This window comes from Oncorhynchus nerka, linkage group LG7 (assembly GCF_034236695.1).
Source record: "Oncorhynchus nerka isolate Pitt River linkage group LG7, Oner_Uvic_2.0, whole genome shotgun sequence".
Classification (NCBI taxonomy): Eukaryota; Metazoa; Chordata; class Actinopteri; order Salmoniformes; family Salmonidae; genus Oncorhynchus; species Oncorhynchus nerka.
The window spans coordinates 59,674,164-59,818,342 of record NC_088402.1 but is presented as its reverse complement, the minus strand read 5'-3'; the positions used below and the strand labels follow the sequence as shown (position 1 = coordinate 59,818,342).

The following is a 144,179-nucleotide window of genomic DNA, read 5'->3' as shown; positions in this document are numbered from 1 at the left end:
AATATTCCTATTTTGTGTAAACGGTTGGTGGAGAAGCCAGCTACGACCCGGTCCATTTTGTTTCATTTTTGTGACCTCATGAAAGACAGTACAGCCACATTCATCTAACTCTGTTTATATAGGTTCCTCAGTTATGAGGCTTGCATCTAATTATTGTATAAAATAAATGAGTAAAGATAACTATTTGTGAAATGATGTAATGTGATGTTAAGCTTTAAAATTAGAATTGTCTCTCATGTAAAGTTCAACTACTCAGTAACCACTCCCAAGTGAATAGACATTGGTTGGAAATTATGAACCAACCCCTTTTCTACATTTCTATAAAAGCCCCCGTGACAAACTCACCTCAGTTCCAAATAACGGGAGGACTTGTCCTCCACGTTGAAAAGGGCTAATTTCAACTATACAGGCCAGGAAATGAGAGAGCTTGCTTCACACGTGAAACGGTATGAACTCTGAAGTATTGATCGTTCAAGAAGAAGTGAGTCCTAGATTACAGCCTAACAGACTGCAGCTGTAAATCTAGTACGAGAACACTGACCGACACGGAAGCATCTCCGGAGTGAGATGAACCTCTTAGACCAAGTGAACCTCTCACACGACGACCTGGAAGATGCCACAAAGGACGATGGCGACATTAACTGGGCAAACCAGAGCCTCACATCACCAGCTCAACTATTGAAGCCAGCTTCCTGTAAATATAATGCATTGCTTTTCCAAATGAGCGATCGTTAGTGGCATATGTATTTATGTGAGAATAGTTTCCCAGGTCCAATAGAGACCCCTGTTCCTTAGTCTCCCTTCCATAACCCCCTTCTCTTTTCTCTGAATCTATCGTGTTATAAACAAACAGTTTTTGTTCAGTCCACTAGGGACGGTATTTACTGTATAATGTTATTATGTATTGTATATTCTGTAATTGTTTAATTAGTTAGTAATTTGTGTATGGATGATTCATAAGTAAAGGCTGAGTTTGTGCAGATAACCAACAATTTTACGACGTTCAGATAAGACTGATATTAGGTCAAGAATAATTAATGACTGACTGCTATTGATATAAAAGATCTTTAAGAGTGGATTCGGGAGATAGCCGCTCTATATAAACTAATTATTCCGTGGTTCCCCAGGTTATTAATGAGTTAATTGTTGCATGATTTAATTAAATCATGTAATCAATTAAACGTTAGGTAATCAATTTGATAAAATAGCACGTCATATTGAAGAAGTCAGAGACACAAAAGCAGTTAGCTAGCACTTCTGTTTTCTTCCTTACTGTTACCTGAGTTAGCGAAGTAGCATAGGCCCACTAGAGGACTCATGAGTTCTTCAAGCTGGGGGACCATTTGGTTTGAAGTACCTTCTGGTGGGAAACAGAAGTGTTCTGGAGAGTATCTTGTCATATAGAATGATGCTCGACTGCTGCAAATTAAACTGAGGCAGATTGTTGTTTCTGTTTGATTTAACCCAAACTAAATCCTCGCTTGGGGAAAAGAGCCCAAAGTGTCGAGAGCATAAGCTCTTACAGGGACTTTGATTACCTCTCCTAAAGATTGATGTGATACAGGACAACTCTGTGGTTTTGTGTTTATCGGGATGGAAAAGAAGGCTGGAGGGGTGCAGATGAGTGACAGAGACGTGGATGGCATCTTGTTTCTTCTGCTGTTGCATGCCAGCAGAGAATTGCAGTATATTGTTCCATTGGGTTTTATACAGGGTGTTGTTCCTACCTCAGCTCTGAGTGAGTTAATTCCCTACGTTTGGAGAGTTTTGTATCTGAGTAAATTAATTCAAAAGTGGAACAAGGGCACCTTCAATCCACCCACCCTCCTTTTCTCAATCCCAGATACAATAAGCACTTATCAGCCATCTCCCTCCCTCCTTCCCTCTCTCTCTTTCCCTCTCATTGTGTATCCCTCTAACACAGCCCCATCTCTGTGTGAAGCCCTCTGCTCAGCCCACTCCATGCCGGTCACTGGGCTTTGAACACTGTAATTGTTTTGGTGGGTAATTGCCACCCGCTCATAATTGTAGGTTTGTTGTGATGCCCGTGAATGCTCAAGCTAGCAGGAGTGGGCAGGAGAAGGACAGGGTAAGAAACATACCCAAGTTAGTTAGGTGCAAGGCATAGAGTGGATAGGGCTATATATAGACAATTGCAGCAGAAGGAAACAGTAAAGGAGGCAGCTTAGACATAGCCTAACCTACCTTGGCAAAAAACAAGGGCCATTTTAGATCTATTGAACTGAAATGTCCAGTCCAGCTACTGCAACTGAACTGTTATCATTTCAATGTGTTTAGCAGTTTATCTGAGCCCCTTTTGGGTTGGACTATTTCTCTGCAAACAAGTTGGATGTTTAATTAGCATCAATTATTCAAAGCGTACTTTGTCCATGCTGCCAGTTTTCAATGAGCTATTTCCACAATGGCCAATGACTATCTCTCTGGGATTCCCAGTCAATGCAGTCAGAAATGAAAGCCTCAGACGCCAATGTATCATCAAAGCACAATCTGCCGAGTGCATTTAGTGCTATTTCACACTACGACATGTTTTGAAAGCTGCACAGCCCCACACTCTGGACCCCTTCCTCAGTAGAATACACACAAACACCACAGAGCAGCCCACAAGAGTCATCACGCTCTCGTTGGACCACTTCACCCGATCACATTAAATTAATTACAGTTTTAGAGACCTTAACAAATGAAGGCTTCTTTCAAAACGACTCCAATTGAATTTGAAAAGTGGAAAACATAAATGCAGTCAGGCTAATGTGCTCCAAACTTCCAAGGTTCTTTATGTAATTATTTTTGCTGGCAGCTGTTTCGTCTAAGAGATATTCGAACTGCTTCGTAGTTCAATCTTCAGTCAATTTGTCTCCAGGGAGTTGTAATTTAGGTTCACAGTGCCACCTAGTGGTTGCCTATGGTACCTTTGTCCACCTATCCCCAATCAAGAGAACAACCAATCACCCGATCAAAATTCATTGAAAAACTCTACAGCGATGGTCCTCTTTAAGGAACTCTTAAAGGTTTCATTAATTGCATCTCAGTATAATGAATTGTGATTGGTGGCTCGCCTCAACAATCAGCTTGGCCCCTCTCCTCATTACCAGGCCTCATATACTCTGCCTGGAAAGACAGACCTTACACTAGAGTAATGAGACAGACATAGAGAGGTCTGAAAAGCTAGAATCTGTGAATGGTGGTATCCATACAGTAGCTGCTGCTAATTGTCTTATTTCGATGAAAAACCACCAGTGCCACATTTGGTCTTAGCTGCTGAATAGATACAGAGAGTTACTTTGCTATGTGTCAGAAGTGAATTAAATTAAATTAAAATCTCCTCTACGGTCGATAAATGGTGGGTGCGTTCAAATTAAAAGTAACACTGCAGTGCCAAGTTGTATGTGGCAGATTCACACAGTAACGACTGAATCGAATAATCAAGTGTGTTGGGTTTTGCAAATTCAGCCCAAGCTCAATTTAATTTGAAATATTTTCATCTTCATCTTTTATCTTTTATCAAAGTCTCTGCTGCTTTCCTGCCCAGATTCCCCCACTGAAATGTCTTTGCTACTGGTCTTCGCAGTCCCCGGACTAGCAGTTAATGAGGAATGGTTGATCCATTATTAAATGGTAGCTCCCCTGGCTCGCTCGTAAACTACAGGATCTCTGCAGCAGTAAGGGTCAAAGGTCAGCCAGGGGAATTATGTTTTACAGTGACCCCCCCCCCCCCTTTGTAGTACAGTGTAGGGTAATATTTGATGAACATATGAACATATGATTTTAAGGTAAAATAAAGGCAACACCAACATAAAGGGTGTTGTACCACCACGTCGCATATAGTGTACATCGTTTTCATGCTCATTAAACCATTCAGAGACCACTCGTGTGCAGTGAATGGGGCCATTGTCATCCTGGAAGAGACCACTCCCATCAGGATAGACATGATTCACCATAGGTTGAAGGTGATCACTCAGAATGGCTGCATTTATTGGTGTTTACATTGGCCTGTAAGGGGACCTAAACCATGTCAGGAAAATGCACGCCACACCATAACAGAGCCGACAGAACCCTTCACCGTGGGAAACAAGCACTCGGGCCTGTAGGTTTCTTTTGGCAACTGTGCCTGCCCAGCATTTTTATACATGACCCTAAGCATGATGGGACTCACTGTGGTTCAGTCACACAGGACAGGGCGTAGGAGCCTCTCGAGTAACCGAAAGTTCCCACAGGAACATAATGTTCCAATCCACACACACTAATGAATGAAGCCACTATATAGTGAACTGCTTTTGTCCAGGGCCAATCGGGCTCAATAGTGCACTACGTAGGGAATAGAGTGCCACATTATGAAAGAAAGACAGCTGTAATCAAAAATGAGTGTGCAATGTGTGGTCACAAACCACATATGCCTTTGTCTCATAGACAATGCTGAGATAGGGTAGAGCGAATGAGGTAGGGTTATGGTCTGTGAAGTGTTTTGCAGGAACCGTGGGTAGATGGACAAGATTGGTCCGTGTCCCGCTGCTAGTAATGCATTTGTGTTTTTCCAGTGTGTTTTGTTCTCCTCTCACTCCCGCTGTTACCTGGAATGCCCTTGAGCTGATGCACGCACACGTATGTTCACAGACACACACACACACACACAGACACACACACGCGTTCATCCATAAACACACTCACACCCACATACGGACATTCACGCATACACACACATCGAGGGGAGAGCAGTTGCTGGTTTTATCATAGAGACACTGTATGAAAAGACATCCGTTCAGTTCGGTTTTTTTGGTCCTCAAACTCTACACACGACATTAGCTCCAGGTCTGTTTGCCCGGTTCCCTGGTGGTTTGCCCTGTCTCATCTGATAATGACTTTTGGAGTGGCTGGAGTCTTGGAGAAGCCATCCGTGTCTCTGAGAATGGAAGTCATTAATATGGTTGTCAGTGAAGGTGGCACTCTGGCGGTTTCCTGTCTCACCTGTCCGGCTTAAAGCAGAACCTCTGGGTCTCTGAAGGAACTGAGACAACGCCACATCCCTCCTAATTCTGTCTATTTATGAACGCACCACACACGAACTGTAACAACGAACAAGGCTCTGCCTCTATGGGTTGTAGAGGAAGTTTTTGTTGCCAAATACGAGATTATTATTTATTTTTTTGCTCTGCCACTTTTTCTCTCAGCTCAAAGGGAGCTTTGATAGAATTTCCTGTAGCAGGTGCAGAAAGGAGCGAAGCTTCCTGTCGGCCTGACCAATGAGGGGGATCTCTTTGTTTTTGTGGTCCGGCCAGGTGGCTCAGTCATACATTACATTGGCATGGGGATTGGTCTCCCGGAGACTGCGGGTGAGCAGAGGGAGTAAAAAGAGGGTGAATCTGTCCTTGTGAAAAGTTGGCGCTGGGTTGATGCGTCCGTCCGAGTGTGTGAGCGACCCCCAGATGCAGTCTGTGAACGTCGCTCAATTGCGGTGTCTGCAATGGAACTTAATTAATGAGACCCAGCTGGAGGCTTGGCTATGTGAGAGATGTGGAGAGAGAGAGATGTTGCCATCTCCCAGCTTAAACCAAAGTCATGAGGTAAATGTGGTTAGATTAAATCGATATAACTTAAGGGAGAATCAAAGAGAAAAGAGCAGAGAAACAGAGCAGGTGTTTATCTACGTTGATCCCCACTCTGCAGTACGGCTGGGTTAAGTGACAGAGTGGAGGTCCACCTTTCTGCATCCCTCTCAGGCTCTGTAAGATTTAAATGGCAGTTGAGATGAAGAGATTGACATAAAGGCCCATCTCTGATTCACTTTTCCATCAACAAGCTCCCACTCAGCATTAGACATGCAAGAGCAGGCTTATCGAAGGATCTCTATACACTGCTCATTTGTCCCCAACTGAATTTAAAAAGAAGTGCATTGTGCTTGTGTGTACTTTGCCTTTTCTCACAGTTCAACAAATGTGGTACTGTAGTTAGTGTTCACACTGTGTATTACTAGTAGTATTAGTAGATATTCAACTCTGCTTTGGAATGGAATAGTCCTTCTGAGACGATCCTAATATGGACACCGTACACTTGTGACAATAATGTTAACAAACATAGAACTGAACATATATCCTCTGTATAGAGACTATGCTAACTGACTCTCTTATTCTCTTCACAGCGATGAAGGCGGACCGGAAGCGTTTGAAGGCGGAGAAAGCAGATCTGGTCAACCAGATGCAGCAGCTCTACGCCACACTGGAGAGCCGAGAGGAGCAGCTCCGTGACTTCATCCGCAACTACGAACAGCACAGAAAAGTATGACACGTCTCACACACACACACACACACACACACACACACACACACACACACAGGGCTTTATTAGCTTTTATTAAGATACAAAGTGCACAAATCATAGAAGTAGGATAATGATTGTCATTAACTTGTTATGTCATTGTAAGTAATTGAAAAGATTAATGAATGTGTGCCCCTCTCCTCTTACTCTCCCCTCTCTCTCCCCCAAATCGCCCACTACCCCCCTCTCTCTGCCTGTCAGGAGAGTGAGGATGCGGTGAAAGTGCTGGCTAAGGAGAAGGACCTGTTGGAGAGGGAGAAGTGGGACCTACGGCGGCAGACTAAGGAATCTACTGAGCACTCCGGCGCCCTACGCTCCCAACTGGACCTGAAGGAGAACAGGATCAAGGAGCTGGAGGCCGAGCTGGCCATGGTGAGACACACACACTCATACAAGTTGAAGTCGGAAGTTTACATAAACTCAGTTTTTCACAATTCCTGACATTTAATCCTGGTCTTAGGTCAGTTAGGATCACCACTTTATTTTAAGAATGTGAAATGTCAGAATAATAGTAGAGAGAGTGATTTATTTCAGCTTTTATTTCTTTCAACACATTCCAGTGGGTCAGAGGTTTACATACACACAATTACTATTTGGTAGCATTGTCTTTAAATTGTTTAACTTGGGTCAAATGTTTCAGGTAGCCTTCCACAAGCTAACTCACAATAAGTTGGGTGAATTTTGATCAGGTTTGGTCAGGTAACTGAGTCAGGTTTGTAGGCCTCCTTGCTCGCTCCCACTTTTTCTGTTCTGCCCACACATTTTATATAGGATTGATGTCAGGGCTTTGTGATGTCCACTCGAATACCTTGACTTTGTTGTCCTTAAGCCATTCTGCCACAACTTTGGAAGTATGCCTGGGGTCATTCTTCATTTGGAAGACCCATTTGCGACCAAGCTTTAACTTCCTGACTGATGTCTTGAGATGTTGCTTCAATATATCCACTTAATTTTCCTCCCTCATGAAGCCATCTATTTCGTGAAGTGCACCAGTCCCTCCTGCAGCAAAACACCCCCACAACATGATGCTGCCACCCCGTGCTTCACGGATGGGATGGTGTTCTTTGGCTTGCAAGCCACCCCCTTTTTCCTCCAAACATAACGATGGTCATTATGGCCAAACAGTTCTATTTTTGTTTCATCAGACCACAGGACATTTCTCCAAAAAGTACAATCTTTGTCCCCATGTGCAGTAGCAAACCTTTTTTATGGCGGTTTTGGAGCATTGGCTTCTTCCTTGCTGTGCAGCCTTTCAGGTTATGTCGATATAGGACTCGTTTTACTGTGGATATAGATACTTTTGTACCTGTTTCCTCCAGCATCTTCACAAGGTCCTTTGCTGTTGTTCTGGGATTGATTTGCTCTTTTCACACCAAAGTACGTTCATCTCTAGGAGACAGAGCGCATCTCCTTCCTGAGCGGTATGATGGCTGCGTGGTCCCATGGTGTTTATACTTGAGTACTATTGTTTGTACAGATGAATGTGGTACCTTCAGGCGTTTGAAAATTGCTCACAAGGATGAACCAGACTTGTAGAGGTCTACAATTTTTTTTCTGAGGTCTTGGCTGATTTCTTTTGATTTTCCCATGATGTCAAGCAAAGAGGCATGGAGTTTGAAGGTAGGCCTTGAAATACATCCGCAGGTACACCTCCAATTGACTCAAATTATGTCAATTAGCCAATCAGAAGCTTCTACAGCCATGACATCCTCTTCTGGAAAGCTGTTTAAATGCACGGTCAACTTAGTGTATGTAAACTTCTGACCCACTGGAATTGTGATACAGTGAATTATAAGTGAAATAATCTGTCTGTTAACAATTGTTGGAAAAATTACTTGTCATGCACAAAGTAGATGTCCTAACCAACTTGCCAAAACTATAGTTTGTTAAAGAATCCAACCTAAGTGTATGTAAACGTCCGACTTCAACTGTACATACAGCCTGAAACACACAGAAGAATTACACACCTGCAAATACACACACGCTCGAGCCCGTTTAGCAAGTCAGGGTAAGAAACCCAGAGTTTTGCTCCATCTGTTGCTGGACCATTACACTCCTTCTACACACACACAGAAGAGCAGCCCCTCTCAACGTGTGTATGTGTGTGTGTGTGTGTGTGCCCTTCCTGTCTCCTCCCTCAGATAAGTAACAGTGTGACACAGAAAATGGAATACTGGGTGTTTGATCGCCCCGTCGACAGGGAGCCTTCCCCTAGGGTCATGTCGGTAAGAACGGACCCCCTGCTCGCCTCTCTTTGTGACACCCCCCCCCCCCCCCCACCCCCACCCCCGCCACGTCGCTCTATTTCAAAGCGTGCCGCCATTCCCCTGATCTTCTCCCCAGTGTGAAATTCATTTAGGGAGTCCTGGGTTCGAATAGTATTTGAAATCCACCAAATGCTTTAGTTGTGCTTGATGGAGCTTGCCTGGCGCAACAAAAACCATTCGAATAGTCCAGAAAAGAGCCAATCCCGTCCTTCTGGCACTCCACACAGGCTTGTGCAATCAAATACTATTTGAACCCAGCTCTGGTATGCACGTGCATCACTAACCCCCTGGTTGATGCCAATGGTCCGATAACCTCTTGATGGAATGATCCCTATTTGAGTCGATTTGTGAATGATTTGAATGTTCTCAATCTGATTGACCCCTTTTCTTGGTTTCATCTAACTCGGAGTGACTAGAAGGATCATCTGGTGTAGTTGTTAGGGAAGTGCATTGATGAATTAATGAACTAACATCTGAGTTCCACACATGGGCTCATGGTTTGACCAGGGAAATGCTTAGCACTCTGTCCTAAGGATTGTGAACGGGTCATTTAAGAGGTTGGTGACGTTTTTGGTGGTGGTGATGATGATGATGATGATGGGTTGATGATTATGATAATTCGGATGAGGGTACTACTGTTGCAAAGGAAGGGTATATTACTGGCAACTTTCAAAGCTTACCAGTAAAGTACCAGCCTTTTGGTAACTTTCAACATTTACATTTACATTTACATTTAAGTCATTTAGCAGACGCTCTTATCCAGAGCGACTTACAAATTGGTGCGTTCACCTTAAGACATCCAGTGGAACAGCCACTTTACAATAGTGCATCTAAATCTTTTAAGGGGGGTGAGAAGGATTACTTTATCCTATCCTAGGTATTCCTGAAAGAGGTGGGGTTTCAGGTGTCTCCGGAAGGTGGTGATTGACTCCGCTGTCCTGGCGTCGTGAGGGAGTTTGTTCCACCATTGGGGGGCCAGAGCAGCGAACAGTTTTGACTGGGCTGCGCGGGAACTGTACTTCCTCAGTGGTAGGGAGGCAAGCAGGCCAGAGGTGGATGAACGCAGTGCCCTTGTTTGGGTGTAGGGCCTGATCAGAGCCTGGAGGTACTGAGGTGCCGTTCCCCTCACAGCTCCGTAGGCAAGCACCATGGTCTTGTAGCGGATGCGAGCTTCAACTGGAAGCCAGTGGAGAGAGCGGAGGAGCGGGGTGACGTGAGAGAACTTGGGAAGGTTGAACACCAGACGGGCTGCGGCGTTCTGGATGAGTTGTAGGGGTTTAATGGCACAGGCAGGGAGCCCAGCCAACAGCGAGTTGCAGTAATCCAGACGGGAGATGACAAGTGCCTGGATTAGGACCTGCGCTGCTTCCTGTGTGAGGCAGGGTCGTACTCTGCGGATGTTGTAGAGCATGAACCTACAAGAACGGGCCACCGCCTTGATGTTAGTTGAGAACGACAGGGTGTTGTCCAGGATCACGCCAAGGTTCTTAGCGCTCTGGGAGGAGGACACAATGGAGTTGTCAACCGTGATGGCGAGATCATGGAATGGGCAGTCCTTCCCCGGGAGGAAGAGCAGCTCCGTCTTGCCGAGGTTCAGCTTGAGGTGGTGATCCGTCATCCACACTGATATGTCTGCCAGACATGCAGAGATGCGATTCGCCACCTGGTCATCAGAAGGGGGAAAGGAGAAGATTAATTGTGTGTCGTCTGCATAGCAATGATAGGAGAGACCATGTGAGGTTATGACAGAGCCAAGTGACTTGGTGTATAGCGAGAATAGGAGAGGGCCTAGAACAGAGCCCTGGGGGACGCCAGTGGTGAGAGCGCGTGGTGAGGAGACAGATTCTCGCCACGCCACCTGGTAGGAGCGACCTGTCAGGTAGGACGCAATCCAAGCGTGGGCCGCGCCGGAGATGCCCAACTCGGAGAATTTCAAGGATTTTATGTAATTTATCACAAGTTATCTAGTGGCTGTTTTGGATCATTTAGATTACCACAGGTGTCTACTTATCTCTGGCCCGCTGTGTGGCCTTATCACATGTAAAGTACACTGAGTAAAAAATATCAACAGAACATGTAAGGTGTTGGTCACATGTTTCATGAGCTGAAATAAAAGTTAGCAGACATTTTTCATATGCACAAAAAAAGCTTTTTTCTCTTCAATTTTGTGCACACGTTTGTTTACATCCCTGTTGGTGAGCATTTCCCCTTTGCCTAGATAATCCATCCACCTGACAGGTGTGACATATCAAGAAGCTGATTAAACGGCATGATCATTACACAAGTGCAACTTGTGCTGGGGACAATAAATGGCCGCTCTAAAATGTGCAGTTTTGTCACATGGCGCAATGCCACAGATGTCTCAAGTTTTGAGGGAGCGTACAATTGGCGTGCTGACTGCAGGAATGTCCACCGGAGCTGTTGCCAGATTATTCAGTGTTCATTTCTCTACCATAAACCACCTCCTTTGTTGTTTTAGAGAATGTGGCAGTATGTCCAACCAGCCTCACAACTGCAAACCACGTGTAACCACACCAGCCCAGGACCTCCACATCTGACTTCCTCTTGCATTGGGATCGTCTGCGACCAGCCACCCAGACAGCTGATGAAACTGTGAGTTCGCACAACCTAAGCATTTCTGCACAAACTGTCAGAAACCATCTCAGGGAAGCACATCTGCGTGCTCGTCGTCCTCACTAGAGTCTTGACCTGACTGCAGTTCGGCGTTGTAACTGAATTCAGTGGGCAAGTGCTCGCCTTCAATGGCCACTGGCACACTGGAGAAGTGTTATTTTCACGGATACATCCCGGGTTTCATCTGTGCCGGACAGATGGCGAGGAGTTTGCTGATGTCAACGTTATGGACAGAGTGCTCCATGGTGGCGTTGGGGTTATGGTATGGGCAGGCATAAGCTATGGACAACGAACACAATTGCATTTTATCGATGGCAATTTCAATTCACCAAGATACCGTGACGGGATCCTGAGGCCCATTGTCGTGCCATTCATCCACCGCCATCACCTCATGTTTCAGCATGATAATACACGGCCCCATGTCGCAAGGATCTGTAGACAGTTCTTGGAAGCTGAAAATGTCCCAGTTCTTCCATGGCCTGCATACTCACCAGGCATGTTTGGGATGCTCCCGCCAGCAACTTCGAACAGGCATTGAAGAGGAGTGGGAAAATATTCCACAGGCCACAATCAACAGCCTGATCAACTCTATGCGAAGGAGATGTGTCATGATGCATTAAGGCAAATGGTGGTCACACCAGATGCTGACTGGTTTTCTGATCCACTCCCCAATCTTTTTTTGAAGGTATCTGTGACCAACAGATGCATATCTGTATTCCCAGTCATGTGAAATCCATAGATTAGGCCCTAATGAATCTATTTCAATTGACTGATTTCCTTATATGAACTGTAACTCAGTAAAATCCTTGAAATTGTTGCATGCTGCACTTGTATTTTTGTTTAGTGTATATAATATAATCAAATAAGATTTCAAAATAAATTATTATAAACCATCAACTTAGCAAATACCCTTGGTGTTTAATATTTATTTTACTATGTCAATAATATGTTTTGGCACCAAACTGGTGGCAGTTGTGAAAAAAGTAAATAGTTGGAGGAGTTGCAGAGTTAATTGAAAATAATGCCATTGTTGATTAGATGCTTCTTTCAGTAATTAGGCTATTTCCTCTTGAACCATATGGTCTATCCACCAGGAACTCATAGACAATATAGACGCAGATATAAAAAAAATGAATAGTAAATATGAATGACGTTATAAAAGTATAAATTACTTAAGTTACCATAGATTACCATAAATAACCTGTTAATTACCAAAATTACAGAAGATTCCAGTAACTTTGGTAAATTACCATTAGCTTTGCAACCCTAGGGGTGACGATGATGATGATCTATTTCGCTCTCATGCTCTCTTTCTATTTTCCCCCACATCCCCTTTCTTTCACTATCTACCCCCCCCCCCCCCCCCCCTCTTACTCCCTCTCTCTCGCAATTCAATCTCAATTTAAGGGGCTTCATTGGCATGGGAAGCATATGTTTACAGTGCCAAAGCAAGTGAAATAGATCATAAACAAAAGTGAAATAAACAATAAAAAATGAACAGTAAACATTACACTTACATAAGTTCCAAAATAATAAAGACATTGCAAAGGCATATTATGTCTATATACAGTGTTGTAATGTTGTACAAATAGTTCAAGTAGAAAAGTGAGAATAAATCAACATAAATGTAGGTTGTATTTACAATGGTGTTTGTTCTTCACTGCTTGCCCTTTTCTTGTGGCAACAGGTCACAAATGTTGCTGCTGTGATTGCACACTGTTGTATTTCACCATTTTTTTCCTCATGATTTGGTTGGGTCTAATTGTGTTGCTGTCCTGGGGCTCTGTGGGGTCTGTTTGTGTTTGTGAACAGAGCCCCAGAACCAGCTTGCTTAGGGGACTCTTCTCATTGTTAATTTCTCTGTCGGTGATGCCTTTGTTATGGAAAGATTTGGAGTCACTTCCTTTTAGGTGGTTGTAGAATTGAATGGTTCTTTTCTGGATTTTGATAATTAGTGGGTATCGGCCTAATTCTGCTCTGCATGCATTATTTGGAGTTTTACGTTGTACACAGAGTATATTTTTGCAGAATTCTGCATGCAATCTCTCAATTTGGTGTTTGTCCCATGTCTTTGTCACTCTCTCACATCCTCTCTCTCTCCCCCCACTTCTCCCTCACCTCTCTCTACCCCACTCCCTCTCTCTCTTTTTCTCTGTCTGTGTGTTGGCTGTAAACACTTCCCCTAGCTATTCTGTCCATCTCTCAGCATCAGTGAGCGATTTCACACATCAAAGGGGAACACGCGTACGGCTGAATTTTTCATGAAACACAGACAGACGAGAAAGCCCAACAGAGACCAAAACCCACACAGCAGTGTCACTATTGTAGTTGGCTGTTTTATATACATGTGCACACTTGATCGCACCCAAACACACACATACATTATGAACGTTCACACTCACTTGCGAAGAGTCGTGAATAGCCATCTTGCTGTAGGAATAGATTGTAAAATTGGCGATGGTAATGCCGCATGGGGCTGATGTGTGTGTGTGTCCGTGTGTGTGTGTGTGTTTGTGTTCCCTCCTAGGCGAAACAGTCCTTAGCGACCCTAACTAAGGATGTGCCCAAGCGCCAGTCTCTAGCCATGCCCACAGAGGCGGTTGTCAACGGCAACAACCAAGAGTGGGTGATGCACGCGGACCTGCCCCTCACCGCAGCCATCCGGCAGAGTCAACAGACCCTCTACCACGTCCACACAGGCCACCCCACAGACAGACAAGGTGAGGCACACGCACGCACACACACACACACACGCATGCACACACACACACAAAGGATGACACTGGTGGGACTGTTAGCCATGTTTAACTGAGTTAAGGACGTTAAGAACGTACCATAAGCTCACTCCATGTCGAACATTAAATGTTGGTACCTTTTGGGTGGCTCAAACTGTTGGAGCGTTCTCAAGGAGTGTGTTAGCAATGCAGAGGTCCCGAGTTTGAGCCAGGTATGAGCCTAATCGGGGGAAGTGGTACTCGCTAAGCAAGCAATGTGACGACTGATTTCCTCCTGATGTCACAATGCATGGTAACTTTTGAACAACAAAATCTGTATATGCGTCTTACTTTACTATAACCTTTGCCTGATCAAGGTTGGTTAAAATGTAATGATGCACACCAGTCACTGACTTTATCAATAAATGCATCGAGGACGTCGTCCCCACAGTGACTGTACGTACATTCGCACTGAGCTAAAGGGTAGAGCTGCCGCTTTCAAGGTGCGGGGCTCTAACCCGGAAGCTTGTAAGAAATCCGGCTATGCCCTGCAACGAACCATCAAACAGGCAAAGCGTCAATACATGGCTAAGATTGAGTCATACTACACCGGCTCCGACACTCATCTTATGTGGCAGGACGTGCAAACTATTACAGACTACAAAGGGAAGCACAGCCGCGAGCTGCCCAGTGACACCAGCCTACCAGATGAGCTAAATCACTTCTATGCTTGCTTCGAGGCTGTAACAGCTGTCCTCTTCGTCTGAGGAGGAGTAGGAAGGATCGGACCAATATGCAGCGTGGTAAGTGTCCATGTTCATATTTATTCAACTCAGAACACTAAGACCAAAATAACAAAAATAGACCAACACGAAACAGGTGCAGACACAGAGACAGAAAACAACTACCCACACCCATAGTGGGAAAACAGGCTGCCTAAGTATGGTTCTCAAGCAGAGACAACGATTTCCAGCTGCCTCTGATTGGGAACCATACCAGGCCAAACACATAGAAATACAAAACCTAGACTACAAAACATAGAATGCCCACCCAAACTCACGCCCTGACCAAACTTAAACAGAGACATAAAAAAGGAACTAAGGTCAGGACGTGACAGAGGCAAGCAACACTGAGGCATGCATGAGAGCATCAGCTGTTCCGGACGACTGTGTGATCACACTCACGTCAGCTACGGAGAGCAAGATCTTTAAACAGGTCAACATTCAAAAGGCTGCGGGGCCCGGTGGATTACCTTGATATGTGCTCCGGGCATGTGATGACCAACTGGCAGGTGTCTTCACTGACATTTTCAACATGTCCCTGATTGAGTCTGTAATACCAACATGTTTCAAGCAGACCACCATAGTCCCTGTGCCCAAGAACACGAAAGCAACCTGCCTAGATGACCACTAAAGGCTGGTAATGGTTCACATCAACACCATTATCCCAGAAACCCTAGACCCACTCCAATTTGCATACCGCCAAAACAGATCCACAGGTGATGTAATCTCTATTGCACTCCACACTGCCCTTTCCCACTTGGACAAAAGGAACACCTATGTGAGAATGCTATTCATTGACTACAGCTCAGCGTTCAACACCATAGTATCCTCAAAGCTCATCACTAAGCTAAGGATCCTGGGACTAAACACCTCCCTCTGCAACTGGATACTGGACTTCTTGACGGGCCGCCCCCAGGTGGTGAGGGTAAGTAGAAACACATCTGCCACGCTGATCCTCAACACTGGAGCCCCCAGGGGTGTGTGCTCAGTCCCTTCCTGTACTCACTGTTCACCCACGACTGCATGGCCAGGCCCGACTCCAACACCATCATTAAGTTTGCAGACGACACAACAGTGGTAGGCCTGATCACCCATAATGACGAGACAGCCTATAGGGAGGTGGTCAGAGACCTGGCCGGGTGGTGCCAGAATAACAACCTATCCATCAACGTAACCAAGATGAAGGAGATGATTGTGGACTACAGGACAAGGAGGACCGAGCACACCCCCATTCTCATCGACGGGGCTGTAGTGGAGCAGGTTGATAGCTTCAAGTTCCTTGGTGTCCACATCACCAACAAGCTAGAATGAGGCCTCGCGGGAGGCCAGCTGTGCCATCAGAGACTCTGGGTTCGCGCCCAGGCTCTGTCATAACCGGCCGCGACCGGGAGGTCCGTGGGGCGACGCACAATTGGCCTAGCGTCGTCCGGGTTAGGGAGGGCTTGGCCGGTAGGGATGTCCTTGTCTCATCGCGTACCAGCGACTCCTGTGGCGGGCCGGGCGCAGTGCGCGCTAACCAAGGTTGCCAGGTGCACGGTGTTTCCTCCGACACATTGGTGCGGCTGGCTTCCGGGTTGAGTTGTGTATCGGAGGACGCATGACTTTCAACCTTCGTCTCTCCCGAGCCCGTACGGGAATTGTAGCGATGAGACGAGATAGTAGCTACTAAAACAATTGGATACCACAAAATTGGGGAGAAAAAGGGGTAAAATTCACACAAAAAACACAAAAACCCCCACAAAAAAACAAGCTAGAATGGTCCAAACACACCAAGACAGTCGTGAAGAGGGCACAACAAAGCTTATTCCCTCTCAGGAAACTAAAAAGATTACAGCTGCAACATCGAGAGCATCCTGACTGGTTGCATCACTGCCTGGTACGTCAATTGCTCGGCCTCCGACCACTAGGCACTACAGAGGGTAGTGCGTACTGCCCGGTACATCACTGGGGCTAAGCTGTCTGCCATCCAAGATCTCTACACCAGGCGGTGTCAGAGGAAGGCCCTAAAAATGTACCCCAGCCACCCCAGTCATAGACTGTTCTCTCTACTACTGCATGGCAAGCAGTACTGGAGTGCTAAGTCTAGGACAAAAAGGCTTCTCAACAGTTTTTACCCCCAAGCCATAAGACTTCTGAACAGGTAATCAAATGGCTACCCGGACTATTTGCATTGTGTGCCCCCTCCCCCAACCCCTCTTTTACGCTGCTGCTACTCTCTGTTTATCATATATGCATAGTCACTTTAACTATACACTCATGTACATACTACCTCAATTGGGCCGACCAACCAGTGCTGCCGCACATTGGCTAACCGGGCCATCTGCATTGTGTCCTGCCACCCACCACCCACCACCCGCCAACCCCTCTTTTACACTACTGCTACTCTCTGTTCGTCATATATGCATAGTCACTTGAACCATGTCTACATGTACAGTGGGCAGAACAAGTATTTGATACACTGCTGATTTTGCAGGTTTTCCTACTTACAATGCATGTAGAGGTATGTAATTTGTATCATAGGTACACTTCACCTGTGAGAGACGGAATCTAAAACAAAAATCCAGAAAATCACATTGTATGATTTTTAAGTAATAAATTAGCATTTTATTTTTTACTGTTGTTTTTATTCTTTACTTACCTATTGTTCACCTAATACCTTTTTTCAATATTGGTTAGAGCCTGTAAGTAAGCATTTCCCTGTAATACCTGTTGTATTCGGCGCACATGACAAATACACTTTGATTTGATGATGTCAAAAGTGTTTACTTGTGATGTCATCAGAAACACTTATCTGCTATCTTTGTGACCACAAAACATAGAAATCCATGATGTTCCCATGTGGATATTGGGGTGGTACTGAAGATTAATATGGGGTTGACATTCTTTTTTTACATTTACCTTTGTCAACCCATTTACTTGTTTCAAACCTGTTTTTAACATTTCTTCCTTTGCCCCACAGTTGCTGCAGTCAGGGTGAGCCCGTGTCACTCCCGCCAGCCCTCCATAATCTCAGATGCCTCGGCCTTGGAGGGCGACCGCTCATCCACCCCCAGTGATATCAACTCCCCCCGCCACCGGACACACTCCCTCTGTAATGTAAGAGCTGCCCACCCCTTCAAGTAATCAACTCCTTCACAACTCTACTCTAATCCTTATCTCTCCCAATATCTCCAGTGGCTGGCGCTAAATTTGGTTCTGGGTTACGAGATTACTCTACTCCTAGCCTGGTCCCAGATTTGTTTGTGCTGGTTTGCCAACTCCCAAGTCTGCACAAACAGATCTTGGACCAGGCTACTCTACTCCCCATCTCTGAAAGCATGACCCTTGTGCTGTAGTTGAGGGAGTTTCACCAGAACAGCCCGTCTTTAAAAAAGTAGGTTTTATTTGGGATAGCTGCCTAATATATGTCTACATAGAGTTGCGTTACGAATGGGAGAAATTACATTTTGACAGATTATGTGTTGGTTTCTGGCTAGCGTAAGATCAGCTCCTGTGAAACTTATGTTGATGTTATTCCAGCCACTTCAACTGTGGTTTTGCCACTCTCGCTTCATGTATTAATTTCTTTGAATGTGCTCCCTATCAGATAACAGACACATGCCTGACTAGTTCACTCAGTATCACTTCACCTCGTTCTGTCTCTCTCTCTTTCTCTCAATCGCTAACCTTCACTCGCTATGTGTTGTATATTTCTGTTCTTCTCGTCTCTTTATCTCTGCATCTCATTCTCTCTGATCTCTCATCTGTCTCTCCCTGCAGTCACTAGAGGATCTGGAGGACCAGAAGCGTAAGAAGAAGAAAGAGAAGATGGGCCTGGGCTCTCTGTCACGTGTCTTCGCCCGGGGAAAGCAGCGCAAGTCAATGGACCCGGGTCTGTTTGACGGTACTTCAACTCCTGATTATTACATAGAGGAAGATGCAGACTGGTGAAAAGGTGGCAGAGAGTCCCACCTGTGTCCCTGAGTGGTGATGCATAAGAGGGTTTTCTGTCAGTGTGTGCGTGTGTGTTTGGCCGTACGTGTGGGTGTGTGTGTTTAGCCGTGTGTGTGTGTGCCTGTCCATGGTTGGAGACCATGTGAGAAGCCTGAGGCGCATCTTGCGTCGCTGAAGTTTAAAATATTACAAGCAAATTGCATCTGTATGTACAGTACTGTAAATAGAGTGAACAGTGTAACCACAGCCGGGATCCTTACTACGTGTGGATGTTTACTGTATCTGCAGAGCAAAAAGTGGTTGTATTTGATTCTTTTAATTGTCTTTATATTTTTAACTTTTGTTTTCGATAACTGGAAACTTGAAGGACTGCTGTATGTGTAAATAACAATCATTGTTGCACTTTGTGCTTGTAAATGTATTTTTTGCCCTGAATGCCTTTTTTTTTTGTCATAATTTTTGACCTCCTCCCTGCTTTTTGTTTAACTTATACTCCCTATTCATTGTCCTGCTTGGTCCATTCCCTCCACACGGCCATTTTGAGGAAAGTTTATTCTGACGTTAAGACTCCTCAACTAACCTCTAGTCATCCTGTGACCTAATGTCTAAAACTCCCTAAATACCCACATCTTCATTATCCTCCCGATCACCAAGAAAGTTCAAATACATTTCTTGACTGTTGTTCAAATCAAAATTTTAAAAGGGCAATCTGCGATTGCTACATAAATATTTAGACTTTTAAATTAATTATATATATATCCCAAAATATACGTTTTTTTCTGTAAAGAATGTAACATTAAGTTGACTGTATAGCCTCTAAACAAGGTTACAACTAAAATGTTGATATTATGAATGGTCAGTCCCTGTATTCATTGCTCTGTCCATGATTTTGAGAGAGGTTACATTTTTCCAGCCCCCTCCCTCAGCTTTTTACCAAAACAGCAGTGGGGTGATTGCTTTGTTATCGTTTAAACTGCAGATTGCTCCTTTAAGATGTCAGAATACAAATCGACTCCAACCTGTAGTCCAAAACATTTGGATTTCTAACATGAGCTCAGGCCCAAAAAAATTCACAAGGCCATCCCCCACATGAAACAAAAGCTGAAAACGGAGGAAATCGACTAACAATTCTATCGTCCCCGATCCAAGCATGTCAAATGTGCATGTGTAGAAGCTACCTGTTTCCTAAATGCATGGCAACTGTGGCGAAGGTGCATAAATATGGAGGAATTCAGATATGATGTCATTGTTTTAGCACTACCCACAGAGTTCTTGTGGAGCGCGACATGGTTCAATATGCCAGTAAATCAGCACAATATAAGCTCATTTTTCAGTTAAAAAAATATATAATTCTGCAGTCTACTGTTCTAATACCATAACAACAAACAGTAACGGAGAGCAATGTACTGTAGGGCGAACTTAGCAAACAAGGAATTTGTTGTAAGTACATGGGAGCCGTCATCTTTGCACCTTCGCCATTGATAATGAATAAGGCAGACATGTTAGTAGCCTCGCCAATACCTGCTGCTAACATGCGTCCTTTGTCCTGATCTTGTCTCGATCTTGTCCTGATCTTGTCTCGATCTTGTCCTGATCTTGTCTCGATCTTGTCCTGATCTTGTCTCGATCTTGTCCTGATCTTGTCTCGATCTTGTCCTGATCTTGTCTCGATCTTGTCCTGATCTTGCACGTTTACACTTATAAGATTAGATCAAAATCCATTCACAATGCGTCTTTTAATCGTCTACACCTGTCTAAAAATGTGGGCACAATGAGAATGAGGACAAGATCAGGACAAAGTACGCATATTACAACCAAGTATAAACGTAGCTAGAGAGTCAAAACGAGTTATGGGAGTCTGCAAGTTCTAAAATATTTGTTTTACAACTTTCATACATAGCTTAAATAGGCATTGATAGCTCATCCCCCCCTGTAATGTATTTGTCAAACTAGTTTAAAAAAAATACATTTTTAAAAGTATTGGAAATGTGACATCCTCAAATTCATATTCTGGGGGATTCCTAAAAGTTTAACATTTCGACAGTCGTGTCGCACCGCTTTGCTTTATCTTGGCCAGGTCGCAGTTGTAAATGAGAACTTGTTCTCAACTAGCTAACCTGGTTAAATAAAGGTGAAATAAATCAAATCAAAATTTGGCTCTAGAGTTTTAATCCTATTTTCATTACGAGGATTATCACAGTGTCAAGAGGGAAATCAGAAATAATTCAGTCCGCTTTTTCTCTAAATGACCATTGTCTTCCAAACTTTCTGCAGAATAAATTAATGCCATTCTCAAATATATCGTATATAATTGTAGCTCTAAAATACAATATAACTTACAAGCTTGTCATGGTTTCACTGTAAAAAGTGGCTCTAATTTGAAATTGATTGAAAAATCGTGTTTGAAATTGTATACAGTAGACAACGCTGATTCATCCTGAAAAGTGCACTACCTTGCAACCTATTTGGAAATGAGGGTCAGTCTGACAGACATTATAGATTCAGGTTTGATTGACAGGTGTGGGGGGGGGTTGGATGGCACAAGAGGTTGGAAGGGTTGAGAGAGGGAAGTATTTCTGATGAGAGGTTGCCCTGCGTGTTAATACCAAATTGAGCCAGGCTAATCAAACTGAAACAAATGCACACCTTAGACCCCCCCCCACTAGTAACCCCTGTGCTGGACTAAAAACAGCAGTCAGATTTGGAGGTTCAAGCCATTGCTGAAAAGGCAATTAAATAGGTGCCCAAGGTTAATAGTGTTTTACCCCGGGGAACAAAACACATTAGATTAAATTAGTATCTTTTCCCTTTTTCCCTGAGCAGAAGCTTTATTGGAAACCCCATGTAAGACTGCTGGCTAACGGGTCATCCTACCTGCTAGAAAATGGAAACACTCATTAAAATGAAAGGGCAGCTTTAGCAATTGGAGGTCCCTCAATAAGCATTTAGAGGATTATTATATGTGGGACATAATACACATTTGATCTCATTCATAGGCATCACACTCATAGATGCTTATGTCAACAACCACAGGTTGCATACCATGTGCCATGTGGATGGTAGCTGACATAAGCAGTTATAACTGTTTTGTTGGAGAGTGTATTGACTCACCCTTGACGATGTAATTAAGGGTCCGTTTATTGAAGTTATTATTCAGGGTCCTTAGATCAAAAGGAGTATCTGGAAAACCGGAATAATATTAGGGGAAAAAGGAATAGCTTTACGGAATCGGAATATTAAAGTGTCCTTTCCTGCTGGGACGCCACATCATTTGACCATTATATCATTTTATGTTGCAACAAAATTCCCTCTCATTTCACGGTCGAATATTTTCATTTTTTTGTAAATTATGAAACACTATTGAAATTACTATTAAAAAGTTTTATTTAAAGTAAAATAATTGGTCTCAACTGAGGCTCAAGCCATGAGGACTAGAAGATGTTTAGCACTGGAGGGCAAAGTGAAGAACCTTTTAATGGCATGGCAACAAAATATGCGAAAGATCTAAATGAGAAGAATTATTTTAAAATAAAATAAACAACACTGAATTTCCACGTGGCCTTCCTCTCTTCCCTGTGTTTGTTTGTTTGTTTGTATGTTTGTGGTATGGCTTTAATCCTAATTCCTCTTGTCGTGCTGGGGGCTGACATCTTCTGTCACATGAGTGGCAGAGTCCATCTTTGACAGGGCCCTGTCCCAACTCTCCCAAATGGCTGCTTGTCCTTCTTGACTCCTTCACTTCATGGCCAATTAGACGAGACCTGTTTTCAACCTGATCTCATATTTGTTTTTGTTCAAGCAGTTTGAGTGTTTTTCATAAAGGAGATGAGGGAAGGGTGCCATTTGAGATTGTTGGAAAGCAGCCCTATATGTGAGCACACAGTGTCAGTAACATTCTCCCATGACCACTAACCTCTTTAATACTACTACCACCCTGCCTGACCTATGACCTCCCCTGGACTTGCAACACAGTCTCGTAACCCAGGAAGCAGCCATGTGTACACTTCACACCCAATACTAAAGTACTTTCCATTGGTTCTCGACAGCACATTTAGCCTCCTAAAACTAGGGCTGTGTTCATTGGGCACCAAATGGAAGAAAATGGACTGAAACTGGGAGAGATGCAATTATTTTTTTCTCACAAAAACGCATTCTGTTGTGTGCCCTAATGAACATGATCCAGTGCTGTCAAGCTGGGTTGCAGACTGTGTGGGTGTGCGGACTCCGGATGTTAGGAACATGCTCGTTTTAAATTCAGTGCTGCTTCAAGTTGACCAGTTTTTGGAATAGAATGTAATAATTACATTTTTCCATTATTAAGGAACTTTTTTTCTTCAAGTGGTTCAGTAAGCTACACACACAGTAGACCTACTAGGAATACCTCTGGACAAGGTTACACAAAAAACAAACAGACAGGAGACAGGACGACAACATCGTAGCCATGAGCGATAGCGGAGCAGACAAATGCATGATAAGGGTAGTTCATCAAGAAATGACATTGACCAGCAGCAACATTAAGGAGCTTGAGCTTGCTATGACCCACATGGTAACACTTTACTTGACACCCACTGTCATAACACGTTATGACACGGTCATGACACGTTATGACACGGTCATAAGCATGACATAATATGTCAACAGCTGACATAACTCAACCTGTCCTAATGACCAGTCCTAATATGGTCATAACACTGTCATGACACACATATTTAGTATAACTGTTGTGACATATATTGCATTATTTTATGGCTGGTTATGACATCTACATAAGAGTGTCAAACCTCACAAAACCTGCCACGGTAGTTATTTTATTATGGCTGGTTATGACATCTACATAAGAGTGTCAAACCCCACAAAACCTGCCACGGTAGTTATTTTATTATGGCTGGTTATGACATCTACATAAGAGTGTCAAACCCACAAAACCTACCACACAATGTAAAACATTCCATTATACCATAGCCATAGTCAACCGTATGTTTATGTTATATAACATTTTCTGAAATTGACCATATTAAATTATCATTGTAATTGCGTACAAATTGATGTCAGACATGCACCTACCCCAATACTCCGATGCTGATGACTGGGATGAATGCAGGAGCAGATTTCAGGAGAAGACACCCTCTTTTAGACTGACGACTGAAATAAGGGCATGTACAGTGGGGCAAAAAAGTATTTCGTCAGCCACCAAAAGTTCTCCAACTTAAAAAGATGAGAGAAGCCTGTAATTTTCATCATAGGTACACTTCAACTATGACAGACAAAATGAGAAAAAAAATCCAGAAAATCACATTGTAGGATTTTTTATGAATTTATTTGCAAATTATGGTGGAAAATAAGTATTTGGTCAATAACAAAAGTTTATCTCAATACTTTGTTATATACACTTTGTTGGCAATGACAGAGGTCAAACGTTTTCTGTAAGTCTTCACAAGGTTTTCACACACTGTTGCTGGTATTTTGGCCCATTCCTCCATGCAGATCTCCTCTAGAGTGATGTTTTGCAGACTGTGCCGCCCGTCTGTCCGCGTTGGCGGCTCTAGCACGGGACGTCGACCCCACTCCACCATAGTCTTTGCCCGCTTTTTTGCCCGCTTCAGTGGCGCCTTTAGAGCGGCGAACCTCGCCGCCGACCTCGGACTGGAGACCCTTGCATCGGGTCCCAAATAGATGGGCGGCTCTGGCAGCTCTTGACTGACGGGCGGCTCTGGCAGCTCAGGACAGACGGGCGGCTCTGGCAGCTCAGGACAGACGGGCGGCTCTGGCAGCTCAGGACAGACGGGCGACTCTGGCAGCTCAGGACAGACGGGCGACTCTGGCAGCTCAGGACAGACGGGCGGCTCTGGCAGCTCAGGACAGACGGGCGACTCTGGCAGCTCAGGACAGACGGGCGGCTCTGGCAGCTCAGGACAGACGGGCGACTCTGGCAGCTCAGGACAGACGGGCGACTCTGGCAGCTCAGGACAGACGGGCGGCTCTGGCAGCTCCTGATTGACGGGCGGCTCTGGCAGCGCTGGACAGGAGGGAGCACCTGGAGGGAGGAGACGGAGAAACAGCCTGGTGCGTGGGGCTGCCACCGGAGGCCTGGTGCATGGAGGAGGCACCGGATGGACCGGACCGTGGAGGCGCAGTGGAGGTCTCGAGCACCGAGCCTGCACAACCTGTCCTGGCTGGATACTCCCCGTATCCCGGCCAGTGCGGCGGGGGACACCGTGCGTAGGGCTGGTGCCATATACCCCGGGCCGAGGAGACGCACTGGAGACCAGATGCGCTGAGCCGGCTTCATAGCACCTGGCGCGATGCCCACTCTAGCCCGGCCGATACGAGGCGCTGCAATGTAGCGCACCGGGCTATGCCTGCGCACTGGGGACACCGTGTGCCTCACGGCATAACACGGTGCCTGCCCGGTCCACCTCTCTCCACGGTAAGCACGGGGAGTTGGCTCAGATCTCCTACCTGACTTAGCCACACTCCCCGTGTGCCTCCCCCCCCCCCCCCAAGACATTTTTGGGGCTGCCTCTTGTCCCTGTTGCACTGCCGTGCTAGCTCCTCATGATGCCGCCTCTCGGCTTTGGCTGCCTCCAGCTCTTCCCGGGGGCGGGGCGGCGATATTCCCCAGCCTATGCCCAGGGTCCCCTACCATCCAAAATCTCCTCCCATGTCAAGGAGTCCAGAACCCTCTGCTCCTGGTTACCACGCTGCTTGGTCCGGTTGTGGTGGGTGATTCTGTAATGAAATTCGTCTTCCTCTGACGAGGAGTATGACAGATCGGACGTGGTAAGTGTTAATCATTTTTAATGAAAAGACACTGAACACAAAAATACAAAATAACAAAGTGAAAGACAGAAACGAAAACGAAACAGTTCTGTATGGTGCAGATACACAACAGAAAATAATCACCCACAACTAAAATGGGGAAAACAGGCTACCTAAGTATGATTCTCAATCAGAGACAACGAACGACACCGGCCTCTGATTGAGAACCATACCAGGCCAAACACATAAATACTACATAGAAAAAAGAACATAGACTACCCACCCCCACAGCATGCTGAAGCAAGTTAATGTTTCCGCCAGACTGATTAACAACTATTGATCCAGCACCCTTTCAACGTCAACATTTCACACAAATCAGAGCCACAGCCTCATCATATTTAGCTGACGTTGATTGGACTAAATTGTTTTTGTTATCGTTTAGTTGTCGCTGTATTAGATGAAGCATAGGTGATTTGATGATGTTGAAGTTGAAATTGTGCTGGAATAGTGAAGGCAGCTCCTGTTTAACACTTTGCGACTTGCAGTAACTCTCTGGGGTTCTAAATCAATAGTTGTTTAGTGGTCCGAAAATGTCGGAAACATAAGCTTTCTTGACCTTGCTGTAGGTCATGTAACTGTTTGTTACATGCAATATGCTTTGTGGACTTCACAGGACAGATGTTGCTCTCCGGTTTTGTGATGAAACACGGGTGTGGTTGAATTTATTCTGCCACTCTATCTTCTTATTGTCTCGGCCTTGGGGCTATATATATATATATATATATGTCTTGGCTTCCTTCCCCAGTGATTTTTACCCCCACACCGCTATTGATGCAGACATATATTTATTATGATGTAGAAGAACAACTTGCATGCAGTTGTTGTCAGCAGCAGCAAGAGAGATCTTCTGCCTTTTACTAGTTCTGGGTTACTGCCAGACTAAGCAAAACATAGATAGTGTGTTAAAAGACGTGATGATTAACTAGGCTATTGAATCACCAAGACGTATTACGCACATTCAAAACAATAATAAGAGCTTGATTGGATTCACTACCATTCTTTAACTTAAATTAGTTGGAGATGTGAAACCAACATAGTATTTGTAAGTCAAACTTGTCGGCATGTTAATAGGCTATTTATTGTACTTCAGAAGTTATACTGAATTGTGTTGGTTGTTGAAACGCAACCAAATATCAACATTTGAAGGAAATGTGTCTTCTGCTTGGATAGATCCCTCTGTGCCACTGACCTAGTCTGGTTATTATTCCAGGACTAAATACATTTAAATCCAATCAAATCTAACTTTATATGAACTTTTAAGAAAGTTTGATTTGACTTAGTCCTATTCATTAACTTGGTTTTTGAGATGGATACGCGAATCCAACATATCGATTATAGATGTGTATACAAAGTGGAATTAAAGCCAGACTAAGTCAGGTGGCACGTATGGAACTATCCATGCAGAAGATACAGCTCCTTCAAATGTTGATATGTGGTTACCTTGACAACCAAACACAATTCAACACGACTAAATAGCATTACATTTTAAATTAACCAGAGGTTGAAACCCTAGGTCTATTGTATTGTCTGTTAGTTGAATTCTGGGTTGAATTGAAACAATAGCTGTTGATTACTTTGAAAATGCCATTTAGGTCTAAATAGCATCATTGATGATATGAGTGATAAAGTATGGACCCATTTCATTGTCTCTGTTAACCTACCCTTTGGAATGACTTTGATAGCAACAGTGAATCTATTTTGTTTTCAAGTGGAGATCTCTCAATAATCATTCTTTTAATAGCACATTGGTCATAGTCAGTGACAAATATAATAGCTAAGCATGGCTAGGATGGGGGAGCAAAGGGTAGCTGAAGATGGATCAATTCTCCAACAGGAGGTGCTGCCCAGCCTATTTTTCTTTTTCTCATAGTGGATATAATGTTGACGTTCTGACGTTGTTTCAAAGGTACAAATTCAAATTCATTATGTCCATGACGAAATGTGATTACCATGATGACATAATCCTGTTATTGAATTTTTACCCTCAAAACAACCGTGTATGTCGATGACTTTTTCCCACATAGCTTCCACATCACAATACGAGGGCAAATGATTTTGAAACAACGCTGATTCAACCAGTTTGTGCCCAGTGGGATTGCCTCCAACGTCTCCGTTAATTTGATCATCTTTATCACAAAAGTCAGAGGGAGCGCATATCTCCATGGAGGGTCAACATGGGGTAATATAATCTGTTTAGAAGTAGCCCTTAGCCCTCATATTTATTAATAGGGGTTGTAGACACTTTCACAAGTGAGAGTCTAGTTTTATTTTTTGGAGGAGAATGGCTGTTGTTCATCTGTTTTATAGTACAGCATATCAAATCAATGTATAAATCCAGGTGCATCGCCTTTGGTGTTATTGTTTCAAAACACAGAGTGAGTGTTGAGCAGAGTGTAATGAAACATTCTCACAGTGTCACGCACAAACTGCTCCCAACGCAGACAGACTGGCCCGTCTCCATGGCAACTGGTTGCTCTTCAAACGTCTGTTGGACAGTGGAGGCTGGTGGTTTTGAATTTGTGGTGCCCGGCTTGGCTCCTTCCCATGCTGGTTAAACTGAAGCAGCCATCTGGACTGGGTGGGAGGGTCCCAGAGATAACCCTCACTCAACTGCTCTATTTAAATACTCTTTTCACGCTATCGTGCCGACCCGAACCGTACAGTGCTGGCTCAGCTTGGTTTGGCTCAGTAGTGTGAAAAGGTTATATATATTTATATATATATATGGTATTATAAGCGTGCACCTAAACAGACAGTCTGCTCAAATTTGTGCGTTACTCTAGCTCGTAGCCAATTATTAGGTTGTTTGAGAAACAGTACATACTATCGTGGAGGGGATACAGAAAGCGTCTACTAGCAATGTCAAACTTGAACTTTTACTGACCAATTAGCAGGATGTTTGTTTGCATGAACCAAACACTAGAATGAATGTACCATCTCTGAAAGTTTCGTTTTTTTCTTTGCTACACTTCCTGCCGTGAATCAAGAAAGACTTGAAGGAATGGTGAAGGAAATCATTGGGGAGGAAACTGTGCAGAATGAATACCTGTTGTTCTGTTTTGCCAGACACCCACTGAGACTGAAACACCTGTTCTGTGCTGATAGTATAGGCTATGGGGTTGTGCTGCAATGTTTTCACATCTTTATTATGCAACCAAGTGTGAACACAAAGCAGCCATAGAGAGTGGAGGCCCTTTCAAGAAGCTAGCAGGACAATTCCTCCATTCTTCTGTGTCCTTACCTTGGGATATGACTAGGCTCTTAGCCATAATGTAATTATAAGTCATTCTTCATTTGGTGCCCCCCTCCCGCCTGCCTGCCGGCCAAAAAAATGGCAGCAATTTTCCAGAAGGACTGAAGACAGCTTACAACATTGTCGTTGAGTGGGTAATTTAAAAAAGCAATGTGAATCTGCTACAGTATAAGCCTGATGACAGAAACGTTGAAGTGATCATCTCATTATTCTTGTGTCATTCTTATTTCAATGATAAGGACTACATAACCCTGGTATTTCTGATGAGTTGTGTGATTATTGCTACAGGAAAAATTACCTTTATGTTGTACATATTTTAATGACAATACTTTTTTTTCACTGAGGGACGATACCATTCGTTTATACAGTAGAAGTTCATGCCAAAGAAGCCTTAGACCGCCACCTGCTGGCGTATTCACTAACAAGGCAAAGGGGATATTGCTTCTGAGGGAGACTGCACTCCTACACGTTTATCAGATAGTTAATAAACTCTCCCTATTCAACTAATGACCCTAGCTATGATATATAGGGACCTCACTTGCTTACACAATTGCGTTCATAACAAAGTACAATACTATATCATTATTACGGTGCGGGTTTGCTCCTCTCTGTTGTTAAGGAGCTGGTCTTGCAGGCTAATAAGGCATAATGGCTAAGCGGTGTTTAACAGCTTTAATGTAATGGCCCTGCGGTGTATAACAGCTACTCTTTGAATGGACTTCGTAAATACTTCATAAGTTTGTTTGAAACTTTGAATAGTTTCTTTACAAACAGTTTTGAGCCCTGGCAAACTATTGGGTTGGGCTCTGCGCTAGAGCTGTCAAGTAGTTAAACTGTGTTATATCATTCCAAAGTTCTGTCTCATAAACAGAAGCCAAACAGCAGAGCAAGGGCTCTCTGTCTCCTTTTGGTTACTATGATCCTTGTCTGTTCTTATAGAAGAGCCACTGCCCCCTTACTACCACTCTCTCATCTTCCAAAATCATCCTGCTCATATCTCTCCTCCCACTCCCCCTCGCCCACCTATCCAGACTCAGACAGTCTCTCAAGCCCCACCCGCCTCAGTCTCAGCCTATCGGACGGGGAGGATCAGCTGGACCGCCTCCAGCAGGTGGAGCTTGCCCGTGGCATGCCCATGTCGCTGTGGAGGGCGGGCACCGTGCAGGCCTGGCTGGAGGTCGTCATGGCGATGCCCATGTACATTCGCGCCTGCTCAGAGAATGTGAAGAGTGGCAAGGTATGATCCGAGATGACGTCAAACTGTAGGAAGACTTAGGCCAGTATTCAATCAAAACCATGTGGCTTTCTGGATATCCATTTCAGAGGTTGATTCATTTGATTTTCACATCAGCATGTCCTGACGGTGGAGAGAGTTGACATTTGATACAGAAATGGACAGATTGGTTGTGTGTGCTGGAGCCTGGAGACTTTCCGTCAAGAGATTGGCCGTTTCTAAATCAATTGTCAACTCCACCCATCCAGTACATGCTGCTGCGTAAATCAAAGGTACTTGTGAAATCACAATCAGGGAATCCACTACAGCTACAATAGAGTGTGGTTTGACCTTTGACCCCTTTGCAGGTGCTGCTAGGCCTGTCAGATGAGGACCTGGAGCTGGGGTTAGGGGTCACCAGTTCTATGCACCGCAGGAAGCTCCGGCTGGCCATCGAGGACTACAGGGAAGCCGAGAGCGGCAGGGGGTGAGATGCTCAGCTCCTCATACTCCCTCTCACAGAAAAAACAGCTCTAGCATCAGATTACCCAACCCCAAATCTTAACCTTAAACATTGGGAGGGTAAAATTATTTCTGACTCTGGATCTGCGGTTAAAGGTTTACTCTACTACTTCACAAATATACAGTAGTTGTTTGCTACATCAAGTGTGAGATGGTAAAACATGAATAACACTATTCTATCAAACTGCATAACACCATATGTGACAGGCACACTAATGTTAGCAAGGTTAAACGTTCATCAGAGCTAGAGATATACAGGGTTTGGCAAACACAGATTTGGAATTTGAGCCGTTGCCCACAAGTGTTCCAAAGCATTTAACACTAGAATGTAAGTTGTAATGTTATTGCTTTCAAGTAGAGTTTAGATCAATTTCAGGCTAGCTCCTGGATGTTGAATTGGACATGGATTCAATTCAACCTCTGGAGTGGCTGGAATTGGAATGAACTACCCCAACACCACTGTCTGGGAATACAAGTCCAATATGGAGGATATACTCTTTACACCGCAGAAAGCAAAACTGATTTCAATCACGTCAAGCTGACGTTTGCACAAAACGCCCTGTTTCGCAAAAATGTTGTGCACAAATGTTTTACATCCCTGTTAGTGAGCATTTCTTATTTGCCAAGATAATCCATCCACCTGACAGGTGTGGCATATCAAGCAGTTGATTAAACAGCATGATCATTACACAGGTGCACCTTGCATTGCTTCTACACCTGCATTGCTTGCTGTTTGGGGTTTTAGGCTGGGTTTCTGTACAGCACTTTGAGATATCAGCTGATGTACGAAGGGCTATATAAATAAATTTGATTTGATTTGTGCTGTGGACAATTAAAGGCCACTCAAAAATGTGCAGTTTGTCACGTAACACTATACCCCAGATGTCTCAAGTTTGAGAGATTGGGGCCTCCCAAGTGACGCACCGGTCTAAGGCACTGCATCGCAGTGCTTGAGGCGTCACTACAGACCCGGGTTCGATCCCAGGCAGTGTCACAACCGGACGTGTCCTGGAGACCCATGAGGCGGCGCACAATTGGCAGAGCGTCGTGTTAGGGGAGGGTTTGGTCGGGTCGGGATTTCCTTGTCCCATCGCGCTGTAGCAACTCAGTTGCCAGCTGGACGGTGTGTCCTCCAACACATTGGTGCGGCCGGCTTCTGGGTAAAGCTAGCAGTTTGGCTTGACACGGTCGTGTTCTGAAAGACGCATGGCTCCCGACCTTGACCTCTCCCGTGTCCATAGGGGAATTGCAGTGATGGGACAAGACCGCAACTACCAATTGGGGAGAAAAAAGGGGTAAAGGTACAACAACAACAAAAAGTGGCCAATTGGTATGCTGACTGCAAGAATGTCCATCAGAGATGTTGCTAGAGAATTGAATGTTCATTTCTCTACCATAAGCCGCCTCAAACGTCATTTTAGAGAATTGGACCTCCACCAACGGCTTCCCTTTTGTGTGGAAAAAAAAAGTATTCTGATTGGCTGGGCCCGGCTCCCCAGTGGGTGGGACTTTGCCTTCCCAGGCTCTCCCATGGCTACGCCCCTTCCCAGCCATTAGGGCCTAATGAATTTATTTTAATTGACTGATTTCTTGAAATGAACTGTAACTCAGTAAAAATTTTGAAATTGTTTTATGTTGTGTTTATATTTTTGTTCATTATACTTTTCAACCCGAAAAATTCTTTTTATGGCATACAAAATGTTGATCATCTCTTTACCAGACCTGACCTCTGTCTTCTTTTTATCTCTTTTCTCTTTTCTTCTCTCTTTTCACTCCAGGCTGTCCAAGGCTGCAGACATGGACCACCACTGGGTGGCCAAGGCCTGGCTGAGCGACGTAGGGCTGCCACAGTACTCTCAGGCCTTCCACACACACCTGGTGGATGGGCGCATGCTCAACTCCCTGACACGCCGGGACCTTGAGAGGTCTCTCAATGTCACCAAGAAGGCCCACCAGGTCAGCCTGGTGCTGGGCATCGAGCTGCTGCACACGCTCCACTTCGATAAGGAGGTAGGTGTCATGCAAACAACAAACTGTATATGCTATACATAAACATTACCAATACATGACATGTGCAAAAGTGCACTGAGCTTACATACTGGACATACAGATATACAGTGCATTCGGGAAGTATTCAGATCCCTTCCCTTTTTCCACATTTTGTTACTTTAGTGCCTTATTTTAAAATGGATCAAATAAATATAAATCCTCATCAATCTACACACAATACCCCATAATTACAAAGCGAAAACAGGTTTTTATAAATATTTGTAAATATATAAAACCAGAAGTACCGTATTTACATAAGTATTCAGACCCTTTGCTATGAGATTCGAAATTGATCTCAGATGCATCATGTTTCCATCCTTGAGCTGTTTCAGTCCGCCTGTAGTAAATTCAATTGATTAGACTTGATTTGGAAAGGCACACACCAATCTACAGTATACCAGTGAAAATTTTGGACACACCTTCTCCAAGGGTTTTTCTTTATTTTTTTTACTATTTTCTACATTGTATAATAATAGTTGAGACATCAAAACTATGAAATAACACATATGGAATAATTTAGTAACCAAAAAAGTGTTAAACAAATCTAAATATATTTTATATTTGAGATTCTTCAAAATAGCCACCCCTTGCCTTGATGACAGCTTTGCACACTCTTGGCATTCTCTCAACCAGCTTCATGAAGAAAGCTTGTCCAACAGTCTTGAAGGAGTTCCCACATATGGTGAACACTTGTTGGCTGCTTTTCCTTCACTCTGCAGTCCAACTCATCTCAAACCATCTCAAAGGCCAGGTCATCTGATTCAGCACCATCCCTCTCCTTCTTGGTCAAAAAGCCCTTACACAGCCTGGAGGTGTGTTTTGGGTCATTGTCCCATTGAAAAACAAATGGTGGTCCAACTAAGCGCAAACCAGATGGGATAGCAGATCTCTGCAGAATGCTGTGGTAGCCATGCTGATTAAGTGTACCTTGAATTTGAAATAAATCACAACAGTGTCATCAGCAAAGCCCCCCCCCCCCCCTCACACCATCACACCTCCTTTGTGTTTCACGATGGGAACCACACATGCAGAGATCATCCTTTCACCTACTCTGAGTCTCACAAAGACACAGCGGTTGGAACCAAAAATCTCCCATTTGGACTCCAGACCAAAGGACAGTTTTCCACATGTCTATTGCTCGTGTTTCTTGGCCCAAGCAAGTATCTTATTTTATTGGTGTCCTTTAGATGTGATTTCTTTTCAGCAATTCTCCCACGAAGGCTTGATTCACACAGTCTAATCTGAACAGTTGATGTTGAAATGTGTCTGTTACTTGAACTCTGTGAAGCATTTATTTGGGCTGCAATTTGTGGTGCAGTTAACTCTAATGAACTTATCCTCTGCAGCAAAGTTAACTCTAGGTCCTTCTAACTGTGGCGGTCCTCATGAGAGCCAGTTTCATCATAGCACTTGATGGTTTTTGGTACTGCACTTGAAGAAACTTGAAATGTTCTGGATTGACTGATCTTCATGTCTGAAAGTAATGATGAACTATCGTTTCTCTTTGCTTATTTGAGCTGTTCTTGCCATAATATGAACTTGGTCTTTTACCAAATAGGGCTATCTTCTGTATACCACCCCTACCTTGTCACAACACAACTGATTGGCTCAAACACATTAAGAAAGAAAGAAATTCCACAAATTAACTTTTAACAAGGCACAACTGTTAATTGAAATGCATTTGAGGTGACTACCTCATGAAGCTGGTTGAGAGAATGCCAAGACTGTGAAAAGCTGTCATCAAGGCAAAGGATGGCTACTTTAAAGAATCTCAAATATAACATATATTTTTATAAAATATAAAATATAATTTTTACACTTTTTTGGTTACTGCATGATTCCATATGTGTAATTTCATAGTTTTGATGTCGTCACTATTATTCTACAATGTAGAAAATAGTAAAAAAAAAAAAAAAAAAAACCTGGAATGAGTAGGTGTGTCCAAACTTTTGACTGGTATAGTATATAAAGGGCTCCCGAGTGGTGCAGTGGTCTAAGAGACTGCATCTCAGTACAAGAGGTGTCACTGCAGTACCTGGCTCGAATCCATGTTGCATCACATCTGGCTGTGATTAGGAGTCCCATAGGGAGGTGCACAATTGGCCCAGCGTCGTCCAGGTTTGGCCGGGGTAGGCCTTCATTGTAAATTATAATTTGTTCTTAACTGACATGCCTAGTTAATTAAATGTTAAATAAAAATAAAGTCCCACAGTTGACACTGCATATCAGAGAAAAACCCAAGCCATGAGGTCAAAGGAATCTGGGGAAGGGTACCAAAACATTTCTGCAGCATTGAAGGGCCCCAAGAACACAGTGGCCTCGATCATTCATTAAATGGAAGAAGTTTGGAACCAAAAAAGACTCTTCCTAGAGCTGGCTGCCTGGCCAAAGGGCACCTAAAGGACTCTCAGACCATGAGAAACAAGATTTTCTGGTCTGATGAAAACAAGATTGAACTCTTTGGCCTGAATACCAAGTGTCACGTCTGGAGGAAACCTGGCACCATCCTTATGGTGAAGCATGGTGTTGACATACTCATGCTGTGAGGGTGTTTTTCAGCAGCAGCGACTGGGAGACTGCTCTAGAGCACTCAGTACCTCAGACTGAGGTGAAAGTTCACCTTCCAACAGAACAACGACACTAAGCACACAGCTAAGACAACGCAGAAGTGGCTTTGGGACAAGTCTCTGAAAGTCCTTGAGTGGCCCAGCCAGAGCCTGGACTTGAACCCGATCTAACATTTCTGAAGAGACCTGAAAATAGCTGTGCACCAATGCTCCCCATCCAACCTGACAGAGCTTGAGAGGATCTGCAGAGAAGAATGGGAGAAAATCCCCCAAAACAGGTGTGCCAAGCTTGTAGCGTCATACCCAAGAATACTCGAGGCTGTTATCGCTGCCAAAGGTGCTTTAACAAAGTACCAAGTAAAGGGTCTAAATACTTACGGTATGTAAATGTGATCTTTAAGTTTTTTTTTTTTTTTTTTACATTTGCAAACATTTCTGCAAACCAGTTCTTGCTTTGTCGTTATGGGGTATTGTGTGCAGATTGATGAAGGGAAAAAACAAACAATTTAATCTATTTTAGAATAAGGCTGTAAACGTAACAAAAAAATTTAAATGTCAAGGGTTCTGAATACTTTCCGAATGCACTGTAGACGTTACAGATATGTATGTGTGTATACATGTTGGCTACAATACATGTAATTTCATTCACTCGGACACACATCTGTGATCTATGGGTGGAAGTAAAGTTTATTTGAATGTCAAATTAAATGTGCTGTGTGTGTGTGTGTGTGTGTGTGTGTGTGTGTGTGTGTGTGTGTGTGTGTGTGTGTGTGTGTGTGTGTGTGTGTGCGTGCGTGCGTGCGTGCGTGCGTGCGTGCGTGCGTGCGTGCGTGCGTCTCAACTCTCCAGGCCCTCCAGGCCAGACGGGCTCAGTGTGAGCATCAGAACCTGGATCCCGTGGTATGGACGTGTCATCGGGTCGTTAAGTGGGTCCGAGACATTGACCTTAAGGTGGGGTCTAGGGTTCATTATCATCCCAACAACACTGGCACAATCAAGTACTGTGAAAACATGGTATCTGACGTTTACACTCAGTCTTCATTGATACATCTTTGACACTTAGGATAAGATCTGACCGGTGTCAGTATTACAAATGGTTACCAATCATTCAATACACAAAGTATGCATTAAAACAGAATTGTGCATACTGCAAACCAATTCAAATCATGCTAAGAGATCATCGTGTGTTTATTGACAATAGACAGAGAGCTTTTATGTGTTGTTATATGCATGGGGGAGTGTAGGAAATTGCGTCAGGTTTATTGACACTCCCTGTCTGTGCAGAAAGATAAAGGAAAGGACCTTTGTGATCAATTCTGAACCGCTCGTCATCTCTGTGGTTACTGCACAGTGAGTCACGGCTTCAATAAATGGATAGTAGACAGGAGTTTTTGCTTATGATATCCCTTCTATTGATATTGACTACATTTAGTTCAGAACAACTATGAAAATCAAAGATGTTTTCATCTGAAGAGCCCAACTCAATATTGTCAGTCAAACCCCTATTCAATCAAATGTTGAGGGTTACTGTGGGCAGATAGAACAACACTGCATGCGTGCACATTGAAAATGTTGGGTTAGTGTGCTTTTTAAAATATCCATTACATTTTTTATTCAACCTTATTTAACCAGGCAAGTCAATTAAGAACCCATTCCTATTTATAATGACGGCCCTGTTATTTTACATTTTTAGGAACCCTTAAAAAAATGTTTTTGTCCCTCTCCCTCCTCATCCTGTGTAGGAGTTTGCTGACAGTCTCCAGAACAGTGGAGTTCACGGGGCTGTAATGGTGCTAGACCCCTCCTTCAACACAGACTCCATGGCAACGGCATTGGGTATACCCGGCAACAAGCACATGATTCGCCGCCACCTCACCGAGGAGATGAAGGTCCTCATCAGTTCAGCCAGGTGATGCAATGGAGAGCGAGAGAGAGATGACAAATAAGTGGGAGATGGAGGGAGGGAGGGAGGGAGGGAGGGAGGGAGGGGGAGGGAGGGAGGGAGGGAGGGAGGGAGGGAGGGAGGGAGGGACAGATACAGCTAAGACCAAAGTCATGAGGGAAATGTGGTTAAGGGAGAATCAAAGAGAAAAGATCAGAGAAACAGAGAGGGAGAGAGTAAGGGTGAAGATGTATGGTTTATCTACGTTGATCCCCACTCTGCAGTACGGCTGGGTTAAGTGACAGAGTGGAAGTCCACCTGTCTGCATCCCTCTCAGGCGCTGTAAGATTTAAATGGCAGTTGATTAAATGGCAGCCTTATTGTCAGGGAAAGGGATGAAAAATAGGGATGAATAGACAACATCTCTTGCTTAACCTAATTAAAGAGGGGACTTGTGGGATCACGTGTGCAGGACACCGATCTGTTTCAGTCAGGACAGATTCAAGTCAGGACAGATTCAGAGTGGAAAATGGAGAGCTTCATCACATGCAAATCACTCTGGCTAAGAACGGCAGCTTAAATAACTACATAATCAATAAGGAATCTGCTCATCAATAATCTGTACCTAGTCAATCAATAATGTACCCATTCCTCCCCTCCCTCCTGACCCTGACACCTCAGGTCAGGAGGTCTACAGCAAAACCATGATAGGCTGGGGACAATGAGCACCCCGCCAACGCCTCTACGCCACGCCTCCCCACCCACACCCTTACGGCACGCCTCCCTGGGCCGGCCCACCAGCTCCACCAACCGCCACACACACCCGGACGACGAAGGCTCCCTCAGGAGACGGGCCGTCAAGGTGGGCACTCCCCTAGACTACGGATGAAAATTTGCTCTTTTGTTGACTCTGTCAAACTTGAATGTAAACAATAAAATGTTGATTAAAGGCATAGTTCGGTTAAATTCAATGCTAATAATTAGCATTTGTTGGCCGTGGCTAGTTAAGAAACCCAAAGTGTGGATTGCAGTCGCTCCTTGTCCATAGACAGGTTTGATGGCAAGGGAACAAATATCTGTATATGTAATTTCTCTGAACTATCCCTTCAAAGTGCACTGACCCTGTCAAATAAATATCGGTAAAGATGTTTTAGCTTCAAGTCTTTATTGTGTTTAAAAAGGCCTTGAAGCCAGAATGTCCCTCTTCGTTCCTCTTGTATTTGCTTTCATATAGTGTAAACCTATAGCCCAAGGGAAATACGTCATTAATGTGTATCCGATATTCTCAGTTTGAAGCCTTGAGGAAGCGACGATGTCGGTTACACAGTAAAGGACTATCTCCCTTGGGCTACAGGCCTACTCTATAGAAAAGCTAAATGAAGCCTTGTTTGTTTCTTTCCCCTTGGAGTAACCACTGATCTAACATTACTGGATAGGTGAAAACAGGTTCCACTATTTAGTTTTCACCAATCCAAACAGGTCAGATCAGTGATGACTTCAAGAAAGGGAGGAAGTAAGGATGCATTTTCAAAGTATTTGAACAGGGCCTGACTCCCTTCTCTTCCCCCAGCCTCCTTTAGGGTTCAGCCCCAAAGCCCACAGTGGGCGGGACTTGAGTTGTCATAGCAGCTACGGCTCGCTGCCTAGAGAGGCTTGTGACGAAGCTCCGCCCAGGACAGAGGGGAGTCCAATCCACAAACACTCGGGCATCGAGGTCACCAATGTGTGAGGTCATCGACGTGTGAGGTCATCGACATGTGACATCTGTGCCTACAGTACGGCACAAGACAATGCTTTGTGGGATGCCAGACGATGTTTACTGTACTTTTTGAAAGATGGAGCCTTTGTTGGTCAGACTACACTATTTTCGAGAGAGAAGGAATCTTTTTTCCATTTATAGTCCAAGAACAACTCTTTACATCTCTCACTGGTATTTGTCGAATAATCTGACCTTTGTGAAGACACACGTCTATCCCATGGAAACAAACTTAAACTGAATAGGCTTTTATTTTTGTATTTGCATTATGTGCAAAGGTTTTTTAAACAGGAAATGGCTCAGCGATTAGTTGGTGTTTAGTAGTTCTTATTGAGGACGGGCCTGTTTCTCAAAAAGAAGAGCTGATGAGGAAATATGGTCATGTGTTTGTGTACATGGTACTTTCCTGATTCATTGCAAATTAACAAAAGAAAACTGAGATTTATAGCAAATGTCTTTTTGATGTTTAATTCAAACATGGTGTTACAGAAACTGTCTCAGATGCCTTGCGAACTGGGACTATGGACATTGTCTCAGATGCCTTGCGAACTGGGACTATGGACATTGTCTCAGATGCCTTGCGAACTGGGACTATGGACATTGTCTAAGATGAAAACTTAAACTTGAAGTTGTATTAACTGTATGTTTGATAGTCTTTTTTCAGTTTGTTAATATACACTGTTGTGTCTAAACTAAAATGAACACTCCCTCGTGGCATTTGATACATTCAATAAAACCATTAACATGGCACGTGGGTTATTAAAATTACTTATTTTCAATGACAGACAGTGTGTGTGTGTGTGTGTGTGTGTGTGTGTGTGTGTGTGTGTGTGTGTGTGTGTGTGTGTGTGTGTGTGTGTGTGTGTGTGTGTGTGTGTGTGTGTGTGTGTGTACATTCTGGGAGAAACAGTTGAATAACAGGCCACAGAGTGCACCAATGAGTCATCTCTCTCATACCCTCCCTCATAGTAGTAATCTGTGGGGAAAATGTGGCTCTTGTCCATGTTTGATGATGCCACTTCCTCCTCTAATTCAGGATAACTGCATCACCATGGTTACACTGGAATGACGCAGCCCAAACAGAGGCATTAAATCAACCTCTGCCTGGCTGCATGCTGTGAATGTGTCTGAATGACTGACTGCAGAAGGGGACAAAGCCCTCATTGGCACCACCCACCCACCAAAAAAGTTCATTATTATCAAATCAAATCAAATTTATTTATATAGCCCTTCATACATCAGCTGATATCTCAAAGTGCTGTACAGAAACCCAGCCTAAAACCCCAAACAGCAAGCAATGCAGGTGTAGAAGCACAGTGGCTAGGAAAAACTCCCTAGAAAGGCCAAAACCTAGGAAGAAACCTAGAGAGGAACCAGGCTATGTGGGGTGGCCAGTCCTCTTCTGGCTGTGCCGGGTGGAGATTATAACAGAACATGGCCAAGATGTTCAAATGTTCATAAATGACCAGCATGGTCGTATAATAATAAGGCAGAACAGTTGAAACTGGAGCAGCAGCACGACCAGGTGGACTGGGGACAGCAAGGAGTCATCATGTCAGGTAGTCCTGGGGCATGGTCCTAGGGCTCAGGTCCTCCGAGAGAGAGAAAGAAAGAGAGAATTAGAGAGAGCATATGTGGGGTGGCCAGTCCTCTTCTGGCTATGCCGGGTGGAGATTATAACAGAACATGGCCAAGATGTTCAAATGTTCATAAATGACCAGCATGGTCGAATAATAATAAGGCAGAACAGTTGAAACTGGAGCAGCAGCACGGCCAGGTGGACTGGGGACAGCAAGGAGTCATCATGTCAGGTAGTCCTGGGGCATGGTCCTAGGGCTCAGGTCCTCCGAGAGAGAGAAAGAAAGAGAGAAGGAGAGAATTAGAGAACGCACACTTAGATTCACACAGGACACCGAATAGGACAGGAGAAGTACTCCAGATATAACAAACTGACCCTAGCCCCCCGACACATAAACTGCTGCAGCATAAATACTGGGCTGAGACAGGAGGGGTCAGGCGACATTATGGGATGTCCAGGGGATGTCCAGGGACCTGTTCAGGAGGGTGCAATGCTACAAAACGTTCAGAACTTAATGCATTGTGTAGAACAAACCCATTCATCTGCCGTGTAAACTAGGGTGATCATATCCTTCCTTTTGCCTCTGACTAGAATATTGGCCATCATTTTCTGTTCATTTCCCGACAATTCTACATGTTGAAAAAGCACAAACAGCCACTGTTTGTCGACACCCGGCAGGTGATCGCTAACACACCGCGGCCACCCACTGCTCTTGGCTTTTTGTTGTTGCAGTGTGTCGGATATAAGTATGAGAGGATGTTAACAGTACAAAACATTGGTTATGTTCCAGGTCGTCATATCAGTGGAGTTCCTGAGATGTTACACAGCATTATTAGATCTGATCATCTGCACGCTGTGACTGCAATAAAGGCCATATGAAAGGTGCCCAATGTTTTTGGGGAATACACTGGAAATATTAAAAGCAATTTTGAGGCTGAGTATATTTCTCTGATAGACATTGCCAGCTCCAAGAAGTGAGCAATATCAGCCGTCCTCTGCAGTGGCCTTCCACCTCCCTCTGTCTGAGTGGCGCCCCCAGAACAGGAAGGATAGCAACAGGAACCAGAACAGGTATCATGTGAAGGGGAAGAAAATCCTTGAGACCCGTATGCTACATTACTTCCCCAATACTTCAAAGTCACCATGATGAACGGAGCAGCTTCTGTTTTTGTCATTATGGTGTATAGCATTCATAGTGAAGTGTTGAGGTGATGTTTATCTTATGGCAGCTCAAACGATCCATGACATCCTTTCCCAGCATGGTTGTCTGTCTTGGCTGGTCTATTCACTCTCCCTACTCAACCTCAATTAAGTGATAATGCCCTTGAAGACGGTGTTTGGAGGGTATATTGGCACGGGTGTTGTTGGCCAAACCGTGCCAATATATCCTCAAAACACCGGCTTTGAGGGCAATATCACTTTTATACAAAATAGCCCCCGACACTGGATGTAGTCTATCACAGTGCCATTCATTTTATCACCAAAGCTCCATATACTACCCACCACTTTGACCTGTATGCTCTCGTTGGCTGGCCCTCACTACATATCCGTCGCCAAACCCACTGGCTCTAGGTCATCTATAAGTCTTTTCTTGGTAAAGTCCCACATTATCCCAGCTCACTGGTCACCATAGCAACACCCACCCGTAGCACACGCTCCAGCAGGTATATTGCACCGGTTATCCCCAAAGCCAACACTTCCTTTGGCCGCCTTTCCTTCCAGTTCTCTGCTGCCAATGACTGAAAAATCTCTGAAGCGGGAGTCTTATATCTCCCTCTCTAGCTTTAAGCATCAGCTGTCAGAGCAGCTTACCGATCACTGTACCTGTCACAGCCAATCTGTAAATAGCACACCCGACTATATTATTACTTACCCTCTTGCTCTTTTGCACCCCAGTATCTCTAATTGCACATCATCTGCACATTGATCACTCCAGTATTAATGCTAAATTGTAATTGTTTTCACATATAGGGCCTATTTATTGCCTACCCCCCTACTCTTCCACATTTGCACACACACTTTTTCTATATTTCTTTTCTTTTGTGTTAATGACTGTACGTTTGTTTATGTGTAACTCTGTGCTGTTGTTTTTGTTGCACAGCTTTGCTTTATCTTGGTCAGGTCGCAGTTGTAAATGAGAACTTGTTCTCAACTGGCCTACCTGGTTAAATAAAGGTGAAATAAAATAAATACAAATATTCATATAATGATTGACAGATTTTCATTAAAAACGTTATATTGATGAATTTATTCATATTATTTCATCCTTCCACAAGATATAGTCTCGAAAAACAAATCTAAGGCTGCTACCCAAGCCGGCTGGTCGTTCGTTCTATTGGTTCGGTTTCCAGCGAAGCAACCCAGTTGTTCAGTCTTTTTGTTCTGTATCTATAGACGCGACCCAGTCGTTCATTCTAAACGTTCCATTGCCATACTGGCTGCAAAGTTCTTATCGCTTGCTTGCCAGCTAGGCAACTATGGATAATTGCCTAGCTGTCACGTCAAACAGTGCAGACAGAATAACAAGAGTAGCTGCATTTGTTGAAGCTGTTTTCTAGTGACATTTATTTGGATACATCCATAACAATGAGCTAATGAGTCACGATTTCGCCTGGCATAGTAAATGTGCTCTCTCATTAGGACACGATTGTTCAGAGGAGCTAGCCAACAACACAGCTAACACAATAACTTCAAACAGAAGCTGGAAAGATTGCAAACTAGCTGCACTTCATTTCATTTTACCTTTTTTCAATTGACATTTCTTTGTATATATCAATAAAAATGTTTGCCAGCTGATTCATTATTTCGACTGGATGAGAAACGCTGCCTGTCTCTCTCTCTCTCTCGTCCCGACTCCCGATCCCTATATGTTCATTACTATGGGACAGTTGGAGATCGAATTTGAATATTGAAACGTTGCAAATTTCAGAGAGACAGACAGCAAGGTTTATATAAATCTCCACTGTTGAAAACTAAATGTTAGTCTAAAAGAAATGGGAGATAATGTCTAGATGCTTTTTAGAGTGGAGATAACTTCACTGCCTGGGCTGATGAGACAGTGGATTGTGCAGTGAGATAGAACAGAGTAAATAGGCATTTCAAAGTCATAGATTTAACCAGTGGTAACTTGTGGAATATCAATCAAATGTATTTATAAAGCCCTCCTTACATCAGCTGATATCTCAAAGTGCTGTACAGAAACTCAGCCTAAAACCCCAAACAGCAAGCAATGCAAGTGTAGAAGCACGGTGGCTAGGAAAAACTCCCTAGAAAGGCCAGAACCTAGGAAGAAACCTAGAGAGAAACCAGGCTATGAGGGGTGGCCAGTCCTCTTCTGGCTGTGCCAGATGGAGATTATAACAGAACATGGCCAAGATGTTAAAATGTTCATAGATGACCAGCGGGGTCAAATAATAATAATCACAGTGGATGTCGAGGGTGCAACAGGTCAGCACATTAGGAGTAAATGTCAGTTGGCTTTTCATAGCCGATCATTCAAAGTATCTCTACCGCTCCTGCTGTCTCTAGAGAGTTGAAAACAGCAGGTCTGGGACAGGTAGAGCGTCCGGTGAACAGATCAGGGTTCCTTTGCCGCAAGCAGAACAGTTGAAACTGGAGCGGCAGCATGACCAGGTGGACTGGGAACAGCAAGTAGTCGTCCGGCATGGTCCCTAGCCCCCGACTCATAAACTATTGCAACATAAATACTGGAGGCTGAGACAGGAGGGGTCGGGAGACACCGGCTGAATGCGCTTTTAACCAATCAGCATTCAGGATTAGACAAACCGGTTGTATAATGTTTGGTATAGATTATTAACATTTAACATTTAAGTCATTTAGCAGACGCTCTTATCCAGAGCGACTTACAAATTGGTGCGTTCACCTTAAGACATCCAGTGGAACAGCCACTTTACAATAGTGCATCTAAATCTTTTAAGGGGGGGGGGGTGAGAAGGATTACTTTATCCTATCCTAGGTATTCCTGAAAGAGGTGGGGTTTCAGGTGTCTCCGGAAGGTGGTGATTGACTCCGCTGTCCTGGCGTCGTGAGGGAGTTTGTTCCACCATTGGGGGGCCAGAGCAGCGAACAGTTTTGACTGGGCTGCGCGGGAACTGTACTTCCTCAGTGGTAGGGAGGCGAGCAGGCCAGAGGTGGATGAACGCAGTGCCCTTGTTTGGGTGTAGGGCCTGATCAGAGCCTGGAGGTACTGAGGTGCCGTTCCCCTCACAGCTCCGTAGGCAAGCACCATGGTCCTGTAGCGGATGCGAGCTTCAACTGGAAGCCAGTGGAGAGAGCGGAGGAATTATTATTATGTTAATTATACATTACTTCTTTAGAAAAAAAGACATAAGGAAGTATGTAATAAGTGCATTGTTATTGGGTTCCCGCTATTATGGCCAAGCTGTACAGTCAAAATTGGCTAAGTGAAAATGTGTGTTGGAAGCAGGGTGTTTGTGTTTGTCTGGCCAGGGCTGCTTGGATCTTAGCCAGACTCTGTGTTCCCATGAGAAAATGTATGTTGATTGGTAAAGTCAAAGTCTACAGTTTACCCAGCTAGCATATAACTGGTTCTGAGAACCATATGTTTATTAGAGGTTGGTGAGAGTATGGTTGTCTTAGGGTTATTTTGCATACAACCTTCCCACAGCTTTCTGGGAAGAGTGCAGGATAGTTGCTTGGCTTTGGAACATTATCTGCACATTTAAGGTACTTGACAACAACAAAAAACGTGATTGTCTTGGTATTTCATTACTTTGGCCTCTCTGGGATAGGGGGGACGCTTGCGTCCCACTTGGCCAATAGCCAGGGAAAATGTAGAGAGCCAAATTCAAATAAAATACTATAAAAATCAAACTTTCATTAAATCACACATGTAAGATACCAAATTAAAGCTACACTCGTTGTGAATCCAGCCAACATGTCAGATTTCAAAAAGGCTTTTCGGCTATTATCTGATGATAGCACAACAGTAAACAAAGAGAGAAAGCATATTTCAACCCTGCAGGCTCTACACAAAATGCAGAAATAAAATATAAATCATGCCTTACCTTTGACGAGCTTATTTTGTTGGCACTCCAATATGTCCCATAAACATCACAAATGTTCCTTTTGTTCGATTAATTCCGTTGATATATATCCCAAAATGTCCATTTATTTGGCGCGTTTGATCCAGAAAAACGCAGCTTCCAACTTGCCACTACAATATATCTCAAAAGTTACCTGTAAACTTTGCCAAAACATTTCAAACTAGTTTTGTAATACAACTTTAGGTATTTTTAAACGTTAATAATCGATCAAATTGAATACGGGACAATCTGTGTTCAATACAGGAAGACAACAAACTCACGCTACTTTTCAAGTCATGCTCCTCTCTCAAAAAGTAGACTTCAAATGACACTCATTCCAGATGGCCGTACTTCTTCATTACACAAAGGAATAACCTCAACCAATTTCTAAAGACTGGTGATATCCGGTGGAAGCAGTAGGAACTGCAAACAAGTCCCTTAGAAATCTAGTTTCCCAATGAAATCTCATTGAATAGGAGAAAAAAAAAATCAGAATGATTTGTCCTCTGGGTTTTGCCTGCTACATAAGTTCTGTTATACTCACAGACATTATTCAAACAGTATTAGAAACTTCAGAGTGTTTTCTATCCAAATCTACTAATAATATGCATATCTTATATTCTGGGGATGAGTAGCAGGAAGTTGAAATTGGGCACGCTATTTATCCAAAAGTGAAAATGCTGCCCCCTATCCCGAAGAAGTTTTTAACAGAATGTTTCCTAAAAGTTCAAATATGGTTATATTTGATAAAAAATGTTGGTAATGTTCTCGGAACGTTCTCCAAGTGGTTTGACATTGGGAATGTTCTCAAATTGTTCCTGAAAATTTTAATAAAACTTTCCATAAAAACCACAAGAAAACGTTAGTAACATTCAGGGAACTTTCTAAGAATGTCATTTAAAAACATACATTCCGTTCTCAGAACATTAAGAAAACTTTACAAAAAAACACAAGAAAACATTAGTATTGTTCACAGAAAGTTCTAAGAATGTTATTTAAAAACATACATTACGTTCTCAGCATCAACAAAACTCTCTCTATCCTCTATCTTGATAAGTGTGTTCAGGTGTGTTAGCCATGCTCACTAATTGGCCACAAGTGATCTTAATAAGTGTGTGTTTCCTTTGAAATGGGGTCTGTTTGAGTATACTAAAATTAACAGCTTTGTATGCGTAAAACAACATGGCATGCTAGCTCAATTTTGGTGGCGCAGTGGACAATTTCCATGTAGAGAGAACAGAAGATTATAGGTTTGAATCTGACTGATGCTGTGTCACAATAATAAATGTGTTTGCATGCTTAATGCCTGAAGAAATGAATGTCCATGTGTCCTATCTGTACTTGGAGTTTAAAAAACGGTTAACCCAAAATAAGATAGCAGTGTTATAAAAGTCTTACTGAAACATTCAGTGTAAATTTTAAGGAAGTTATTCAAAAACCTCCAAAGAACTTGTCATTTCCATTCTCATGGCGTAAATAAAACCTCACAGGAAACTCAATCAGTTTTACCGGTCAGAAAACATATGGCTTCGTTCCCACAACCAATTTGAAACTAAAAACATTTGTCGCCAGAACTTACAAGGAACCAAACGGGCTAGCTGGGGAAATACTGACCTATTTAGAAAGAGGAACTGCACTTCTGTGCTGTTTGTATTGATATAAACTCTGTAAGCAAACAAGGACATAAATCTACATTCCGTTGCCTTATATCCATCATGAATTAATATAAACTATCTGAACTCAGTTCGTTTGTGTAGTTATGGACTGAAAAGCACAAAAATATGAGCGCTGTCAACATTTTAGCATTTAAAGGCAATTTTACTGTGTTCACAAAAATTGCATTCACCTGTAAACGTTACAGATACATTTAAATGTCAAGCGTGCTACACCACCTGATCAGATTAGGTTTGAAGAGGGGAATAGTACCAAGACCTTTATGTAGTCTAATTTTGTTGCCATTTTGTATATCTTTAGCAAATTCACTTCATTATATAGTAAGTTATTCTTACTCCTAAAAAATACAATTTTCTGATATGGTAGAGGTTATATTTCCAATTGTGGAATTTTGATGGTTAAAAAACTCCAATAAATGAGAGGTAGCAAATGCATTGTTTGGCAATCCTTGTTTGATAGTGAAAGTTACATTTTTGTTTGACTGAACTTGGCTTAATGTTGCCTACAGCAGCCTAACTATCAAAATGATGATGCATTATGTTGGCCACATGATGAAGTAATTTTCAATAATGTTCTTGAAGATTGTAACATCTCAAAGGGATTTTCTTTCTTTTTGTGTCCCTTTGATATTTTAAGTTGAAATTGTCCACCAATATTGAATTGAAAAAAATCTGTATTTTGACATGTCTGTCACCCAACTCTGTCTACCCTGTGTCGCTCGTTTTAAGGTCAACAATTTTAAGTGAACTGTACTCCGTTTAGTGAACTGAACGGTTTAATGTGGTGAAACTATTGTTACTGTAAATTGCTCTGGATTAGAGTGTCTTTAAAATAAAAACTGAGTGGGTGGGGCAAAACTCTACACATAGACAGGCTAGAAATATTTCATCAATTATTTATTTTTTCTTGTGACTTTTGCATTTAGTTGGCACTCCCTGTTGCCCACAGCAAGCTTCCATTCCTCCTGTCACAAAGGGGATTAATGGCTGATTTAAGAAGAAATCGTCAACCCTGCTACTTTATTTCAGGGGGGCAGTGCCCCTGTGACAACAATTTTGGACCCCCTTGTGGCCCCCCTAAATGTGGAGTATGAAATAATTTTGACATAACACATTTTTGCTATAGTTCTTTTTTTGCATCCGTTATTAGACAGTGGCAACGATGATGATTATGAACATGGTATTTTGCCTGCTACTGCCAGCAATGCAGTGAAGAAAACGATGACAACAATAACGTCTAATGTAACTGGCCTCTCTAACAGTACAACTATCGTTTTGGGGGCTGCAGTTTGCGAACGATGTGCGTCACCTTCAAGGCAGTCAAGCGAGCAAAAGTCTTTCACAATCTCGTCCGGTTGCGGCCACAACTAGAACTTTTTTCAAATGAATAAAAAAAGTTATAATTTGTATACCTAGCAATCAACAAATGTACATTGTTCAAAGCACATGTTTACAAGTCTCAATCACAAATGACAGCTCCAATAAGCCCCCTATGGTGAACAAAATATCAACAAGAGGCTTGCAAGAAAGGCATTTCACTGTACTTGTGCACGTGATGTTAAAACTTGAAACTTTAAAGAGAATCATGACTCTTTCGAGTTTTCAGTTGATCATTCACTGGTAAGGGGTCCTGCATGATCTTGGCATTACTGACTCGTTCTTCTTACTGAACTTGTCAAAAAAGATCTGAGTCAGTAAAAAGAGCCTTCCCAACTTCCAATCACTAATTATATGACAATAGTATTTTTTTACCCATTTAATATTGGAAAGAAGAGCCAACTGAAGACTGCAACATAAAATATATACAGTGTTATTGCTCCCAACTGTCACATGCTCCTATGCGATGATGTTTAAAGTAGTTCACACAATAAACCTACAGACCATTTCAACTACAATAACATTCTCAGCAACGGTTACAGAAATATGTTTTATTTGTATGACTGTGATATGCTGTTGTTTATCTACCTTAGTTGAATGCCCTGACTCAATGTCGCTCTGGTTAAGAGCATCTGCCGAGTGAGCAAAATACAAATACAAATTTGGTTGGTCTGGACCATACCAAATCTGAACTAATCGTAGACATCTAGGCTACATATTTACATGTATATATTCTTATTCCATCCCTTTACTTAGATGTGTGTGTATTTTGTAGTTGTTGTGGAATTGTTAGATACAGTATTACTGCACTGTCGGAACTAGAAGCACAAGCATTTCACTACACTCACAATAACATTTTTTATTTATTTTACCTTTATTTAACTAGGCAACTCAGTTAAGAACAAATTCTTATTTACAATGACAGCCTACCAGGGAACAGTGGGTTAACTGACTTGTTCAGAATGACAGTTTTTGACCTTGTCAGTTTGGGGATTCTATCCAACAACCTTTCAGTTATTGCTCCAACGCTCTAACCACTAGGCTACCTGTCAACCCAAATAACAACTGCTAACCATGTGAATGTGACTAACACAATTTGATTTGATTTATGTTTCACAAGTTTGAACAGCACAGTACGGCACAGTTCAGTACAGTTGAGCACAGTACAGTATAGTTTTATTTAGTATAGTACAGTAGAATAGAGTACAGTAGAGTTTAATTCAGTAGAGTAGGCTAGGCTGTGTAGTCTAGGCTATGTTTCACAAGTTTGAACAGAACAGCACAGTAGGGCAAAGTTCAGTACAGTAGAGCACAGTAGAGACAGTACGCTACAGTACAGTAGAGTTTAATTCATTAGAGTACAGTGCAGTTTAGTTCAGTAGAGTAGAATGCATTGGAGTAAGGTGGGATCAATACAATACATTATACTGTACAATACTCTACTGTGCTGTACTTTACTGAACTATACTTACTTGTATTTTCTTTACTGTACTGTATGTGTACTCTGCTATGCTCTACTGTACTGTGCTGTCCAAACTTGTGAAACATAGATGTCTATGATTGGGCCAAACCAAGTCTGGACCAGGCCACACCAATCATAGATGTCTATATTTGGGCCAAATCAAGGCCGGTCCAGACTGGACCAAATCTGAACCAAATATAGACGTCTATGTTTGGGCCAAATCAAGGAAGGTCCAGACTGGACCACATGAGAACCAATTTTAGAAGTCTTTGTTTGGGCCAAATATAGGTCGGTCCGGACGTCTGTGGACATTGAAATCAAGGCCGGTCAGGACCAGACCAAATCGGAATTAAACAAAGACATCCATGATTGGTCCGGTCCGGACCAAAAAATCATACATTTTTGGATTTATAAATGTATGATATATATACCCATTGATTCTTGAAGAATATAACTTAAAAATGGCTCATGAGCTAGTTCAAATGTCATATGCCCATAGGGCATGTTGTTGTTTCTCTGTAATACTACTAGCCACCTAACAATTTTTTAAGGTTGGCTACCAAGAAGCCCTTTCAATCAAGTTAGAGATCGCATTGATTTGTTCTTATAATCAAATCGAATAATTTAAAAAGAAAATGTATTGTTCCTCTATTTTATCGGAGCCCATGTATCTACAAACGTATGGAATCATCTTGAAAAGAGACAGAGGCACATCCCTATCATACAGTCTTTGTTTACATTTACTTTGTTTGCAAACATATTATCTGGGGCCTGTTGCACAAAACTAGGATAAGGGATTAAGCCAGGATATCTTGGTGATCCTGGCTCAATTGATCCGTAATCCGGTTGCACTAAAGATGGATAGGGGGCAGGAGGATATGTTATGGTATAAATTACCATGGAGATTTATTCTGTGGAGCTAGCCTGCTCCAGACCAGGCTAAATTCCAGGATCTATTTAATCTCATCCCTAATGTCAGTCAGCAGTCACCACAAATGGAAACCAATAGTTATTTCACTGCTCACTATACATTGTTATCACATATAACTAGACCCACTGTTATTATTTAAACGTTTGTGATCATTAATTTCAATGATTTTGGATAAAAAATGATTTTTAGATGATGTTGCTATCATTAGATAATTTACAGTTTCCCATAGACTATAAGGCTATATATAAAATGATAGAATATTAGGGCCACAGAGGGGAAAAAAACACAAGTCATAATATTGTAACCAGTTGTTTTAAAGGAGGACAGTTGTTAAAATGACAGATGTGGGGCATTTCGTGAAATTGTACTTCAGTATGGTTTCATAAACAAAGACATGCTGATGTGCCAGAATATTAAGTATCACATTGTCATAAGTATCAAAACTGTAAAAACAATATGTAGCTTTTCTGCAAAGAACCAGCCTCATAAATTTATGACTTTATCCTTTTTCTTCAGTGTGGCCCTAGTACTCTGTCATATAAACAAATACACATTCCATATGAATATAAAAACACAACGTGTAACATTATGTTCCTTTATTGAATAAGGACAAAACAAAGCAGGTAAACCATCAGCTCCTTTCGAAACTGAAGTCACAGTGACTCTACAAGATGGAAAGCACAGAATCCAAGCATATTATACAAAATGATACATACACATTCAAAGGTCTGTATATAACACACCCTGCATGTCTGCACACTAAAATAAATGCAGGACAAATCCATACACATCAACTGAACAGACAAATGAATGGATGCAGTAGCCTCCCTGCAGCCTTGTATTACACACAGTATACCGCACAATCATCATAAGAGGCCAAATTCGTCAAAAAACGAACCCAAAAAAACCCAAATTCCTCTGCCACCGCAGGACATATTTAACCAAAATTGAAAGCACACATACTAACTAAAATAATTCAACACATATTGGTCCCTCAGCAGCCGACCACTGTCGTCATCAGGGAAGATTGCCGGATTGTCCCAGTCCATGGCTGGTGGCACTCTGGGGGCCCTCTCCTTCCTCAGGCAGGCCACATTGTGGAGGACAGCACAAGCCACAGTAATATCACATGCCCTAACAGGGCTGACCCTTAATTTGTGAAGGCAGTGAAAGCGTGCCTTCAGGAGGCCAAAGGTCATTTCAACTCTGGCCCTGGTCCTGGCATGGGCATGGTTGTAGGCCTGCTGTGCTTCCTGGGGGTCTGTGAAAGGTGTCAGGAGAAAAGGCTGGCAGCCATACCCCTGTCTCCCAGCAACACACCAGAGAATTCACCTGTCAACACAAAATCTCATCATTACTACCTCATAAACACAGTGATATTCTTGACACAGCCATGATGGTTATAAATAGGGGTTGTGTGGCTTACCTTGTGATAGGCACTGATAGATTTCAGAGGCCCGAAAGATTCTGGAGTCATGGACTGAGCCAGGCCATTTTGCCACAACATTGCTGATCACACAGTCAGCATTGCAGACCATCTGAAATCATAAGATGAGGAATATTACACCAATCAATGCACATCACTGGCAATGCAGAGTGTTCGTCAATGGACAATATCAAAAAGTTATGTTCACCTGAACATTAATGCTGTGAAAGGATTTCCTATTCACAAAATCGGCCTCATGGGCACCTGAGGGGGCTTTTATCCTTGTGTGTGCAGTCCACTGCACCAATGACATTGGGGAAACCTGTCACACAAAGTAATGAGTATCCTACTATGTGTTAACAGTTGTCCTGTAATTTGTAGATCCTCTTACCTGCAATCCTATAGAACTCCTCTTTGATGTCACAGAGTCTTCTGTGGCCAGGGAAGGAGATGAAGACATCTGCTAATGCTTTGATAGCCAGACACACACTCCTTATTGTGCGGCAAATTGTGGCCTTGTTCAGCTGTTCTGCATCCCCCACTGAGTACAGGAAGGCTCCACTAGCAAAAAAGCGCAAGGCCACACAAACCATTTGCTCCACACTCAGTGCATGGCTCCGTGCAGTGCGGTGCTTAATCCTGGGACCCAGTAGTCTGCATAGATACCTGATGCCATCTGCAGAAAACCTGTATCTTTCATACAGGGAAGGCCAGTGGGTCCAACCGGTCCCTGAAGACCCTTTCTCGCCTGAAGGCTCTCCTCAGCACAAGTGCTTCTTCATCCACCACATCTCGCACGAATGGGCATGCCATTGTCAGAGCAGAAAGGAACACACAATTTTGGGCCTTCATATAGGCTAGTGGCCACACCTGGTGCTGGGGGGGTGGGCAAAAGAGGGCGATGCCTTATAACGATGACTTGGTTGTACTGATTGCTGGGAAAATAAAAAAAACCTTAGAAAGATGCCACCGTCCTGTGTGCTCACAATAAGAGCTCATATGTCATGGCTCACTTGACTTTACGAGAATATACCTAATTTTTATTTTGAGCTGTGTCATCTTCTTGGAGCTGGGGGAGGAAAGAAAAATAATGATTAATACATTTGTGTTACAGTTAGCATACAGTGTACATTGAAGGCATATCTCACCTCCCTCTCAAGTTTTTTTATTTCAAGGTCCAGTTTCATAATTGTCCTCTTTTTTATTTCGGACTCCAGTGCAAGATTTTCCATCTTTTTCTTCTTGTACTGAATGTCTATGTCTGCCAGTTCTATTTGGCGCCGGAGGTGGTTGCCATACAACTTTCTGATAGCTTGTGAGCTCTGTGAACACAATACAATTAGCGCAGCTGGAATTTGGCAGGATGTGGTGTCCTTTTATTAATACGCACTATGTTGCCAGGCTGGTTTTCCCACTGTATAGCATCTGGGTCCTGTAAAAGAAATTAGATTTTTTGATTTTGATGAGGACTCCTCACCATTGTAGAGTAAATAGTACTTTCACAGTCTTAACATGATACCTCATGCCTTCTGGAATCCAGAGAGATGGTCTCCTCCTCATCATCGTCTCCATCATGTGCTGTTGCTGCTGCACTGGGGCCTTCACCCGATCACATTTAATCGGATTCATATTGAAGCTAGTAGACAAGACATGCCAGGCCTACAGTATGCCTTTGATGGAGTACTCACTGGATCAGCATCGTCTGGTGCTTGTGCTGGTGGCTCTAACAGGAACACAGTGCTGCCAGGCACTGCAAGGCAATAGGTAAACCAAAGTCAGACAGTCCAAATTGATTCAATATGAATGTGGTTGTATCCCATGTAGAGATGGAAGGACATACCTTGAATGAAGCGGGTGGCATCTTGGGAGGAACCTATGCTCGTCTCTTTCCCCCCCAGGGATCCCCTCTAAGACGGGCCTGCCTTTATTTAGCTCCAAGGCCATGTCCTCTGCTGGGGTAAGGTCAGCCTTTGGTGACCCACCACCCGTGCCTTGTCTGTGGGTATTCTTTTTCACTGCTAAAACAGTACAGACAATGTGTGAGCAGGCACCTTCTGGGTACAATATATGCTTGTGCTTTGTTAAATATTAGTCAGGGACCATACCATTCTGCAGAATGTTCTTGTATTTGATTTTGACCTGCTGCCATGTCCGTTTTGGCCCGTTCATGTTTAATCTACACACACACACACACACACACACACACACACACACATTTAATGGAGTCACACTGCAAAAAATTACTTGGTATTTTTGTCTTGTTTTCAGTAAAAATATCAAAAAATTTATCATAGCTTTATACAGTGTGATGGAGTTACTTTACACAATTTCACTCATATCTGCAGTGCATTTCAATTAAAAATTTAACCGTTTCATAATTACAGTACAACTGCATTTGGAGATGTGAATTAAATATTTGAATTGTAATTGTGATGTTTCAGCGGAGCGGTGAGTGTGTAATTGTGCACTACTTACGCATTCAGGCGGTCTGCAATACTTTGCCACGCTTTTTCTCTTTGCTTTATCACTGTGGCGGTGTTGCCTTTCTTCTTAATTATATCTTTTACCTCCTCGTATGCCTCCATGAGGATTTGTGCTTCCGACGGGGAAAAGTACGCGGCTCTAGTTGCCATGGTAAATCAGTTAATCTGTGATCTGTGGCGGGGTCTATTTGAGTGAGCCGTGAGCGCGCACCTATCCAGGATTGGTTTCACCTGGCTTAATGAATCCGTGTCTGCTCATCCTGGCTTGGTCTTTGTGCAACCAATTAAGCCTGGACGCACATGTTTTGGCTTCATTGAGCTCAGCTGAGTCATTTATCCCGGATGTCTTAATTCTACTTTTGTGCAACAGGCCCCTGGGCATGAACCAGGTGCCTTGTTCAAAGCCAAAACAAAAGTGATGTTACCTAGGATAGATTTTAAGCATGTGGAGTAATGAGTAAGTTTCTGTGTTTTCACATGCAAAGAGAATGCTTTTCATAAAAACGCTTTATTTGCCTTCCCAATGAAAACTAGTTCGAAAAGTTTTACATATTTTATGGAAATTAGATGTATGTTTCTGGACGATGCACCATGCTGCCTTGTTGACAACACGACTGAGAGTTGCTGATTACTGTTCAATTTGAGAAGGACACCTCTCCCTCACCGCTTTTGCCCGTTCACGTCACCGTCCATAGACCGATGCACCCCAAATTGCGGAAGTTCAGCGTTACGGCGTGATTAAAATGTAACGGTAATGTTCCTTCATTAGCGGAGACTACATTCACGGTAAACGCTGCATTTGTCAGCTCAACCGTAAATTACTTTTACAATTTTATTTCACAATCTGTAACACTTCAGCGATACAGATTGAATAGATCCCTATATGTTACACATTTGCAAAACGTATTATATGTTACGAATTCTGTCTAGGTGGCTAGGCAGCAAATGTTAGCTGGGCTAATGGTTAGGGTTAAGTTTAGAAGTTACGTTAAAGGGTTCCGGTTAGGTGAAGGGTTAGCTAAAATAGTTAAGGTTAGAGGAAGCGTTAGCTAAATGGTTTAAGGTTGGGGGAAGGGTTAGCTAACATGCTAAGTAGTTGAAAAGTAGCTAAAAAAATAGTAAGTAGTTGAAAAGTTGCTAAAGTTGTCCATAATGAGTTTCAAACTCGCAACCTTTTGCTAGATGTTCATGTTATACGCCCACCCTACTTTCGTTTCTGCCTTAAGTAACCATCTGTCTTATCTAAACAAATTAAACGTAACATGTACTAATTTGAGTGTCCCCGATTTAAATTTGCCATGTGTTATCTTGTCTGAAACCAGGCTGGCAAAAATATGGGGCAATACAGAGGAGTTGGCTTAGATCGGCGGTATTCAAAGTCGGGGCCGCGACCCCTAGCGTGGTTGCAGGAAGCTGGAGTCGGGTCTCTAAAGCATTAAGAGTGCAGATTATTGCATGAGCCAATACACACACGTTTTCCAGAAAGATTATTTGAAAAATACAATGTATTTTATTTTGCTAAGAGATGAAAATGTTATGAATTGAAGGTTATTTGTTAATGTATAGCTGGCAGTATACCACCCTGCATACCACTGCCGACTAGCTTCTGAAGCTAAGCAGGGTTGGTCCTGGTCAGTTCCTGGATGGGAGACCAGATCCTTCTGAAAGTGGTGTTGGAGGGCCAGTAGGAGGCACTCTTTCCTCTGGTCCTAAAAAATGCCCCAGTGCAGTGATTGGGGACACTGCCCTCTGTAGGGTGCAGTCTTTTGGATGGGATGTTAAACGGGTGTTCTGACTCTCTCTATTAAAGATACCGTGGCACTTATCGTAAGAGTAGGGGTGTTAACCCCGGTGTCCTGGCTAAATTCCCAATCTGGCCCTCAAACCATCACGGTCCCCTAATAATCCCCAGTTTACAATTGGCTCATTCATCCCCCTCCTCTCCCCTGTAACTATTCCACAGGTCGTTGCTGCAAATGAGAACGTGTTCTCAGTCAATCTACCCGGTAAAATAATGGATTAAAAAATATGATTATTTTTTCGAAATGTAAGGATTTTAGGTTGTGTCATGAATTATTTTTTTTTGTCCTAGCTGAAAAAGTTTGAATTCCACAGGCTTAGATTGTTGAAAACAAATTAACTATTAACTGTATAAAACATAAATACACTTGCACAATGAGCACTTTTCTCTCAAATACATTGTTACCTTTGTTGGTTAGCTAGCTAGAGATTGTTTTGCCATATTAGCATGGACGTGACATTAGTCAAAACACCTCAAAAGAAGACATGGTATCAAGAACAAGATTTATGTGTATTATTATTTTTATTAATATACAGAACAAGGTAAAACAAGCTGAATCGCCCTGCCTCCCAGGCGTGAACTAGGTGCCCAACTCTGTCTGACTGCGAAGTTGGCTCAAAATTAAGGAGACTTAATTAAGCACGTGTAGTTATGAGTAAGATTCTGTGTTTTGTGATTGCTTTTGATATACACGCTTTATCTGCCTTGCCAATAAAACCTTGTTTGAAAATTCAAACATAGTCTATATTTTATCGTAAAGAGGTTGTAGCTTGTATTTTTTGGGGACGGTGCACCATGTTGCCTTGTTGACAACATGACTAAGTGACGCAGATTTCTGTTTATTGAGAAAAGCGCTCTTCCCTTGTTCACATCACGGGCCATAGACCAATGTCCCGCAGTTCAGCATAATCGAATCCGCCCAATGTTGCTCTCAATCGGCTCACGGCCTTTTGCCCCATTGAACCGCGCGCATTGTTTTTGTGACGTGATCACAGCAGTCGTCTATAGGTCCGTCGAAGCAAGTTTCTGGTTAGAAATGTGGCTTGATTAGTATATTTCCAAGATATAGCTAGGCTACGTACAGTAATTCCCTTGATCGCGGGTGATCAACTTCGAATAAAGAAAACACTTTGGAATGTATCGTCAGCATGCAAAGGTAAGGGCGTCTTTTCCACCCATTGCATCATATTGTCTTCATTTTTACAAACCATTGTTTTTATCAGTTCAGTACCTTTGATTCATACTTCGCGTAGTAGTAGGCTATAGTCTTCATACTAGAGCGAGAACGTTATGGGTTAATCTATTTGTTTGCAGAACACGCCTGTTTAGCCAGCGTGATAGCTGGGCTAAGTATCTAATTTAGTAGAATGTGGCGTCTATACACATTACTACCATGGAGTATACATTACCTCTCTCATCAACATATGTATTTTGTGGGCTATCAATGCACTGGAATGTGACTGTTTGTGCTGAAATACTTCATAATGTCATCACACTTTCGTTCGTCTACTTCGCAACTTCAACAGGGCACTGTGTCGGCTACTTCGGTTCTAACTTCAACACATCTTTAAAAATACATACTAGTTGTAATGGATACAGAACTTCAGAAGTTGACAAATCAATGCAACCTCAAATGTCTGCCAAAATGTAATTCTGTAAAAAACAGGACAAATCGAATACAGTTGCAAAGGAGATTTAACTCTTTCGTTGCTTAGGTCGACTTGGCACTCATACACTTTAAAAATATCTATATATATTTCCACAAACGTGGGCACTGTTATTTAACATTTCCCAACGGGCTGTCAATACAGTTCTGAACATTTAAACGGTTGGGAGTAGGCACGTGGAATGGTATTCTGAAATTGCTACAAGGTTTTTAACGTTATTCCAAGTATTTTCCTTATGTCATTGTGGCACAGTTTTGTGCACGTTTGGGTTACACACAACTGTGCACAACCAGCCAGATGTAGGAGGCTAGGTTACAGATTGACTGTTCATGGAAAATGTGCCCCTAAAAAAATAACAGCTGTTATTTTGAAATTACTTTTAGGCCTAGTTGTACAGGATGGGGTGGGGTTTTGGTCATACCACACATTCTTCAGTGTACTAGTAATTTTATATCAGTTGTTCCTTGATCTCTTTCTCTCTCTCTTAGCAAGTCCAGACATGCACACAAAAGTATTATTTTGCTGGCCCTAGCAATTTGTAATCTGTCAGATTGAGGGTATCAAGGCATGCATAGGGTAATGTGGGGTAACAAGCCCCCCCCCCCATAAGAACAATGTCCAATTGCTGACACAACAAAGCAACGTTTGGTAATGTGGATGATTAATTAACTCTTAAAAGCTCAAGTCTGGGTAACTTATTTTAATCAAAGAAATACAATATTCAACTAAATGGCTTTGGACATCTCACTATTAATGTCCTCACTATGATGAGGTTTTGATGTAAAGTCCCTCTTTTCATGTTCCCGCAAATCATGTTCAAATCGTTCTAAAGTACAATACCAGTCAAAAGGTTGGACACCTACTCATTCAAGGGTTTTTCTTTATTTGCACTATTTTCTACATTGTAGAATAATAGTGACGATATCAAAATGATGAAAAAGCACATATGGAATCATGTGTTAAACAAATCAAATTATATTTGAGATTCTTCAAATAGCCACCCTTTAACTTAATGACAGCTTTGCACACTCTAGGCATTCTCTCAACCAGGTTCTCTCAACTAGGTAGTCACCTGGAATGTATTTCAATGAACAGGTGTACCTTAAGTTAATTTGTGGAATTTCTTTCCTTAATGCGTTTGAGCAAATCAGTTGTGTTGTGACAAGGTAGGGGTGGTTTACAGATGATGACCCTATTTGATAAAAGATCAAGTCCATATAATGGCAAGAACAGCTAAAATCAGCAAAGAGAAACGACAGTCCATCATTACTTTAAGACATGAATGTCAGTCATTATGGAAAATGTCAAGAACTTTGAATGTTTCTTTAAGTGCAGTCGCAAAAACCATCAAGCGCTATGATGAAACTGGTTCTCATGAGGACCGCCACAGGAAAGGAAGACCCAGAGTTAACTCTGCTGCAGAGGATAAGTTCATTAGATTTACCAGCCTCAGAAATTGCAGCCCAAATAAATTCTTCAGAGTTCAAGTAACAGACACATCTCAACATCAACTGTTCAGAGGAGACTGCGTGAATCAGGGCTTCATGGTTGAATTGCTGCAAAAAAAAACACTACTTCAGGACACCAATAAGATGAAGAGACTTGCTTGGGCCAGGAAACATGTGCAATGGACATTTCGAGCAGTGGAAATTTGTCCTTTGGTCTGGAGTCCAAATTTGAGATTTTTATTTCCAACCGCCGTGTCTTTGTGAGATGCGGTGTGGGTGAACGGATGATCTCCGCATGTGTATTTCCCACCATAAAGCATGGAGGAGGAGGTGTTATGGTGTGGGGGTGCTTTGCTGGTGACACTCTGACTTATTTAGAATTCAAGGTACACTTAACCAGCATGGCTACCACAGCATTCTGCAGCGATCCACCATCCCATCTGGCTTGCGCTTAGTCCCACTATCATTTGTTTTTTCGACAGGCCAATGACCCACCACAGCCTGGAGGTATTTTTTACCAAGAAGGAGAGTGCTGGAGTGCTGCATCAGATGACCTGGCCTCCACAATCCACCGACCTTAACCAAATTGAGATGGTTTGGGATGAGTCAAACCGCAGTGATGGAAAAGCAGCTAACAAGCGTTCAGCATATGTGTGAACTCCTTCAAGACTGTTGGAAAAGCATTCCAGGTGAAGCTGGTTGAGACAATGCCAAGAGTGTGCAAAGCTGTCATCAAGGCAAAGGGTGGCTATTTGAATTGCCACCCTTTTATAACAACAAAAACAGCTTGCTGTGGTTACCTGAAAGGTGGCAGGCCATATTTGTGATTTAGAAAAATGCCTTGCTATTGTCTTTCAAATGAACTCATGGCTAGATGGCTTGCCGAGGGCTTATAGCAGTCCTCTGAATGGGGGCTACCCGGAAGACATGCAAATCACGTCTTAAATTGCAAAACGCCGCTCGCCCACTGGCGGTTAGGCCTGTAAAATGAATAACTGCTGATTTCTAACCGTTAAGGACTTAGCAGTTAGTTAACCATACTGTAACTGAGACAGGTAATTGTCATGAGGGTAAATGTCTTTTCTAATCTGGTGACTCGGGTTGCAAAATGCATGTCTGGTTTTATTATGAGTAACTGTTCTTGCTCTTGTAAGGATAGACACACAGGAGCATCCATATTTGGACAATACCGTGGGAAGGTCAAATATAGGGGGGGGGACTCTGAATAGTCCTGGAGTGTTTAAAAAAGATTTATTTTTATGAAAGCCACTCTAAATATACTGACTTCATCCCGTTTCCAGAAAAGTGACATTCCAAATAAAATTCCTGTAAAATGGCTTTGAATGGCATTTCTTACCTTAATTCCACTGAACAACTTGACATTGTGCAAGATGTTCCTGTACCTGGGAGACTGTGCTGTTAAATCTTGCCATAAAAACACACCTTATGAATATAAAGTCTGCACGAGGGAGTTTTCCAACTCCGTGTAAGTGTTGGCTCTCTGGCAGGTAGGTGCTAATGGTCACAGGAGACAGAAGCTGCTGGAAGTCGCACCATCTTAAGCAAAGGAAAGGTATATTGCCCACCCAGCATTTTGAACTCTAGCTGTAGGATCTATTGATAGAGAAGCCTATTCAAAAGCAAGGGAATAATGAAGTGTGTAATTGTGAAGTGTAGGGCAAGTGTGTGTTTTTCACAGATTATTTTTCATGTTTTAAATTGGACTATATTGAAGTTATTTGAATGATGATTCTCTATCCAAATTCCATCACAGTTTGAGTGCCATAATTTCCCCCATTTACTCTTATATTTGTATTGAAATAATATTGTTAACCCCACATATTAACCTCTTTACTGTATCGGTGTTCTATTTCTGCCCTAATGAACTGTTTCTCTCCTCAGTCTTTGACCCCAGGTGTGAAGCAGCTAGCTGACCTAGCTGAACACTAGGTGGGCCTACGTTTTGTGGAAAATGCACTCCAGCGTTGAGGTGCCCCCAAACCGCCCTTTTGCCAGCAACCACCACAACAGTCCCGGAAACTCAGGTTCCCAGTATGCCTTGTGTGCCCTGGGGGTGGGACTGGTGGCCCTGGGCATTGTCATGATTGTATGGAGTGTGGTGCCCTCCGACATGGCCGGGAACAACAGCAGTGGCACCGGAGGAGGGAACCCGAAACCGGACACTAGGGGGAGGACTTCATCGGTGGCCTTTGTACTGGTCGGGGCTGGAGTGGCCATGCTCCTGCTGTCCCTGTGCCTGGGGATGAGGAACAAGCAGCGGGAGCAGCAGGTGCTTCTAGAGGCCCAGACTCTGGGGGCAGGCAACGTAGCTACCAGTGAGGACGACGGAGAGACGTGAGTACTGTAGCTAATTAATGACCTCAGCAGGTTTGTTTGCTCAGGGTTCAGTACAGGGGTGGGCAATCCCTTTATTACTTTACTAACCGTTTGACTGCTCCTAGATGTGTAACATCGCATGATGCACACCAGATGACTCCATCAGTGTTTCCGGATGATGTCATCAGAAACGCATATTTCTATATTTTTGACTACAAAACATAGAAACTTGCCATTCTGACATGTATTGATGTTCGTGGTGGTGCTGGAGGTGAATATTGCCCTTTAACCTATGAGGGCTGACACATGTTCAGCTGATTCAACTACACTGAACAAAAATATAAATATAACATCTAAAGTGTTCGTCCAATGTTTCATGAGCTGAAATAAAAGATCCCAGAAATGTTCCATACACACAAGCTTATCTACAGTGCGTTCGGAAAATATTCAGACCCCTTCACTTTTTCTTACGTTACAGCCTTACTAAAATTTATTAAATTGTTTTTTCCTCATCAATCTACATGCAACTCCATAATGACAAAGAAAAAACAGGTTTAAATGTTTTTTTACAAATATCAAAAACAAGTCACATTTACATAAGTATTCAGACTCTTTACTCAGTACTTTGTTGAAGCACCTTTTGCAGCGATTACAGCCTCGAGTCCTCTTGAGTATAATGCTGCAAGCTTGGCACACCGGTCTTTGGGGAGTTTCTCCCATTCTCTGCAGATTGTCTTAGCTCTGGCAGGTTAGATGGGTAGCTTCGCTGCACAGCTATTTTTAGGTCACTCTAGAGAAGTTCAAGTCCGGGCTCTGGCTGGGCCACTCAAGGACATTCAGAGACTTGTCCTGAAGCCACTCCTGCGTTGTCTTTGCTGTGTGCTTAGGGTTGTTGTCCTGTGGAAGGTGAACCTTTGTCCCAGTCTGAGGTCCTGAGAGCTCTGAAGCAGGTTTTCATCAAGGATCTCTCTGTACTTCATCTTTCCCTCGATCCCACTGAAAAACATCCCCACAGCATGATGCTGCCACCACCATGCGTCACCGTAGGGATGGTTCCAGGTTTCTTCCAGACAAGACGCTTGGTATTTAGGCCAAAGTGTTCAATCTTGGTTTCATCAGACCATAGTCTTGTTTCTCATGGTCTGAGAGTCTATAGGTGAGTAGTCTATAGGTGAGTAGTCTATAGGTGAGTAGTCTATAGGTGAGTAGTCTATAGGTGAGTAGTCTATAGGTGAGTCTACTTTTACTTGGTAGTGGCTTCTGTCTGGCCACTCTACCATAAAGGCCTGATTGGTAGAGTGCTGCAGAGATGGTTGTTCTTCTCAAAGGTTCTGCCATCTCCACAGAGGAACCTCAGAAGCTCTGTCAGAGTGACCATCAGGTTCTTGGTCACCTCTCTCACCAAGGCCCTTCTCCCCCGATTGCTCAATTTGGCCAGGCGGCCAGGTCGAGGAGGAGTTTTGGTGGTTCCAAATGTCTTCCATTTAAGCTAGATGGAGGACATTGTGTTCTTGGGGACCTTAATAAATGCTGCAGACATTTTTTGGTCTTCCCCAGATCTTTGCCTCGACACAATCCTGTCTCGGAGCTCTACGGACAATTCCTTCTACCTCATGGCTTGGTTTTTGTCATGACATGCAGTGTCAACTGTGGAACCTTATAGGTGTGTGCCTTTCCAAATCTTGTCCAATCAATTGAATTTACCACAGGTGGAGTCCAATCAAGTTGAAGAGACATCTCAAGGATGATCAATGGAAACAGGATGCACCTGAGCTCAATTTCGAGTCTCATAGCGAATGGTCTGAATACTTACAGTACTAGTCAAAAGTTTGGACACATGCTCATTTTTGATGTCTTTTGATTATTCTACAATGTAGAAAGTAGTAAAAATAAAGAAATCATTGTATGAGTAGGTGTGTCCAAACTTTGGACTGGTGTTGTATGTCAAAGGGTTTTTATTAAAAAAATTAGCAAAATTGTCAACTTGCTTTTTCATTATGGGGTATTGTGTGTAGATTGAGGATTATTATTTGTTGTTATTTAATACATTTTAGAATAAGGCTGTAACTGGGGCCTCCCGAGTGGCGCAGCGATTTAAGTCACTGCAGTGCTAGTTGTGTTACTACAGATCCTGTTTCGATACTGGACTGTGCCGCAGCCGGCCGCGACCTGGATACCCATGAGGCGACGCACAATTGGCCCAGAGTCGTCCGGGTTTGGCCGGCCGGGATTTCCTTGTCCCATTGCGCTCTAGCGACTCTAATGGCGGGCCGGGTGCAGGCACGCTGACATGGTTGCCAGGTGTACAGTGTTTCCTCCAACACATTGGTGTGGCTGTGTTTCGGGGGACGCACGGCTCTCGACCTTCGCCTCTCCCGAGTCCGTATGGGAGTTGCAGCGATGGGTCAAGACTGTAACTATCAATCGTGGAGGGAAAAGTGGGTCAAATAATAAGGCTGTAACAAAATGTGGAAAAGCACAAGGGGTCTGAATACTTTCTGAATGCACTGTCTCAAATTGTTTCCATCCCTGTAAGTCAGCATTTCTCATTTGCCAAGATAATCCATCCACCTGACAGGTGTGGCATTTCAAGAAGCTGATTAAACAGCATTAACATTATAGAGGTGCACCTTGTGCTGGGGACAATAAAAGGCCACTCTAAATGTGCAGTTGTATCACACAATGCCACAGATGTCTCAAGTTTTGAGGGAGTGTACAATTGGCATGCTGACTGCAGGAATGTCCACCAGAGCTGTTACCAGACAAGTTAATATTAATTTCTCTACCAACATCGTTTTAAATAATTTGACAGACCACGTCTATCCACGCCAGCCTAGGACCTCCACATCCGGCTTCTTCACCTGCTGGATCGTCTGAGACCAGCCACCCTGACGGCTGATGAAACTGTGGGTTTGCATAACCTAAGAATTTCTGCACAAACGGTCAGAAACCGTCTCAGGGAAGCTCATCTGCATGCTCGTCGTCCTCACCAGGGTCTTGACCTGACTGCAGTTCGGCATCAGTGGGCAAATGCTCACCTTTGATGGCCACTGGCATACTGGAGAAGTGTGCTGTTCACGGATGAATCCCTGTTTCAACTGTACCGGGTAGATGTACAGAGTGCCTCCATTTTTATCTCCGTGCAATTTGAGATATCGTGACGAGGCCCGTTGTCGTGCCATTCATCCACCTCCATCACCAGTGCGCGACCCCCATGTCGCAAGGAATCTGGACACAATTCCTGGAAGCTGAAAATGTCCCAGTTTTTCCATGGCCTGCTCACTCACCAGATGTCACCCATTGAGCATGTTTTGGATGCTCTGGATCGGCGTGTACGATAGCGTGTTCCAGTTCCCGCCAACATCCAGCAACTTCCCACAGCCATTGAAGAGAAGTGGGACAACACGCCACAATTAACAGCCTGATCAACTCGATGTGAAGGAGATGTCACACTGCATGAGGCAAGTGGTGGCCACACCAGATACTGACTGATTTCTGATCCGTGCCTCTACCTTTTTTTTAAAGGTATCTGTGACCAACAGATGCATATCTGTATTCCCAGTTATGTGAAATCCATAGATTAGGGCCTGATAAAGTTATTTAAATAGATTCATAACCAAATCCTGCACCCACGCTGGTCCTTTGCTATTAACATTGGTTAGCCATGTTTTTATGCTTCGTTAAATCTCTCTGCAGTGCTTCAAGTAACTTTTCAGTTCAAGCCCCGTTACCTAAACAGGGCACCTGTTGCAATAAAGCCATGTAAAACCATCAGGACTGTATTTATCAGGACACACGGCATAGCCTAGATTACACACGGAATCAACTATATAGAAGACACAGTCCATTCTGTAAGCGCATAGTTACTGATGTCTGTCTGTGTGTTTCTGTATGAATGTCCACAGGACAGAGGAGCGAGCCCAGAGGTACACTGTGCCCAGCTACGAGGAGGTGGTAGGCAGCGGCGAGTACCCCATACGCCAGAGCAACTTGCGCCACAGCTCCTCCCAGCTGCCCTCCTACGACGACCTGGTGGACGGTGTGCAGATGGAGCTGGGAGGGTCAGATGTCACCCAGACGTCACCCGCTAACCCTGCCTCCTCTGCTGTTCCTAACCGCCGCACTGGGCGAACGGGCCTCAAGCTCCTTCCCCTTAAGATCCGGAGGATTAAATCAGAGAAGCTCTTTATGAATAACACGGATAACTCTCAGCCACCGGGAGGGATCACTATTGAGCCGCTCACTCCGCCACCAATGTATGAGGACAAAGCACCCCAGCTCTGAGACTTGGCACCTTCTAGGTTTCAAAGCAGGTTACTGAGGCCGCTGTGTCCCACTAGGCGTGAATTGGTTGTGCAGTGCTACTATAGATGTGATCAGATGGCCCTTGTCATGCATCTGTGGTTAAATCATCTCGATGGCACTTGTCATGCCTACCTGGCTGAGGACTTTTCTTTAGACCTGCAACTCAAGCGCAGTGAGTACTGTTCCATACGTGGGGCACTGGCATTTGAGTAGATCTTTGGGGCAACTCTAATGTTGCTGGACAGAGGGAACACCTGGACAGAGAGTACACATCCAATTTCCGACTATGATTACAAGGACATTGAAGCTTGGTTCAAAGGATCAATAGTATTGGGGGAAATTCTCGGCATGTCTTTGATGCCTTTTATTCCTTTACCACGAGTACTTACTCTGGTCCAAATCTTCTTTGTATGCAGATGACCATATTTTATTTTCCTCTGTCTGCTATATTATTTCAAGTTCCGTCTTCATCCTCAGTCTAGTCGTGTTATAGATGTATTATTCATGTCTGAGTTTTGTATTCTGTACAGCTACTTAGACAGCTGCTCCTCACATTTTGGGAGAAGTGCTATTTGGCGACTGACTCAATGGCCACCTTACTCAGACAGTGTTTGTGTGTTGCTGCCTGGGTTGCTCGTCAATAGAGGACAATTGAGAGAGACCGAGGCTCATGGGTAGTTAGAAGCCTTTGCCCTGTAGCCATGGTGAAATGGGGTTGGGCTCTGAAGGCAGTAGTGTAGTCCAGCTCTTTTCTTTTCCTTTTTTTTTTTTTGCTCAATAGAGGAGAACACAAGGGGGACTTTCTCTGAGCAGCTGGGAGCTGGGATAATGGCACCCATTGCTCACTCACTAATCACTCTTGAACTATTCTTCACTAGCTCCTTGACTGGCAGCACTTTCATTAGGAGTATTCAGAGAATGAACTTCTGGTGTCCATGGTTTGACCCCCATTTTTGTTTAGTGGAGCGAAAATTCATCAGTACCTTTATCTCTCTAGCCTGTTTGTTTTATGCTTATGAGAGTATGGAAATTAGCGAGTCCATGAAGTGTTTGGAAGTTAAGAATGTTATTTTCTTATCATACGGATACTATTTTCTGATGTCATGTTGATGAACCTGTTCAACAACTATTCACTACTTTTTAGATGGGAACACAAACTGTACACAACAGTAGCCTTTTTTGTGTAACTGAACACTTAATAAACTAGCAAATGCATACTTATGCACACAGAACAAGAATAGGCTTTTTTAATTAGAATTGAATTGCTGAATTACTATGCTAAACAAAAATATAAATGCAAAATGTAAAGTGTTGGTGCCATGTTTCATGACCTGAAACAAAAGATCCCAGAAATGTTTCATATGCACAAAAAGCATACCGGTACTTCTCTCATTTTCTGAACAAATTTGTTTACATCTCTGTTAGTGAACGTTTCTCCTTTGCCAAGATAATCTGTCAGGTGGATGGGTGTGGCATATCAAGAAGATGATTAAACAGTATAGTTATTACACAGGTGCACCTTGTGCTGGGGGCGAAATAAAAGGCCACTCTAAAATGTGCCATTTTGTCACACAACACAATGCCTTCGATGTTACATTTTGAGGGAGTGTGCAATTGTCATGCTGCCTGCAGGAATGTCCTTTAGAAATGTTGCCAGAATTTAAATGTTAATTTCTCTACCATAAGCTGCCTCCAATGTTGTTTTAGATAACTGGCCTCAACCACAGACTACATGTAATCACGCCAGCCCAGGACCTCCACATCTTTGCTGAAGAGTATTTCTGTCTTTAATAAATCCCTTTTTGTGGGGAAAAACTCATTATGATTGGCTGGTCCTGGCTCCCAAGTGGGTGGGTCTATGCCATCCCAGGCTCACCCATGGCTGCCCCCTGCCCAGTCGTGAAATCTGTAGATTAGGGCCTAATGAATTTATTTCAATTAACTGATTTCCTTATATAAACTGTAACTCAGTAAAATCTCTGAAATTGTTGCGTTTTTATATTTTTGTTCAGTACAGTTTATACATGTAAAATAGCATGCACATCATGTAGATTTTAGTTTTATACATTGATTTTGTACAATATTGTTGACGGTATTTGCAGTTGTCATGCCTAGGCAGTGCTGTGTGTGTGTGTGGGGGGGGGGGGGGGGTGACCAGTTTTGGCTGTGAGGAATCCGTGGCTTCATACCATGTTCTGTACTTATGGGGACACTACACTCTAAAATGAAAGTTTGTCAGATGTTTTCAAACCTCAAAAGAAGCATTATGTTAAGCAACGTACACATCCCAATCCATTGGTTTTGTAGATCCAACGATAATGTCACAACTCCAAATGAATGATAAAAATGAGCACCAGATATGCTTATCTGTTTATGAATGAAAAATTGTGCTCATCTTTTCCATTCATAAACCGATCAGCATCAAGATAAGCACCATGGTGTCCATCTTTTCCATTCATATACAGATAATGTGCTCCTCTTTTCCATTCATTTGGGATTGAGGAATACAGCTGTATCTATACAATCAGTGGTGTTGGACATGGATCCACCTTCACATTAGACTTCTTTTGAGGTATTAAAAACATCTAACAAACTTTAGATTTTGGAGTGTATTGCCCATTTAAGAATGTTCTTATGTGGAACAAACATTGTTCATGAGTTCAATGGACTTTTTCTCTCAACCAGCTGTATGTATAACAACATTTATTCACATTTCAAATACTTAGCATTATTTGTAAACTACATGATTGGCTTGTATGACTAAATTTCCTTTTGTATGTATTGTGAAAGTATGTTTTTGTATGAGGAGGTCTGTCTGTTTATGTTGACTTCGAGGAGTTCCGAATAATACATTACTGTGTACAGTAAAGGAGTTGAGTATGAATAATGTAAAAAATAAATTCAAACTATTCCGACCACACAGTTTTATTGCAAATAGGTCCTGTGACGACTTACTGGTTTTCAGCAACCACACTAATGTGTTTCTGGGAAATCATTAACCGTGGCAGTACCTTACTTCCTGTAGTATACAGTGCCTTTGGAAAATATTCAGACCCCTTCACTTTTTTAAACATTTTGTTATGTTACAGCCTTATTCTAAAATTGATTAAATTAATGTTTTTCCTCATCAATCGACACACAATATACCGCATAGCGACAAAGTGAAATCAGGTTTTTAGAAATGTATTAAAAATAAATACTTTATGTAAGTATTCAGACCTTTTGCTATGAGACTCAAAATTGAGCTCAGGTGCATCCTGTTTCCATTGATCATCATTGAGATGTTTCTTCAACTTGATTGGACTCCACCTGTGGAAAATACGATTGATTGGACATGATTTGGAAAGGCACACACCTGTCTATATAAGGTCCCACAGTTGACACTGCATGTCAGAGAACAAACCAAGCCATGAGGTCGAAGGAATTGCCCATAGAGTGCAGAGACAGGATTGTGTCGATGTACAGATCTGGGGAAGGGTACCAACACATTTCTGCAGCATTGAAGATTCCTTAAGAACACAGTCACCTCCATCATTCTTCAATGGAAGAAGTTTGGAACCACCAAGACTCTTCCTAGAGCTGGCCACCTGGCCAATACTGAGCAATTGGGGGAGAAGTGCCTTGGTCAGGGAGGTGACCAGGAACCCAATGGTCACTCTTATAGAGCTCCAGAGTTCCTCTGTGGAGATGGGAGAACATTCCAGAAGGACAACCACCGCTGCAGCACTCCACCAATCAGGCCTTTATGGTAGACTGGCTAGACAGAAACCACTCCTCAGTAAAAGGCACATGACAGCCAGCTTGGAGTTTGCCAAAAGGCACCTAAAGACTCTCGGACCATGAGAAACAAGATTCTCTGGTCTGATGAAACATGCGTCACGTCTGGAGGAAAACTGGCACCATCCCTATGGTGAAGCATGATGGTGGCAGCATCATGCTGTGGGGATGTTTTTCAGCAGCAGGGACAGGGAAACCAGTCAGGCTCGAGGGAAAGATGAACGGAGCAAAGTACAGAGAGATCCTTGATGAAAACCTGGTACAGGTTGGGGCGAAGGTTAACCTTCCAACGGGACAACGACCCTAAGCACACAGCCTAGACATCGCAGGAGTGACTTTGGGATTCAATGTCCTTGAGTGGCCCGGACTTGAACCCGATCGACATCTCTGGAGAGACCTGAAAACAGCTGTGCATCAATGCTCCCCATCCAACTTGACAGCTTGAGAGGATCTGCAGAGAAGAATGTGAGAAACTCTCCAAATACAGGTGTGCCAAGCTTGTAGCATCATACCAAAGAAGACTCTGAGTCTGCCAAAGGTGCATCAACAAAGTACTGAGTAAAGGGTCTGAATACTTATGTAAAGGTCATATTTCAGTTTTACATTTTTTATACATTTGCAAAAATGTTTAAAAACCTGGTTCTCCTCTCTCGTTATGGGGTATTGTGTGTAGATTGATGAAGAGGGAACACAATTGTATCATTTTTAGTACAAGGCTGTAACGTAACAATGTGTAAAAAGTCAAAGGGTCTGAATGCTTTCCGAATGCACTGTATACAGTATGGTTGAGATATTGTAGGTGATATAGTGCCTTCAGAATGTATTCACTCCCCTTGACTCTTTTCACATTTTGTTTGTTACAGCCTGAATTTGAAATGGTTGTAATAAGAAAGTGTCACTGGCCTACACACACAATATCCCATCATGCCAAAAAGGAATCATGTTTTTAGACATTTTGACAAATTAATTAAAAATGAAAAGCTGAAATGTCTGGGGTCAAGTATTCAACTCTTTTTGTTATGGCAAGCCTAAATTAATTTCAGGAGTAAAAATGTGCTTAACAAGTCGCATAATAACTTGTGTGGACTCACTCTGGGTGCAATAATAGTGTATAACATGATTGTTTTAATGACTACCACATCTGTGTACCCCACACATACAATTATCTGTTAGGTCCCTCTGTCGAGCAGTGAATTTCAAACACCGATTCAACCACAAAGACCAGGGAGGATTTCCAATGTCTCGCAAAGAAGGGCACCTATTATTAGATGGCTACAAATAAAAAAGCAGACATTGTATATCCCTTTGAGCATGGTAAAGTTATTAATTACATGTTGGATGGTGTATCAATACACCCAGTAACTACAAAGATACAGGCGCCTTTCCTTACTCCGTTGCCAAAGAGGAATTTCTGGGATTTCACCATGAGGCCAATGATGACTTTAAAACAGTTTGAGTTAACATTGTAGTTAACATTGTTAACATTGTAGTTACTCCACAATACTAACCTAATTGACAGTGAAAATAAGGAAGCCTGTATAGAATAAAAATATTCCAAAAAATGCATCCTGTTTGCAACAAGGCACTAAAGTAATACTGCAGCAAATGTGGCAAGCAACTTTTTGTCCTGAATACTGTGTTACGTTTGGGGCAAATCATACAACACATTACTGAGTACTGCTCGCCTTATTTTCAACTATAGTGATGGCTGCATCATGTTATGGGTATGCTTGTAATCATTAAGGACTGGGGAGTATTTAAGAATAAAAAAGAAACGGAATGGAGCTAAACTCAGGCAAAATCCTAGAGGAAAACCTGGTTCAGTCTGCTTTCCACCAGACACAGGGAGATGAATTCACCTTTCAGCAGGACAATAACCTAAAACACAAGGCCAAATCTACACTGGTGTTACTTATCTAGAAGACAGTGAATGTTCTCGAGTGGCCGAGTTACAGTTTTGGCATAAATCCACACGCAAATCTATGGCAAGATGTGAAAATGGTTTTCTAGCAATGATCAACAACCAATTTGACAGAACATGATGAATTCTGAAAAGAATAATAGGCAAATTTGGCACAATCCAGGTGTGCAAAGCTCTTAGAGATTTACCCAGAAAATCTCACAGCTGTAATCGCTGCCAAATGTGCTTCTACAAGGTATTGACTCAGGGATGTGATTACTTATGTAAATTAGATATATATGTATTTAATTTTCAGTACATTTGCAAACATTTCTAAAAATGTCACTTTGTTATTATGGGGTATTGTGACAGAAACATTTTTATTTCAAACATTTTTAATTCTGGCTGTAACACAACAAAATGCAGAATAAGGGGTTTGAATACTTTCTGAAGGCACTGTATTTAGCCTGGTCACAGATATTTTTGTGCTGTCTTGCCAACTCCTATATGAATTGACAATGAGGCACAAACAGATCGTGGACCAGGCTTGGTGATATTTGTGCTTTTCCACTATGTTATTCACCTTATCTTGGTTACTGTAAAGCTGGATGAAGAGGAAACAATGCCTGAGAATGTTGGCTTCTTCTCTTGTCAGTGTTGAATCATTGTTGTGTTCTCAAGGTCATTCTCTGTGAGAAAGACACTCATTTTCAAAGCGCTGGCTTTTAAAAAGTTCCATAAAACTCTGTTAGTCATTACTGTACTTAAATGCTGTTAACATAATTACTTTTGTGTTTGGGAGCCTTTTAACTCAATATAAGGATTACTGTTTGGCTTTTACATTTAAAGAGTTGACCTTGCTTCCCTCTAGTGGTAGAGTGCAGTTAATACACTTGATAATTATGGAACATAGTATTTCTTGATCAGGCAGTGGACTCCTGGTGCTATTGGCATCCCTTTAATATGTCGTCACATTCATTGAGAAAATGTCAAACAAAAGACTGTAAGTGACACAGTACTTCCCTATAGCTTTTGAATAACATTGTTAATGATTACTACTGTGTACATTTGAAATGTGGTATCAATATAGTAAAATGGCTTGCGAGCTGACACGGCCGACACTGAGTATCTGCAGTTACAGTAGATTAGAGTTTTGTTCAGAATTCTTGTGCAATGATAATGAACCTGCATGTTGTGAATTTGTTAGTTGTTAGTTTTGTTGATTGTTAAATGTGTTTATACAGTGGCAAGAAAAAGTATGTGAACCCTTTGGAAATACCTGGATTTCTGCATCAATTGGTCATAACATTTGATCTGATCTTCATCTAGGTCACAACAATAGACAAACACAGTCTGCCTAAATTAATAACACACAGACAATTCTAAGTGTTCATGTCTTTATTGAACACACCGTGTAAACATTCACAGTGCAGGGTAGGAAAAGTATGTGAACCCTTGGATTTAATAACTGGTTGACCCTCCTTTGGCAGCAATAACCTCAACCAAACGTTTTCTGTAGTTGCGGATCAGACCTGCACAGCGGTCAGGAGGAATTTTGGAACCTTCCTATTTGACAAAACTGTTTCAGTTCAGCAATATTCTTGGGATGTCTGGTGTGCACTGCTCTCTTGAGGTCATGCCACAGCATCTCAATTGGGTTGAGGTCAGGACTCTGACTGGGCCACTCCAGAAGGCGTATTTTCTACTGTTGAAGCCATTCTGTTGTTGATTTACTTCTGTGTTTTGGGTCGTTGTCCTGTTGCATCACCCAACTTCTGTTGAGCTTCAATTGGCGAACAGATAGCCTTACATTTTACTGCAAAATGTTTTGATAAACTTGGGAATTCATTTTTTCGTCGATGATAGCAAGCTGTCCAGGCCCTGAGGCAGCAAAGCAGCCCCAAACCATGGTGCTCCCTCCACCATACTTTTTTTTGCCTTTTTTTCTCCACACATAGTGTTGTGTGTTCCTTCCAAACATCTCAACTGTAGTTTCATCTGTCCACAGAATATTTTGCACATGGAACATCCATGTGGACTTTTGCAAACTTCAGATATGCAGCAATGTTTTTTCCCGTGGTGTCCTCTCATGAACACCATTCTTGTTTAGTGTTTTACGTATCATAGACTCATCAACAGAGATGTAAGCATGTTCCAGAGATTTCTTTAAGTCTTTCGCTGACACTCAAGGATTCTTCTTAACCTCATTGAACATTCTGCACTGTGCTCTTGCAGTCATCTTTACAGGACAGCCACTCCTAGGGAGAGTAGCAACAGTGCTTAACTTTCTCCATTTGTAGACAATTTGTCTTTCTGTGGACTGATGAACGTCAAAAGGTTTTTAGAGATACTTTTATAACCCTTTCCAGCTTTATGCAAGTCAACAATTGTTAATCTTAGGTCTTCTGAGATCTCTTTTGTTCGAGGCATGGTTCACATCAGGCAATGCCTCTTGTGAATAACAAACTTCGATTTTGTGAGTGTTTTTTATAGGGCAAGGCAGCTCTAACCAACATCTCCAATCTCGTCTCATTGATTGAATTCCAGGTTAGCTGACTCCTGACTCCAATTAGCTTTTGGCGAAGCCATTAGCCTTGGGGTTCACATACTTTTTCCAACCTATACTGTGAATGTTTAAATGATGTATTCAATATAGACAAGAAAAATATAATAATTTGTGTGTTATTAGTTTAAGCACACTATATTTGTCTATTGTTGTGACTTATATGAAGATCAGATCAAATTTGATGACCAATTTATGCAGAAATCTAGGTAATTCCAAAGGGTTCACATACATTTTCTTGCCACTGTATACAGTGGGGCAAAACATTATTTAGTCAGCCACCAATTGTGCATGTTCTCCCACTTAAAAAGATGAGAGAGGCCTGTAATTTTCATCATAGGTACACTTCAACTATGACAGACAAAATGAGAAGAAAAAAAATCCAGAAATTCACATTGTAGGATTTGTAATGAATTTATTTGCAAATTATGGTGGAAAATAAGTTTTTGGTCAATAACAAAAGTTTATCTCAATACTGGCAATGACAGAGGTCAAACGTTTTCTGTCAGTCTTCACAAGGTTTTCACACACTGTTGCTGGTATTTTGGCCCATTCCTCCATGCAGAGCTCCTCTAGAGCAGTGATGTTTTGGGGCTGTTGCTGGGCAACACGGACTTTCAACTCCCTCCAAAGATTTTCTATGGGGTTGAGATCTGAAGACTGGCTAGGCCACTCTAGGGCCTTGAAATGCTTGTGTGTTTGGGATCATTGTCATGCTGAAAGACCCAGCCACGTTTAATCTTCAATGCCCTTGCTGATGGAAGGAGGTTTTCACTCAAAATCTCACGATACATGGCCCCATTCATTCTTTCCTTTACACGGATCTGTCGTCCTGGTCCCTTTGCAGAAAAACAGCCCCAAAGCATGATGTTTCCACCCCCATGCTTCACAGTAGGTATGGTGTTTTTTAGATGCAACTCAGCATTCTTTGTCCTCCAAACACGACGAGTTGAGTTTTTACCAAAAAGTTATATTTTGGTTTCATCTGACCATATGACATTCTCCCAATCTTCTTCTGAATCATCCAAATGCTTTCTAGCAAACTTCAGACGGGCCTGGACATGTACTGGCTTAAGCAGGGGGACACGTCTGGCACTGCAGGATTTGAGTCCCTGGCGGCGTAGTGTGTTACTGATGGTAGGCTTTGTTACTTTGATCCCAGCTCTCTGCAGGTCATTCACTAGGTCCCCCCGTGTGGTTCTGGAATTTTTGCTCACCGTTCTTGTGATCATTTTGACCCCACGGGGTGAGACCTTGCGTGGAGCCCCAGATCGAGGGAGATTATCAGTGGTCTTGTATGTCTTCCATTTCCTAATAATTGCTCCCACAGTTGATTTCTTCAAAGCAAGCTGCTTACCTATTGCAGATTCAGTTTTCCCAGCCTGGTGCAGGTCTACAATTTGTTTCTGGGTCCTTTGACAGCTCTTTGGTCTTGGCCATAGTGGAGTTTGGAGTGTGACTGTTTGAGGTTGTGGACAGGTGTCTTTTATACTGATAACAAGTTCAAACAGGTGCCATTAATACAGGTAACGAGTGGAGGACAGAGGAGCCTCTTAAAGAAGAAGTTACAGGTCTGTGAGAGCCAGAAATGTTGCTTGTTTGTAGGTGACCAAATACTTATTTTCCACCATAATTTACAAATAAATTCATTAAAAATCCTACAATGTGATTTTCTGGATTTTATTTTTCTCATTTTGTCTGTCATAGTTGAAGTGTACCTATGATGAAAATTACAGGCCTCTCTCATCTTTTTAAGTGGGAGAACCTGCACAATTGGTGGCTGACTAAATACTTTTTTGCCCCAATGTAATTATTCTCAAATGTTTTTGACATAAACATTTTTCAATGTGAACACGGGTTTGTTATGACTCCTGTTGCACCGGGCACGATGCCATCTCCTCCAGTGCAGACCATCATGTCAGTGGTCAGGACGCTGCACCATTTAGGCTGTGTACAGCTTGCATGGTCAATGACAGGCACGAGGGCCTGCTGCAGGATGTCTGTGAAGGGGCCTCCAGCTGAGGATTTACAACAGAATCAGGTAAGAGCCAGGACTCGGGTCGGTTCCATTTCAATTCAGGAAGTAAACTGAAATGCACATTTTCTTCAATGCGTTTCAATGAGGAAAATGTGGAATTGAAATTTCTGTTTACTTCCTGAATTGACTGAATTGAAATGGAATTGACCCTTACCCAGGTAAGAGTTTTTGGACCATAGTACCCACAGGGTTGGACCGGGAAACATTTAACTAGGTTTCCACACAGACAAAATGCGGAAGAGGTGCAGACACTGTAGAGACGTCCCCAGCCGTTGACGTAGCAGGGCTCGTTGTGGGGCAGGATAAAGCCAGCCTCAGGAAGACAGGCAGCCACGATGGAGTCAGTGACGGTCACTTGATCAGGGCAATGTCATTACTGCAGAAGACACACGGTTATAACCCCCAATGAGCTCCCAATACACACATAAAGACGTATAGTTTGACAGCGATCTTCCAAAATGAACGGTAGGTTTAGTAAGTCTGGTAATTGAGTGTGCTAGCTGTGATTGTATTGTTACTGTCTGTGTTTACTGGTGCAGTGAGCAAACTACTGCTGCTGGTATTTGGTTGGAATTACTGTTGTCGCTTCATATTGAAATAGTCATATGGTCATAGATAGACCTGATGTGTACTGTAGCTTGATGGTTGTGTGTATTGAGGCCTCCTCAGTCTCTTTCAGGTTGTGCTTGCCCAACTCTACTCTGTAGGTCCTGCTACTGCTGCATGTGTAACCAACCACAGCTAAGCTACTGAATAGTCAAACATCTACTGGCACCAAATGTTATTGAGGGCTATTACACGTGCAAACGATATTGTGTTTATGTAAGGTAAGGCCACCAAAGTGTTGTATGGCTTGTGTTGATGTGTTCAGTACATAATGCAGAGGGCAGCCGTGACAACCCAATCAGTGTTGATCAGAGTGCCACTAAACACCTGTTTCCACGCACCAATGTCATTGTACTGGAGAGAGATCTGGAATCCAGAGGACAGGACGGATAGTTAGCATCTCTGCTGTCATGTTGAAGTTAGTCTCTTGTGACAGTTAGTTCAGGGTACCAAGTTTAAGTTGAAGTGTAAAGTGCAGGGGCTTGATTCCATTTAGAAGGGAAAAAAACCACTACAGGAATAGAGATTAAACACCTACCAAGCAAGAGTTTTCCCCCCCAAGGGTGTTAATACATATGCAGCAGAGTTGAAGAAACTGTATGAGCATTGCCAGTTTGGAGACATTAAGGGATAGATTTGTTTGTGGACTGAAACATGAACACATTCAGAAACATTTGCTCACAGAGACAGATCTCACTGTAGCTTTGGAAATCCTTACCAAAGATGCAATTGAGTTGCAAAATAAACATTGACCTCCTTTCAAAACGTTCCTGCACAAATTTTCTCGCAGCCGACAGCCTCCCCTGTGGCTGAAAAATGCAACAGGGGTGCCAGAGATGGCCACAAGGCAGAGGACTTCTGTTTCAGAAACAAAATTTGTACAAAATACAATAGAAGAGGCACATTAAAAGAGCATGTAGAGCAAAATATAGTCGCAACAGGGAAACTGAGAACATGAAATGGTCTGTGCACTAGCAGAGCAGAGTGGCAGTGATTCAGATGAACAATTCATGGTACAATGGACTTAACACAGTGACTTCTCCCAGCAGTAGCATAATATGGGTGACACCAGAAATTGAAGGCATACCATTCAAAATGCAGTGTCTGTAATTTCCATGACTGTCTACAATGAGCACATGAAGGCCATCAAGCTGAAGAAAACAAATGTGTTGCTGAAGACATACTCAGGAAAGAGATTGAGATCAATGGGGGTGTTGCAGGTCAAAGTGCGTTATGGGGAGCGAACATAGCAGTTGCAGCTGTATGTGGTGCATGGAACTGGTCCCCCATTATTTGGCAGTGAATGGCTGCTTCAGACATCCCAGCTTGAAGAGAAAGGCACAGACCAAACACTGGAACATTTGCTGGAGAATTACAGCACCGTTTTCGGTGATCAGATGGGAACATTAAAAGGCTTAACAGCCAAACTCATACTGAGAGATGATGCAACCCCAAAATTCTGCAAAGCCACATCCGTTCCATAGTCCTTGAGACCAAAGGTGGAAGCGGAAATCTATTGCTTGCAGGATACCGGGAACCTGACGAAAGTGGACAGAAGTGAATGTGCCACACCTATTGCTCCCATTGTAAAGAAAGACGGTCTGTTTGAAAGTGTGGGGACTTCAAGGTCCCTGTGAATTCAATGTTGGATGTGGACCAATACCCCCTGCCCCGTCCACATAGGGCTGGACATCGTGAAGCCAAACCGGTGCAATGAAGTGCTGAACAAAGATGCTCTGCGGCGGCTGTGAGCCCAATCTCCAAACAGGATAGGTGCGAGTGATGGTGCGAGACTACAGAACAATTTGGGGGTATATTTGCTTATATTTGCTTATATTTGTCCTTTTACACACAAGTTTGTAATGGAAATGTGTTTATTGCATATCCCAACTCCCCCTGAGACACCCGCAGAGAGTGTGGTCACAGCCAGGGTCACCATTGTACAGCAACCCTGGACTAGTTCAAGGGCACAGCAACAGATGTTTTACCTTGCGGGCTCCGGTATTCAAACCAGCGACCTTTTGGTTACTGGACCAACGCTCTAACCTCGAGGCTATCTGCCGCTCCTGAAGAGGAGGGAAATGAACAAGCGGGACCGTACACACACACATGGAACAAAGAACTTACCAGGTTCAAGTGAGCCACAACATTATGTGGCGGCGTCACATTAACAACTGCATTCCAAAGGAAACAGGACAACATCTGAGAGAGAACAGGCACAGAGAACTCCTGGAAGTGGCACAGCTGGAGAGGGCAATGGGGTGGTACAGGGACCCCAGTGATGTACTGGGCCGTTTGCACTACCATCTCTAGTACCTTGTGGTCGGTGGCTGAACACTTGCCATACCAGGCAGTGATGCAACCAGTTAGGATGCTCTTGATGGTGCAGCTGTAGAACCTTTTGAGGATCTGAAGACCAATGCCAAATCATTTCAGTTTCCTGAGGGGGAATAGGTTTTGTTGTGCCCTCTTCACGACTGTCTTGGTGTGCTTGGACCATGTTAGTTGGTTGGTGATGTGGAAACCAAGGAACTTGAAAATCCCAACCAGCTCCACTGCAGCCCCATCGATGAGAATGGGGGTGTGCTCGGTCCTCCTTTTCCTGTAGTCCACAATCATCTCCTTGTCTTGATCACATTGAGGGAGAGGTTATTGACCTGGCACCACACAGCCAGGTCTCTGACCTCCTCCCTATAGGCTGTCTCATCATTGTCGGTGATCAGGCCTACCACTGTTGTGTCATCGGTAAACTTAATGATGGTGTTGCAGTCGTGCCTGGCCGTGCAGTCATGAGTGAACAGGGAGTACAGGAGGGGACTGAGCACACATCCCTGAGGGACCCCTGTGTTGAGGATCAGCATGGCGGATGTGTTGTTACCTACCCTTAACACCTGGGGGGCAGCTCGTCAGGAAGTCCAGGATCCAGTTGCAGATGGAGGTGCTTAGTCCCAGGGTCCATAGCTTATCGATGAGCTTTGAGGGCACTATGGTGTTGAACGCTGAGCTGTAGTCAATGAATAGCATTCTCACGTAGGTGTTCCTTTTGTCCAAGTGGGAAAGGGCAGTGTGGAGTGCAATAGAGATTGCATCATCTGTGGATCTGTTGGGACAGTATGCAAATTGGAGTGGGTCTAGGGGTTCTGGGATAATGTTGTTGTGAGCCATGACCAGCCTTTCGAAGCACTTCATGGCTACAGATGTGAGTGCTACAGGCCGGTTGTCATTTAGGCAGGTTACCTTAGTGTTCTTGAGCACAGGCACTATGATGGTCTGCTTGAAATATGTTAGTATTACAGACTCTGAGAGGTTGAAAATGTCAGTGAAGACACTTGCCAGTTGGTCAGCGCATGCTCACAGTACACGTCCTGGTAATCCGTCTGACCCTGTGTCCTTGTGAATGTTGACCTGTTTAAAGGTCTTACTCACATCGGCTGCGGAGATCGTGATCAAACAGTCTTCCAGAACAGCTGGTTTTCTCATGCTTGTTTCAGTGTTATATGCCTCGAATTGAGCATAGAAGCATACATCTACTTTGTGCATGACACAAGTAATTTTTCCAACAATTGTTTACAGACAGATTGTTTCATTTATAATTCACTGTATCACAATTCCAGTGGTTCAGAAGTTTACATACACTAAGTTGACTGTGCATTTAAACAGCTTGGAAAATTCCAGAAAATTATGTCATGGCTTTAGAAGCTTCTGATAGGCTAATTGACATAATTTGAGTCAATTGGGCATGTACCTGTTGATGTATTTCAAGGCCTACCTTCAAACTCAGTGCCTCTTTGCTTGACATCATAGGAAAATCTAAAGAAATCAGCCAAGAAAAATTGTAGACCTCCACAAGTCTGGTTCATCCTTGGGAGCAATTTCCAAACGCCTGAAGGTACCACGTTCATCTGTACAAATAATAGTATGGAAGTATAAACACCATGGGACCATGCAGCCATCATACCACTCAGGAAGGAGACGCGTTCTGTCTCCTAGAGATGAACGTACTTTGGTGCGAAAAGTGCATATCAATCCCAGAACAACAGCAAATAACCTTGTGAAGATGCTGGAGGAAACAGGTACAAAAGTATCTATATCCACAGTAAAACAAGTCCTATATTGACATAACCTGAAAGGCCACTCAGTAAGGAAGAAGCCACTGCTCCAAAACCTCCATAAAAAAGCCAGACTACGGTTTGCAACTGCACATGGGGACAAAGATCGTACTTTTTGGAGAAATGTCCTCTGGTCTGATGAAACAATATAGAACTGTTTGGCCATAATGACAATCTTTATGTTTGGAGGAAAAAGGGGGAGGCTTGCAAGCTGAAGAACACCATCCAAACCGTGAAGTACGGGGGTGGCAGCATCATGTTTTGGGGGTGCTTTGCTGCAGGAGGGACAGGTGCACTTCACAAAATAGATGGCATCATGAGGAGGGAAATTTATGAGGATATATTGAAGCAACATCTGATGAACAATGACCCCAAGCATACTTCCAAAGTTGTGGCAAAATGGCTTAAGGACAACAAAGTCAAGGTATTGGGAGTGGCCATCACAAAGCCCTGACCTCAATCCCATAGAAAATCTGTAGGCAGAACTGAAAAAGCATGTGTGTGCAAGTAGGCCTACAAACCTGACTTAGTTACACCAGCTCTGTCAGGAGGAATGGGCCAAAATTCACCTAACTTATTGTGGGAGGCGTGTGGAAGGCTACCCGAAATGTTTGACCGAAGTTAAACCATTTAAAGGCAGTGCTACCAAATAGTAATTGAGTGTATGTAAAGTTCTGACCCACAGGGAATGTGATGAAAAATAAAAGCTGAAATAAATCATTCTCTCACTATTATTCTGACATTTCACATCCTTATTAAAATAAAGTGGTGATCCAGCTGACCTAAAACAGGGAATTGTTACCTAGATTAAATGTCAGGAATTGTGAAAAACGGAGGTAAAATGTATTTGGCTAATGTGTCTGTAAACTTCTGACTACAACTGTATTGTTGCTTCAGTTGAATGTAGTTGATCCATATTCCAATAGTTTTGTATTGCATGTAAAACAGAAATGTAAAACAATCGTTAGCACTAGCAACTATGTCTGCAAGAATGACAAACGTCATCATGCCTGTATCTTCCCCCCTTGTATTCACATCAGGGTTGTATTTATACTGTACTGTATGTTCGGTGCATCACCCAGAGTTAACAAGTTGGAAAACTCAACCAGACAATTTGGGAAACCACATTCAACCTTAATTTAACTAGGTAAGTCAGTTAAGAACTAATTGTTATTTACAATGACGGCCTACCGGGGAATAGTCTACGGGTATGGCCTTGCCACCTTTCCTATGGTGGTGACACGAGTTGTGGCGGGAAAGGACACCAGGCACAACAGCTGGCCGCATATGTAAGGGACAAGGGACACAACATATTTTCAGTGACATAACTTTCCTATTGCTACTCAAAGCAGAATCTTTCACAATTTGATAACTTTTCTTCTTATACTAACTTGTTGCTCAGTTATTCATATAGGCAGATATGCCCCGCCTCCCCCCCCCCCCCCCCCTGTTATGGTCTCTTGTTATAGGCTACAGGGCGATAACAGTCATTCCTTTCAAAGAAAATAGTTTAGCTTCTATTGTATCAAGATGTTTCTTAGCCATTATTGCTCATTGGTAAAAATCTGCATCAGCTGATCAAAAATGTGTTTATGTTTGAGTGTGTGATTCAGGTTACTTCTTTAAAAGTTGTGGCTCAGTATCAAGTGTGGTAGTACTTATTATTTTGTAACTTCCCAATGTATGACATTTGAGCATTGTTCACTAAATAAAGCAACAGCACAGTTCTTATTTTCAATGTTTTATTTACGAGCAGACCTTCCACATGGTGACAGTGGATTCCCAAAAAGTAGCTCTGTTGCCTTAGTTGCTCATCATGGCCTGTGGAAAATATGAGAATGAAAAACATTAGATGTGCCCTCATCATGATTCGTGTGTACTGTACAACATCTGTAGTTATACTGTAGATACTGTAAAACAAAGATTACAAGTCTCTTAATTGTTATATCATGCAGCTTGACTTGAAATATCAACAAAATTGTCAAACTCTTTCTCTCTCAACTTTTTACAGCAACATTTTTACCATGGCACCTTTTACATCTAAATCATTGTGGAGAAAAATGTGGTTGTCGACTAAAAGTTTGGTTATGTAATAACAGTTCTAGTCAGTGTTCCAATGTATAGCTGAATGCACTTACAGTGTTGATCCAGTCCATGTAGGAGCTGACTTGGGTGAAGACAGTGGGCTTCTTGCGGAAGTTGCAGCTCAGCCCAGAGCCAAAGCTCACAATACCGTGGACCTCCCAGGCGCCATCAGCATTTTGGCAGTTCAGGGGGCCACCGGAGTCACCCTGTGTCAAAGGACAAAACCAGGATATAAAGAAGTTCAGTACAGCTCCATCTCCCACTATATTAGGGGTCTGAAAAATGTGGCCCTAGGGCCCTCTCTTCATGTTGGATGGCCCAGTGTCACTTTTAAACACTCATTATTGTGATTTCTACAATTATGTGCTAGTGCCTTGCATAATCACATAGTTATGGGGCACTGGTCCGCTATGGAACTTACGTTGCATCCGGACACAATGCCATCTCCTCCAGCACACACCATGGTGTCCTTCACCTGGAAGCCCCACCAGTCTTTCTGGGAGCAGGTGGCGTGGTCAACGACAGGCAAGAGGGCCTGCTGCAGAATGTCAGGGAGGGCACCTCCGGCTGTTAAGGAGAGAGAAACACGACACAACATGTTACCTCTGGTAAAGATATTCTCTTTAAAGTCCGACTCTTTAAGTAGAGAGAATTAGATCACTCGTCACCCAGATTTAGGAAATTATGTTTTGCAACCCAATGTCTGTCTTCATCAAACACTTCATTTAAAGTTTGCATTTGAATTAGCATGATGAGAGGATGGTGCAAGAGGTGCAGTCACTCACTGACGGTGCGTCCCCAGCCGGTGACATAGCAGGACTCGTTGTGGGGCAGGATGAAGCCAGCCTCGGGAAGACAGGCAGCCATGATGGAGTCAGTGAAGGTGACGGGAGTCTCCAGTTTGATAAGGGCAATGTCATTACTGCAGAAGACACACAGACACCAGTCAACATGATGTACAGTGCATTCGGAAAGTATTCAGACCCCTTGACTTTTTACACATTTTGTTACATCCTTATTCTAATATTTTTTAAATAATTTTTCTTCATCAATCTACACACAATACCCTATAATGACAAAGTGAAAACAGGTTTTTAGAAATTTGGGCAATACTTATTTATATATGTATTCAGACCCTTTGCTATGAGACTTGAAATTGAGCCGTACCCAAGAAGACTCAAGGCTGTAATCACTGCCAAAGGTGCTTCAACAAAGTACGGAGTAAAGGGTCTGAATACATATGTAAATATTTCAGTTTCTGCTTTGTCATTATGGGGTTTTGTGTGTCTATTGACATTTGTTTTTATTTGATCCATTTTAGAATAAGGCTGTAATGTAACAAAATCTGGAGCCAGTCAAGGGGTCTGAATACTTTCCGAATGCACTGTATGTAGACTTCTAATTATCAGTTAGCATAAGTATGCTAACTGAAAAGTTCAATCAGTTATTAAGGTTGTAGTGTACATTTTTGCACTGTATTACAAATCAAAATTGTGAAATGTAATCCCGACCGTCCTACATAAGATAGTTCAAACTTTTGGAATGCTGTCTATTCAGTCACAGACTACCATTTTTGCTGTGTTACTCTTGTTCTCCATCCTTGTGTCTAATTAGGCTGTACCACTGTAAAGAAAAGTTAGCATTGGTTCTACCGGATGAAGAGGGGGTTCCATTTCTCGTGGACGACGATCTTGGCAACACCAACAGCCAGAGAACCCTCCTCAGTCTCAGCCAGGTTGTGCTTTCCCAGGTTCACTCTGTAGGTCCTGCTACTGCTCAATAATAACAGAGGAGAACAGATACAGAACACAGTATGAGGGAGTGACACTGAATATCCAATTCACAAAATTCAAATAATCTGTCAAACTTTGATTCTCTAGCATGCTCTTGTTATCTGTTGAAAAGACTAAAAATATATATATATTCAATTGAAGCACTACTGCCCCTGAGCAAGGCAGTTAACCCACTGTTCCCCGGGCCCCGATGACGTGGATGTCGATTAATGCAGCCCCCCCTCACCTTACTGAATCAGAGGGGTTGTGTTCAATGCGGAAGACACATTTCAGTTGATTGCATGCAGTTGTACAACTGACTAGGTATCTCCCTTTCCCTTGTTCTTCCTTTTACATTATTATTGTAGGTTGAATTTCAGAACTGTGGCCCATTTGATGTTTCCTGCTCATCATGACTGCTCCCAAGTGCCCCCTCTCTTAAACATGATTATTCTACTGTCCTCTCACCTGATGCAGTGAGCAGCGGTGAGGACCCACTCGCTTGAAATCAGAGTTCCACCGCAGGTGTGTCTCCACTCACCATCTCTGTCGTACTGGAGAGAGATCTGAAAGACACAATAAAGTAGATAATAATGAGTATTTCTCAATTTTGAAGCCCCCTACACTCAACTGTTGATGACTGACAAGCAACGATTAGTATTGATGCATTGCATTGTTTAAATCTACCCAATTCCAAATCAACGCCTAGCCTCTTCCCCCTATGTACTTCATGCAGATCTGCGAAGACCGGATAGCTTTGTCACAGTCACTATGCATCTTCTGCATTGACTTAACGTAAAGTACCTGCCAGGGCCAGCTGTTGGGCCTGACGTCCTCCCCTCCCACCACTCGTGTCACCACAGGAGGGAAGGTGGGCATGCCACACCCGTAGACTGTTGGACACAAACACACTCTCATATATAACCTCAGTCTACTGGTGTTAGCTAGCATACATTACTATAGTCTCAATACACTGTTGAGTCACATTTTGAGCATAAATCATTTTGATTATGTTAGAAATGAATCATTTTTTAAAATGAATACACTATCCACATTTATGTATTTCATTTGCAATGCCACTTTATAAAAATCTTTCAATAGGTTTAGCAATGTAGCATTCTGTCAATATTCTAACTGAAGATGGGAAGAGAAATAGGCTACTGTATAGTGTTCTGTTCTTATTAGTGAAACAAATAAGTATAATCCTTACCAGCAGCAACCAGACAAGCAAGGACTACAAACTTCATCATGTTTGTATCTTCAAAATGTGTCACACCAGGGATGCCTTTATACTGTAGGCTACTGTATATGACGTTTGACAGGTAAGACAAGAATTCAACAGATTCTGGGAAATGTTTCATCGGTCAGCCCACTCTGAAAACCAAGCTGGGGGTGAAGCTAAGGACAGCTAGCCCAGCCACACTGATAAAATTGCCCGCCCCCCTTTTTTCCACTCCCCTTGAAGTATAATATTAACACAAAAATATTTGGATTTGAACATATGTGTAGTGGCAAGCTATTCTCACAGCTTCTCGAAGCAGCATGTTTCATGCATTGTAGATTACCAATGCATGATTACCTAGATCAAATAAAGTAAGTACGGTACCGCAAAAAAGTATTTAGTCTACTACTAATTGTGCATGTTATCCCACTTAAAAAGATGAGAGAGGCCTGTAATTTTCATCATAGGTACACCTCAACTATGACAGACAAAATGAGGGGGAAAAATCCAGAAAATCACATTGTAGGATTTTTAATGAATTTATTTGCAAATTATGGTGGAAAATAAGTATTTGGTCACCTACAAACAAGCAAGATTTCTGGCTCTCACAGACCTGTAACTTCTTCTTTAAGAGGCTCCTCTGTCCTCCACTCGTTACCTGTATTAATGGCACCTGTTTGAACTTGTTAGACACCTGTCCACAACCTCAAACAGTCACACTCCAAACTCCACTATGGCCAAGACCAAAGAGCTGTCAAAGGACACCAGAAACAAAATTGTAGACCTGCACCAGGCTGGGAAGACTGAATATGCAATAGGTAAGCAGCTTGGTTTGAAGAAATCAACTGTGGGAGCAATTATTAGGAAATGGAAGACATACAAGACCACTGATAATCTCCCTCGATCTGGGGCTCCACGCAAGATCTCACCCCGTGGGGTCAAAATGATCACAAGAACGGTGAGCAAAAATCCCAGAACCACACGGGGGGACCTAGTGAATGACCTGCAGAGAGCTGGGACCAAAGTAACAAAGCCTACCATCAGTAACACACTACGCCGCCAGGGACTCAAATCCTGCAGTGCCAGACGTGTCCCCCTGCTTAAGCCAGTACATGTCCAAGCCCGTCTGAAGTTTGCTAGAGAGCATTTGGATGATCCAGAAGAAGATTGGGAGAATGTCATATGGTCAGATGAAACCAAAATATAATTTTTGGGTAAAAACACACCTCATCGTGTTTGGAGGACAAAGAATGCTGAGTTGCATCCAAAGAACACCATACCTACTGTGAAGCATGGGGATGGAAACATGTTTTGGGGCTGTTTTTCTGCAAAGGGACCAGAACGACTAATCCGTGTAAAGGAAAGAATGAATGGGGCCATGTATCGTGAGATTTTGAGTGAAAACCACCTTTCATCAGCAAGGGCATTGAAGATGAAACATGGCTGGGTCTTTCAACATGACAATGATCCCAAACACACCGCCCGGGCAACGAAGGAGTGGCTTCGTAAGAAGCATTTCAAGGTCCTGGAGTGGCCTAGCCAGTCTCCAGATCTCAACCCCATAGAAAATGTTTGGAGGGAGTTGAAAGTCCGTGTTTCCCAGCAACAGCCCCAAAACATCACTGCTCTAGAGGAGATCTGCATGGAGGAATGGGCCAAAATACCAGCAACAGTGTGTGAAAACCTTGTGAAGACTTACAGAAAACGTTTGACCTCTGTCATTGCCAACAAAGGGTATATAAAAAAGTATTGAGATAAACTTTTGTTATTGACCAAATACTTATTTTCCACCATAATTTGCAAATAAATTCATAAAAAATCCTACAATGTGATTTTGTGGATTTTTTTTACAATTTTGTCTGTCATAGTTGAAGTGTACCTATGATGAAAATTACAGGCCTCTCTCATCTTTTTAAGTGGGAGAACTTGCACAATTGGTGGCTGACTAAATACTTTTTTGCCCCACTGTATGTCATCGAATCGTACTGTGTGCTAATGTGAGGATGTTGTTTACTTTTTTCCCGGACTACACCTTTAAAGAGTTCATACTTGATTGAAAAGCTACGTTACGGTCCAAAACTTCTGAAAGCCGTTTCCAATGACCTGTCACACCCTGACCATAGTTTGCTTTGTATGTTCTATGTTTTGTTTGGTCAGGGTGCGATCTGAGTGGGCATTCTATGTTGGATGTCTTGTTTGTCTGTTTATGTGTTTGGGCCTGATATGGTTCTCAATCAGAGGCAGGTGTTAGTCATTTTTAGGTAGCCTGTTTTAGGTAGCCACATATGTTTTAGGTAGCCATATTTAGGTAGCCTGTTTTGTGGGTGATTGTTCCTGTCTTTGTTACACCAGATAGGGCTGTTTTCGGTTTTTCACGTTTCTAGTTTTTGTATATTGTTCTATTGTCATCTTTATTAAAGATGTATCAAAATAACCACGCTATGTTTTGGTCTGCCTCTCACTTGACATTTTAGTTTCAGATGCAGATTCTGAGGTACTGCTTCTGACTTTCATATGTTTTATCTCTCTTTGTCCACACTTTTAATGGCCAAGACACAAATATATAGTTCATGATAGTAATTAATAATGTTGGTTAATATTGGTTTCAACAAATCTGTTTCAGTAGACAACTGTTCCTTAGGAGTCAACTTAGGCAACCGGAGTTATTCCATGACACCTGTGAATTTCACAGAACCTGGGTAACACAGTTGACAAGAAGGTTATCTGCAAGGTTGATAAAATAAAAAAAAGTTTTCCTAACTGCTTCCAGGCAGGTTGTTATGCAACATGTCCAAAGGGTTTTTCTATATCACTCTCCAGCTATACACTGAGTGAGTCCAGGTTAAAGCTATGATCCCTTATTGATATCACTTTAAAAGCCACAAAGGCCAAATAGTTCTCTGTGGAGTAATATAATGTGTGTTGAACCTATGTTTAGCAAAGCCCTTTTGCTTTAAAACTACATTCAATGGCATGGAAGAATTGGAAGGTTGTTGGATACAGTGTCCTTTGTCTTACAGTAAAGAATAGTAGAAAAGGTTCAAACAAGAATGCCATGTGAAATGGTTCAACACATTCTAATGGCAAATATTTGAAGACTAGATTTTGCCCATCACTACTTAATTCACCAAAACATGTTCACATACAGTATCTAATAATAATAAAATGGCTGGACATTATATGTAAAATATTAGGAACACCTGCTCTTTCCATGACATAGACTGACAAGGGGAATCCAGGTGAAAGCTATGATCCCTTATTGATGTCACTTGTTAAATCCATTTCAATCTGTCTCGATGAATGGGAGGAGACGGGTTAAAGAAGGATTTTTACGCCTTGAGACAATTGAGACATGGGTTGTGCTTGTATGCCATTCAGAGGGTGAATGGGCGAGACAAAAGATTTAAGTGCCTTTGATCAGGGTATGGCACAGTAGTATATTTTCCACACTCAACAGTTTCCTGTGTGTATCAAGAGCAGTCCATCACCCAAAGGACATCCAGACAACTTAACTGTGGAAAGGTTCTTCTCATTAATCAGAGACATGCTTATGGTATGAGTGTAGGCCTATGCTATGGGAATGCTGGTTCATTTAAAATTGTTTCAAGGCATAAAGGAAAGAGCGGCAGCATTCTTATCTTAGAATTGTATTTATGAGCAAACGTCCATATAGAAACATTGGTCTCCCAATAGGTAGCTGTGTTGCATTAGTTGTTCGCCAAGATCTGTGGGAAATGAATGACTCTTCCCTTCAACGTGATAGATGTGATTTTCATCTCTAAATCATGGTGAACTTGAGGTAGCGTTCGGCCATAGTTCTCGTAACAGACTCCATCATCTCCCTGATTACCTTCCCTATATATGTCACTCCCTTTGGTTCCTTCCCCAAGCGTTATCATTTCTGTTCCAGTGTTCTGTGCGTTCGTGTTTTGTTTTATGTTGCGCTTATTTATTAAAACACTCACTCCCTGAACTTGCTTCCCGACTCTCAGCGCACATCGTTACACACTGACAGTGTTGATCCAGTCAATGTAGGCACTGACTTGGGTTAAGACTGAGGGCCTTTTGCGGTTGTAGGTGCAGTGACCACCTAAATTGAAAAAGCTCAGCACAGTGTGGATCTCCCAGCTCCATCAGCAGTTTGATGGTTCAGGGGGGCACCATGGTCACCTTGGGTCATAACAAAACCAGATCAACAAACAAGTTCAGCACCACTTTATCTCATGGTTCTAGCAATGCCAAGCTCATGGGTTTGATTCCTGCTGGGCCCACCAATACGGACCGATATGTATGCACTCACTGTTGCTTTGGATAAAAGTGTCTGCTAAATGGCATATTATTACATTAAATCTCTAGACCAGTATCCCTTTTTTTGGCGTTGCCTTAGTTTTTTCAGAACAAAGGCATATGATAATGAGTTTATAATGCTAGACACTCTGATAAATAGTTGAATGGGGCCCACCGTAATGAAATGTACATGTTATTAATAATTAAAACAATGTTGGTTAATAGCCAATACACCCTGATGAAGACAGCTTGGCTGTCGAAATGTTGGTAATTACATTTTTGCATCTGAGTTCCTAGAGTGTGCGGCTCTCTGTTATTTTCAAGTTTTCTACTCCGCTATCCAGCACCTCGCCTAAATAGGTGTGCGTTTCTTATTCTTCTAGTTAATCGCCAATGCAATTTGTGCCATTTTCCATGATCGTATACAGTAAGAGGACCTCAGAGGTACTAACATGTCAGTAATGGAGGTCGTTTGAAATACTGAAATGCCCGTAACTTTGAAATTCATTGGAAAATCGCAAACCATTATAGAAAATATTGATTGCATATGTACATGTGTTTTCTAATCATTTAAGAACATTCTCTAAATATCTTTCCCCAAATTGCACTTTTAAAGTACAAGTATGTTTCATACATTTTAGTATGCCATTGCATGACTAACTAACCTGACTAAATGAATAAGGTCTATAGTCTATATTAGTTCGTTTTTTTTGCATTGTTCATTATTATAGGGTTATATTAGTACTGTTTTATTTCATGGTCAATGACTAAACTACACACTACTTTCTTTTGCCTAAAGAAAATAGAATATGGGTGAAGTACGTAAGAATTTCCTTTATTTTTCATCAGACCTGCCTAAATCTCACTTCAAACACTTTTTGTCTGCGTAATTCTCACTTTGTGTTTAATAGGCTAAATCCCAATTTCTGTTAACGTCTGACTCCAGAGTGATCTGTTCTTGCTGTTAACGTCTGACCCCAGACTGATCTGTAGTCTATGACATTTCAGATTTAGATATATGTTTTCATTAAGTAGTTTGGAAGTAGAGAACGTTTTTTCCTCTAAGTAGCTTTATTTTTCTTAAGGGTATATTAACTTCTTCCAGTATGAAGTAATTGGTAGCGTGGTAAACTATATTTCAGAGTAGCTTTTCCAACACTGTGAATTCAACAGAACCTGGGTAACACAGGTTTTTCCAGGTTTTACTGTCTGGTTTTAGACACCTTGTTGTGCAACATGTCCCTGACAGTTTTTTTCTACTACTCTCCAGCTATATAAGGGAGCAGGTTCAGCTGACATTCACTTAAACTGTCATCATGAAGTTTGTGATCTTGGCTTTGTTTGTTGCTGGTGGTAAGCTATCCTGACCAGATTTGAGATTTTGCTGCACATTTGACAATATGTTGGTCTGTCTTATCTTACTTTCAGGGAACATGTAATTCCACTTCGTGTGCCATCTTAAATTACCACCTATTTGTTTTCATTTAGAAATTCTCTCAGATTTAAGTTGAAATATATTGGGTATATCATGTATCATGTACATGAAATGCAGAAGTTACGAGTTCACATTTTGGTAGAAATGTGCTATTTCAAAATTAACCTTAGACATACAATATGATGTTCTGGGAAGAGTAAGTCAGTGATGCAACAGTGTAATTGTATAGTGTGTGTGTTTCTCGTTTTTTCCCAGCCTACGGATGTGGGCTGCCCACATTCCCCCCTATCATCACCAGGGTGGTCGGAGGAGAGGATGTCCGTGAGAATAGCTGGCCCTGGCAGGTAGGTTCCACTTTACATGTTTACATGTATTATCACCCCTTCTCTATTCACAAGCCCTTCTCTATTAACAAGCCCTTCTCTATTCACAAGCCCTTCTCTATTAACAAGCCCTTCTCTATTCACAAGCCCTTCTCTATTCACAAGCCCTTCTCTATTCACAAGCCCTTCTCTATTAACAAGCCCTTCTCTATTCACAAGCCCTTCTCTATTAACAAGCCCTTCTCTATTAACAAGCCCTTCTCTATTCACAAGCCCTTCTCTATTAACAAGCCCTTCTCTATTAACAAGCCCTTCTCTATTCACAAGCCCTTCTCTATTAACAAGCCCTTCTCTAATAACAAGCCCTTCTCTATTCACAAGCCCTTCTCTATTAATTAACAAGCCCTTCTCTATTCACAAGCCCTTCTCTATTCACAAGCCCTTCTCTAATAACAAGCCCTCTATTAACAAGCCCTTTATTAACAAGCCCTTCTCTATTAACAAGCCCTTCTCTATTCACAAGCCCTTCTCTAATAACAAGCCCTGGGTGTCCTAAAGTTGTAGTATTTTTCTTCAAATTGACTTTACCAAATATTATTTGAATTGTGTTGAATTTAAATACATTGATGTTTGTTTCTTTGTTCTCTCCAGGTGTCTCTTCAGTACCAATCTGGTAGCAGCTTCCACCACACCTGTGGCGCCACTCTGATCTCCAGCCAGTGGGTCATGACCGCTGCTCACTGCATCAAGTATAACGAATGGGTCCAAGATTGTCATCCCATTAACTTTTTATTTTATTACATTTCCTCCATGATCTAAAAGGCACCAGCCGCCACTGCTTCACTTACTGTATTATCTATGGACTTTTAACATTTTGTTAGTGTTATGACCTGACCCTTTGTGTGTGGGTTCTCTTGTGGGCTTACAGCAGCCGCAACACCTACAGGGTATACCTGGGCAAGCACAACCTGAAGAGCAACAACGAGGAGGGTTCCATGGCTCTTACTCCCGCCAAGATCATCGTCCATGAGAACTGGGATTCCTACAGAATCCGGTGGGGTTTTCACTTTTTTCAACCCTAAATGATATCTATCCTTGTGGGCCCCATGTTTGTTTACATTCAAATACTTATATGTTTGAACTATTTTCCGTTAGATAATTTATGGATGAATGATCAATTCTCATAGCTATGCGTTGGCCAAAGTTTTTTTGTACAGACGGGATGCATGATATGATCTAACTGGAAATTGGAGATAGTGAAGTAGTGCTGCCTTTTCATCAGTGAATGAGATTAGTAATATTTCCTAAACTTTGTGACATCTGCTGATGTAAAAAAGGGCTTTTTTTAATGCATTTGATTGATTCATGACTGTACTAATCTGTAATACAGTCGCTCATCATGTCTTCTGCAGTAACGACATTGCCCTGATCAAGCTTCAGAGCCCTGTCACCTTCTCTGACTCTGTCATGGCGGCCTGTCTGCCCGACTCCGGCATCGTCCTGCCCCACAATGCTCCCTGCTACGTCACTGGCTGGGGACGCCTCTGGAGTAGGTCATGTTGACCATGAATCAGTTTCCCTTGCACTTTTCTCTCATATTAATGTGTATTATTTCATCTTTTCATCCTCATTTGCTGGTGATATGAATGTCCAAAAACTCAGACGTACTACCAATAACTTTATATAAACAAATGTAATGATGACAAACCAATTCCTAATTATTATGGTAGTTATTGTGAGTATATTTAAAATATAGTTATTTTGAATATATAGTGTTTGTTAATGAGCGTTGAGCATTCAACATATCCTTCAAGATACTATTGACATTTCATGAGAATCAATAGAGGCACTAATTGGACTGTTGAATTTGTTAATCTCTTCAGCCGGAGGCCCCATCGCTGACGTACTGCAGCAGGCCCTCCTGCCCGTGGTCAGCCATGCCAACTGCACCAAGCCCGACTGGTGGGGCAGCCTTGTTACCAGCAGCATGGTCTGTGCTGGTGGTGATGGAGACCTTGCTAGCTGCAACGTGAGTCATGCTACTACAGCTTGTTGATGTTTTGTCATTTCACGATCATGGAGTGATGAACAGACCTAGATCTAAGAAATGCCACTTGAGGAAAAAGAATGATACTTTATTTTGTGAAAGGAATTGTTTCGGAATAGCTGAGTACAGTACCAGTCAAAAGTTTGGACACACCTACTCATTCAAGGGTTTTTCTTTATTTTTACTGTTTTCATTATTGTAGAATAATAGTGAAGACATCAAAACTATGAAATAACACATATGGAATCATGTAGTAACTAAAAAAGTGTTCAACAAATTCTTCAACAAATTCAAAGCAGCCACCTTTTGCCTTGATTATAGCTTTGTGCACTCTTGGCATTCTTTAAACCAGCTTCATGAGGTAGTCACCTGGAATGCATTTCAATTAACAGGTGTACCTTCTTAAAAGTTCATTTGCGGGATTTATTTTGTTCTTAATGCGTTTGAACCAATCAGTTGTATTGTGACAAGGTAGAAGTATACAGAAGATAGCCCTATTTGGTAAAAAAAACAAGTCCATATAATGGCAAGAACAGCTCAAATAAGCAAAGAGAAATGATAGTCTATCATTACTAAGAAATTAAGAAATTCCACAAATTAAAGTTTAACAAGATTATTGTCAACTTTATATTTGACACAGTCATACACGGTGGTCCTGAGCTTACCACTGCTATGTGTTCCTCTGTTTCCCTGCAGGGAGACTCCGGTGGCCCCCTGAACTGCCAGAACTCTGATGGCTCCTGGGACGTTCACGGTGTGGTGAGCTTCGGCTCCAGCATGGGCTGCAACTACCCCAAGAAGCCCTCCGTATTCACCCGCGTCAGTGCCTACATTTCATGGATCAACAACGTGAGTGCACACCCAACACTTCAACACTATATCCCTTCCCACCATACTTTCACACGTATTCCCTTCCCGCCACACAAGGGCTAAAATATCAATACTACATACTGCTTAGATTGAAGCAATGTATTGTGCGTTTTAAGTGGTATCCAAACCAAGCTAGATATACATTTATAATGAAGTAATGAATATTGGAACAGCCTATCCATGGAAAAAAAAACATTTGTCATGTTTAATGATCACCTTGGAGTATCTGCAAGTGTACTCCCTATTGGCATATGAAGTCATTTTTTGTCTCTTTTTTATTTTTCTATTTTTCAGGTGATGACCAGCAACTAAATTATGGATCTGGTTGTATCGTGGTGGGCAGCTGTCATTAAATAAATACATGTATTGCAAATATCTCATTCTTTGGTTTCCTTTTTTCAAAACCCAATGGTTTTCCAAATGAATCTAAGTTTATGTGAAACGTTAGTAGAATAGTTTCGGGTACCATAAAGAGATGTCCATACATGTATGGACTTTCAGATTTTTTAAACACAAATATTTTCAAAAACATTGGAAAGTCTGCATAATGTTTTCCATCAAATTGTATCCATTGTCATCAAAATTATGATCAGTTGGAAAAAAAACTTTAGCATCTGTATCCGGGTAAATTACTGTATTACTGTATCTTAGTTACTGTATCAAGATCTTGCAGGGAATTTACTCACTGGCTTCCAGTTGAAGCTCGCATCCGCTACAAGACCATGGTGCTTGCCTACGGAGCTGTGAGGGGAACGGCACCTCAGTACCTCCAGGCTCTGATCAGGCCCTACACCCAAACAAGGGCACTGCGTTCATCCACCTCTGGCCTGCTCGCCTCCCTACCACTGAGGAAGTACAGTTCCCGCGCAGCCCAGTCAAAACTGTTCGCTGCTCTGGCCCCCCAATGGTGGAACAAACTCCCTCACGACGCCAGGACAGCGGAGTCAATCACCACCTTCCGGAGACACCTGAAACCCCACCTCTTTCAGGAATACCTAGGATAGGATAAAGTAATCCTTCTCACCCCCCCCCCCCCCCTTAAAAGATTTAGATGCACTATTGTAAAGTGGCTGTTCCACTGGATGTCTTAAGGTGAACGCACCAATTTGTAAGTCGCTCTGGATAAGAGCGTCTGCTAAATGACTTAAATGTAAAATGTAAATGTACTCACTTGCATTAGTGGCTCCATATACAGTGCCTTCAGAAAATATTCATATACCTTGACTTATTACACATTTTGTTGTGTTTCAGCCTGAATTCAAAATTGATGCAATTAAAATGTTATCTCACCCATCTACACGCAATATCCCATAATGACAAAGTGAAAACATGTTTTCAGAGATTTCTGCAAGTTTATTGAAAATGAAATACAGAAATATCTCATTTACATAAGTATTCACATCCCTGAGTCAATACTTTGTAGAAGCACATTTGGCAGCGATTACAGCTGTGAGTCTTTCTGGGTAAGTATCTAAGAGCTTTTCACACCTGGATTGTGCAACATTTGCACATTATTCGTTTCAATATTCTTCAAGCTCTGTCACATTGGTTGTTGATAATTGCTAGACATTTTCAGGTCTTGCCATAGATTTGCAAGTAGTATTGAGTCAAAACTGTAACTCGGCCAGTCAGGAGCATTCACCGTCTTCTTGGTACGCAACTCCAATGTAGATTTGGCCTTGTGTTTTAGGTTATTGTCCTGCTGAAGTGTGAATGAATCTCCCAGTGTCTGGTGGAAAGCAGACTGAACCAGGTTTTCCTCCAGGATTGTGCCTGTGCTTAGCTACATTCCGTTTATTTTTTATCCTAAAAAACTCTCCAGTCCTTAACAATTACAAGCATAACATGATGCAGCCACCACACTCAGCGGTGTGAAAAGTAACCAATTGTCATACTTGAGTACAAGTAAAAATACGATAATAGAAAATGACTCAAGTAAAAGTGAAAAGTCACCCAGTAAAATACTACTTGAGTAAAAGTCTAAAATTATTTGGTTTTAAACATACTTAAGTATCAAAAGTAAATGTAATTGCTCAAATATACTTAAGTATTAAAAGTAAAAGTATAAATAATTTAAAATTCCTTTTATTCAAGTATTTTTACGCCACTGACCATACTGCTTGAAAATAATGGAGAGTGGTATCCAGTAGTGTGTTGTAATGGATTTGCCTCAAACGTAACACTTTGTATTCTGGACAAAAAGTGAATTGCTTTGCCACATTGTTTGTTTAGTGCCTTGTTGCAAACAGGATGCTTGTTTTGGAATATTTGTATTCTGTACAGGCTTCCTTCTTTTCACTCTGTCAATTAGGTTAGTATTGTGGAGTAACTACAATGTTGTTAATCCATCCTCAGTTTTCTCCTATCACAGCTATTAAACCCACCATTGGCCTCATAGTGAAATCCCGGGAACTGAGTCTACGAAGGAAGCCTGCAACTTTGTAGTGACTGGGTGTATTGATACACCATTCAAAGTGTAATTAATAACTTCACCAGGCTCAAAGGGACATTCATTTTTACCCATCTACCAATTGGTGCCCTTCTTTGCGAGGCATTGGAAAACCACCCTTGTCTTTGTGGTTGAATCTGTGTTTGAAATTCGCTGCTCGAGTGAAGGATCTTACGTATGAGGTAGTCATTCAAAATCATGTTAAACACTATTATTGCACACAGAGTGAGTCCATGCATCTTATTATGTGACTTGATAAGCACATTGCTACTCCTGAACATATTTAGGCTTGCCATAACAAAGGGTTTGAATACTTATTGACTCAAGACATTTCAGATTTGAATTGTTTATTCATTTGTATACATTTTGAAAAACATAATTCCACTTTGACATTATGGGGTATTGTGTGTAGGCCAGTGACCAAACAATCTAAATTCAACCCATTTTAAATTCAGGCTATAAAACAACAAAATGTGGAAAAGTCAAGAGGTGGGAATACTTTTTGAAGGCCCTGTACATGACTGCAATTTTTCTTTGCTATATATTTTGCCCAGCTCTTTTTGAATTTATTTGAATGTACCAAATCATTTCACATTTTGGTTGTTGTTGCGTCTGAGAGATTTTGGATTACCTAGGCAGTCATGAGATAAGTGCTTATGCACAGACAGGTGATGATAAAATAACACAACAGTGTAACTCTATAACATACTATTTGAAGAAAACAATTGGGCAATTATGTATACTTTTGTTACACTATTACAGGGATCATCAATTAAATTCAGCCGCGGGCAGATTTTTTTATTGGGTAAGTGGGCCAGAACATAATTACAAATTATTTGTAGACAGCGAATTCACCACAATAAGCCACAAACATATATAATATTTGACTTTAACATAATAATTTCAAATCTGACAATATATTTTTAGAAGATCACATATATCTCTCTATTTCGCGTGGGATTACTTTGGAACAGATTTCGAAATCAAAATCACTTGGAGCTGATTTGCTGGTGTTCTTACAGTCTTTTTTTCTCAAATAAAATAAAATAAAATAAAATAATATTAGTCACATACCCGAATAGAACAGGTGTAGTAGACCTTACAGTGAAATGCTTACTTACGAGCCCCTAACCAACAATGCAGTTAAAAAATATACGGATAAGAAAAATAAATAAAAGTAACAAGTAATTAAAGAGCAGCAGTAAAATAACAATAGCGAGACTATATACTTGATTCCAACCTCTCTTTTAAAAAGCATGTGAAAAAGGTCATTCAGATAACCAAGTTCAACCTAGCTCATTTACGATTTATACAAAATTGTTTGACTACAGAGGTAGCAAAACTGTACTTCAAATCTACGATACTCCCCCACTTAACATACTGCTTGACTAGTTGGGCCCAAGCTTGCTGTACAACATTAAAACCTATTCAGTCTGTCTACAAACAGGCTCTCAAAGTGCTTGATAGGGAGCCCAATAGCCATCATCACTGTTACATCCTCAGAAAGCATGAGCTCCTGAGTTGGGAAAATCATGTGCAATACACCGACGCATGTCTTGTATTCAAGATCCTAAATGGCCTGGCTCCCCCTCCACTCAGTACTTTTGTTAAACAGAAAACCCAAACATGTGGCAGCAGATCCACAAGGTCTGCCATGAGAGGTGACTGTACAGTTCCCCTAAGGAAAAGCACCTTTAGTAAATCCGCTTTCTCTGTGAGAGCTTCCCATGTCTGGAATACACTGCCATCAGACACACATACCTGCATCACTTATCACACTTTCACTAAATGTATGAATATATGGCTAAAGGTCAATCGGATTTGTGATCATAATCCCTAGCTGTGTGTTTCCGCTTTCCATGTTGTCTGTTGTCTGTAGCTTGTGAGGTGTGGAAACACTTTGTTGCTTTTATGAATTTTGTCTTGCTGCTTTTTGTCCTATGTTGCTCTGCGTGTGATCACCGCTCAATAATTGTCTATATTGTAATTGTATTTAATAACCTGCCAAGGGGCTGCGGTTGAAAATTAGCCAGCTGGCTAAAACCGGCACTTTTACTGAAACGTTGATAAATGTGCACTGTCCCTGTAAAAATAAAATAAACTCAAACTCAAATATATACAGGGGGGTACAGGTACGGAGTCAATGTGCGGGAGCACCGGTAAATTGAGGTAATATGTACATGTGGGCAGCGTTATTAAAGTGACAATGCATAGATGATAACAACAGAGAGTATGCACTTTTATATATGTATTATAAATCATACTGAGCAAATATTTATATTTTTGATTCATGTTACAGTATTTGTATAAAATATGTATTACTTTATCAAATATTGATTTTGTCAACCATTTTACTATACATTTCTCCAGAAATGATCGACGTATGAACCACATGATTTCCAGCAAATCATTTTTTCCCATGGACTAAAGATTCCCGGAAGTCACCCGTCAGATGCAACAAACGGTTAAATACACCAAGGGCGGAATACACCAAGGGCGGAGTCTAGTATAGTTTCCATGGCGCTGATATACAATCCGAAGTCAAGCTGATTTCCATATACAAACCTGTAGGCTACAATGTTTTTTTAATTTATTTTTTATCTCTGCTGTTGAATGAATTGGATACATTTCGGATTGTCTGCCTCGTTTTAAGGAAAGTAAAAATGTTGTCCCAAAAATCATATATTTTCTGAAGTTGGATAGAACTGTTTTGGGTGGACTCCATTTAAACATTTACACTTTATTGTAAAAACGCCTCAAAAACGTGTTTGTCTATTTAATGTATGAGCGAATAATGTATATTGTAACATGTTAATGTACCATTCATTCAAATGACATCTTAAAACGAACTCAACTTAAGCAGTCGTAGTACTTATCAAGCATAATGTGCCATTGGCAAGTTGAAGTTGCTGACACGTCTCATGTCAATTTTTTAGGGAGCAATTACGTGCATATATGATAAGATTATTTATTTGGTAATGCTTTACAGGTGGATATGAGGGGTTACCTGAAAACAACGGGGTGGGTATTTAAACTCCAGGCCGAAACCACTACAGTGGGAACACATAGGGATTGCGATTTATGTTTACAGGTAAGATCATGATGCTGCATCCTCAAACTGCAAATGTATGTCTGTACAAAAAGATAAAATGGTAACAATGCTATTATTTTCTTTAATATAACGATAATATAATTTAATATAATGATAGGCTACCGGTACACACACCTATCAGCCAAAACTAGATAGATGATGGTAATAATAATAATAATAATAGTAATCTGTATTGAAGAATATAGAACTGAGCAATACAGTAAAGATGTCCTTATCTTGGTATTGGAATACCTGTGCTGGCTTTATCAATATTTAAATGTGATCTTCTGTACTGAGTTACTATTATATTGACTTCTTTATGCTCATTATTGACAGAATGGAGGAGTTGAGGAGCATCACGCCCTGATCGAATGGAGCAAATCAGTGCCATGCTTTGTGCTGAGTGACCTGAACTCTGCCCATGGTACATATGTCAACAACTGTCGTATCCACAATGCAGCCGTGCGTCTAACCCCAGGCGATGAACTGCACTTTGGCTATGGAGGCTCCACCTACCAGCTAGCTGTGGAAAGCCCATCTATGGTATGATTTATGTAGTCTGTAGTGCATATTTTTTTTATTTTTTTAATGTTTTTATTTCACCTTTATTGAACCAAGTAGGCCAGTTGAGAACAAGTTCACATTTACAACTGCGACCTGGCATGTAGGCCATACTGTCTAATCTACTAGATATCTCCCAATGCAGCAGTAAGAAGTTATCCACTCTTTGCTTGCTTTAACCCTCCAGCTGTGTTCCGGTCGAATTGGACCAATTTACACGTTTTCTCTCTGAAAAATGTACTTCATTTAATCTGATTGTCATAAGGTTCCATGACTTTGTCCACACAGGGCATCTGAACACACAAAATACATTTGGATGGTTTTCATTCAATTTTGCATGTTTTATTTAACTTTGGTACACCTGTGGTGTTCCCGGTCAAACATGACCGGTCATTAGAAATGAATGGGTGAGACTACAATTGAGTTCAGGCACATGCCCGTTCATCAGATGGACACACTTCCTCTCCCAGACCCCCACATGCATGTGTGTTTGAGCGCACACACACACACACACACACACACCTCACTCCCCCTGTAGGCTTGGCTTCCATCGCAACCCCCACGGGAACCGCACCTGTTGGCATTCTCACTAACAATCGCAACATTGTTTCAATAATATGTAGAACTTTTCTCGCAACTCTGGTACATAAAGCTTTTTTGGGGACTCGTTCACAATTGATTCTGTGGCAGCACAATGGCCAAATGATATACTGTATGTGAGGCTCTTGATCATATATTTGATCATGACACTGGTAAGAAGGAGAGAGTCCTTATTAAACTTTGACACAAATTAGTCTGTGATAAATAACACAATATGTTTCATCTGAGTATTTGTTAATAGTCAAAATAATCCATACATTATGCTTTCTTTTACTCAAAAACAAGTTGTATGAGCTCAGGTCAATGAAGCCTACAGGCCATAAATAGCTAATAGTAATGTTCACAAGAACTTAAGTTGATAAAAAGATCTAACACAACATTAGGTGATAATATATGTATTATTATTGATTTATAATCAGCAATAATGGGGCGGTCATTTTGGACCGGGAACACATAATTAATTAACATGAAACGAACACAACAGGAGGGAACCTATCACTATTCGCTAAATATTTGGTCAGTGGTGTTAATCTGTTGTTAAGATGCATGGCCTCATTGGTGTTGAGGTGTTGTATGTGCCTCTATGTATCTCTCTATCTCTCTCCAGCTCCCCTGCCCTCCCAAGAGCATCTGGACAGCCAGTCAGAACTCTCTGCAGCTGATAGAAGAGCCCCCCCTTGCCCAGTCTCCCTCCTCCCCCACCTCCCAGCTCCCTCTCCTACCTGGCAATACTTCTGCCCCTGTTGCGTGGGTATGGGGACAATCATCTGTCACCCCTCATCCCCCTAGCCGGGCTCGACCAGCCAGTGCTGGGACCAAACGGACTGGGCAGAGCATCCCCTCCGAACAACAAGGGACAACCTCACGCAGACCAGGTGGCTGAATTATACTGTGTCTCACTGTGTACACAACGTACATGGTCTAATCATTTGATGCCATGTTAGCTGCTGTATACTAGCTAAGGTTTGCGAACAGTATGCCTTATTGAACGAACCTCTGTTTACATTTGAATTGGTTTCAATAGGTGAAGGTGTGTGTAAATGCATCACTTGTACATGAGACTCTTGGTTTCTGCAGGAAGTTGGACTGGACACACAGGAAGCGGGGCCCCTCAGAGAACCGAAGCAATAGCATCTGAAAGTTCTCAGACCATGCAGCACCTCTTACAGGAGAAGGTGGGCATCTGTCTTGTTAGTGGTCTTATTGGTAGTCTTTTTGGTGGTCTTTGTGGTGGTTTTGTGATTGTGTAACCGCTATATGAAATACCAATCTGGAAGTGCACCCATGCCTTTTTTCCCCCAGTGAAAATAGAAATGTGTCTCTGCTTTACACTTATCCAGTCCCTTCCCTGTTTGCCTTGTACTACCAAAAATGTTGAATAACTCTCCCAACAGAAGACTAACAAAATCAAATCAAATGTTATTTGTCACATGCTTTGTAAACATCAGGTGTAGACTATCAGTAAAATACAGAGAGGAAAATGGAAAAATTATAGAAAGATAACAGGGAATAAATACACAATGAGTAACGACAACTTGGCTATATACACAGGTCGCTGTGCTGGGGTCGAGTCGATGTGTTGGGGTACGAGGTAATTGAAGTAGATATGTACATATAGATAGGGGTAAAGTGATTATTGGCTCTGTATAAAACTGTGTTGCCGTGAATTCATTTTGGACTTGGGGACTGTGAAGAGACCCCTGATGGCATTTCTTGTGGGGTGTCTGAGCTAAATGTTATTTGATTGATGAGAGAGATCGAATGAGAATGGCAAGAATCGTGCAACAAGCAGGCCACAAACAGACAAATAACGGCACAGTACAGCAGTGGTGTGCCGAACGGCCTCTCGAAATGCACAACTCATCGATTCTTGTCACGGATGGGCTATTGCAGCAGACGACCACATTGGGTTCCACTCATATCAGCTAAAAACAAATGGCTCCAGTGGGCATGCAATCACCAACACTGGACAATTAAGGAATGGAAAAGCATTGCCTGGTTTGAAGAATCCCAGTCGCTGTTGCAACATGCTGATGGCAGAGTCAGAATTTGGCATAAGCAGCATGAATCCATGGACCCATCCTGCCTGGTTGCGGTCAGTGGTGGAAAAAGTAACCAATTGTCATACTTGAGTAAAAGAAAATGACTCAAGTAAAAGTGAAAGTCCTCCAGCAAAATACTACATGAGTAAAAGTCTAAAAGTATTTTGTTTTAAATATACTTAAGTATCAAAAGTAAATGTAATCACTAAAATATACTTAAGTTTCAAAAGTAAAAGTAAAATATTTCAAATTCCTTATATTAAGAAACCCAGACTGCATGATTTTATTTTTTATTTTATTTTTTATGAAAAGCCAGGGGCACAGTTCAACAGGCATTTGTGTTTAGTGAGTCTGCCAGATCAAGGGCAGTAGGGATGACCAGGGATGTTCTCTTGATAAGTGTGTGAATTCGACAATTTTCTTGTCCTGCTAAGCATTCAAAATGTAACGAGTACTTTTGGGTGTCAGGAGTAAAAAGTACATTATTTTATTTTGGAATGTAGTGGAGTAAAAGTAAAAGTTGTCAAAAATATAAATACTAAAGTAAAGTACAGATACTTAAGTAGTACTTTAAAGTATTTTTGCTTAAGTACTTTACACTGGTGGCAGTGGTGTACCATTGTCCAATCTGCAGCAACTGCATGAGGCCATTGCATCAGCATAGACCAAAATCCCTGTGGAACGTGTCTGACGTCCACACCCCAAATAATTCAAGCTGTTCTGGAGGCAAAGGGGGGTCCAACCCAGTACTTGATGGGTGTACCTAATAAACTGGCCGGTGAGTGTATGTCCTTGTTCAGCCAAGACTCAGAGAAACATAGCATATTACAGTTCTTCAGGTCCCGTTAATAGGATAGTCTCGAATGGAGTTCATCCAGTTTGTTCTCGCCAAAAGAACAGGGGAAATTGTGGTATATTTGTTGGTTGACGTAATCCCGTTAGGAGGCTACCATACCTGTCTCTTTTTCGCCGCTGCTTCCTCTTTCGAGTCCCGGGGATTAGGGCCTGATCTGGAGTAAGCAGAATGTCCAGAGCTGCTGACTTGTTAAAGTAGAAGTCTTCATCCAAATCGGTCATAGGAAATTATGGTGGAGACATTATGTAAAATAAAAAGTTAAGAACATACACCCAGAGCAGGTTACCCACTAGCAAATATATTTTTCCCTGTGCTCTGGCTAGGAGGAGAGGCTGCTGCGGATAGGAGACGAGATCAGCAGGCTGGCTGTGTTTGAGAGTGAGTCCCAGAGGAAGGACAGGGTGATTGCAGGGCTGAGGGATGAGGTGTCAGCTCTGAGACACCAGCTGACCCAGAGCCAGCAGACCGACCAGGAGATCAAACACAGGCTGCTCAGTCTGGAGAGGGACATCAATGACAAGAGGGAGCAGATCCAAAGGATGAAGGAGCAGGTAAAGTGCCTTCAGCAAGCATTCAGACCCCTTGGCTTATTCCACATTTTGCTGTGTTACAGCCTGAATTCAAAATGGATCCATTTTTTTTCTCTCCCATCTACACACAATACCCCATAATGAAAAAGTGAAAGCATGTTTTTAGACATTTTTGCAAATGTATTAAAAATTAAATACATAAATATCTTATTTACATAAGTTTTCACACCCCTGAGTCAATGCTTTGTAGAAGCACCGATGGCAGCTCTCGAAGAGCATTCCACACCTGGATTGTGCAATGTTTCCTCATTGGTTGTTGATTATTGCAAGACAACCATTTTCAGGTCTTGACATATTTCCAACTAGATTTAAGTAAAAACTGTAACTCGGCCAGTCGGGAACATTCACTGTCTTCTTGGTAAGCAACTCCAATGTAGATTTGGCCTTGTGATTTAGGTTATTGTCCTGCTGAAGTCTGAATTAATCTCCCAGTGTCTGGTGGAAAGCAGACTGAACCAGGTTTTCCTTTAGGATTTTGCCTGTGTCTTGCTCCATTCCGTTTCTGTTTTATCCTGAAAAAATCCCCAGTCCTTAACGATTACATTTACATTTACATTTAAGTCATTTAGCAGACGCTCTTATCCAGAGCGACTTACAAATTGGTGCTTTCACCTTATGACATCCAGTGGAACAGCCACTTTACAATAGTGCATCTAGGTCTTTTAAGGGGGGGTGAGAAGGATTACTTTATCCTATCCTAAGTATTCCTTAAAGAGGTGGGGTTTCAGGTGTCTCCGGAAGGTGGTGATTGACTCCGCTGTCCTGGCGTCGTGAGGGAGTTTGTTCCACCATTGGGGGGCCAGAGCAGCGAACAGTTTTGACTGGGCTGAGCGGGAACTGTACTTCCTCAGTGGTAGGGAGGCGAGCAGGCCAGAGGTGGATGAACGCAGTGCCCTTGTTTGGGTGTAGGGCCTGATCAGAGCCTGGAGGTACTGAGGTGCCGTTCCCCTCACAGCTCCGTAGGCAAGCACCATGGTCTTGTAGCGGATGCGAGCTTCAACTGGAAGCCAGTGGAGAGAGCGGAGGAGCGGGGTGACGTGAGAGAACTTGGGAAGGTTGAACACCAGACGGGCTGCGGCGTTCTGGATGAGTTGTAGGGGTTTAATGGCACAGGCAGGGAGCCCAGCCAACAGCGAGTTGCAGTAATCCAGACGGGAGATGACAAGTGCCTGGATTAGGACCTGCGCCGCTTCCTGTGTGAGGCAGGGTCGTACTCTGCGGATGTTGTAGAGCATGAACCTACAGGAACGGGCCACCGCCTTGATGTTAGTTGAGAACGACAGGGTGTTGTCCAGGATCACGCCAAGGTTCTTAGCGCTCTGGGAGGAGGACACGATGGAGTTGTCAACCGTGATGGCGAGATCATGGAACGGGCAGTCCTTCCCCGGGAGGAAGAGCAGCTCCGTCTTGCCGAGGTTCAGCTTGAGGTGGTGATCCGTCATCCACACTGATATGTCTGCCAGACATGCAGAGATGCGATTCACCACCTGGTCATCAGAGGGGGGAAAGGAGAAGATTAATTGTGTGTCGTCTGCATAGCAATGATAGGAGAGACCATGTGAGGTTATGATACCTATGATTAGCATACCCATAACATGATGCAGCCACCACTATGCTTGAAAATTAATAATATGGTGTATTGTATTTGCCCCAAACATAACACTTTGTATTCAGGACAAAAGTGAATTGCTTTGCCAAATATTTTGCAGTATTACTTTAGTGCCTTGTTGCAAACAGGATGCATATTTTTAGAATATTTGTATTGTGAACAGGCTTCCTTCTTTTCACTTTTTGTCAATTAGGTTAGTATTGTGGAGAAACTACAATGTTGTGGATCCATCCTCAGTTTTCTCCTATCACATACATTAAACTCTTTCTTTCCTCTCTGGCAACTGAGTTAGGAAGGACACCTGTATCTTTGTATTTTCAACCAAACAATTCAATGTAATGATGTTGAATCAATGTGGAAAACTGGCTGGATTTGAAAGAAGCAATCAACGTAAAATAGTTTCATATTTTTTTACCCAACTTTTAACATAAATCCAATGACATGGTGAAATGTTTTGTTGATTTGACATTGAATTCACGTTAATTTGACAACTCAACCAAATGTAAATCAAAACTAGACTAAAAATAAATGTTGTCTGTGCCCAGTGGGTCAAAGGAATGAGACTTTCACATTTCATGTCTCAGTTGAATTTCTTTGAATTGGGATGTCTTTGAGTTGGGATGAATTTAATTAAATGAGGAAATTCCTAACTGACCCCAACCCTGCTGTTTACCTGCATTCTCTCTCTTCAGCTCTTCCACTCCCCTCTCACTGGCACTCAGTCTGGCCTCCAAGGCTAAAACAGAATGAAAAGACACACTGATACAGTTTTAAGTTCTACCGTTTAAAACAAGCAAACTATTCTATGCCCAACACAGTTGAGTTATGCCAGATCAACTTCCCACTCACTGGCTGCCATTTAGACTTGCAAGTTGAAAATGTAAATACACAAAGAAAATAAAGAATGTAGACAACAAGCTTCCATTCCCCCTGTCACAAGGGGATTCATGGCTGATTTAAGATGAATACCTCAGCCCTGTTACTGTCAACCCTGCTACTTTAATGGCATTACTATAGCTATTTTTTTACACCTTGAGATGGGAGAACATGTTCTTTATGAAGTTGAACATGTGCTCTTTGTGACGGAATGTTAAAAGGAGGTGAAATGAATAGTTTATTTTTGACCAAGTTACACTCCCCAAAATGTACTCTGTTCGTGGAACGATCCAGTAACAGCAAGGACAATGCGGTGGAAGGCTATCTCATTTTAACGGGAGCACCACCCAACAGTATATTCACGTCTGGATATTGGATCAGCATCACTCAATCATCAAGTGGCTAATTTGAACTGTAATTAAAAGGGGATTCAATATTAGTTCTACAAAACGGTGCATTGTACTGAATATCAACGTATTGAGTCGGCCTAAACTAACATTGTGCTTTTGGCTGCTGCGTGTCATTTTTTTCGTCACCTACATTCTCTCTCTTCAGTTCTTCCACCTCCTTCTCGCTGACACTCAGTCTGGCCTCCAAAGCTGTGGTAACAGACACTTTAATTGAGTTAAACCGCTCATGTTGTGATGACTTTGACTGGGACCTGAAGGCTTGTGTCAGTTCAAAAATAATATAGTATTATTGTATCAATGTCCTCTTTTTATTGCCTGTGTTCCCACTCTCACTGGCTGTCACTCTGGCCTGAAATAACATGAAAGGACAGGAATATCAGTTCATTCAACAGTCTAAACTATCAATATACATATTACTATTGGTATCTCTTAACAAACTTGGAAGTGCAATTTACATCAATTATTTCTTTCACATTGATCATTATTGGGTATTTTCTGACATTACCTGCATTTTCTCTCTCTAGGTTGTCTACTTTGTGTTTTTTGGCATTGCAATTCAGTTTTCTGTTCCCCCACAAAGGCTCCCATGTTGTGCACAATGTCTCTCAGATCCTTCAGCTCAGTCTAGATGTCAGGGTTGGTGGTGGTCTGGCCGCTCGTCTGTTTGTAGGTGGTATCCGTAGCTTCAGTCTTTCGGGCTTGCAATCTCGATCTCAATGGCCCTGCTCTCGCGCCCATCGCTGTGACCATGTTGAGTGATGTCCTTCTCTCTGACCTTTCCACTCTCTCCCTGAGCCCATGTCCCAGACAGACGGACGGTATCCTGGTATCTGAATTAGAGAGATTTGTGGCATTTTCTGTCGAATTCTCACTTTAAAAATCTCTCTCTGTCTCGAGGAAATAATGTTCCTTTTGCAGTTTATTTTCATACTCTGTACCCGCCCCAAACACCAGACAATGTCCATTATTTTTGTTTTGTTTCTGGGAGTCTCTTAAAGTGCCATTCTAAAATAGTTTCCCCTCAATGTTATCATTGAGGTATAGAGAGTTTGTAATATTGACTGTCTGTTTGATTATAACCTATACTTTGTTAAGATGGTAGAGCTGCAGAGGGGCTCCAGTGAGGTGTTTAGGCATTCTGTCACCGAGCGAGACCTAAAGATTTCCAACCTAAGAGGTCAGATGGAGAGACTGAAGAGGGAAAGCAGCACTGCCTCAGGTTTGTGTGTGTGTGTGCACTTGTGGCATGTGCATGCCTGTGTGCCCATGGATTTCAGTGTCAGTCTGACTAAGTGGTATCCATTTAGGTCTGGTAAGAAGCTTACAGAGAGACCTGAGTTCGAGGGAGAAGCAGGCTCTGAAACTGGCATCTGAGGTGGACAGACTCCGGCAGGACATCCGACACAAGGACATCCAACTGGGGGCTACTGCCACCAAGGTCTCCATTGTTTTTGAGTATATTTCTCAGAATCTAGTCATATAATCAGTTCTTTCTGTCCAGATTCTTAATTTTCCTTTGACTTTAATAAAGTAATTAAATGTAATAACTTTTATAGACAAAATTTTTTTTATTTGAAGACTTTACTATGGCTGAATGATATCCATGTCCTTTGAGAATGATTGCAGAGATGATTTAGTGTCGAAACCAGAATCTTTTGTGAGGCCCAACTACTTGAACTGAGAAATACTGTGCTGTAGCTATGCAGGTGTTGCTGTTCTATCTGCCATATTTAAGCCACAGACATTCATCTGCCTCAAGGTTTCCTGTCGACCACTTTTCCTATCAACCACTTGCCCTTCGTAGCTCATTTCAGCTTTTCTCTCTCCTCTCTCTTGTCTTTCTGTCCCCCAGTTCTCCAAAATGAGCAAGAAGCACCAGGAGGAGTTACTCAACCATGAAAATGAGTTGATGACACTGAAGAAGGTAGATATCCATTTCTCTGACCATGTTTGACTCTTCAACGTAAATAGATAAAGAACGAATGCCTCCCTGTTTCACTCCATACCTCCCTGTTTCATTCTCTCATGTTATCTGCAGAGCGTTGAGAGGCTGGAGGTTGCTTTGAGGGATAAGCAGAGGCTCCTGGAGCTCCAAACAACAGAGAGGGACTTGCTAAAAAACAGACTGGAGAAGAAGATTGGGGTTAGAACTTCATGTCATGGTTTTATGTTTCGGAAAATTACGGCATTGTGGGTAGAATAGGATCTTGAGGGTTCTATCTTCGAGAAGAAGCCTCTATTGTTCTATTTAGAAGTCTTTTTTATTAGAGTGTATAGAAATGTGATGCTTTTACAGAGGCAAATCCTAACGTGAGATTAGAGTTTCAGAGTTTCACATTCAGTATATCATGTTGATGCGTCAGTGTGAAATTTGAGTTATATGATGTATGATATGGAGGATATGATGTAGTTAGACCTAGTGGGATAGTTTTTGTGAAATTGGAATACAGTGTAGTTCCAAAGCTCTAGGTTGACTCCTACGATGCTGTGCTCCAGGAGCAAGCTTCTATGTTCGCGGAGTCTGAGGCAGAGAGGCACACACAACAAAAGAAGAGCAAAGCTGAGCTGGATCTGGTGCAGGCACAGGTAAGTTCAAAGAATTCTAGTGCCTCTCTAACTATAGTTCCAGATAATTACGCAAATCAATTGAAATATCCTTCCTCATAGAAATGAAAGTGTGACATCATGAGTATGATTGACTTAAACTGAAATGGCGCGAAGTGAGGGAATTAAATACTGTTTTTTTTTGTTGTCTCAGATTGAGCACCTTCGTGACCAGCTGCTGATGATGTTACCCACTGAACCCTCTGACTCCACTTCCCATGATGCCTTGTCAGACCAGCAGGTTACTGGGACCTCTTCGTTAACAGTATAGAAAAGAGACTGATTAATAACATAAAAGTATATCAAATGTCCCAGAGAGCTACATATTGTGAAGGTTTGCAGGGTTAGAGTACATTTCAATTCAGTCAAGGAATTCCAATTCCATTTTTTTCTCATTGAAAAGCATTGGGTTGGGCCATGATGTTTTGTGATGACCAAAAACCTGGGGAAACAGATCCGCAATTTACTTGGGGTGTTAAATGGCTATGCTAGCCAAAAGAATGTGGTCATCCATAATTGAACCACTGCCTGTGACCTTTGCTCCTTGTAGGTATTAGAGCAGGTGGCAGAGCTGCTAGGAGAGAGAGAGAGCCTGATGAGTAAATTAGAGGAGCTGGAAGGACAACTGAAGGAGCTCATGACTGAACAGGAGGGGGCAGCAGAGGACACAGAGAGACTGAAGAGTAGGCTGGAGACCTGTCAGGTATTCACTCCCTCACATTTGAATAGTCCTACACTTGGATATACTGTCATACAGTGTGTATCTGTCAATTATAATATGCTCAAATCCAAAGTGGCTTACAAATGAGGGTACATGCAACACATAGCCTACAATGTGACACAAATCAACTCTCAACCAGACAGTCAAGAAACTTGTCTGTCTCAAGTGTTCCCCTAGCAAATTGAAATGCTGCTTTGATACTTTCACCCAAACATTCTAAATAGCACACACACACACACACACACACACACACACACACACACACACACACACACACTTGACCAAACAAGATACAGCTGGTATGTCTATTGTCCACTCACAGAGTCAATTACAGGAGGCATGCTCGGCAAATGCACTGGAAAAGGCCATGACCTCACTACAGGAGGAGAGTGTGTCTCCAGCTCTGGCCTGGGTCAAGGCTTCAGTCCTCTCCATAATGGCTACCCAGCTCCCACTGCTTCAGAGTGCCACCCAGGCACTACTGGAAGCTGGGATAGATGCTTCACATCTCACTGAAGGTGATTTAAATCTAGCTATTTACATTTTGTTTGGCTGTTGTATTTGTACTTCTTTACGTAGTCAATTATGTATTTATGTGGTAAATCAGTGTTCCAGTGTTCCTGGAAAGTCACAGGACAAGGCATGAAAAACACTGTAGTAATGGAATAATGCAAAGTTGTTTCCCTATCTTAAATTAAGATATATTTATTAAAGGGTGCACTAACTAACACACACACACACACGGGTACTAGGGGACTGGAGTAATACTATGGTCCATATATGGGTTAAAATCACAAAGGGGTCCATATGATCTAATATCCTTTTTGTTTCCCCACAGGAGTCCTGAGTGGCATCAGAACCCTGGTCAATGAGCATCAGGGTTACACAGTGGAGCTTCAGCGTTTGAAGGTAGGTAGAATTGGTGCGCTGTCACTTTGCTCTGCACTGACTCAAAAATGTTGGTGAATGTTCTGCTCTGTAAGCCACATACACAGAACTGGAGTAGATAATCAAATAAGAAAATTCTGTAAGAATAGACATCAGGCCCTGTATACACAAAGCATCTCAGAGCTCTGGGATCAGGATATCCCTGTATGTATAATCTTACATGTCTTCTGAAAAGGCACAACTGATCTTATATCAGCACTCCTACTCTGAGACTGTTTGAAAATAGGCCCAAAACCAGTATACAAATGGGAGAATCATTGATGTATTTGTAACCCAATGGAAGATCACTCTCATTATCAATAAGCTTCCAGTGAGTTTGAGTGGTAGGTTTTCCTATCTAAGGCCTCATTTTCTCATCAGTGGTTTTAATGTGATGTATAGAGAGATTGCACACATGATGTGGCTGATAGGGTTGTTTAGTTGTCATAGGGTCACTGTGTCTTTTCTGGGGTGCAGATAGACCTGGAGGAGCTCCAGGAGAGAGAAGCAAAGTCCAGAGAGCTGCAGGAGCTTCTGAGCATTACCAGAGAGGAGCTGGTGCAGCAGAGACAGCAGGTTGACTCCCACACACACATGAATGCTTGCGGGCACACACACACACACACACACACACACACACACACACACAAACACACTAAAAAACACACACACACACTCCATATCTATTAACAACTGACATAAAAATGCATGTACATGACTGGGAAAGTGGATTCAATAGCAATGCTTTGTTGACATCCACGAAAAGACGCACATCTTTATGTCCCCTTACTTCAATTGTAGATGACTGTGGCACAGCATGAAGAAGAGGCCAGGAAGAAGGAGTTGGAGGAGCTAAAGGAGGAGTTGGAGGCACTCAGACAAGCCCAGGTGAGGGGGCTAGGTGCTGAGATGGTTTTGACCAATTTCCCCTAGTCCAGGTCCTTCGAGAACACTGTGGATGCTGGTTCCATCAGTCTGTTTGTTTTGTAAATAGCCGGTGATAAAGCTACATAAAGATGCATCTACAAGGAGAACACCTGAAACTGATAACTAGCATGCACAGTGTCCACCAGGAAACAGACGTTACAATCCACCGACTCTCTACGTGTTTCTCTCGCTTACCAGACTAAACTGCAGCAGGAGGCACAGACCCAGGAGGCCGAGTGGTGCACCAGGCTGGAGGAGGCAGGCAGGAGGGAGGAGGAGTGGCAGGATAAGGTGAAGGAGGAGGAGAAGGAGCGCTACAGGGTCTGGGAGGCCGAGTACAGGGAGCAGGTGCGGCAGCACACACACCATCGTGGCCCTGGAGCAGCGCTGTGTCCAGAGCAGACAGAGAGCCCAGGAGCTGGAGGAGGAGAGGGAAGCGCTGATTGGACAGCTGAGAGGTGAGGGGGGGGGGGGTCAAAGGAGTGGCCTGTCTGGCCATCTGGTTGGTCTTGTTCTTCTAGGAGAACGCTAGAATCCTGGGGGAAAAAATTGGCGTCTGGATACAGGGCATATTTAACAACAAATAATTGGGCAACTTTTGTACCAAAAAATGTCTGAGTGAGGGAAATGCTGTAAATTAAGAGGACTGTATTTTGAAAGATGAGACGTTGAGGATTATAATAAATACCTTTTTATGTCCTTACAAGCAAGCCAAACACCTGTGAGTCCAAATGTGCACTTCACATTTCCATATCATACAACTCATGTCAGATACAGTGTCAACGTTTATGATCACTATGTTTTGATGTACAGTTACAAGATGACTTGGCCTCATACCCTGGGTTGTTCTGAACAGAATGAGCCTATTTTTGTGTATTGTAAAGAAAATGTGCCACTGAACACGAACGAATGCACGCATGAATCCTTTCTATGCGCACCAAAATGAAGATCTGTTTCTCTGAATTGCCCTGTGAAAGTCTTGCACTGTAAGATTGTATTTTATAATTTAGCTAGGGATGTTGACAACAGAATAAGCTTGATGCCCACCTGACGCAGACTGAGGTTTAAAATGGTCTGTTTTAGGATTGTGTAAACAACAACAGTAATTGTGTGATGGCAGGGTTGTGTTCCAAATGAAACAACTACCAGTGTACTGATATTCCAGACTCTTCTATGAGTCATAAAAGTGCATTGAAATTGCTTAGGAACTGTGCACACTTTGGAGAGGTGTGTGGGCACTTGGAGACGCCAGTTAGCCCTCTCACTCAAACCCATAGTAGTTTTTTTGTCTTACGTTGCACCTACCCCACATTTTCCAGAAATACTCGTATCGTGTTACTGAATGTATCCAGAGTATTTTCAGATTTCATTATCTACAAATGATGCGTAAAGTGTAGTAAGTGTAAAAATGCACATAAAATCACCAGTGTAATGTTTGGATTCAGTCATGTGTTATTCAAATTGTTGTGTCCTCACCTTTTGGTCTAATAATTTTCCCATAATCTCCAAACGGTTCCCTTTCAATTGCTACCATGGTTATGCATTTGCTTTTCTTATTTCTTCTGAAAGAAACATTTCAATTTAGCCCTATCCATATATAGTGCCTTCAGAAAGTATTCACACCCCTTGACATTTCCACATTTTGTTGTGTTACAGCTGAGATTTTGTGTCACTGACCTACACTATACCCCATAATGTCAAAGTGGAATTATGTTTTTAGAAATGTTTACGAATGAATAAAAATGTAAAGCTAATAAGTATTCAACCACTTTTTTTGGCAAGCCTAAATAAGTTCAGGAGTAAAAGCGTGCTTAACAAGTCACATTATAATTTACATGGACTCACTCTGTGTGCAATAATAGTGTTAAATAAGATTTTTTTTAATTATACAAAAATGATGCAGATATTGAATGTTCCTTTGAGCATGGTGAAGTTATTAATTACACTTTAGAATGTGTATCAATACACCCAGTCACTACAAAGATGCAGGCGTCCTTCCTAACTAAGTTGCCACAGAGGAAGGAAACCACTCAGGGATTTCACCATGAGGCCAATGGTGACTTTAAAACAGTTACAGAGTGTAATGGCTGTGATAGGAGAAAACTGTTACTCCACAATTCTTAGCTAAATCACAGAGTGAAAAGAAGGAAGCCTGTACAGAATTTTAAAAATGTTCCAAAACATGCATCCTGTTTGCACGAAAGCACTAAAGTAAAACTGCAAAAAATGTGGCAAAGAAATTAACTTCATGTCCTGAATACAAAGTGTTATGTTTGGGGCAAATCCAATACAACACATCACTGACTATCACTCTTCATATTTTCAAGCATGGTGGTGACTGCATCATGTTATGATTATGCTTGTCATCGGCAAGGATTAGGGAGTTTCGGGGGAAAAAAATAAACGTAATAGAGCTAATTTTTCAGTAGGACAATAACCTTAAACACAAGACCAAATATACACTGAATATACAAAGAATAAGGTGCAAATATTTTATAATCCAGGTGTGCAAAGCTCTTAGAGACTTACCCAGAAAGACTCACAGCTGTAATCACTACCAAACGTGCGTCTACAAAGCATTGTAGGGAGGTGAATACTTATGTACATTTCTGTATTTCATTTTCAATACATTTGTTACAATTTCTAAAAACATTTGTTCACTCTGTCATCATGGTTTATTGTGTGTAGATGGGTGAGAAAATAATACATTCAATCAAATTTTGAATTCAGGCTGTAACATAATGTGGAATAAGTCAAGTGGTATGAATACTTTCCGAAGGCACTGTTGGTCAGTTCCCACAAGTCTAAATTAAACCGCACTGGACACAGTAGTGTGTTTAATGCAAGGTAGTGCCATTTTATGTCACTAGATGACAGTCACGTGTAATGCAACACTAAAGGGCAATGCTAGAAGCACATATTTTCCTCAATTTATGCATAGTTACACTTGGTGTTACTGGGTGCGAAATAAACTCAGTAACACTTTACCTATTCAAAATGCAATGCAAATAACTTGTATTTCCTGGGAGGGAGCTTCATGTGTGGTGACGAATTGGTACATAGACACACACAGTGGTCACACACAGTGGTGTGTGGTGTGTATTCATATGTATACCTGAACGTAATCTCTGGGTCCGAGCTCCTAAATCAAATCAAATCAAATTTATTTATATAGCCCTTCGTACATCAGCTGATATCTCAAAGTGCTGTACAGAAACCCAGCCTAAAACCCCAAACAGCAAGCAATGCAGGTGTAAAAGCACGGTGGCTAGGAAAAACTCCCTAGAAAGGCCAAAACCTAGGAAGAAACCTAGAGAGGAACCAGGCTATGTGGGGTGGCCAGTCCTCTTCTGGCTGTGCCGGGTAGAGATTATAACAGAACATGGCCAAGATGTTCAAATGTTCATAAATGACCAGCATGGTCGAATAATAATAAGGCAGAACAGTTGAAACTGGAGCAGCAGCACAGTCAGGTGGACTGGGGACAGCAAGGAGTCATCATGTCAGGTAGTCCTGGGGCACGGTCCTAGGGCTCAGGTCCTCCGAGAGAGAGAAAGAAAGAGAGAATTAGAGAGAGCATATGTGGGGTGGCCAGTCCTCTTCTGGCTGTGCCGGGTGGAGATTATAACAGAACGTGGCCAAGATGTTCAAATGTTCATAAAGACCAGCATGGTCGAATAATAGTAAGGCAGAACAGTTGAAACTGGAGCAGCAGCATGGCCAGGTGGACTGGGGACAGCAAGGAGTCATCATGTCAGGTAGTCCTGTCAGGTAGTCCTACAGTCGTCTGTGTACAGGGTGAATAGCACCGGCAAGATGACAGAGCCTTGTGGGGATCCTGTTTTATTTTTATTTTTTTTATTTCACCTTTATTTAACCAGGTAGGCTAGTTGAGAACAAGTTCTCATTTGCAACTGCGACCTGGCCAAGATAAAGCATAGCAGTGTGAACAGACAACACAGAGTTACACATGGAGTAAACAATTAACAAGTCAATAACACAGTAGAAAAAAAAAATGGGCAGTCTATATACAATGTGTGCAAAAGGCATGAGGAGGTAGGCGAATAATACAATTTTGCAGATTAACACTGGGGTGATAAATGATCAGATGGTCATGTACAGGTAGAGATATTGGTGTGCAAAAGAGCAGAAAAGTAAATAAATAAATAAAATAAAAACAGTATAAAAACAGTATGGGAATGAGGTAGGTGAAAATGGGTGGGCTATTTACCAATAGACTATGTACAGCTGCAGCGATCGGTTAGCTGCTCGGATAGCTGATGTTTGAAGTTGGTGAGGGAGATAAAAGTCTCCAACTTCAGCGATTTTTGCAGTTCGTTCCAGTCACAGGCAGCAGAGTACTGGAACGAAAGGCGGCCAAATGAGGTGTTGGCTTTAGGGATGATCAGTGAGATACATCTGCTGGAGCGTGTGCTACGGATGGGTGTTGCCATCGTGACCAGTGAACTGAGATAAGGCGGAGCTTTACCTAGCATGGACTTGTAGATGACCTGGAGCCAGTGGGTCTGGCGACGAATATGTAGCGAGGTCCAGCCGACTAGAGCATACAAGTCGCAGTGGTGGGTGGTATAAGGTGCTTTGGTGACAAAACGGATGGCACTATGATAGACTGCATCCAGTTTGCTGAGTAGAGTGTTGGAAGCCATTTTGTAGATGACATCGCCGAAATCGAGGATCGGTAGGATAGTCAGTTTTACTAGGGTAAGCTTGGCGGCGTGAGTGAAGGAGGCTTTGTTGCGGAATAGAAAGCCGACTCTTGATTTGATTTTCGATTGGAGATGTTTGATGTGAGTCTGGAAGGAGAGTTTGCAGTCTAGCCAGACACCTAGGTACTTATAGATGTCCACATATTCAAGGTCGGAACCATCCAGGGTGGTGGTTAACTTCCGGCGCCGACTGAGATGGCCGCCTCGCTTCGCGTTCCTAGGAAACTATGCAGTTTTTTGTTTTTTTACGTGTTATTTCTTACATTAGTACCCCAGGTCATCTTAGGTTTCATTACATACAGTCGAGAAGAACTACTGAATATAAGATCAGCGCCAACTCACCATCAGTACGACCAAGAATATGTTTTCCGCAACGCGGATCCGGTGTTCTGCCTTACAAACAGGACAACGGAATGGATCGCATGCAGCGACCCAAGGAAACGACTCCGAAAAAGAGGGAAACGAGGCGGTGTTCTGGTCAGACTCCGAAAAAGGGCACATCGCGCACCACTCCCCAGCATTCTTCTTGCCAATGTCCAGTCTCTTGACAACAAGGTTGACGAAATCCGAGCAAGGGTAGCATTCCAGAGGGACATCAGAGACTGCAACGTTCTCTGCTTCACAGAAACATGGCTTACTGGGAAGACGCTATCCGATGCGATGCAGCCAACGGGTTTCTCCACGCATCGCGCCGACAGAAACAAACATCTTTCTGGTAAGAAGAGTGGCTGGGGCGTATGCCTCATGACTAACGAGACATGGTGTGATGAAGGAAACATACAGGAACTCAAATCCTTCTGTTCACCTGATTTAGAATTCCTCACAATCAAATGTAGACCGCATTATCTTCCAAGAGAATTCTCCTCGATTATAATCACAGCCGTATATATCCCCCCCCAAGCAGACACATCGATGGCTCTGAACGAACTTTATTTAACTCTTTGCAAACTGGAAACCATTTATCCGGAGGCTGCATTCATTGTAGCTGGGGATTTTAACAAAGCTAATCTGAAAACAAGACTCCTTAAATTTTACCAGCATATCGATTGCGCAACCAGGGGTGGTAAAACCTTGGATCATTGTTACTCTAACTTCCGCGACGCATATAAGGCCCTGCCCCGCCCCCCTTTCGGAAAAGCTGACCACGACTCCATTTTGCTGATCCCTGCCTACAGGCAGAAACTAAAACAAGAGGCTCCCACGCTGAGGTCTGTCCAACGCTGGTCAGACCAAGCTGACTCCACACTCCAAGACTGCTTCCATCACGTGGACTGGGACATGTTTCGTATTGCGTCAGATGGAAATATTGACGAATACGCTGATTCGGTGTGCGAGTTCATTAGAACGTGCGTCGAAGATGTCGTTCCCATAGCAACGATAAAAACATTCCCAAACCAGAAACCGTGGATTGATGGCAGCATTCGTGTGAAACTGAAAGCGCGAACCACTGCTTTTAATCAGGGCAAGGTGTCTGGTAATATGTCCGAATATAAACAATGCAGCTATTCCCTCCCAAGGCTATTAAACAAGCTAAGCGTCAGTACAGAGACAAAGTGGAATCTCAATTCAATGGCTCAGACACAAGAGGCATGTGGCAGGGTCTACAGTCAATCACGGACTACAAGAAGAAACCCAGCCCAGTCACGGACCAGGATGTCTTGCTCCCAGGCAGACTAAATAACTTTTTGCCCGCTTTGAGGACAATACAGTGCCACTGACACGGCCTGCAACGAAAACATGCGGTCTCTCCTTCACTGCAGCCGAGGTGAGTAAGACATTTAAACGTGTTAACCCTCGCAAGGCTGCAGGCCCAGACGGCATCCCCAGCCGCGCCCTCAGAGCATGCGCAGACCAGCTGGCCGGTGTGTTTACGGACATATTCAATCAATCCCTATACCAGTCTGCTGTTCCCACATGCTTCAAGAGGGCCACCATTGTTCCTGTTCCCAAGAAAGCTAAGGTAACTGAGCTAAACGACTACCGCCCGTAGCACTCACTTCCGTCATCATGAAGTGCTTTGAGAGACTAGTCAAGGACCATATCACCTCCACCCTACCTGACACCCTAGACCCACTCCAATTTGCTTACCGCCCAAATAGGTCCACAGACGATGCAATCTCAACCACACTGCACACTGCCTAACCCACCTGGACAAGAGGAATACCTATGTGAGAATGCTGTTCATCGACTACAGCTCGGCATTCAATACCATAGTACCCTCCAAGCTCGTCATCAAGCTCGAGACCCTGGGTCTCGACCCGCCCTGTGCAACTGGGTACTGGACTTCCTGACGGGCCGCCCACAGGTGGTGAGGGTAGGCAACAACATCTCCTCCCCGCTGATCCTCAACACGGGGCCCCACAAGGTGCGTTCTGAGCCCTCTCCTGTACTCCCTGTTCACCCACGACTGCGTGGCCATGTACGCCTCCAACTCAATCATCAAGTTTGCGGACGACACAACAGTGGTAGGCTTGATTACCAACAACGACGAGACGGCCTACAGGGAGGAGGTGAGGGCCCTCGGAGTGTGGTGTCAGGAAAATAACCTCACACTCAACGTCAACAAAACGAAGGAGATGATTGTGGACTTCAGGAAACAGCAGAGGAACACCCCCTATCCACATCGATGGATCAGTAGTGGAGAGGGTAGCAAGTTTTAAGTTCCTCGGCATACACATCACAGACAAACTGAATTGGTCCACTCACACTGACAGCGTCGTGAAGAAGGCGCAGCAGCGCCTCTTCAACCTCAGGAGGCTGAAGAAATTCGGCTTGTCACCAAAAGCACTCACAAACTTCTACAGATGCACAATCGAGAGCATCCTGGCGGGCTGTATCACCGCCTGGTACGGCAACTGCTCCGCCCTCAACCGTAAGGCTCTCCAGAGGGTAGTGAGGTCTGCACAACGCATCACCGGGGCAAACTACCTGCCCTCCAGGACACCTACACCACCCGATGTTACAGGAAGGCCATAAAGATCATCAAGGACATCAACCACCGAACCACTGCCTGTTCACCCCGCTATCATCCAGAAGGCGAGGTCAGTACAGGTGCATCAAAGCTGGGACCGAGAGACTGAAAAACACCTTCTATCTCAAGGCCATCAGACTGTTAAACAGCCACCACTAACATTGAGTGGCTGCTGCCAACACACTGTCATTGACACTGACCCAACTCCAGCCACTTTAATAATGGGAATTGATGGGAAATGATGTAAATATATCACTAGCCACTTTAAACAATGCTACCTTATATAATGTTACTTACCCTACATTATTCATCTCATATGCATATGTATATACTGTACTCTAGATCATCGACTGCATTCTTATGTCACTAGCCACTTTAACTATGCCACTTTGTTTACTTTGTCTACATACTCATCTCATATGTATATACTGTACTCGATACCATCTACTGTATGCTGCTCTGTACCATCACTCATTCATATATCCTTATGTACATATTCCTTATCCCCTTACACTGTGTATAAGACAGTAGTTTTGGAATTGTTAGTTAGATTACTTGTTGGTTATCACTGCATTGTCGGAACTAGAAGCACAAGCATTTCGCTACACTCGCATTAACATCTGCTAACCATGTGTATGTGACAAATCAAATTTGATTTGATTTTGATTTGATTTGATTTGGTGATGCTAGTCGGGCATGCGGGTGCAGGCAGCGATCGGTTGAAAAGCATGCATTTGGTTTTACTCGCGTTTAAGAGCAGTTGGAGGCCACGGAAGGAGTGCTGTATGGCATTGAAGCTCGTTTGGAGGTTAGATAGCACAGTGTCCAATGACGGGCCGAAAGTATATAGAATGGTGTCGTCTGCGAAGAGGTGGATCAGGGAATCGCCCGCAGCAAGAGCAACATCATTGATATATACAGAGAAAAGAGTCGGCCCGAGAATCGAACCCTGTGGCACCCCCATAGAGACTGCCAGAGGACCGGACAGCATGCCCTCCGATTTGACACACTGAACTCTGTCTGCAAAGTAATTGGTGAACCAGGCAAGGCAGTCATCCGAGAAACCGAGGCTATTGAGTCTGCCGATAAGAATATGATGATTGACAGAGTCGAAAGCCTTGGCGAGGTCGATGAAGACGGCTGCACAGTACTGTCTTTTATCGATGGCGGTTATGATATCGTTTAGTACCTTGAGCGTGGCTGAGGTGCACCCGTGACCGGCTCGGAAACCAGATTGCACAGCGGAGAAGGTACGGTGGGATTCGAGATGGTCAGTAACCTGTTTGTTGACTTGGCTTTCGAAGACCTTAGATACATGTGGTTCTGGAAGGGCTGAAGTGAACATTGAATCTGACCAGCTGGTGTCTATTTTTTAGGAAGGATCCAGAGAATCTGATACTTAAATATTTACAGGGTGCAGATATAATGCTTTATAACTTGTTTTAACCATGTATGAGCCTTTATAATGTCTTCTAACTCTCCATAGCGTTGGAGGGGAATCTGGAGAGTAGTAGGCCTGTGATGAGTACCAGTCCCCTGGAGACACAGACTAAACAGGCCTCAGAGGTAGCAGCCCTGGAGGGTAATATCACTTCACTCAGGTAAAGAGGGTTTTGGGGATTTTCTTTCAACTTATTAGATGGCCTCATTATTGATGAGACTAAATAGTGGAAACATTCCCCAATAGGCACAGACTATTACTGACATTTAACTAGAGGGACCTTACCACATTTTATAGTAAATTTGATGCAATACGTCAACAGTTTTGATTGTAAATCATAATGTATGCAACCTCCAAATGTTTTAATGTAAGGCTATTCACCTTAGATGCCGTCTCTGTGTATTCACACCATGGTATTTCTTGCTATCTTGCACAAAGGAGTGACGTCATCCCTCAGCAAACATCCCCATGCTCACACTGTGCTTTCCTCATGAATAATTCATGAGGCCAGAAATATATGCGTGAGTCATGACTCATGCTTTTCTTATATAATGACTCTGATATATATATGATCCTTATAGGGATCAGTCTGTGAAACTACCCTCTTGTCTCAAACCAAGCGGAGGATTACTTCTGAAGGCCCAGGCACTGATTCCTAAATGTAATCTGACGTCTTCTTATCCCATCCCATGTATTCCACTGCATTTTAGTTAAAGAGAAGCCTATGAGAGTCCCTGGTGGCCATTTCTGAACACACTGTATAGTACAGCTACAGTGCAGAATGTGTCTTTTAAATCTTAGATTAATGATCATGCAGACTTATTTTTTACAGCTAATTTAGGTGGTCATATTACCACAGTCTCTTTCAAATATGGTGATAGTATGCCTTGTTTCAGTCTGTGTGTGTGTGTGTGTGTGTGTGTGTGTGTGTGTGTGTGTGTGTGTGTGTGTGTGTGTGTGTGTGTGTGTTTAACTATACTTGTGGGGACCAGAAGTCTGTACGAAGCCCCAGTTTGGGGTCGAAACGTGTGCAGATTTACTTTTTGTTCAACCATTCCATATTTCTAGTTTGTTAACTAAAATACCCTCCTCTTGTTTTCCTTGTTCTCATCTCTCCAGGGCAGACTTGGCCCAGTCTCAGCTGGAAACATGTAGCCAGGGTGACCTCATCGTGGCTTTGAGTCGTGACTTGGCTGCAGCCAATGCCAGGATAACAGACATGACAGGTGCAATCTCACATGTTGATCCATCCCTTCAGTATATTATGGTAGTATGTCAATTATATAATGCTACAATGATACAAAGAATATTGAAAGCAAGTGCTTCCACACACAGGTGTGGTTCCTTAGTTAATTAAGCAATGAAGATCCCATCATGCTTAGAGTCATGTATAAAAATGCTGGGCCGGCCATTATATTGGCTACCGTGGCTATGCCCCCATAGAATGACAATGTCTCCATCCACTGGGCACAAGTGTTCACAGAATGATTTGATGAGCATAAAAACAATGTAAACCAAATGCCATGGCTGCCTCAGTCACCAGATCTCAACCCAATTGAACACTTATGGGAGATTCTGGAGCGGCGCCTGAGGCATTATTTTTCACCGTCAACAAAAGACCAAATTATGTTCTGTCTCGTGGTGGCCCAGCGCTCTATTAAGACACTTTATGTTGGTGTTTCCTTTATTTTGGCAGTTACCTGGACATGTCAGATCACATTCAGATCACATTAACATAGCAGTCTCACATTTTGTGCGCTGTGTGTGTGTGTGTGTGTGTGTGTGTGTGTGTGTGTGTGTGTGTGTGTGTGTGTGTGTGTGTGTGTGTGTGTGTGTGTGTGTGTGTGTGTGTGTGAATGCTTAACTGTGTATATCCTGCAGGGGAGCTCAGTGAGCAGCAGAAACTACAGTTGGAGCAGCTTAAGGCTCTGGTCGTCGATCAGAGGGTCCAACTGAGCACTCTCACTCAGAAGCTAATGCTGATGTCACAACTCGTGGAGCAGAAAGGGGAGGAGCTTGAGAAAGTGAGGGATGAATTGAGGTAGGTCTGAGGTAGGTGCGGGGGGAGACATTTAAAGCTGAGGAGTGAGTTTACCTTGGATTTGTAATGTGGAATCCTCAAATGTAATATCATATGTGTACAAATGTGAAGAACCAATACATTTAAACTCTCTCCACGATATAATGACATTTTTGCAAAAAATATATATTTACCTTGAAATGGCATAAGTACAAAGTAATGTAGTAGCTATATTAGGGTCATTAAGATAGCAAGCAGCCAGCCAGCATGTAGTGAAGGGCTGATGCGTTGTGTCCTATCTTATATTTTATGATTTGATTTGATTTGATCTAATGTGTTGTGTCCTACCAGGATTTGTCAGGTGGACCTGGAGAAGAGTCTCAGGGCAGAGAGAGAGATGAAGGAACAGAGGACAAACCCTGAGCAGACCCAGCCTGTCCACTACTCTGTTGTCTCCTGCATACCACCACACACAAAGGCGAGTGGAATAACATAAAGGCCCATATTCACAAAGAGTCTCAGAGTAGGAGTGCTGATTTAGGATCAGCTTTGACTTTTAGATTATAATGAGTAAACCCAAGGGGGAACCTGATCCTTGTACTCCCTACTCTGAGACACTTTAGGAATACAGGGCCAGTGGTGTACACCTCTGGTCCTCGAGGGCCGCTGTGTCTCCTGGCTTTTGGTGAACTGGTTGATTTAGATTTAGACCAGGGACACCAGGTGTTTGTAGCCTGGTCCCAGATGTGTATGTGCTGTCTCATCGACTCATACGGTGGTTATCATGCCAGACAACAACCATAGGAGTTGACTATGCTATAAAGGACAAACATATCTGGGACCAGGCTAAGAGGATTGCACTCTCCAGCCGCATTGATCAACTGAAGGTAAGAGAGGAATCAAATGAAGCACGAGGCACACAACAATATGGAAAAAATCTGCAGCATCATAGGTTCACCACACATACACATGAATACGTTACTGAAAAAAAGAGGTCTGATATTTAGCTGTCTGGTTCAGTAAACGCTGGAGGGTGCCTCTGTTTCCTCAGAGAAAAGCCAGTTTGAACAGGTTCTGCTGATAATGATCTTGTGCTGTGGTGCCACGCCTCTAACTCAGTACAATCAACACTCAGAGGAAGAGACCATCTCCTATTCCCCCTCCTATCAGGACACGGGAGAAGCAGGCGATACATTATATGACATTGTGCATCACTATGTTTAATGGCATGTGCCTCGCATCCTGACAACACACTCGCAGCACCTTGTCGTAAACCATAACAACAATACAGTACAACATGACACGACTCCTCTGTGTTCCCCAGGGAACTCATTTATCTGCTGTTTGTCTCTCTGAATGGAAAATAGAGGGCCTCAAAAGCTTCGTACTGCCCAGACATGATTTAGGCTTGTGTTTGTTACACAAACTGTATTGTGTGTGTGTGTGTGTGTGTGTGTGTGTGTGTGTGTGTGTGTGTGTGTGTGTGTGTGTGTGTGTGTGTGTGTGTCACTCAATCACTCACTCACTTCTACAAAATAGCCATTCAGACTCTTGTTTTAGTCCCCGTGTTATAGTCATTAGGCCCACTACAGTGTAGTGAGGATCGGGAACATTGCATTGTGTCAGTAGGTGATGCATTCGAACTTGCTGACTCACACTACAGACCACAATGACAGGCGTTGTGCCCCTGAGTGTGTTTCATACGATCAGCCACAGATCTGCAGTCAAGGACACTTGGCTGGAAAGGAGCTCAAGTCAACATCCACCGAGTCATTGAACTCAATGGAGGTGCATTTCAATATAATTTCCTTCGATTTCACTCATAGCAACACAAAGAAATCACACATCATAGTCTAGTAACAGCTTGGATCTTTTCATAAAGCACAGCCAAAAAGAATCTCAACCTGCAAGATGCCAGCAGTCAAATGATTTGCGCATTAACAGAAGCGCCATTGTTTGATATGAGTCAAAAACACAAATCTGAAACATTAATTGTATAAAGGAATATTAGTGGATGTATAGCCATGATACCAGAGAATGGAGAATGAAATATAATAGATTATAATATACATTTACATTTTTCTAAATTAATAATTTGTCAGTGAGATGTGTTCACAACCCGTGTATAAATCGCTTTATCTAAAAGCTAGTGATCAATTGTAACAGGGTGTAGATGTGTGTCATATCTTTGGGGTCATAGAAGGACACCTCCCTACTGTCGTAGTCAATTCAAATCAAATTTTATTGGTCACATACACATGGTTAGCAGATGTTATTGCGAGTGTAGCGAAATGCTTGTGCTCCTACAATGGCAAGAAAAAGTATGTGAACCCTTTGGCATTTCCTGGACTTCTGCATGAATTGGTCATAAAATTTGATCTGATCATCTAATTCACAACAATAGACAAACAGTCTGCTTAAACTAATAACACACAAACAATTATACGTTTTCCTGTCTTTATTGAACACACCGTTTAGACATTCACAGTGCAGGGTGGAAAAAGTACGTGAACCCTTGGATTTAATAACTGGTTGACCCTTCTTTGGCAGCAATAACCTCATCCAAACGTTTTCTGTAGTTGCGGATCAGACCTGCACGACGGTCAGGAGGAATTTTGGACCATTCCTCTTTACAAAACTGTTTCAGTTCAGCAATATTCTTGGGGTGTCTGGTGTGAACTGCTCTCTTGAGGTCATGCCACAGCATCTCAATCAGGTTGAGGTCAGGTCTCTGACTGGGCCACTCCAGAAGGCCTATTTTCTTCTGTTGAATCCATTCTGTATGTATTGTCCTGTTGCATCACCCAACTTCTGTTGAGCTTCAATTGGCGGACAGATAGCCTTACATTATCCTGCAAAATGTCTTGATAAACTTGGTAATTCATTTTTCTGTCGATGATAGCTAGCTGTTCAGGCCCTGAGGCGGCAAAGCAGCTCCAAACCATGATGCTCCCTTCAACATACTTTACAGTTGGATGAGGTTTTGGTGTGCTGTGCTGTGCCTTTTTTTCTACACACATAGTTTTGTGTGTTCCTTCCAAACTACTCATCTTTAGTTTCATCTGTCCACAGCATATTTTGCCAGTAGCGCTGTCGAACATCCAGATGCTCTTTTGTGAATTTCAGACATGCAGCAATGTTTTTTTTGGACAGCAGTGGCTTCTTCCGTGTTGTCCTCCCATGAACACCATTCTTGTTTAGTGTTTTACGTATCATAGACTCTTCAACAGAGATTTTAGCATGTTCCAGAGATTTCTAAAAGTCTTTAGCTGATACTCTAGGATTCTTCTTAACCTCATTGAGCATTCTGCGCTGTGCTCTTACAGTCATCTTTACAGGCACTCCTAGGGAGAGTAGCAACAGTGCTAAACTTTCTCCATTTATAGACATAGACATATTTGTCTTACCGTGGACTGGTGAGCAGCAAGGCTTTTAGAGATACTTTTGTAACCCTTTCCAGCTTTACGCATGTCAACAATTCTTAATCTTGGGTCTTATGAGATCTCTTTTGTTCGAGGCATGGTTCACATCAGGCAATGGTTCTTGTGAATAGCAAACTCAAATTTTGTGAGTGGTTTTTATAGGGCAGAACAGCTCTAACCAACATCTCCAATCTCATCTCAATGATTGTACTCCAGGTTAGCTGACTCCTGACTCCAATTAGCTTTTGGAGAAGTCATTAGCCTAGGGGTTCACATACTTTTTCCAACCTACACTGTGAATGTTTAAATTATATATTCAATATAGACAATAATTTGTGTTATTAGTTTGTCTGTTGTTGTGACTTAGATGAAGATCAGATCTAATTTTATGACCAATTTATGCAGAAATACAGATATTTCCTAAGGGTTCACATACTTTTTCTTGCCACTTTTGTTCCGACAGTGCAGCAATATCTAACAAGTAATATCTAGCAATTCCACAACAGATACCAAATACGCACAAATCTAAGTATAGGAATGGAATAAGAATATATAAATATAAAATATGGATGAGCAATGACAGAGCGGCATCGATTAAGATGCAATATATAGTATAGAATACAGTATATACATGAGTAATGCAAGATATGCAAACAATATTAAAGTGGCATTATTAAAGTGACTAGTGTTCCATTTATAAAAATACCCAGTGATTTCAAGTCTGTATGTGGACAGCAGCCCCTCTGTGCTAGTGATGGCTGTTGAACAGTCTGATGGCCTTGAGATATAAGTTGTTTGTCTGTCTCTCTGTACCAGCTTTGATGCACCTGTACTGACCTCGCCTTCTGGATGCTAGCAGGGTGAACAGGCTGTAGCTTGGGTGGTTGTTGTTCTTGATGATCTTTTTGGCCTTCCTGTGACATCTGATGCTATAGGTATCCTGGAGGGCAGGTAGTTTGCCCCCGGTGATGCGTTGTGCAGACCGCACTGTCCTCTGGAGAGCCCTGCGGTTGTGGGTGGTGCAGTTGCCGTACCAGGCGGTGATACAGCCCGACAGGATGCTCTCAATTGTGCATCTGTAAAAGTTTGTGAGGGTTTTAGGTGGAAAGCCAAATGTCTTCAGCCTCCTGAGGTTGAAGAGGCGCTGTTGCCTTCTTCACCACACGGTCTGTGTGGGTGGACCATTTCAGTTTGTCTGTGATGTGTATGCCAAGGAGCTTAAAACTTTCCACCTTCTCCACGCTGTCCCATTGATGTGGATAGGGGCGTGCTCCCTCTGTTGTTTCCTGAAGTCCACGATCATCTCCTTTGTTTTGTTGAGTGAGAGGTTATTTTCCTGACACCACACTCCGAGAGCCCTCACCTCCTCCCTGGAGGCTGTCTCGTCATTGTTGGTAATCAAGCCTACTACTGTTGTGTTGTCTGCAAACTTGATGATGATTGAGTTGGAGGTGTGCATGGCCACACAGTCATGGGTGAACAGGGAGTACAGGAGGGGGCTGAGCACACACCCTTGTGGGGCCCCAGTGTTGAGGATCAGCGAAGTAGAAATGTTGTTTCCTACCTTCACCACCTGGGGTAGACCATCAGGAAGTCCAGGATGCAATTGCACAGTGTGGGGTTGAGACCCAGGGCCTCAAGCTTAATGATGAGCTTGAAGGGAACTATGGTGTTGAATGCTGAGCTGTAGTCAATGAACAGCATTCTTACATAGGTATTCCTCTTGTCCAGATGAGCTAGGGCAGTGTAGTGTGATGGCGATTGCATCATCTGTGGACCTATTGGGGCGGTAAGCAAATTGAAATGGGTCTAGGGTGACAGGTAAGCTGGAGGTGATATGATCCTTGACTAGTCTCTCAAAGCACTTCATGATGACAGAATGATGACAGATGGTCATTTAGTTCAGTTACCTTTGCATTCTTGGGTACAGGAACAATGGCCATCTTGAAGCATGTGGGGATAACAGACTGGGATAGGGAGAGATTGAATATGTATCCAGCTGCATTCTAAACCTTTGGGGTCTTCTTTTAAGTGTGAGAGGCTCAACTCGTCCTCCTACTTTGTACTTACCACTCTTCAGCATTATACACATACTCAATCATTTGGTGATGCATCCAGCTCTTCCTTCATGTCAATTGACTTTTTGGCTACAACCATAGTCCACTTAGTGTTGTCCCCCACCTCTACTTCTGAGTTGTGAAATCCTGAGCTGAACCTCTCAGAGGAAAAACTCTAGACCCTATCATGACTTAAGAATATGATTCAAACGTCGTTTTTTTCTCCCTTTGTGTCCAGGAAATGGCCACTGTCACTGCTCCTGGGGAGTATGCCAAGCAGGGGTCAAAGTCCAGAGGTTATCGGCACAAGGAGGTGATTCAGCATCAGAGGGAGGCTCTGTCAGAGATGAGGGCCAGGATCGGAGCCTTGGAGCAAACATGGCCCCTGAGTAAGCAAAGTCAAAACTCTATGAATATAGAAAGACAGCCTGCACACAGCATGTTTTGCTCCCATGTGATATAATTGAACACGGCAAAGGCTATTGCAGGATTAATTAGGGCAGGGACCAGGGGCCCTAAGACCCCATATCAGATTATCTCGGATAAATAAATAAAAATTTAAGTAGGGAAAATACTTTTTTTTAAAATCTTAAATATGCTGCTTTTGTGCTGCTCCCTATCTCTATGCCTTGGTCGATGTCCTTGTACATTGTCTATATATTTTATTTAAATGACTTAGGAGACTATAAAACTTTGTGTCCTCCAAAGTGTTCCTCTTCTCTGATATTTGGGTAACTGTTTGTTCCCTCAGAGCGCTTCACCCAGCAGGGGGCACCTAAGACACAAGCAGGGAGTGAGACGAGCAAACTCAGCACACCGAGGTCTGCAGTGGTAAGCACCTGACCCAGCCTGGTCTCATAGACTAACCGTAACATAGTAAACATAAATCCGGGAACTCAAATTAGTATGATATGTTACGTTTGGTATGGTTACATAAGACAGATGGTTACTTTTTTTCCCCATTGCGAAATGTATTAAAAGTTCTTAATTAAATACACCCGATGAACACGTCCCAATACTCACTCTGCTGAGAAATTCATCTTAAAGCCTATGACTATGATTATCAACTTAGTATTGTGTAATGTCATATGTTACATGATCATTTCAATCTAGAGTGCCTGGCCACTCCATGGAGCATTGGGGGAGGAGACCCTGGAGCGCACAGCCAGACTGGACCTATCAGACGCCCTGGACCTCAGCGAGAGGACAGTGAGTGGAAGGATGCTCTCAGGGGTAGAGTGTGGGTGGCTATGACAGTGTTCTTCAATTCTAACCCAAGAGAGCTACAGGGTGGGCAGATATTTGTCCTAGCCCAGCACCTACTTGATTCAACTAATCATTAATTACTCCTCTCATTCTGTCTTTGTCTCTCTCTCTATTTGTCTCTCTCTCTATTTCTCTATTTGTCTCTCTGTCTCTCTCTATTTCTCTATTTCTCTCTCTATTTGTCTCTCTCTATTTGTCTCTCTCTCCATATATATTTTTCTCTCTCTCTCTCTATTTGTCTCTCTCTCTATTTGTGTCTCTCTCTCTCTCTCTCTCTCTCTCTATTTGTCTCTCTCTATTTGTCTCTCTCTCTATTTGTCTCTCTCTCTCTCTATTTGTCTCTCTCTCTCTCTACTTGTGTCTCTCTCTCTATTTGTGTATCTCTCTATTTGTCTCTCTCTCTCTATTTGTCTCTCTCTCTCTCTCTCTATTTGTCTCTCTATTTGTCTCTCTATTTGTCTCTCTCCCTCTCCCTCTCTCTCTCTCTCTCTCTCTCTCTCTCTCTCTCTCTCTCTCAGTACCTGGATCTGGCACGGGCGCTGTGCGAGGCTCTGGAGTTGAGCGAGGGCCAGCTGCAGGGGTGTGTGTCCCTGCAGCACCTGCCCCAGGAGGAGAGGGCCAGTCTGGCTTCTTTGCGTCACGCAGACCTGGAGCTGCTCCGGAGCTGCATGGCCCTACAGCACAGCCAGGCCCAGCGAAGTGAAACCCTACTGCAGCAGCAGCATAGAGAAATGACTACTCTCAGGTAGGGAAGTAAAAGAAGGGAATACAGGGCCATGAACTAGATCCCTTTCCTCAATAGTGTATTTTCATGAAATTACTATAAATATGCCTGTCACGCCCTGACCATAGAGAGCCTTTTATTCTCTGTGTTGGTTAGGTCAGGGTGTGACTAGGGTGGGTTATCTAGGTTATTGTATGTCTATGTTGGCCTGGTATGGTTCCCAATCAGAGGCAGCTGTTTATCGTTGTCTCTGATTGGGGATCATATTTAGGCAGCCATTTCCCCCAGTGTTTTGTGGGATTTTGTTTCTGTGTATTGGCCTGTGAGCACGCTATGACGTCACCTTTCGTTTGGCTGTTTATTGTTTTTTTTTGTAAGTTTAATTTGAATTAATGTGGAACTCTATGTACGCTGAGCCTTGGTTCGGCATTCATTATAACGATCGTGACAATGCCACTTAGCAGACACTTTTATCCAAAGCAATATACAGTACAGTGAGTGCATACATTTTTATAATTTGTATGTAATCCCTGCAGAAATTTACCAAATATAACTTGGAATTGCTAGCACCACACTCTTACCAACCAATCACCCGCTAGCTGCCTACCGTAGGAGCAACACAAGAGTCAACTATTTATTTTACCTACTTTTATTGGTTGGTGTTTACGTAATGTGTCAACCCATTTGATTGATGAGTAGAAAACCCACCTGCCTCAAGTGACTTGAAACAGGATTGTAGTTAGGTTGATTTGATCATTGATACATGTCTATTACATCTGTCCTCCCCCTCTGCTTCCCTCCCCTCCCCCGCCCAGGGAGAGCCAGGCGGCGGGCCAGCAACTCCAGTCCAGGCTGGATATGCTGAGGACCGAGCTGGAGACGGAGAGCCAAGAGAGCTGCCTGCTCCGCGAGGCCTTGCGCCACACCCAGAGTCGTCTGGAACATGAGATAGACCTAAACACCAGGGCCGTAAAGAGCCGTAAGGTATAGAAAGTCGTAGAGCGGAGTGAAACACTCAACGAACCCAGAGGCCTATTTGTTTTGTAACACATATTCACCTTGATGTACAATAGGCTGGACCAGGAGATCGGCCTTAACACCAGGGCCGTAAAGAGCCATAAGGTATAGAAAGGAGCCTGGTAGAACGGAGTTCAACAGTCCAACCCATGGGGTGATTTGCTTTGTAACACCTAAAATGTATCTAGTCCAGCTAGTTCAACTTTGCTGGGTACCTGACTGTTTCTGCTTCATCAATGTTACTACTTCTAGGTATGCATGGGTAGGTAGTATTTGGAAAACAACAGCTGTGGTAAAATTCTTACAGACGGTGCCGTTGAATGCCAGTCATGGTATGGTAGGAATTGTGTAATTTACCTGGGGCCATTATTAACAGAACAGACACAAGAACCTCATACTTTTGTTCCAGGTAATTTGCTCACCCTCAGACAAGCTATGCTGAGTCCATTGAAAATGGACATGACTAGTCGATTGTCCACTAAGCAAGTCCACACACACGACACAGACAGAGACAGACAGACAGACAGACGACAGACAGACAGACAGACAGACAGACAGACAGACAGACAGACAGACAGACAGACAGACCCTTCCTCAGGCTTTGTTGTGCTGTTCAAGCATGTATGGATTGATCAAAAATCAAGTAAGTGCTTAAGTAAGGTAAATTTCCTCCATCTACGGTAATATCAAGTAGATAGATAACTAACTTGGAACAATCTTAGGAAATGCTAATGGTGTCTCATTGGGATGCAGAATGGCAATTGACCATAGGGCTGAACCTATAACCTAAGGCTCATTATTACATGCAGTATGAGTCAATAGCATCTACAGTACCAGTGGTCATACAAGTATATACAGTGCATTCGGAAAATATTCAGACCCCTTGACTTTTTCCACATTTTCTTACATTACAGTCTTATTCTAAAATGTATTAAATAATTTTTCCCCATTATCAATCTAGACACAATACCCCCTAAATGACTTGGTGGTTCCAAACTTCTTCCATGTAAGAATGATGGAGGCCACTGTGTTCTTGGGGACCTTCAATGCTGCATAAAAATTGTGCCTCGACACAATCCTGTCTCTGAGCTCTACAGACAATTCATTCAACCTCATGGCTTGGTGTTTACTCTGACATGCACTGTGGGACCTTATATAGACAGGTGTGTGCCTTTCCAAATCATGTCCAATCAATTGAATTTACTACAGGTGTACTCCAGTCAAGTCCTTGAAACATCTCAAGTAGGATCAATGGAAACATGATGCATCTGAGCTCAATTTTCTCATAGCAAAGGAATAAATTCTAAAAACCAGTTTTTGCTTTGTTCATTATAGGGTATTGTGTGTAGATTGCTGAGAAGAAAAAAAATATTTGAATCCATTTTGGAATAAGGCTGTAACGTAACAAAATGTGGAAAAAGTCCAGGCGTCTAAATGCTTTCCAAAGGCGCTTATAGAATATGTAACACAGCCATCCTCTTAAGGATTGGACCCCTTTTTCCCCATTTTCGCCTAAAATTACATTCCCAAAGCTAACTGCCTGTAGCTCAGGACCTGAAGCAAGGATATGCATATTCGTGATACCATTTGAAAGGAAACACTTTGATGTTTGTGGAAATGTGAATTAATGTTGGAGAATATAACACATATCTGGTAAAAATATAATACAAATAAGAAACATGTGTTTTTTACATCTTTGAAATGGAAGAGGGAGGCAAAATGTAATATTCCAGATTTGGCGCAATTTCGATTTTGGCCACTAGCAGTGTATGTGCAAAGTTTTAGACTGATTAAATGAACCATTGCATTTCTGTTCAAAATGTTGTATCAAGACTGCCCAAATGTGCCTAGTTATGCTTGGTTCATATCAGATATGTCTATGTCCTGGGAAATGTTGTTATTACTGCAAAGTTTTAGACTGATTAAATGAACCATTGCATTTCTGTTCAAAATGTTGTATCAAGACTGCCCAAATGTGCCTAGTTAGTTTATTAATACTGCCTATTGCCTTTTGGCACACACAGTATCTGCTGTTGAATAAAATTACTGTTTTACCATTTTGGACTACTATATATCCCCTACAGGATCGGCACCGATCCTGTATGGGATATATAGTAGTCCAAAATGGTATTCTATGCAACAGCAATTATGTGTCAAATGACAGTTTGGGCCATGTCTTAGGGTAGGGTAGGGTGTCATAACTTGACACTTTAAAAAGGCTTTATACTCTGTGTATGAGTACTATGGGACATGGCCTAATCCAGTGTGATTGTGAACTGACGTTTAAAACAGCCATTTTATTCAACAGCAGATACCGTGTGTACCAAAAGGCAATATGCTTTTACAGTGAATTTTAGAGTGGCCAAACTTTTATTTTCCACAGTCATGTTAACAAAACTACCTTGATTCCAGTCATCATAGTGGCCATTCTCTGGTTGTTTGTAGCATAGTGCCATTCATGTAAATTGACTGTAAGTTAACAGATCAGTAATTGAAAGGTATACTGTGGCCCCCGGGCCCCTCTGTCTCACTATGTGTTTAAGCTTAATATCTCATATCCATGATTAAGATGGACTCAGCTTAATGTGTCTATGAATCAGGGTGAGGATTGGTATCAGCAGCATGTTTTCAGCATAAATAGCAAGTATTCAGCATAACCTTAATTAAGCGTAAAACGCTTCATATTAATAGCACTATTTTTATGGCAAGATCTGATGTGAAAAGATCTGATCTGATTGATCAAAAGACCAATTAGTGGAAAAAAGATCAGAGTTGGGCTGCCTGTCTAAACGCAGCCTTTGTTTGCTTTCCTCCATTTTCACCCTCCCCTGTCTTCTCCTCTATTCCCTCATTCCTTCTTAACCTCCCTCCCTCCCTCCTTTCTCCCTCTCAAACCCCTCTCTTCCCTCCCTCTCATCTCTCTCCCCTCCGTCTCATACCTCCCTTTCCCCTCTCTCTTCCCTCCACAGGCAGTGAGTGTGGAGAAAGTCCAGAGGAGGAGTGGGAAGACAGCCTCTCACAGCTGTGTCCTCACTGAGGCCGGCGACAAGGTGAGCCAGAGCCACAGCTGGATAGACAAACAGACACACGATTCCTCTGCTGCTCGTATCAACTGTTTGTTTTTTTATTCCATTTTTTATTTGACAGTATGAACACAATACAGAAAGACACGTTTGCATTGTGGAACTTTGTGAAAACCCATTAGATGAAACCCAATGGTGTTATAAAACAGCTGTATCCTGGGCTCCTATCCTTCTCCTGGCAGATACCGTTCCACCCAGCATACTTTCCCTCACTCTACACGCAGTGATGTCACTGTTTTAGTCCACAAACCGTTAACATCCTAGATTTACAATATACTAGCGTAAGTTGCTTGTCTGCTTGGTTCTGTTCCAAGGAAGTGGCTTCCAGATGAACTTTGTGATATTTAATGAATGATTTTTGAACATAGTATAGTCATCCTATATTGTCTCTCCTCTCCAGTCCTACCAACAACAACAAAAAATTGGTGGTTCTGACTTGCCGCTACTCCACACAAAAATCACAGTTTGTTGTTTGAAGTAAACATACCCATCTAACTGTACCTCCAGTAGGCTATCTCTTTTCATGATCCTCATTACCTCAACCACTGGCTGTGTGAGTCCGTCTACCACACTAGCATAATCTAAAGATCAATAGAAATGTCACTGTCACCTATTAATAATTCACATGCACACAGAGGTGTAACACACACCCCCGCAGCCCCCGTTATCAGCTTTAAAACTGCAACATTTTCTCTCAGCCTGAGGGCAAAATGTATAGAATACCAATAAATTATATTTAAAACTGCTGCATTTTCTCTCAGCCTCATGGCAGAATCTATAGAATAGCAGGAGATTAGCTATAAAACTGCACATTTTTCTCTCTGCTTGCGTGTTACTGCACGCCCGCACACACATAACACACACACACAAACACACTACCATTGCAGCCCCCAGAAGTGTTAATTATAGCTGCTAATACTAATAAGGAGGGAGGCTAGTTCAGAGTATCTGATATGGTTGGATTGGAGAAATCAGTAGGGTGGAAACCATATCTTCACTTATCCAGTCAGATGAATGGTTACCTCAAGGAAGAGGGGAACTGAGGCTACATTTTGAAGATATTCCAATAGGGCCCCTGTCTTCCTCTGCCAAAAACACATTTCCATGGACTGTATAGAAAATTGATAATTAAGTACTCTTCTTCTGAACAGGCGACAGCGAAGACATCCAGCCTGCTGGAGAGGCTGAAGAAGAGAGAGTACGAGATGGAGACCCTGAAGAGGCAGCTGGGGAAGAAGGAGTTTGGCAAGATGGCCTCCAAGCTGGAGCTGGCCATTGTACAGCAGCAGCCTCAACAGGCCCCACCACTGACAGAGCCCTCCTAATGTACTGTAATCCTGCCCTACACTGGAGTGACTGGACACCAGGGGCAAGGAGACCGGCTCAAGGGTCCTTTTGACTTGAACAGCGGAGGACACTCATTACTACGAGACTAGTGAACACTGCTAGTGTGCGTCACACCATAGAATTAGAAATATAGCACAGCAGGTCTACTAGAACTCACCGTCCCATTCAAGTCAGCGTCAGTCTATTTCATTGCTTCACGCGTACTGTACCGCTGCTTCTGGCCATGAGGACGTTTCTGCTGGTGGCTGTATACTCCCACACATCAGAGCCATTCGTTCTATATACTGTATAGCTTTGCACCACATCGTAATGAGTGAATGCCCCTATAGAGATGATGGAATAGTCAATGCATGAGCATGTGGGTGCTAATGATGTGTGTTTCAAAGGCAGCTTTTCTCAGCTTCCCTCTGAGCTTTGAATGTAAAAAGTCTGTCGGGCTATCTGCCACAGCTATATTATTTTAGCCGGAACACTTCACCGCTCTTGTTCATCCATTCACCACGGAAAATGAGGCCGTCTTTATGCACGACAATACAAATGCGTTCTTCTGCAGACATTTCTGCCGATACAGTATAATATTTTGGTTGACACGTCATTGCGATATCTCAGCAATAAAAAAAAATGGCCAAGGCGTCCATTTGAGCGGCTATTTCGGGAGTGTGAGTGCTAATGACAGGAATATGCCCCTGAACCGCAGATACAAAGAAAAAAGGAGTCTGTTATTCCTCCTATCTGCAGTAGACCTCCTCCCCCACACCCGCCCTCCTCGCCATGCCTCGAGGATGTTGTCGTCCGTTATCGCAGTGGGCAGAGAGAAAAGCTGATTCATTTATTCATCATCAGAGCCTTTTCTTGCTCACAGCAGCACACACCGTCACAGTCACGTGAGCATAGGATGAGAGAGAGTGGTTTGTGTGTATAGGTGCGTATGTGTATGTGGGAAGGTGTGAAAGGGTCAAGCGTGAGCGAGCATGCGCATCAGTGTGTTGTTTTGAGTGCGTGTTTGTGACGTGTGGCAGTGTTCATGACGTGTGTGAGTGAGTAGGCCTATGTGTGAGTCTCTCTCGGTTTGTGCATGTGATTGTGTATGTGTGCATGTGCAAAATCTATTATTCAGGATATTAATCCTCCATTGTTCTACATAAAGCAGATGCCACAGATAATAGAGCCAGTACATGGTTTGGTTTCTCTCTCTATTAAGACTGTAAAAACACCAGCAAATCAGCTCAAAGTCATTTTAATTTTGGAAATCTGTTCCAAAGTAATCTCACGCATAATGGAGAAATATATGTGATCGTATACAAATATAGGTTTGAAATGATTATATGCTTTTGTGAAATATGATATCTGTTTGGGGGTTTTTGCGATCAATTTGCAGTCTACAAATTATTTCTATTATTATTTCAAATTATTATGTTCCGGGCCTCTGACCGTCTGCTCGAGAAAATATTGTCCCGCAGCTGAATCTAGTTGATGATCCCTGTCGTAAGAGATAATGAGGGCTACTCCTAAAAAAGCTTCTTGTCTTCCTCGCTCACTGACCCAGATTTGGTATTTTAGTGCATACAAGCAGATGGTACAATTTTTTTTGATGGTACAATGTTTCTTTGTTGCCTCCAGGCAAAAGGCTGCATCAGTCTGTCATCATTGCTCCTCTCTGATGTTTGCTATGGTCTACCTACCTCTATGGCCATGTGCATCAGTATAACTTCACCCCAATGCATTACTACTTGTTTCGGTGTCTTTCAGACATGTTTGTCACTCTATGCACTTTTGTTTTTATTGTCTGGACCATCACAGACAAACCACTGATTCATCTCCAGACGCCATTATAGTTTGTCTGCTTTCATTAATCAGGATCAATTATGTCTGTTTTTAACATGAGCATGTCACTCACTGGCATTGGTATGCCTTTGATTTCAGCTGGCACACAGCGCTGTGTTGAGTTGTTGCTAATTATATGTGTTGACCTCAGCAATTACTGCTCCTCCTCAGTCAGCCCCTTCTGAGTGGACACAACCAGCTAATTGGCACTGTGCATATTCCAGCGTGTTCCTTAAAGGCACAATCTGGGATATTTCCTGTTGTTCAATGGTAAAATCAATTCATGATCTTGTTCTTGAGGAATATAACTTAAACATTTTATGGCCTGTTTAGTCCTTACATTCGTAACTGCGCCGATGAAGTTGGCAGTGGTTGCATTTCTCCAGCTCCCATCCCTCAGCTCAGTCACAATGCTACTGTTTGGGCTGAAACTTAACACCAGATTTTGGCTTTCATCTTTTTATAATCAGCAGAGTGCCCCTGGTTTGCACCATTGCCTTCGCAAACAGCTAGCTCAGCTCATCTTCCATTAGCAATGCTGAGTCAAGCTTGACCTCTCCTCACTGGTCATTTACTTAAAGACTATTCTGTTTTGTTTTATTATAATGTAGGCTATCTGTGTTGAGATTCATTCACACAGAGTTTGTAAAAGCATTGAGGTTCAGTTGACCTACATCTGACAGTATAAATAAGTATAAAGTATACATATGACAGTATTTTCTGATAAGCAGCCACTTCAACAATATATTATTACACCGAACAAAAATATACATGCAACATGTAAAGTGTTGGTCCCATGTTTCATGAGCTGAAATAAAATGTATTTGTTTACATCCCTGTTAGTGACAATTTCCCCTTTGCCAAGATAATCCATCCACCTGACAGGTATGGCATATCAAGAAGCTGCCACAGATTCCGCAAGTTTTGAGGGAGCGTGCAATTGTCATGTTGACTGCAGGAATGTCCATCAGAGCTGTTGCCAGAGAATTGAATGTTAATTTCTCTACCATAAGCCGCATCCAACATCATTTTAGAGAATTTGGCAGTACGTCCCGCCAGCCTCGCAACCACGGACCACGTGTGACCACTCTAGCCCAGGACCTCCACATCTGGCTTCTTCACCTTTGGGATTGTCTGAGACCAGCCACCCGGACAGCTAATGAAACTGGATTTGCACAACCAAAGAATTTCTGCACAAACTGTCAGAAACTGTCTCAGGGAAGCTCACCTGTGTGCTCATTGTCCTCACCAGGGACAGCAGTTTGGCGTCGTAACTGACTTCAGTGGGAAAATGCTCACCTTCGATGGCCACTGGCACGCTAGAAAAGTGTGCTCTTCACGGATGAATCGCAGTTTCAACTGTACTGGGCAGATGGCAGACAGCGTGTCGTGTGGGCGAGCGATTTGCTGATGTCAACGATGTGAACAGAGAGCCCCATGGTGGCGGTGGGGTTATGGTATGGGCAGGCATAAACTACGGGCAACGAACACAATTGCATTTTAGCGATGGCGATATGAATGCACAGAGATACCGTGACGAGATCCTGAGGCCTATTGTCGTGCCATTCGTCCGATGCCATCACCACATGTTTTAGCATGATAATGCATGGCCCCATGTCGCAAGAATCGGTATCAGAATTCCTGGAAGCTGAAAATGTCCCAGTTCTTCCATGACTTGCATACTCACCAGACATGTCAACCATTGCGCGTGTATGAAGGCATGTTCCAGTTAACGCCAATATCCAGCAACTTCGCACAGCATTGAAGACAAGTGGGGAAACATTCCAAAGGCCAAAATCAACAGCCAGATCAACTCTATGCTAAGGGGACATCTGCTGCTTGAGGCAAATGGTGATCACCCCAGATACTGACTGGTTTTCTGATCCACGCCCCTATCTTTAAAAAAAAAAGTATCTATGACCAACAGATGCATATTTGTATTCCGTCATGTGAAATCCATAAATTAGAGCCTAATTTATTTATTTCAATTGACTGATTTCCTTATATGAACTGTAACTCAGTAAGACCTTTGAAATGATTTAATGTTGCATTTATATATTTGTTCAGTGTAAAAAGGTACAACATTTAACCCCTCCCATCACAAAAAGGTTCCGGTTTGAACATTTACACAGGTATTCCTCAAATAACCTTTTTGAATCGGAAAGGTTGCCTCTGTGTGGCAATTTTTAGAACCCCAAAATGTTCTTCCAGGCTTCTTTACTTCTAAGAGTGTAATGTACTCTGCAGAAAAGAATCTCCTACATTCATTTGTTTCAACATGTTGCTCCTCTGTGCCTTGATATTATTGATTTTGGGGAGTGCCAGTGCAGTGTTGTTGGACATAAGGAATGGAAAAGACGAAAGATATAGGAACATGCACAGCCTGTTGTGTTCATTAATCACTGTGTCTAGTTTTTACTTTACTGTTTGAAATAAAATAATGTTTGTTATTGCACTGGGTCATGGAGAATACAGTATGCATACTAGATTTGCTTGTGGTACTTGGATCCATTTTTTAATTCAGTTGATTTATGATTATCGTTTTTCCATTTAGTATCACTATTATTATTGCAATGTATTGATAGTATTCATCCCTGTTTGCTTAATCAGTACTTATACTTGTTTGTTCATCTATTTGTGGTGCACTTAGAGATGATTTAAATGACAATCACTGTTATTTGATTAAATATGTTATATAAGCTGTTACTAAGCTGTTACATTTCAAGACTTCCTTGCTTTTTTGTCATAATGGCTAAATTCCTTTTTCATCCGACAGTGATTTTGATACCATGGTATTGAGAGCTTTGATCTTTCCTCCCATCTCCCTTTCCTCTGTCGGAAATCCTCTCTATTTCTTGCTGCATTGCATTAGTTGAAACAAAGACTGTTCTCAGGGCAGGCCTGGTTGTAGCTAGATGCTGTCTGTTTGAGTCGAGTCAGGGAAAATTTTAGCATTTTATCTAGCCTTAATCTTTTTCTTAACCTAATTCTCCTAACCTGCCACGTTAATTCTCCTAACCTGCTGTGTAAGTTCTCCTAACCTGCTACAAAAAGTCAAAACCGGCAGACCTGCCCTGAGAACAGTCTTGGTTTCCACTAATGCGATACAGCTCTATTTTCTCCCGTCTCGCTCCATATATGGTGTGACTCAGGTAGAGTGGGTGTTGCTGGCTGAGGCAGCCCCTCCTTCATAGATTCAGAGAAGCCAAGCCTCCCATGCGTGAGTCATAGCACATGACTCAGGGTGCGTTCCTCTGCTCAGTCATGGCTGACGCCTGACAGATCTTAAAATACCTATCCAGACATTGTATCAGCTAACCACATCAAATGTTATAGCAATCTGTCAGTTGACGACACAGTTGATGAAGTGGCATGCAGCCATTGGTTGAGGGATGCAACGTCTGAGCAGGGGAACACGACCTCAGTTTGCTTATGGGTTTCAATTAGTTACCTGCACAAAACACCACATCTGCTGATCTATTAAAATGTGTAATTCCACTTGTGAGCACAAATGTAGACCAGATTTTCTGTGTACAGAGCAACTGAATGGCAGATCTAGGCTATTATTTGAAAGGATCAAGAGGAAGTAATTGAGTCATTTAAATATGCTTGGCAGACAGAGATTGGACTATAAACCTCAAAGACAGATTTACAATACCTCCCACATGTTGTCAGTGCAGCTAACTCTTTAATCTGTTACTATATTGTGGTGAATTCAGGGGTAGCTCTGACTGGGACTCAAACCTGGGTCCATCAATTGTCAAGTCAACACCTTAACCATTACGCCATCAGGTAGGAACTGCTTAATGAGGTCGCTAGATGTTGTGTTAAGGTCGCTGCAATATTATAATACAGTTTAATACACAGGACAAGTATGCCAGTTTAGATCCATTTAAAATCTACAAATGTTGTGCACAAATTTGTTTACATCCCTGTTAGTGAGCATTTCTCCTTTGCCGAGAAAATCCATCCACCTGACTGGTGTGGCATATCAAGAAGCTGATTAAACAGCATGACAATTAAACAGGAGCACCTGGACAATAAAAGGCATTTCTAAAATGTGCAGTTCTGTCACACAACACAATGCCACAGATGTCTCAAGTTTTGAGGTGCAATTAGCATGTTGACTGCAGGAATGTCCATGAGATCTTTTGCCAGAGAATTGAATGTTAATTTCTCTACCGTAAACTGCCTCCAATGTTGTTTTAGAGAATTTGGCAGTACATCCAACTGGCCTCACAACCGTAGACCACGTGTAACCACAATCATTCTGATTGGCTGTGCCTGGTGTAACGGATGTGAAACGGCTAGCTTAGTTAGCGGTGGTGCGCGCTAAATAGTGTTTCAATCGGTGACGTCACTTGCTCTGAGACCTTGAAGTAGTAGTTCCCTTTGCTCTGCAAGGGCCGTGGCTTTTGTGGAGCGATGGGTAACGATGCTTCGTGGGTGACTGTTGATGTGTGCAGAGGGTCCCTGGTTCGCGCCCGGGTATGGGCGAGGGGACGGTCTAAAGTTACACTGGCTCCTCAGTGGGTGAGCCTATGCTCTCCCAGGCCCATCTATGGCTGCGCCCCAGCCCAGTCAGGTGAATTCCATAGATTAGGACCTATTTAATTGATTTCAATAGACTGATTTCCTTATATGAACTGTAACTCTGTTGAATATATTGCATGTTACATTTAGATTTTTGTTTAGTATTTCAAGAGTGTA

The 144,179-nt window shown here is 42.6% G+C and overlaps 6 protein-coding genes across 13 annotated transcripts in view; 4 read left to right on the top strand and 2 right to left on the bottom strand.

Annotated features, from left to right (window-relative positions):
* The window catches only part of LOC115132090 (kazrin), a 234,991-nt gene extending 195,525 nt beyond the window's left edge, over positions 1-39,466 (top strand). For 2 of the 3 annotated variants that reach the window (XM_029664330.2, XM_029664333.2), the window contains 13 exons: positions 6,152-6,288; positions 6,529-6,699; positions 8,469-8,552; positions 13,756-13,948; positions 17,684-17,820; positions 18,484-18,607; positions 29,761-29,966; positions 30,311-30,429; positions 32,243-32,474; positions 35,930-36,031; positions 36,823-36,989; positions 37,644-37,824; positions 38,533-39,466. In XM_029664330.2, the coding sequence (XP_029520190.1) occupies positions 6,152-6,288; positions 6,529-6,699; positions 8,469-8,552; positions 13,756-13,948; positions 17,684-17,820; positions 18,484-18,607; positions 29,761-29,966; positions 30,311-30,429; positions 32,243-32,474; positions 35,930-36,031; positions 36,823-36,989; positions 37,644-37,824; positions 38,533-38,691 (2,012 nt within the window). In that variant the 3' untranslated portion in view covers positions 38,692-39,466. The remainder of the gene's footprint in view (positions 1-6,151; positions 6,289-6,528; positions 6,700-8,468; positions 8,553-13,755; positions 13,949-17,683; positions 17,821-18,483; positions 18,608-29,760; positions 29,967-30,310; positions 30,430-32,242; positions 32,475-35,929; positions 36,032-36,822; positions 36,990-37,643; positions 37,825-38,532) is intronic. The other variant, XM_029664331.2, reaches the window with a different exon arrangement.
* Positions 39,467-51,387: 11,921 nt separating this feature from the next.
* LOC135572542 (putative nuclease HARBI1) lies at positions 51,388-55,068 on the bottom strand. Of its 6 annotated transcripts, XR_010464379.1 has the most exons (9): positions 54,338-54,690; positions 54,073-54,250; positions 53,752-53,982; positions 53,623-53,664; positions 53,381-53,554; positions 52,624-53,301; positions 52,441-52,554; positions 52,233-52,344; positions 51,388-52,138 (listed from the first exon to the last, which is right to left on the bottom strand). XR_010464379.1 is itself a non-coding variant. In XM_065020672.1 (7 exons), exons 4-7 carry the CDS (start codon positions 52,690-52,692, stop codon positions 52,080-52,082), a joined length of 354 nt encoding a protein of 117 aa, XP_064876744.1. In that variant the 5' UTR covers positions 52,693-53,301; positions 53,381-53,982; positions 54,073-54,250; positions 54,708-55,068; the 3' UTR covers positions 51,388-52,079. The 6 variants fall into 6 exon arrangements, 2 of the variants coding, with proteins under 2 accessions (XP_064876744.1, XP_064876743.1); XR_010464381.1 differs by having other exon boundaries at positions 52,624-53,167; positions 53,266-53,301; positions 53,381-53,982; positions 54,338-54,691; XR_010464378.1 differs by having other exon boundaries at positions 53,381-53,664.
* Positions 55,069-57,387: 2,319 nt separating this feature from the next.
* Positions 57,388-68,413, top strand: tmem51a (transmembrane protein 51a). Its single transcript, XM_029664328.2, has 3 exons — positions 57,388-57,672; positions 61,534-61,986; positions 65,874-68,413. The coding sequence occupies exons 2-3, from the start codon at positions 61,604-61,606 to the stop codon at positions 66,250-66,252; spliced, it is 762 nt and encodes a 253-aa protein (XP_029520188.1). The 5' UTR covers positions 57,388-57,672; positions 61,534-61,603; the 3' UTR covers positions 66,253-68,413.
* Positions 68,414-82,991: 14,578 nt separating this feature from the next.
* On the bottom strand, positions 82,992-86,443 carry ela2l (elastase 2 like). The gene is made up of 8 exons (XM_029664327.2): positions 86,334-86,443; positions 85,928-86,016; positions 85,592-85,689; positions 85,004-85,123; positions 84,137-84,273; positions 83,773-83,918; positions 83,405-83,557; positions 82,992-83,087 (listed from the first exon to the last, which is right to left on the bottom strand). The coding sequence occupies exons 1-8, from the start codon at positions 86,371-86,373 to the stop codon at positions 83,070-83,072; spliced, it is 801 nt and encodes a 266-aa protein (XP_029520187.1). The 5' UTR covers positions 86,374-86,443; the 3' UTR covers positions 82,992-83,069.
* A 5,434-nt stretch (positions 86,444-91,877) lies between these two features.
* Positions 91,878-95,682, top strand: ela2 (elastase 2). The gene is made up of 8 exons (XM_029664325.2): positions 91,878-91,985; positions 92,323-92,411; positions 93,042-93,139; positions 93,319-93,444; positions 93,803-93,939; positions 94,274-94,419; positions 95,134-95,286; positions 95,602-95,682. The coding sequence occupies exons 1-8, from the start codon at positions 91,949-91,951 to the stop codon at positions 95,617-95,619; spliced, it is 804 nt and encodes a 267-aa protein (XP_029520185.1). The 5' UTR covers positions 91,878-91,948; the 3' UTR covers positions 95,620-95,682.
* A 4,859-nt stretch (positions 95,683-100,541) lies between these two features.
* Positions 100,542-142,175, top strand: fhad1 (forkhead-associated (FHA) phosphopeptide binding domain 1). Its single transcript, XM_065020670.1, is given in 27 exon segments — positions 100,542-100,847; positions 101,184-101,390; positions 102,616-102,874; positions 103,086-103,183; positions 105,230-105,457; positions 109,487-109,610; positions 109,699-109,829; positions 110,244-110,315; positions 110,430-110,534; positions 110,888-110,977; positions 111,150-111,236; positions 111,546-111,698; positions 112,051-112,234; positions 112,555-112,629; positions 113,125-113,219; positions 113,445-113,531; positions 113,769-113,929; positions 113,931-114,028; positions 122,755-122,869; positions 123,829-123,935; positions 124,591-124,750; positions 125,081-125,207; positions 131,322-131,417; positions 131,993-132,219; positions 133,014-133,182; positions 136,185-136,265; positions 137,450-142,175. Coding segments are annotated over 27 exon segments (3,606 nt in total). The 5' UTR covers positions 100,542-100,751; the 3' UTR covers positions 137,624-142,175.
* The last annotated feature ends 2,004 nt before the right edge of the window (positions 142,176-144,179 follow it).

What these genes read in the sequence shown, in the direction of transcription:
- LOC135572542 (XM_065020672.1), bottom strand. Translation starts at nt 52,692, where the DNA reads ATGTCTTCATCTCCTTCCCTGGCCACAGAAGACTCTGTGACATCAAAG. An exon ending in TTCACAGCATTAATGTTCAG is followed by an intron (nt 52,345 to 52,440) that starts GTGAACATAACT and finishes TTATGATTTCAG; the next exon opens with ATGGTCTGCAATGCTGACTG. An exon ending in CTATCAGTGCCTATCACAAG is followed by an intron (nt 52,139 to 52,232) that starts GTAAGCCACACA and finishes TTGTGTTGACAG; the next exon opens with GTGAATTCTCTGGTGTGTTG.
- tmem51a (XM_029664328.2), top strand. Translation starts at nt 61,604, where the DNA reads ATGCACTCCAGCGTTGAGGTGCCCCCAAACCGCCCTTTTGCCAGCAAC. An exon ending in AGTGAGGACGACGGAGAGAC is followed by an intron (nt 61,987 to 65,873) that starts GTGAGTACTGTA and finishes GAATGTCCACAG; the next exon opens with GACAGAGGAGCGAGCCCAGA.
- ela2l (XM_029664327.2), bottom strand. Translation starts at nt 86,373, where the DNA reads ATGATGAAGTTTGTAGTCCTTGCTTGTCTGGTTGCTGCTG. An exon ending in CCAACAGCTGGCCCTGGCAG is followed by an intron (nt 85,690 to 85,927) that starts GTACTTTACGTT and finishes TGTGTCTTTCAG; the next exon opens with ATCTCTCTCCAGTACGACAG. An exon ending in ACCGCTGCTCACTGCATCAG is followed by an intron (nt 85,124 to 85,591) that starts GTGAGAGGACAG and finishes ATTATTGAGCAG; the next exon opens with TAGCAGGACCTACAGAGTGA.
- ela2 (XM_029664325.2), top strand. Translation starts at nt 91,949, where the DNA reads ATGAAGTTTGTGATCTTGGCTTTGTTTGTTGCTGGTG. An exon ending in ACCGCTGCTCACTGCATCAA is followed by an intron (nt 93,140 to 93,318) that starts GTATAACGAATG and finishes GTGGGCTTACAG; the next exon opens with CAGCCGCAACACCTACAGGG. An exon ending in TGGGATTCCTACAGAATCCG is followed by an intron (nt 93,445 to 93,802) that starts GTGGGGTTTTCA and finishes TGTCTTCTGCAG; the next exon opens with TAACGACATTGCCCTGATCA.